The 121,896-nt window shown below is 55.8% G+C and overlaps 1 protein-coding gene across 17 annotated transcripts; it reads left to right on the top strand.

Annotated features, from left to right (window-relative positions):
• Nucleotides 1–41,466: 41,466 nt before the first annotated feature.
• On the top strand, nucleotides 41,467–121,693 carry TCF3 (transcription factor 3). 17 transcript variants are annotated; one of them, XM_055806800.1, is made up of 20 exons: nucleotides 41,470–41,828; nucleotides 44,085–44,186; nucleotides 51,292–51,364; nucleotides 82,827–82,900; nucleotides 83,941–84,037; nucleotides 92,364–92,431; nucleotides 95,708–95,837; nucleotides 97,525–97,574; nucleotides 102,151–102,253; nucleotides 102,536–102,675; nucleotides 102,869–102,995; nucleotides 103,874–103,932; nucleotides 104,653–104,731; nucleotides 105,482–105,555; nucleotides 105,998–106,201; nucleotides 107,555–107,678; nucleotides 108,175–108,340; nucleotides 109,156–109,394; nucleotides 113,215–113,359; nucleotides 114,163–121,693. In XM_055806800.1, the coding sequence occupies exons 2-19, from the start codon at nucleotides 44,112–44,114 to the stop codon at nucleotides 113,355–113,357; spliced, it is 2,025 nt and encodes a 674-aa protein (XP_055662775.1). In that variant the 5' UTR covers nucleotides 41,470–41,828; nucleotides 44,085–44,111; the 3' UTR covers nucleotides 113,358–113,359; nucleotides 114,163–121,693. The 17 variants fall into 17 exon arrangements, with proteins under 17 accessions (XP_055662789.1, XP_055662790.1, XP_055662775.1 ...); XM_055806803.1 differs by having other exon boundaries at nucleotides 108,178–108,340; XM_055806801.1 differs by having other exon boundaries at nucleotides 83,944–84,037.
• The last annotated feature ends 203 nt before the right edge of the window (nucleotides 121,694–121,896 follow it).

Here is a 121,896-nt window from a genome sequence, read left to right on the forward strand (position 1 = left end):
TCACTTCAGACTCCTCGAGGAGATTGCTGGTTGAGAATAAAGTAAATGAGATGGGTGAGACGGTCTGCTCAGCACCCTGCCTTGCACTCAGGCAGCCGTCACCCCTCTGGGTCCCTGGCCAGCCCAGCCCCATCTCCTTCAGACCCTGGGCGAGCCCAGATCTCACTCACAAGCTCCTTCCCAGGGGTGAGGAGATGTTTCTGGTGCTGTTTCGTGGGTTTCGTGCTGTGGGTGCCTCGCTAGGATCAACTTTTACCCAAACTCTTTCCTTTTGAGACCAGCTGAAATGCTCCTGCAAGGTTGCACCAGCACTCGAGGACTCTGTTGGCTTTTTCCAACCTGCCATTCATTGCTGAAAACAAAATTTCTGTAGGTTTTAAGATCCGTCCCAAGTTCTGCAGAGAGGCCAGGGTTTTGGGTCACACTCTGCTTCCACCAGGACCACTTGGAGCAGGCAAGCCAGGCTCAGCACTTCTGCTCAGAACCAGCGCAACAAGGCTGAGTGGGAGAAGCCAGCCTCCAGGGGTCTCAAAGTAACGAGAAATATAATCTTCAGCCTTTAGAATTATTTTTTTTTCCCTAAACTACAACTTATCAACACCCCCTATGCAATAAAAATGGGGATGATAAAATTAGACTAAAATCTAGTAACGTAACTTACTCAGAAACCTTATAAGCACCTTAAACATGGAAATTAAGTATCATTTGAAACATCCTGTGCTGGCTGGTCAAAGTATTTAATTTCAGCTTTTAAATGACATTTGCTTTCGGAGCTTTCCGTCACACACTTCATTCGGCTCAACACCGTTGCTGCTATTTGTCTGATGAAGGACTTGTCATTGCACGAGTCCCCAAACCATTTCTGCTCATCTTGGCTTTGATTTTCACATCAGCTTTCCTCAAACCCAGCTCCTGCCTCTCCGGCTATTTAAAGCACGAGGTCCTGAGTGCCTGGCACACTTCCCCAGCTGGATTTCTCCCCAGCCCATCACCCTGAGCCCCGATACTGCCTAAACACCGGTGTTGTAATTAAGAGCCGAGCAAAACACCACATGTTCCCAATCTGAGGACCGAAGGCTAATTTAGAGGCAACAACCTAACTGAGAAGCAACAGACTAATTCACCCCAAACTCTGCCACCAGAGGAAGGGAGCGGGGCTCTGCTGCAGAGCCAGGACTCAATGTCCATTGATCTCCAGAATTTTCCCAGCGTAGCCCCAGTGTTCAGGCTGGTAGTGGCTCCAGGAGCCCTTGACCTTGGGGAGGCAGACCCTGGGGGCTCTGCACCCCACTGGGCTTTGCTGGTGCCCCACAGCCCTGGGCTGGCTGGGGCAGGCGGTGGGAGCCTCAGGAGGAGAAGCAATAGAAACAGAATTCCTCATTTTTACAGCCCTAAAGAGACACTGGTGCGTCACAGCTCCCAAGGAAGAATTGCATTTACTCACCCCAAAATAGGCTCCACAGAGCCCTGAAAATGTTCATCCTCCTCCTCCCTGCAGAGCAACGGCATCCCTGGAGGAGGGGATGCCACAATGGCCTTAGGTACCCGCTGAGGTGGGACCAGATTGGTCTCAGCTGAGGCAGGTGGTAGGATAGGATCGGTGGGGAAGGCAAGTCTCTGGGCCAGAAGCAGGACTGGGATGGGGCTGGAACCAAGGAGCATCACAGGATCAGTGGGGAAGGCCAGTGCCTGGGTCTGACAGGGGGAGGCTGACCTGGGACAAGGAGTTGTGTCCTGGCATCCCTCCATGGACCTGTCTGGTCTCCTTAGCCACGCTGAGGCTCCTCGGGGTCTCCAGCCATCTTCCCAGGGCTCAGCCATCAGGGATCCTGGCCACCCTCCCCTGCACGGGGCTGTAGTCCTCCCCTGCCACCCCTTCTCTCAGCTTCAGGGAAGCTGCACCCTGTGCATTGGACCAGGACACGGCTTGTGGTACCTGGAGACCCAGTGATGCCTGAGAGCCCCCCGTAGCCGGTTTGACCAGAGGAAAGGGTTATTTAAAGATGGTGCAACCCACCTGGCCCACACAGCTGGAGACAGGAAGATATTTCTAGACATAATAAACTTGGAGCTGCAGCGTGAGGCTCATTGCAGGATTGCCACCCATGTAGGCATTGAATCACTTAGAATTTAGAATCACAGAATCGTTTTGGTTGGAAAAGACCTTTAAGATCATTGAGTCCAGCCTCCATCTCTGCAGGCACATTGGTACCAGCTGCCCTGGGCATTGAAGGATAAAGATCTCCCCAAGGTGAACCCAGGGAGGGCTGGGGGCTTCCTGGGCCACCTCGCTGTGGTGTCCCACACACAACTGTCCCAGTGGCTCAGCACCACCAGGCCTGGGCAAGCACACGTGGCACATCATGCCATGGGACATAGAGCCCCTGGATGCCAGCGGGGAGTAGCACACACATTTTCTTCCATGCAACTGCAACAGCAAAGCGGTGGCAGGGAGGTCAGGGTGGGGAATGGGCTTTTTTGTCCTCTTTTTATCCTCGTGTTGACAGCCTCTGGGTCAAGACGGGCTCCTCCACCGGACCAGCAGTGCTGCAGTCCTCCCGAGCTGTGCCCCGGACCCCAACAAAATCCCCACAGCCACCACCTCCTCCCAGCTGTCACCCTGCAGCAGAAAATCCCCGGCGTCCCCGCTTCGGCCGGGCTCCGCCGCTTTCCCTGGCTCTCGGTACAGTATCTCCCGGCCCCCTCCCTGCTCCTTGGGCTTTGTCAAAGCACATTTCCCAATTAGAGGATAAAAATATTCCATTCCTGACTCCGTGTGCTATCGATTTTGCCTGTAGCTGTGGAGGGGGCGAGGGCGGGCGTGCACGGGGTAGGGAGAGGTGAAGGGCTGTAGGCACGAAGTGCAGCTGCCTCCCCCCCTACCCCTTTATTATTATTGTTATTATTCATCACTGTGAAAAGCACCTAGCAGGACTGGTTAGCTCAGCTGACCACTGATAGAGAACAGGGGATCGATACTTAATTGACACAGGCTGGGCAGCCAGAGCAGGGATTGGAGATGGGGGAAGGCTTCTGGGAGGAGGGAGGGGAAGAGGACAGTAGGAACAAAAGCCAGGGGAAGGGAGGAGAGGCAGGGAGAGGGTGGGAGGAGCGGAGAAATAATGAAGGAAGAGGCAATGAAGGAAGAAGCAGAGGAGAGGACGGAAAAGGAGGCGGGAGGACAAAGCCCTGTGGAGCTCAGCTTGCCCGGTGGGTGCTGTGCCAGTGCGTGGCCCTGGCCACCTCGTCTGCCACAAGGTCTGATGGGACAGGCAAGGTGAGGGCATGGCAGGGACCTCCTGGTGCCTCTATGAGTCTCTAAGTCCTCTTTTGAACAGGAGGTGCAGGCTCCCTCGCTGCTGCAGGTGTGTGTGCACCCTCAGCATCACAGCAACTGCCAAACACCCTAGATGGGCGCTGCTGAGTTGTCTCTCCTTGCCCACTGTGGCCAGGAGTGTGAAGAGTAATGAACGTTGCTCTGCCGTCAGAAATACCCCAGCAAGACCCAAACGGCATGCAGGAAATAATCTGTTGACCTCAGATCTTCTCTTTCACCACCTTATGGTGTAACTCCACCTCCTTCTGCTGGCAGGAGGATCCCTGCCCCAGCAGCGCTAGTGCTGTACCTGCCTAAGCAGCAGGTAGGGTCTGAGCTCCCCAAACCTCAGCTTTCCTACCCCGAGATAATGCCAGGAAGGCGGTGAGTTCACGCACTCCAGAAGGGAGAAGGTAGCAGCAAGCCTAACGAGACAGGGCACTGGCTGGTTTCTTCTCCATCTCTACTAAGAGGAGGACAGGAGAAACCATGCAAGGTTGCAGGTGGGCTCCTGGGTAGGAGACAGTTTCTCTTGGAGGATTTTGGTGGCCAGTGGTGGCACCAAATGTGACTGTTGCGGAGCTCTGGGGGACAACAAGTTGGATGTTCCCGCTGAACTCCAAGAGATGCTGCCTGTGGTCTGGAGGCCTGGCAGAGGGAACTTTGAGCAGAAGGACAGAAATTTGCTGAACTTCTCCAGGACCTGGCTGCTCTAGAGGACTGGGCTTTGACCTGGGGCCTTTTGCTAGACCAGGAAGGCAAAAGCCAAAACACACCTTGATCTTCAAAGTCCTTCAGCTGCCAGGTGCATGGGCTGTTCTTCACTCTGAGCTGAGCCGGGCTCTCGGTCCAAGAGAGACAGACGACAGGACTCCTTTCCTGAGCTGAGGGCTCTTCACCTCCGTTTGTAGAATAAGAGGGATGACCTTTCCCAAGGCAGAAGTTGACTTTTCTTTCTCTTCCATTTTGTTCCAGGCCCTCCCAGCTCTCCTGCCCATCACCTTCAAGAGGACACCCGTGGACAGAAAGTCTTCAGGGCTCTTCCTTCTGCCGACCTTCACTGGCAACTCATGCCAAGCAACCCAGGGAGAGCCAGCTGGCCTCCAGCAGAGCCCAGTAGAGTCTTTGGCTGCTTCCCAGTCAATGGGAAGAAGAAGGACCTTCCCGGCACCTTGCCCTGCCTACGAGGGTTCAACCTACAGAGCACATACCAACCTGGAGACACACATCTGCTGCTCGGTCCTGGGAGCTGCCTGGATGGGAAATGCTCAGACCTTCTTCCCATCCACCCAGCCGAGTGCGCGCAGACGGGAAAGGTGGATATATTTAGCTTCTCTTGGCACCAGCCAAAAAGAGCATTGAAGGGAGAGATGGGGTGGTGGGAAAACAGCACTTTGATTTTATTTGTTCTTTTTATGGACTCTTAAAGGTACAGGCTGGCGCTTGATCCTTGTGAAGGCATGGGGCCCAACAGGCCATGGCGCGGGGAACCTCAGCCCAAGGCCTGTCCCGTCGCTCTTGATCTATAACATGTCAGCCTTAAAAGGATCCTCTCCATCTCCTTAAACAATATATTACTGCTGTCCATCGTTCCCATTAATGCATAAAAAATCATTAGGTATTTCTATGGAGACCCATCGCCATAAACACAGGCTTCCAAATGCACTCCGGCATTAAGCGGCCAAAGTAAACTGAAGGCGATTTCTGCGGTAATACCCTCTCATCACGCATCCCCATCCCAGCCCTCCCCCATTCCCCGCTGTCTCTCTTCCCTCGATCAATTTTATGGTGCTTGCCTGGGGTTCATTAATGTTTCCGGAATCTCTCTCTGCCCTGTTTAAAAATTCTTAATTAAGCAAGGTTTTTTTGTTTACACTTGAACTAATTACACTTTTAAACCCGACAATAAAACATCAGCTCTGGGCCATTAGGGCCCGCCGTGGCCGGGCAATTCAGGAACTGCCATGCTTTGCAAGGAGATAGGAAGGCCGGAGATGCAGCCGTTCTGCCTAGCTTCAGTCAAGAGGACGCCAGGATCTTCACCTGGTACATGGAGATGGGGGCCAAGGGTTCGAGCAGCCAGATGTCCCCTTCAGCTCTTCCTTGTTTCCTCCGGATGTGCCTCCCCCAGATAAGGGCTGGTAGAATGGCCAGATGCGAGCTTGTCCTCTCCCAATGTTCATCGTTGTTTGCCCTGCATGGGTTCTCCACACCACCTCTTCCACTTCTCCAGAGGCACATTGGCATCACGGGACCCAAGTGTAATGAATGATGGAAGCAATGGGGGCCTGGAGAATGGGCCTAGCTGGAGAATGTAGGCCTGGGATGTCAGTGGTTGGGTCATCACCAAAGGGCCAGGCTTGAGTGCTTGTCTGTACCAAAGGAAATGGTCTCCCAGGTAGCCAAGGAGCAGAAGGGTTGGAGCAGAACCTCTGGGACACATCGGTCTCCATCCTTAAGGGAATGTGCCACAGCATCATGGTAGGAGCACCACATCTCAGGAGCTTGGACTCAGCGTCTCACCGTTGCAGGAAACTCTTTCTTCCTGGCCTTTGCCTTGGGCTTTTTGTGTCCATCCTCAGGGACAGGAGCTGCTGCTGTGGTGCTGAATTCTTGGGGTATTGGTACCAGGCTGATGCTGGTGGAAGACCCTTTAAGTAAGAGGTGGTGCAGCTGGTGGTGGTCACGGCGTCACTGGCGACAGGGAGCTGCCCACCACCACCATGTGAATGTTCAAAAGTCCCCATGAGCACAGCGATAAGGGACACCCAGAAGCTCTTCTGCTTCATTCAGGGCCAGGAGATGCTGGTCATTAGTTCATCTCCCACCATAGTGGTGACTCTGCAGATACTGGCTCCAAACTGATATTTCCTGCCTTCTTTCTGTCCCAGCTAGGAATAACCTCCCTTACATCGGGAAAGCATGTGGGGCAGGATGAAGGTGGGATGGGGTCACTAGCCTTTCGTTGTGTCTGCAGTAGCGATGTGGAGGGGAGGATGGCAGGGCGAGGCAGGGTGCTGGTACCTGCACGTTGGCAGTTCTTGGGGGGTTCAGATCTCTGTGTGAAGCTCTTGATGCCCAACAGCGGAGGGGTGGCCATCCCACACGGCCCCCCCAGCAGCCAGGCAGCCTCTCTCAGGTCCTCAGGGACCCACCAAGTGGAGAGGGGGGAAACCAGGTCCTAATGGCCCAGCTTTTGCTCAGATGTTTTCCTGAAATCCTCACTAGAGGGGAAAACCAGAGCTCCAGGGCTCCCTCTGCAAAAGGGAGTGGTGCATTTGAGCCCCACGGGACATTTTTCTCCTGTCCATCCAGGTCTCACCCAGCCAGGACTGGAGAGGGCTTTTGCAAGGCAATAAACACCCTGAGCAAGACCAAATGCTCCTGTCAAGTCCTACGACCTGCTCCCCACATGGCTTCATCCCAAAGGCTGCCTTTTGGAAACTCCTGTCCCTGGCAGTTACCAGCAAGGAGCTTGGGAAAAGCATCTCTCCTTGCCCCGTTGTAGCCTCCCCTGGTCCATAAGAGCAGCATCCAAGCCACCTCCGTAGCCCTTCGTCATCCGTGCCTCTCCAAGGGAGGTGGGCGCCGGAGCGAGCTCCTCCCTGGTGCCTGCAGGTAGAAATGTGGCTGTGCGGAGCTGGGCTGTGCTCAGACTTGCCCACGACTCCTGGGAAGCAACGGTGCTGGGGCAAAGTTTTTGCCAAGACCCCCACCAAGACCCCTGCCAACCAACCTGCTTGATAAGTTCACCCATGTGGTGGGAAATGGGGTGTCAAAGCCAATTTTTCCCATAGACGGTTGTTAAAAAAAATAATTAAAAATGCATATACAAATCTTTTAGCAGGGAATGATGCATTTTTTTAACTTAAAAACACCCAGGTGTGCTCTTTGGGAGCCTAATTCTTAAAGAAACCAGTGGATTTGCTAGGAAGGGAGGGAGGAAGACAGGGCTGAAATCCTCTGTTTCAACATACTGATCTTTCCTTTTTCCTCCCCTATTTGAAGCAGAATTTTTCCCAGTTTGGAGGAAAACCTGAAGCAAAAATGGAGCAAACAGTTGATTCCTTCCCCATGATCACTACTGCCCATCTGAGCCCTCAGCCCTCCTCCCGAGCAGGAGCAGGCTAACAAGGCGGCAGCAGTGAGGCAATGACCATCCCACCTGTGAATCCCTGGGTTGTGTGTTATTTTTATTCATCCTGGACTCCCCTTGCTTGGTGTCAGCCATCGGTACGTGTGAAACCTGCCTGGACCTCACTGTAGCCATCCCAGATGAACCATGCTGCAGCTTGCAGCGATGCCGGTGTCCAGGAATACACCAGGGATACTCCTGGGAGGGTTTTCTCTCTGCACAGCGGAGTCCCACCTTGCCCCCAGTGCAGGCTATAAGGAAGGAAAGTGTTTTGTCCTCCTGGGCTGTAAGGAAAACCGAGGCACAGAGCAGGAGAGCAGCTCCCCAGGTTTCATGAACCCATGGCATCAGCCCGGGGGGGTGCACCCACTCCTCGCCCCACGGCTCTGCCGCACACAGCAGCTGGAGCTGAGACCTGGCACACTCGGTTCACGCAACAGCAGCCTGAGAAGTCAACGCTGTGTCACCCCACCAGAGCTGGGGACGGGGTGACGAAGCCACCCCAGGCTGCCACCAAGCCCTGCGGAAGGGATCAGGAGGGATCCAGAGGGGAGCGTGAGGCCGCTGGGAGGAGGATGAGGAAGGAGAGGAGGGAGGAGCAGTGGAGGACAGGGCATGGGTTTCCAGCAGGGTCCCTCTTGGGGTGATTGACTCAGGTTGCATCGATCCTGGTGTTATCAGGACATTGTTTTTGCTGCACAGGGGAGGGGAAGAAAAGCTCTGGGAGGGGAGAAAATTGCAAGAAGAGGGGGAAATCCAAAGGCGAGTGTTTTTCTGCCCCTTCTACGGCTCTAGAAGGAGGCAAAAAAACAGATACCCCCCTTCCTGGCAGACCCATCCCAGTGCCAGCCTGGAGCATCCTGAAAATGCCAATGAGAAGGCATGCAGAGGAGCTGGTGCAAAGAGCATGGCTGAGAAGCCTCAGTCCCAGCCCCTGGAGGACCTGGGGCTCTAATTCAAGCCATGTTCATGTTCACACCCTCCCTCAGCATCTTCTCCCAAACTCTTCCCCACAGACACCCCCCCGAAGGACTCCAGCAGAGACCAGCCAACTCATCACACCAGTAACACATGGGCATGGTGGGCTCCAAACCCAGCAAAGCCACCGTGCTCGGCTGACAGCCACTTAACGCCACATGAGCAGCAGGGACAGGTCAGGGGTCCAGGAGGATGGAGGGTTGCTCACCTCTCCCTGCTCCACCCTGCCCACCCCTGGGGGTGCTGAGCGGGGCTCAAGCCTCCTGGGAGGGCAATTCGGGAGTGATAAATCTCCCTGGCTAATTGGGAGTGATATCTGCGGGAGGATTTACAGCAGGGGAAAGTGCCAAAAGAGGTGGTGAAGGGAGTCATGACCCGGCACTGTGTGGGGTTTGAAACAGGGGGAAGGAGGATGAGGAAGGGGGAGAGGGATGAAGTAAATCGGGGGGGGGGGGGGGGGGGGAGGGCGGGGCATGGCTCTTCATGCCTCTCCTGGCTGTGTCCCTGCAAGAGGGGCTGCCCTGGGATGTCCTCCTGGCTGGGACAGAGTTTTTGGTGCACAGAGGAGCCAATGTCACTTTGCCCAGCCCGGTGCTGGCGAGCAGGGCAGGGGCTCCCTCTGTTCCTCACCCCAGCACAAGCCCATCTCCCCTCTTTTTTTCCCCCCAATTCTTCTTCGAAACGTCTTTCCACATCAAGGTCTGGAGGAAAACTGCAGCTCCTGGAAATGCCAGGCAGGGATGGGACGGGGAGGAATCCTGGGGGCCAGGGAGCTGGAGGGATGGGACGGGGGAGCTGCTGTGCTGGCAGCAGCTGCAGATCCCGCTTGCCCTGGGGGCAATAAGGAGAGGAAGGGACCTTCTCCACGTGTCCCCCCCTGAAATAGGTCAGGAACACACCGTGGGGCTTGGGCTGGACCCCGAGCTCTCTGCCCCCCAGCACCCGTCTCCCTGGGGTGCGTGTAGCCGGCGGGGACTTGCAAAGGGCTGGGGAGCAGAAGTTTGCTGGGGTTAGCAACCAAAACCCCCACATGCACAGCCACGTCCCCCCCGGGCTCACCCCTGGCCCCCACCCAGGACAACATTTGGTGCTCCCCTGCCCCATGGGCCGGGTCTCCACCCCACAACTACTCTAGCACTGGATTCCAACCCCTGAGCAGCCCATGGTGGGCAGCTTCCCACCCCCCTCCACACCCTGCAGCCCCCCCTTTTCCCCTTCCCATGGTCAGTGGAATGGCCAGGCTGTGGCCGGGCTGCAGCCTCCTCCCCGTGCTCTGCCCTTGTTTCAATTTTATGAGCTTTTTCTTGCTATAAATATGGTTTTGAGAGCCCATTTATCAGGTCCTGCAGCTCTGGAGTCAGCCTGCCGAGCTGCCCATGACAGGTCAAAATTGACTCGTATGATATTAGAATTGCTATTGATCCCTTCGGCACCTCACAATGCTCCCAGCTCCGTGACCTAGTGTCAGGCTGGGCAGCTCCCCCGCCTCTGGCTGCCCTGCGCTTCCTCCTGCCTGCTCGCCGGTTCATCCCTGCATCATCTGCAGCCAGGATGAGGTTCCTCGCCCTCCGCCTGCTTGACACCCTACAGGGACCCAGGCACCGTGTCCTCCCATGGTCATGGCCCCTTTAGCCCCCCATCGCCTCCCCTCCCTGCTTCATTGAGTGATGCTGAGCAGGATACAGCCTCGGAGCTGCTCAGTGCGCAGCACTGGGTGAATCCCAAAAAGTCCTGCTCTGGTCGGGGTGACTTTCAAGGGTCTCAACCTGTTGCTCAAGGACTTTGGGGCTGGGATGGGTGCTGCACCCCAAAAAGCCCATCAAATCCCCCATGCCTCAGTTTCCTTGCCTGCAAAGTGAGTATCTTCCCCCATCCTTTTCCTGCAGGTGACACTGGAGGCACCTGAAGACTAAGGCTCAGGCAGCTCTGGGTGTTTCTTTTATCGAAATGGGCAAACGCCACCACCAGCTCAAGCTGAGTTAACCCAGTTTCTTCCATCCCCATTTCCTGGGGGATCCATGAGTGTTCCTGCTGTGCTGGAAGCCCTTGAGCAGCTTCCCAAAAGATGATGATTTTCACCCCAGGTTCCTTTGACCTCCTACCAAATCCTCACCCTTTTTGCCCCTGGAGAAGGAGATGAGGGAAGAGACCACTTTCTTCTGGCCCTTCTCACACAGAATGAAGGGCAGCCCAGGAGAAGAGCAGGTAGCAGGATCAAACAGTGCAGGAAAAGGTCCTTCCCCACTGATATGTCACCCTGCAATGGCAAGATGCTGTAGGCACTGCAAGGGTTTTTAGGACCAAGAAGAACATTCACAGGAGACAAATCATCCACGACCGTGTGTGGCCAAGACACCAACCCAGCAAGGGAATCCCTGCAGCTGGGGGGCCAAGAGAACAGCTGGGGCAGGGTGGCGGTATGTGTGGTGGTGGTGTGTGGTCATTTCATAGCCATGCATGGTCAGATGCGGTCATGCATGGTCATCCACCGTTGTGCATGGTCACGCATGGTGGTAAGTGGTCATGTGTGGACATCCACAGCTCTGCACCATATTGCATGGCTGTACATGGTCACACATGGTCATATGTGGCCATGTGTGGTCATGGACAGCAGTGAGTGGTCATGCATGGTCATACACCATCCTGCATGGTGGTCAATGCTCATGCATGGTCATACATGGCTGTGGTGACGTCCTGAGCCACATGCCTGTGTCTACACCCTAGAACAGGGCCGACCTCCAAGGACATGAGCTGCCAGCTCCCGGGTACAACGTTACAGATGGCCCTGGCTTTCCGAGGAGCTTCACTGGAGCCAGGGCTGGCCATTGATCAAGGGGAAACTCCGCATCCTCCAGAGCAACCCAGGATTAATTTATGTTTGTCTGAAGGACGCTAATTAAGCCTGTTTAAGAGAAAGTTAAGTTTAATACTGTGATCTAGTTGATATTAAGAAGCTGCCAAGAGGAGAGCTGGAAGCAGCTGATCTAACATCTGGCCAAAGGCCCCGTTTCAGGATCTGCTCTGCATGGTCCCAGGGCAGGACCCGTCTGCCCCAGGCAGCATCCCGAGGTGCAGCCATTCCCTCTCGGGCATCCCATCTCCTTTAACACCCAAAAGGTACAGAAAAAGAACCAAATCTGATCTAACCTGGTCTTATCAGAGACACTTTTTTTCCCCCCACCACTTTATTGGCAATTTCCCGTTCCCCGCCTCAAAAAAAAATTAAATAGAAGTAATTCGATTTGAAATGAAAACCGGTTTGAAATCATTAGCAAATCGAAAGTCCAGCAAAAACCAATTGTTCTGGGTCAGGCAGCACGTTTGGGTTTGGTTTCAGGCTTTGAGGCACAGCTTGAACATTTTAAGGTCAAACCAAAGGAAATTCTTCCAAAGAAAGTTGCTCCGGTGGCAGAGCTGGAGCTGCTCAGCACCAGAGATGCTCTGACAGGAGCCAGCGTAGCAGGCTGTGCCAGAGCCTGGCATCCCCTCTGGGGTGCTCCATCACCCTGAGGCCAAGAGCAGGGCCTGATCCTGCTCCCCTTGGGAAGCCCTGAGCTCGCTCTGGTACCCACGGTCATTGTGGCAGCTCCCCACGCACCCCGGGAGGGCACCAGAGGCCACTGGCCTGGGGCTGAGCAGCAGCAGCAGCCTCATCCCACCGCAGCCCTATCACCCAGGGCAGGGCGACATCCATCGAGTCAACAAAAAAATCTCCTGGCAGCTCCATCTCTTTTTTCCCCCCTTAAAGCAAACATCTTCATTACAGCTCGGAGTTGTTTAAATAAATGAATTAATATTGACAAACCATCAACGAGGCTAATAAATGATTAGTTAAAGGCATACATACATCACATTACGGTTAGCATTAGCCGAGGCTTAATTACTTGTGGAGAGGATCCCATTAGAGTAGGTGCTACGTCGCCGTCACCCTTCACAGCCCCCCACCCCCGCAGGGCTCCCGCTGCGCCCTTGGCCCTGCCGGACCCCCCCGTGCTGCCGTGTCCCCCCGCTGCGGGGTTTGGCCAAGGTGGCCGGTACTGGTGGGGCAGGACACGAGCTGGGACCTCATCCTGACACCCATCCCTGGGCACCCACCAGTGCAGCGAGTGAGCCAGGTCTCAGCTGGTGCTGGGGCAGAGCCGGCAGCTCTTGGCAGGGGAAGTTTGGCTGCGGGGTTGGCACGAGGTAGTCAAACACCCAGATCCATGTGGCCTGTGAAAAGAGACACCGACAAATAAAATAGGCAATAAATAATAATAACAATATCATAAAATTTTCAAATTTATTGAAAACCGGTCCACTCGCAGAATATTGGATTTTTCTATTATTTACACAGCTGCTGATTTTCTGTAAATATTTAATGCCCCATGGATTTTTTTCAAAGTACAAATCTGAACAATTTCTAAATTTAAAATCCATCGCATAGTGCAACACAGTGAGGGCCTGATCCTGCCCACCCTCCCTCGGTGGGAGCCATCCCTGGAGCCAGGACAGGACCAGCACTGCACCCAGAGGTATCTGTGGAGGGTCCTTCTGGCTGGTGACGTTTTGGGTCATCCTCTCACCCCTCAGATATCACAGGGGACAGATGGGCAAAGGAAAACCCATAAAACCTTCGGATACCTTTCCAGCACGTCCAGCACCCTGCACCACCCATCCCCAGGGACCCGAGGCCACCACCCGCGGTGTCACCAGGATGGCTGTGCCCGGCTGCTGTGGGGGCAAAAGCCAAACAGCCCAAAAAGCGAAAATTGAGATGAAAGGCAGCGTGCACGAGGCTTGCATCCATATGCATTTCGGCTTCGAGAGGTTTGTTAGGACTAAAGAGGCCCTTTCATCCTTCCCAAGGTGTTGTAATGTATCCCCAGCTGGCTTTCATCTCCGCCTGATTGATACTCAGGGCTCTAATGAGCGTGACGGGAAAAGTGGCCAAGGCTGGGTGGGGGGGGGGATATGGGTTGGGAGGGTGGAGAGACCCCTCTGCAAAGGTTTCAAAACACTTTCCATGTTGCAGCTAATGAGGGGATCAGGAGAGGAAAGCTGGAGCGCAGTGTCAAGGAGCGCAACGGGAGGACGGGGGTCCCCAAAGGCTGGTGGGTGCAGGTCTCTGCTCCCCCCAGGGACATGCATCCCCCCCAAGATGCTGCTGCCCTGCAGCCAAAGGGGTGCATTTAAAGCCAAAGAAGTCAACCCTCCTTTTTGCTCTGTGTTTGTCCCCAAACCACATGTTCACCGGTGGGTGAACAGCCCCACTGGCCCTTCTCCCCCAGGAGGGAAAGGTTTGTGCCCCCCTCCCGGGGTGGAGAGGTGAGGAAGGCACCTCAGAACAGACCCCTACTCCTGGGGGAGGTCAGATGCTCGGCACAGTTGATAGGCATCACCCTGCTTCCCCTTCCAGCCTCCTCCTCGCCCACTGCTCCCGGGCTGAAAATCTATACGAACACTATCAGGGCACCCCGGCACCCCCCCCTTCACCTCCCTCCTCCCTTCCCACATACACTGCCAAGGTCAGTGCAATGGCAGCCCTGGCACCACCCCACGCAGAGATGGGGGGACCATCACCTCCCTCCTGCCTTGGCACTGGGGGAGCAGCCTGGCTATCGGCCCCCCTGCCTCCCAGCACCGGCACCCCCAGTGCCACCAGCCCTGGGTGCTGGGGCAGACTGGGAGCACTGTCTTCCCACGCTGGGGCTGTGTCCTGTGCACCAGCGCTGCAGGAACAGTTTCACTTCAAACCTCATCAGCCAGAAGGTCCCTGGCCAAGGCCCTTGTTGGTCCTCGGTGTCGTCTCCGTGTCCCCTCGAGATGCGGGATGGATGGAGGCTGCGCCAGCGCGGGGGTACGGCTGTGTTGGTGAGCAAGGGGGTGTCCCTGCAGCCCCCGACACATGGCTCTACCTCCACACGGGACAGATCCTGCCCTGCCTGCAGGTACCAGCCCTGCACCAAGGCCACAGGGGATGCCCCTGAACACCCCTTACCTCTCCTTCCTCCCCCCCTCCCCTCCCCACTGATGTTCACCTGTTTCTGTTCCCAGGTCTAATGGGCTGCTGAGGGATGGGCCACATGCCAATATGGATCTTGACAGACGCAGCCTAAGCAGGGCTTCTCCCTCTTCACTCGGGCTCATCTATTTTCCCTAATGCCCCACTGGGTCCGGAGCTGCCAGCTCCTCTCAAGAAAGGGAAAAAAAAAAAAAAAAAAAAAAAGACACACACACACACACACATCATCTTCTCCAGACATCCCCAAAGCCAGGTGGTTTCAAAGCCTCCTCATCTGCCTGTACCCACTGCCCAGCCAGGGCCAGATCCAGAGCTACCCCGCACTGCTGCCATCTCTGAGACTACCCCATTCCTTGTGCCAACATCGGTTTGGGCTGTGCCTCTGTCCCCATCCCTGTCCCCCCCAGAACCCACTGCCCCAGGCTCCCCTCTCCTCCAGAGGCCCTCAGGCAGGATTAACCCCCACAGGTCTCAGGTCTTGGCCACCTCTCCCATGGAGAGGGTCACCAGAAGGACCCCTCCTGTCCCTGCTGGTGGGTCCCATCAGCCACAGCGGGTCCCCCAGCACTGGGGCTACAGGGCGATGCAGCAGTTATCACTGGCCCAGGTGGGACCGAGCAGGGCTGCACCCTTGGGGACACCAGGGAAAGGCTGGCACATCCTCACGACAGAGGGAAGGGAGGCTGAGCCGGGGGGATCCTGGTACCTCCTGGGATAGGGGGAGTGAGGGGCAGGGATGGGGCGGAGGGGAGGGGGGTTATTAGCAGCTTCTCCCTTTCAGGGCCAGGCAGCCAGACTCTTTAAATAGATCTGAAGGAGTCCGGGCGCATTGGCTTAATTGATTGGCAAGTGCTCCAAGCTGCATATCGGAGATTTGCTGGGGAGCCAAGTGCTATCGCCTTCCTCCATCCATCACCCCGGCGCGGTCCTCTCCTCTCCTCTCCCCCAGCACAAGCAATACCTGCTGCCCACAGAGGGGATGCAATGCTGCCAGGCTGGCTCTGGCACTGGGCACCCTTCCCCACAGCAGCTCAAGCCAGCTGGAAGGAGGGGAAAAAAAAAAACCAAAACCAAACAAATAAAAGCAGAAAACCCCAACCCAACCCACACACCATTTCCCAGGACTCGTGGAAAAGAGGGACAAGCAGGGATCATCACTCTGCACAAGTATTTGGAGCTCAGATGCTCACCCAGAGCCACCAGCCCCATCAGGAGCTGGGAACTGGGGGTTCCACATGCCCTGGCACTGCTGTGGTTGTGGTACCAAGGGCCTATCCCAGCTCTGAGCTCTCAAAACCCACGGAGGAGCTTGACCAGGGTTTCCAGCCTTTCAAGCAACTACTTGAGCAATTCCCTGTGCATGGAAAAGCCAGAAATGCACTTAGAAATCTCCCAAAATTCTGGATCCAAGGCTTTAAATAAACAGACGCCAACCTGGCCATTAGCAACCCCTTTCCAAGCAGCTTCAGCTCCCAGAGCTCCCCACGACCTCAGGACCAGCCTGGAGCTCCTGCCCATGGACCAAAGACAAGCAGCTCCTGGGACAGCACGGGGCTCCCTGGCTCTGACTCAAAGCCCGAGTTGGCAGCCTCATCCCTGCCTGTCCCCCAGAGAGCTGGGAGGTGCCATCGGGATGGAGATGGCGCAGCCGCTTCAGCCGCTGGCATTTTGGGCAGCCCCAGCGACTAAATCTGTCTCCCTCCCATCGCACGCATGCTCGGAGCACCCAGCTGAGTGATCGATAGGTTTTAATGTTACATTGGGAGGAAGAAAGGGGGTGGGGGGAGGGAAGGAAGGCGATGGAGGAGAAGACAGTGTATTTAGCACTGGAGCAAATGCTGATAACTGCTTGGAGTGCAATGGCTCAGTACCTGATGGCCGCAGGACCAGAGAACCCCGTCTCAGCGCCGAGTCGCCGGCTGCGAGCACTGGCACCAGACGCAGAAGGCAGCCCTGCAAGGTGCCAGAAAAAGCCTTGTTTCCCCCCTCCAGCCCCCTTGCCCCATCCCCAGCCAGCGTCCCACTGCCCCAGCACTCCACACCAACACCACCCCCTGCCCCAAGGGTTCTGTCCCCTTCCCTTTGCTCACTGTCCCCAGCACTTCCCTGTCTTTGGGCACAGCAGCTGTGGGTCACAGGACCACAGTGGGGATGGCTGGGGACCCTCACGCTGGCAGGGCCCTCCATGCAACAGCCGCTGCCCTGGGTCCAACTGCACCAGGAGCTGGGGTGGCCCCAGAGAAAAGGGGTGTCTTTAGGGCAGCTGGGAGTGGAAAAAAAGAGGGGAGCAAGGCACAGGTCCCACCCAAACACCAGGGCTGCTGCAGGGGCACCCCGAAGTACATCCCACCCCCCAGCAGCTCCACAATGTTCCCCTGGGCTGACGCCCCCTTCCCTTGGCTCCTCGGGCAGCTGCTTCTCCTCATCACCTTCCCCTCCCTCCCCACTTTTAAATGATTGCAAAGCCTCTCATTTTCCAAGCCCAATTACTCCGGCACAATAACCCCGACTGCGCTCTGAGCAGGGCGGCACGGTCCGCTGCCTTGCCAAGCTGCCCCGCGGCTGAGCCATGGTCAGCACCAAAAGGTGATGGTGAGAGGCCGGGATCAATGTGGCACCTTCATCCCTGCACACCTCTGGGATCTCCCTCGGAAAGTGCCCATCCAGCGGGAGCAGGATGAGCCCTGTCCTCTCCAACCAACCGGCTGGCGATGGAATGGGCACCGAGGGCTTTTACTGGGATTTGGGAGCTTTACCCCCCCCAAACAGGAGCTGCTCCCTCACGGCATTCCCAAGGGAGAGGTGTGGGTTGATCCACAGCTCCTCGCCTTGCTCCCATGGCTCTGCCCAGAGGCGTGGGGTGGGTCTGGAAGGAGCCCCCCCTGCAAACCTGGGGGATGCACCTGAGATGTGGAGCTGCAGAGCCTGGGCTCGCTGAGCAGCCTGGCTTGCGGGCAGCAGCTGGCTGGCAAAGGAGGGTTTTTGGGAAGCCCCCTTCCCTGGCAGCCCACCTCCCCGCTCTGTGCCCCAGCAATAGGAAAAATAATTGAGTTTTGCTAGCTCGTGCAAATAACCCAAAGCATAAAAATAAATAAACCTGGCAGACGGGCTGGAGAGGCTGGGCTGAACCCGAGCATCGCCCCCGGACTGTGTCAACGGGGCTGGGTCCTTCCCTGGGAGTTTCATCTTTCCCAAGGAAAACGGGAGGTGGGAGTCACTGGCAGCTGCTTTGGAAGGAAAGGGCCAGGCTGCGGGAATTTCCCATTTTTGACCAATTCCACAGGTACTCCCATCCATCTGACAATGCCCTTTTCAACACAAACTCTTCAGCATCCATCCCTGCGACCCAAAGCTGCCCCGGCCATGCCCCAGAGCAGCAGATCCCACGCTCCCACACGTGCACCGAGCGCTGCCCGTCCTCAGCTCCAGCTGAGCTGATGCGCTGCAGACCCTTCCCAACCCAAACCCTCTGCAGGGAGCTGGTTTACAAGAAGAAGAGTGCTGGCTTCCCAAACAAGCCTCCCAGTCCACAACACATTTCCAGCCATACATAATCTAATATACGTTACCATAGCGCCAATCAATAACTCAGTAGGCCAGCTCCGAAATTATTCTCTTAAAGGGCCAGCACACCACTTTCTCCCCTTCCCCAGGTCCATCTGCCTTGTGCTATCCAGCGCTGGGGCCAGGGATGCCACTTGCCAGCAGGTCTCACATGCCAGGGCAGGACACACCGCCGGGCTGATGGTGACATCCTTCTTCACCCATCACACCCCCTTTGCAGCCCATCGCTGTTGGGAGCTTGGGATGGACACGGGGCACCCACCTCCAGGGCATGGCTCTGCCTTCGCCGCTTGGCAGCATCTACCCTGCTCTGCAGCTGCACCACCAACACAGCTTCTCCTTCCTCAGCGTGACCACAGCAGCCTCGAGAGCAGCCTCCCCACGTGCACACACGCGCTCGCACTAGCAGCGGTCAAAGCGTGCAAAAAGCGGGTCACGCTCTGCCAGTCCACCTGCTCCCCAGGATTTGATTTTCCCACTGCTCCAGTTCCTGGGAGCTGACAGCGTCCAGGCTGCGACTGCAGCACAGGATCAGGCAGCACCTAGAGCCGCTCCAGCCCCTGCCCAGTGGCTCCCCGTGGCTGTCACCGTGGGCACGCTGCCCTGCAGGTATGGCAGGGGGGACCTCAGCACCCTACTGGCCACTGCCCGCAGGCAACCCCCTGGGTAGCTGCCCCTCTTGTGCCAAAGCACCTGAGACCCCCAGGTAGCACAGAAAGCCCCAGGGCAGGTGCCAGCATCACTAGCAATAGCTTTTTCTCTTGCTCCAACACCAAGGGGGGGAAAAAAAAAAAAAAAAGTTCCAAACACCCCAGAAATGACAAGTGCCCCCCCGCTCAGCCCCTGTTGGCTTTAATCCACCCCTGGGGAAAAGCCTCCCGAGAGCAGCCTTGCACTGGACTGCAACACAGGCATCGCCATAATGGGCCTCATCCTGCACCACAAACTACCAGACCCAACACTGCATCCTCAAGGCACCATCCTCCACCTCCTGCCAAAGCAGGTTTCCAGGCAGGTGCTGCTTTGCTCCCACTATAAAAGCGGAAAAAAAAGAAGCAGCAGCAGCTGGACACAATTTCTCAGGTGGCCACGGTGCCTCCCCCAGGCCCTCACCACGCAGCCTGAGCAAAACAAGCCAGGCAGCTCCTCCCTGAGTCTGTATGGGCGCGTTAACACTGAAACCTAATGATGCCATCCGAGGTTGCCTCCTCTATATCTCAATCCCAGCAAAGACATGTCAGAAAGAGGAAGACTAATTATTCCCTAAGACCCTAATGAGCCTCAGCAGGAGGCATGGCAAGTTGCCTCATCTGGGGTGAGGTCTGGGAGACTCCTGCACCCACCACGTGCTTGGCAGGTGGTTCTGTTTAACTTCCATGAGCAGGAGCAGGAGTTGCCCACCTGCACCCAGAGCAGAGCGGTGAAGGACCATGACCTGTGAGAGAGAGATGCTGCTGGGGGGGGGGGGGCTGTCCCACTGCTCCTGGTGTGCTGGTGCCTCAGTGCTGCGGGGAGCACTTTTTTGGGGGGGGAGGGATTTCTGAGGCTTTACATTTTTTCAAGCTCGCTGCCAAATGTTCTGCAAAGGCAGATGAGCTACTGGGAACTGGCGTGCCTGCTCCAGGCAGGTTGTAGGCAGGGTCCTGGTTACACCGGGCTGCTCTGGCTATGGGGAGCCCTCTTGAAAGAAGAGACAATAGATTTTAATTAGAAGCTGAGGGGGATTTTTCTCTCCTTTTATTATCAACGCACCCCACCAAATGCTTTCATGAAAATCCCGACCAAACAGCCTCCCCAAGAGCTTTTTGTTTGCCACAAGAAAATACTGGTTTTTACACCCAAGGTGCCTGGCTGCAGGGAAAGTGGCTACAGATGCTCTGGCAGAGCTGAGCACCCTGCGGTGCCCTGGGCACCCTGCTGCCCTGGCAGCGGCTGGCAGAGTCAGGGCTTGGGCGCAAGGGGCTCCCTCAGGAATCAGGAGATCGCAAATCTCTTGTTGGGGAGAAGCTCTTAAAGCCACTGTCCCCTGCCCCGCTCGCGTCCCCCGGCCAGGATTGGAGCCAGGCTCCCCGGGGACCCCTCACGGCATTGCCAGCTGCCTTCAAGCAGCCCCCGAAGGGCAGCCCGGCCTCGGCAGCGCTGTCAGCCAGCCTCTACGTCTTCCATTAATTCACTTCACACTGTCCATATTGATCGGCTCTGCTCTCCCCCCCCCTGCTCCCCCTCCCTCGCACGCCCTCCCCCCCGCCGGCTGCTGCACCGCTGGGCAGCCCGGGCTGCATGCTGCATGATCCATACAAACTCACTTACTCAGGGAAATCAATGGGCTCGAAAGAGCACACGCAGCAAGGCGAGGAGTCTGTCTGGGGATCGACCGCACAACAAGGAGACACAGAGAGCAGCAGCCTGCACCCCGCCTGCGCCCGGCGCCCCGCAGGGCACCCAAGGGACCCGGCCACCCTCACCGCAGCCCTGGTCCCCCGTGGGATGGGGAGATGCTGCTTGGGAGCAGCAGTGATGGGATGTGGCCACCCTGGGGGGGCTTTCTTCCTTTTTCGACAAAGGCGAGGGGCTGGGGGGCAGGTGCAGGGGGGGATGATGGGGAGGGTCCACACCAGGACAGCTCTGCCTCCCCCCCAGATCTAAGAGGCAGCACATCCCAGACAGCACAGGCTCTCGTATCCTCCCTTCGGTTCTCTGTGGCTTTAGACAAGCCACGCTGCATCCGTGCCTCAGTTTCCCCATGTTTAACTAGCAGGATGCCTCCTTTCCATCTGGGTTTGGGGTGAGGGAAGGCCCTGCTCTGCCAGGCTGCCCAGGCTTGGGACCGAGCCTGTTCACAGCAGCGGTGAGTGGATCTGGGCTAAGGAGAGAGCTAAAACCGAGGATTTTTTGTCCCCTCTTGGGGCACCGCCGGCCCTATTTGCCCAGGGAAATAGTTGCCACTGCACAAGCAGCACGGCAGGGTGATTAATAAATCCTGCCAGAAGAGCTGCTGCTGTGCTGAGTTCGCCCATCAAGGAAGGAAATCTTTATTTATATATATTCTATAAACTAATTTTTGCATCATTGCAATAAATCCATCTTCCAGCCGTCAGCTACAATCTGCCTTTGCTGCCGTTCACGTGCGGCTCTGCGCGGGGTGCTGGGGGTGAGGGGGAGCAGGTGCAGGAGCATCCAGTGCTGCCGGTCCCAGGAGGTGTCCCCAGGGTCCCTGTTAGGGCTGGAGCCAAACTGGGAACTTGGGGCAATGTTAGGAGGGAAAAAAGCAACTGCTGGCACCCAGCTCCCACCCTGCTGGTGCATCACACCTCGGTTGAGGATGGAGGGGTCCTCAGGAGCATCGAGTGGCTGGGGTGTTGGGGCATGGGACCCCCAAGGGGCTCAGACCCGCTGCCTCCCTGGAGAGGCCCCGGAGGAACTGGGAAGGCCTGGAGACGGTGCTGTCAACCCAGTACCAGTAAATCCCGGCAATGCCCCTGCCTGCGGGCAACCCGGCAGAGGCGGGGGGAGCCTTTTCCCAGCAGCCCCCCTCCCCGAGGTGAGTGTGGTTGTGCGCTGGAGACGCCGTGTCTGTCCTTCGCAGGCTCCAGCCCCAGACCAGAGCAGCGGGGGAGCCGGGGGGGTGGGGGTGGGGGGCATGCTGGGCAGTGGCAGAGCTCCAGGGATGGCCGGCTGCCCCCTCCCCAAAGCCCGCCCCCTCCACCCCCAAGCCCTGGGCTTCCCTTGGGGGTTCAGTTTGGGGGTTAGGAGGTGGCAATGCAGGGCCCGGTCATCCTGAGCATCTTCTGCTGGGACTTGGTGGCTTTTTCAGCTGAGGTTTGTCCGGGGGGGCTGCACCCCGAGGGCATCTCAAGATGGGAGGCTGCACAAGGAGTTGGGGTTCCCACCCGGTTGGCACCCGGACAGCCTTCAGGGATGCTCCCACATGCCCTGCCAGGGTGCTCCCGAGGAGCAGGACCCCATCTGGGGGAAGATTTTGGTGCCCCATCCCATCCCCTGCCTGGGAGGGGGCTCTGCTGCCCAGACCCACCCCTGCACTGCCTGGAGCCAGGGCCAGCCAGCAGCCGCTGATGGCACCTAGCCGAGCGCCGGGGCAGCGCAGGCAGGAGGTGTGGGCAAGGATCCCACCGCAGGCAGGAGGTGTGGGCAGGGATCCCACCGGGGAGATGAGTCTGCTGGGCCTCAGCCAGGCCAGGAGGCCCCACAGCCGCAGCCCCCAGCCCAGAGCTGGCATGGCAGGAGGGCGAGGAAGGCTCATTCGGCAAGCAGGGACCCCTATGCCCTCCCCAGGGTGGTTTCCCCATTACTGGGGGGCACATGGCTGCCTGCCCCCCTCCCCCTCCGGGACTGGGCAGGAGGAGGCTGGTGGGGTGCAGCAAAGCCCCCCCATCTCTGCTGCCCCTTCCCGCAGCCGCCTGCTGACGCTTTCCGGCAGGATGCGGTAACGCCGGTGGGAGTGGGCTCACCCCCACGGGCAGGGGGTTTCAGGAACTGGCAGCCCCCAGACGCCAGTGTACAGGGCAGCATGGCCTCCCTGCCACCTCAGCCTGACCCTGGACACCTAGACCCCCACCCTGCCTGGGGACACCCACCCCAGGCATGTCCCTGCCCGGCTGCAAGACCCCCACAGCCGCTTTGCCCTGGGGTCCCTGCAGGACCCACCTCAGGCTAATGGGGCGAGGGCTGGGAGGGGACAGGGGGGCTGAGGGCACCGTGAGTCACTCATCTATAATTCTTTTGCCCCGTTTTGTCCCTTTTCTCTCCTTTTCCTGTGTTTTGCCAGCCCTGGCACTCACTGCGGCAGGGTAAGGAAGGGCGCTGTGCATAGCAATGAGATTGATTGACCCCAGTGACCTCGGCCAGGGCCAGGGCTCCCTCCAGGGCACCCAGGTCACCGGCTGCTGACCATCACTGGTTGCCACGGTGACACCAGCGGTCCCCACGGATGGCTGGGGTGCTCTGGGATGCAGGGGGGGGTGCCGGGGCAGGTCAGCATGTCAAAGCTGCTGCGTTAGTGGGATGCTGCTGGCTTGGGGTTAAATTCCCGGCCCGAGTGGCACCGAGGGGAGTGGGACAGGGGGTGCAGGGGGTGCCAGGAGCCCCCGCTGAGGGTCGCTGTAGTGTGTTCCTTGGGGAAACTGAGGCACGGAGGGCTGCCTGGGTGGTGCAGCAGGAACCCGGGAGTGCTGGCCCCGGATGGGAGCCCCGGGGTGTGGAGGGGGGAAGGGGTGGAGGAGGGGTGGGGAGGTGGGGGGTGCAGGGCAGGATAGAGGGGTGCCGGGTTGGGGTGCAGAATTGGGGGTGCGGGACACAGTCCCGCCCGGGCCCCCCATTCCTGGGCTCCCGCTGCCCTCTAGCGGGCAGCTCCGCCCCTGCCCCGGCCCCGGCCCCGGCCCCGGCCCCGGCCCCGCGCCCCGGGCGCCCCCGGCAGCCGCCCCCGCCCCGTCCCGGGGGCCCGTGGGGGGGACACAGGGGCGCGCGCGTCGCGGCGCAGCCCCCCGCGCTGGGGGCCCGGCCCCGGCAGCCCAGCCCCCGGCGGCTCCGGCCCAGTAGCCCGGCGGACCGGGCCACCCCTGGGGCCGCCGTCCCCCCACGGGGGGACACGTCGCGGACACGCCCCCGGGGGAAGGGGCCGGAGGGAGGCGGGAGCTGCGGGCGGGGCCGGGGCTTAAACCGCCCGACGCGCCCTCGGGGGGCAGCGCCCCGGCGGCCTCGCACCCGCTACGGCCGCGCCAGGGGGCGCGGGGGCACCCACGGGGGTCCTGCCCCGCGGGCCGCTGCTGGGGGTCCCCGTGCCCCCTCCCCGGGGCCCCTCCCCTCCCCCCAGGCCCCGCTGCCCCCGGCCCGCGCCTCCTGCAGTGCTCTCTCTGGACGCCAGGTGGCGCCACGAGCCCTCCAGGGCCGCGCCGCGGCCAGAACGGGGCGGGCTCAGCCCCGACCCCCGCCCGGCACCGGCACCGACCCCAGCCTGGTCCCTGTCCCTGTGCCCAGCCCCAGCCCTGTCCCAGTCCCCAGCCCTGTCTCAGTCCCCAGCCCTGCCGCTGTCCCTGTCCCCAGCCCTGTCCCTGTCCCAGTCCCCAGCCAGGTCGCTGTCCCTGTCCCCAGCCCCTGTTCCTGTCCCCAGCTCTGTCCCCGACCCAGTCCCCAGCCCCCAGCCCTGTCCCTGTCCCCAGCCCCCAGCTCTGTCCCTGTCCCCAGTCCTGTCGCTGTCCCCGACCCAGTCCCCAGCCCCGACCCAGTCCCCAGGCCTGTCTCCAGCCCCAGCCCACTGCCCCATGCTGGGCTGATGCTCAGCATCCTGTAGGTGTGTGACACCCCCAGGCTCTCCCTGCACCAGCCCTTGGTGGCACCTGGCAGGCTGAGTCACCCTGGGCAGCCCCGGGTTGGTGGCACCTGGCTCAGCACACCAGGGATGTGTGACCGGGGCCGGGAAGTCCTGGGTTCTGCTTCTGCTCCGCTGACGTGGGGTGAGATATGGACGGGAGTGGAGAGAGGCCCAGGCCCAAGGGGTGGGGGCTGGGGCACATTTGGGACTGGGCAGTGGGTCCTGCCCGGTGGGTCCTGCCTGGGGTTCAGCTGGCTCCTGGCAGCCAGGACGTGAAGTGTAACCACCACCCTGTGACAGGGACACACAGGCTGGCGTCCGCTGCCACCAGGGAAGCTGGAACAGGGTCAATCCACGTCCAACCTGGGCAGCAGTGGGGTGCCCGGCACCCCAGGGCTGCCCTGCACCACGGGGCCTGGGGGGAGGCAAGGGGGGGCTCAGCCATCCTCCCCGGCCCCTGGATCCTTCCTCTTCCCATCAGTTATTCGGGGAGGTGGCACCTCCACGCCCAGCCCAGTGCCCTGCGCCATCCCGGGGTGCCAGCAGCAGCAGGGATGTGTGGGGCTGGCGAGGGGGGGACCAGGGGGAGGCCAGCACCCCTGCTCGTCCCTGCTTCTTGTCCCCCAGCCTGTTGCGGTTGGAGCCACGGAGTGGAAGTAACACGCGGTGACACCGCTGCCCAAAAAGCCACCACCAGAACAATAGTCGGGAGCGCGGAGGATGCAAGAGGCCACGCTGCCCCCAACGCTTGCCAAGGAGCCAGGCACAGCCCTGGGGACACCCTGCAAGGGCACCTGGCCTGGGCATCCCACCCAGAGGATGTCCCACCTTGCCGGGTGGCCACTGATGAGGGCACCGTGCTAATGAGGAAGGCCTGATGTTGCCAAGAGTGGCACCAGGGCTGTCGTGCTGGGGTCACAACCAAAGGGCTCTGTCCCCTCTGACCCTAATGGGGAGAGAGCGAGGGGAAGAGAAAATGGCAGGCGAGACAACGGAGGAGAGGGGTTGCTTTGCCTTTAAAATAATGCAGCAAAATTAGCAGCTCTGCAGTCATTAATATGCAAAAATGCAAATCAGGAGGTAATTAAGCTGCAGTCCTCCGGAGGATATTTCCATCATAATGAATTCTATTGTCAGGGAAAGAGCAGCCAGGCGGATTTATGTTGCTTACATGAATATAAAATATGAGTATCAAAGCGTTGTCCTTGCTGCCTGCTGCAGACCCCTGCCCCGGGTGGAGGAGGGCACAGGGCACGCAGGGCACAACGTCCCTGTCCCTTGTGCCACCCCTTGCCCATCGCCAAGGCAAGGCAGCAGCCAGGGGACCTGGATACCTGCAATAAGGGTGGGGGGAGCCTCTCCCTGCCCCCTCCCTCTGCACCACATCCCCCAGCAAACCCTGCAACCACCCAGCAGTGCACCAGTGACATCCCCTGTGGTGCCCACCGGCGCTGAGCCCTGTGCTGGGGCTGTGCCGGCTCTCCATCTCCCCAAGGGCCAAAGAGGGACTGGGGACACCCAAGCCAGGGGTGACTCTTCCCCCCACGGTCCTCCGTGGGTCCCCCAGCAGCACCAGGGCTGTGTCTCCATGGGGACCCAGCATCCAAACCCACCAGGACCCCCTGCCCCGCTCCTGGCTGGACTCCCGGGAGAGTTTCTCTGTCTGTGCCTTCCCTGTGAGCACGCTGGGGGCTCGAGCCCACGTGAGGCTGGTGGTGGGGCGCACAGAGACCCTCGGACACCAGGATGGCGGGGACCTCAAGCTGTCAGGATGACATATGGGTACCCCCAGCGTTCGGGGTGGTGGGGGCAGCCGGACCGCTGTGCCATGCAAGAGATGGACCAGCCAAAAGGCCTCCGGGTTGGTCCCCATCTGCCGGGTCAAATCCCTCCCGCGAGCTGCCCATGGGTGTCACATCCCCCCAGCAGCCCCCGCCAGCACCCCGGGTGCGATCCAGGGCACAGCCTTCCCCTTTCCATTCCCGCCAGCGGTGTCCGCCACGGAAAATAAACCGAAACCCACCCAAACCGAAATAGTTGGCTGGGTGCCACCCTGCAGCTGCCGTCTCCCGGCTCAGCCTGGCATTTTTCAAATGTCAAGGCGAAAGGCTGCGGGGCCGCCAGGCTCGGGGGGCTCGTCGCTGGGGCGGGGGGGGGGGGGGGGGGGGGGGGGGCTGGGGACTAGGAGGGGGGACGGGAAGGGGTGCGCAAGAGGGGGGAAGGGACACCCGCAACCCCTGCAGCTGTCATTGTCATCCCTGAGGTGGAGGTGGTGGGCTGGGGGAGGTGGGGGGAGCTGGTTATGGGTTAGATAGAAGGGAACCGGCTCCATCTTAGCGTTGCTGTGGTCGAGGCGAGAGAAGAAGATTCTCAAACACAAAAAAAAAGCTAAAAAAAAAAAAAAAGAAAAAAAAGAAAAAAGAAAAAAGCAGGAAAGGAGACAGGCAAACAGGAGCAGCTGCTCCCCGGAGATGAAGGGCTTTTTTCTTTCTTTCAAAGCCACAAAAGTTCTCGCTCTCAGGCTCAGGAGCCCCCTGCCATGGCCCCCCCTGCCCCGTGCCACCGAGGCAAGCGTGGCCAGACAGCTGGTGGCCAAAGGCTGAAGTTGTGCTTGCCATCCGAGGGCTCAGGGAGCCAGAGCTGAGCTCGTCCCACCCCAGGGCATCCCCTTGGCTTGCCCACAGGGAAGGGTCCTCCTGCCCGGGGCACCCGGCGTTTGGATGGACCTACCATTCCCAACAGGACCATCCTCATCCTCGGCGTGGCCAAGGGCTGGGTGACCCTGCCCAGGGTGGCATGCAGGTGCCTCACAGCCGAGCTGACAGACCTAACCCAGGGGTCTCCCCCGGTCGTCCCCCCCCCCGCCGTGGCCCTGCCCCCCCCCCCACCATGCTCAGCCCCACCGTGCACCTGTGAAGCCGGAAACCTTCACCTCCCCAGTGGAGCCCGGAGCGGGGGCGCAGGGGGGCTGGGGAGGGGGCGCAGGCAGGGGGCTGCCTCCCTTTCCTCCTCCTCACGCTCACCCTCTCACCGAGAAATCGCTCCTTGTCCCAGGCGGGGCTCCTGGCTCTGACACCCCATCCCTAGGGAGGGGGGACCCCTCCTGGGTGCCTGCACATGCAGGTGCTGTGGGTGCTCTGTGGTTGGGTGCACAGGTGGGCACATTGGGTGCTCTGTGGGTGGGTGCACAGGTGGGTGCCCTCCCTGTGTGACACCTCCACCAAGCGGCATCAGAGCTGTGGAGCCATGATGGGCACCGTCCCCCTCCCTGCCACCCTCCTGAGCTCCACCAGGGCCATCAGGCGTGGGCAGGGTGCTGGGGGGCTCAGGGGAACCATGCACAGCCCCCCCCCCGGCTGTGTCCCAGCCCCACACCCAGGGTCACAGAGCCCGATGCGGTCGGGGGTGCTGGGTTTCCCAACTTTTTGGGGGGCTTGTGCCCCAGGTGGGCTGCAGGGGGGGGTCAGAGGGTTGCACGGATGATGGATGAGCAAAAGGGGTTTGCAGTGGTGGTGGCTGACAAACTGAAATGGAACCAGCCCTTGAGGAGCCCAGAAATGGAGCAGGCTGAGGGTAGAGTCCCAGATTTACCCCCTCTAGCCCTGAGGACAGACACCCCCTCCTCCACCATGAACATAGGGGGTCACAGGGTCCCTGACCATTGTCCCAAAGCCACGAAATCCATCTCACAGCAGATGGCAGGGGCTGAGCTGTTGGGGTGCTATGAGAAGGGTACACCCACATGCCACCGCCCTGAGAGGGACCCCCGAGGGCATCGGGGCATTTTCTTCAGTCACCCCCATGGCAAGGTCCCAGTATGGTCCCAGCAAAGGCTCATGTCCCCATCCCTGTCCCGGGAGGGGGATGTGAGAGCCACACGGCCCCCACAAGGCTGGGAGGCTGCAGAAGAGGGCGGATGGGAGAGGAGCACCCGTGTTTACACACAGGGACTTGCAAATCCCCCCCGTCCCCCCACCCTCCCCCTCAGCAGCAGCTCCTCTTGAGGTTTGAGGTGACATCCTGCTTTCTGCATCTCGTTGTCACCCCAGCCCGGGGGGCCCCTGGAGCAGGTAGAGAAACCGCAGAGGCAGTGGAGGCAGGGCTGGGGGGGCACGTACCCCTGTCCAGCTCCAGCTGCACCCAAAAGATGATGACTACACCGAAGATGAGTCAAGTGCCAATGAGCCCCCCACCCTCCTTGCACGGCTTGTGGGGGGCACACCGTGGGGCAAGGAGCTCACAGGTGCCTTTCCCAAGCTCCCCATCCCTGTCTCCTTCCCCTGTTCTGGGGAAAAAACCTGCCAATGTTCAGGGCTACGAGCTACCAGGGAAGGAGAAGCATGAGCTATAAATCGGGGGTGACATCCTCCTGCCCAGCAGCAGGTTGGAGCAGGTGAAGCCTTTTGCATCAGAGATTTATTTTGGGAGCGCGTGTGCAGGGGCAGGATTGGAGGCAAGCAGCGAGATCTGCCCTGCAGCCCATCACCCAGCACCCCGGCTGCGCACACCTCAGCACCCACATGCCCTGGGCACCCCTGGACCCAGAGCGCAGCCGGTTGTAGCTTTACCGCTCATGAAAATAAATAGAAGGATGATACCTGTCATCTCAAACTGGGGGATGGAGGTGGGATGCGGGGAGGGGAGCACTCCCCGTTCCCCTGAATTAACCCCGGAGGAAAGCTGTAGTGCCAGCTCCAAGCACCCTGTGCGGGGCAGCTATGCCCCCCACCCCAATGACGAGCCCAGGGGTGCTGTGTGGGTGCCCCAGCAGGCAGGAGCAGGGGAAGCCAAGGCACTTGGCACTTGTTTAGCTGTGAGCACAGCTCGATGCAGAGATAAGATAAGGCGTCTGCCGGCTGCCAAGTTAAACTGAGGTCACTGCAAACCCAGGCAGGTGAACGTGCCCCTGCAGCCCCAGCTCACATACACACACATCCAGATGTATATTTTCATTTCAGGCAGATTTGTGTCCTTCCACATGGCTCTCCCGGCCAGTTTGGTAAAAAGGCCCCTTTTCCCACCATACCAAGCATTGAGGGCAGCTGATGGCAGTGCCAAGGGTTTCCCAGCACCTTGTTACCTGATTTTGCTCAAAATCTGAGCAGGTCGCTCTGTGGGAGATGAGCAGCTTCTTGGGCAGCCAGGCTTCTGCTTCACAGCTCGAGTGGGGTGTCGGGGGCTTCCCCTCCTGGTGTGGAGCTGGGGCTGGTGTGGGGCTCAGCTGTCAGGGCACGATCCTGCCAGCTCCCAGCCGCCTCGATGCACCAGCTACTCTGTGCCCCAGCTGGCAGCACCCCTGGCAACCCCTGGGGCTGGCAGCATCCCTGGCATCCCCTGGGGTGGCAGCATCCCTGGGGCTGGCAGCATCCCTGGCATCCCCTGGGGTGGCAGCACCCCCGACATCTCCAGGGGCTGGCAGCACCCCTGGCACCCTTGGGGGTGGCAGAGCTGGCTCCCTGTGCCCCCTCCCTGGAAGCTCCTGGGGGGGCTTTGACGCTGCTAGTCACTGAAAGTTTTGAAAGCATCTTCAAAAGCGGGGGCTGTCCGGGACCGCAGAGCCAGGGCTCGGCTGCATGTGTGGGCACTTCAGAGCCTTCGGCACAGCTAGGGTCACCTTCTGCCCTTTCCTCTCCCCTTTCCTAACGTGCTCTTTTCCTCCCTTAAGCTCCTGATTTGAAACAAAGCTATCACGAACCCCCCGCTCTCCTGACTCGGAGCTTTCTGGAGGCCTCAAAAGAGGAGGAAGCCCCTGGGGATCTGAAAACTGGGTTGGAGGAGATCTGGGAGCCCGGGCCAGGGGCTGCCTGTTGCAGCAAAAGGCACATCCAGAGTTTATTAAGGGTAAAAAGTCCCTTCGCTACACTGAGGCCTCCTCTCCCCACCCGAGGATGCTCCCCGCAGCCCCCCCGGATGCAGGTTCACATTGTGGGGTGGGGAGGGGATGCAGGAGGTGGGGGCAATGCCGGGGGAAGCATCGCAGCTGGATTCAAATGGGAGACGCCTGACAGATGGGTCTGCCCTAGATTTCATGACTGGCTGCCGTTAATCTGGCTTCCTGCACCCTCCCCCCCCAGCCCACCTCCCCATGTCTTGGGGCTGCACCAGGGCTCCCCGCTGCTGGGGTGGGGGCTGGCAGGGCCCTGCGGGGACACAGGGTAGGGGCCACAGTGCAATGGGGGTCATCAGGTGCCCCCAGCTTTGGGCAGGGCTGCTGGGAACCCATCGGCCCATGGGCAGCATCACAGCACCCTGCTCCATCCTAAACATCCCCTGCCACTCGGGCACAGCCCGAAACCCAGCCCTGGGGTCCCCACATCCCCTTTCGCCCCCTCACACTGGCAAACCCCTCTGCTGCCTGCTGGCCACGGCCAGGGGAGATGGGTTTTGCTGCCATGTCCTTTCACATGCCAAGGACAGAGTATCTCTTCCTCCTCCTCTTCCTCCTCTGGTGTCCATTAACTCCCCTTTGGATTTTGTCCCATCTCCCTTCTGCACCTCCCTGTTCCCCAAAGACCCTGCAAAGCTGCACATGGGGGATGGGGGGGAGCACCCTGCAAAATGGCAGGGAGGGACCCAACAGCTTCAGAACAGGCTCCCACAGCTGGGCTGCGGGGTGTTCGGCTGCTCCCCCACGGAGACATCGCCCGGTGATGCCCTCCCGGCAGCAACCTCTGCCCCCACCATACAGGGCACAGCATGGGGAAGGATGCTCTGCTTCCCTCGGGCACCCCCAGACCACTGAAACGCAGCCCCCTCCCAGCCGCCTGCCAGCAGCTCAGCCTCCCCGGGAGTTTCTGTTTCTCCTTCCTCTCTGCCGAAGTGACGTGAAGCTCCCGGGGTTGCCGGTATCTAATTATACCACCGTGCCAGCGCGGTTGGCTCCCCCACCCACGCGCGGGGAAGCGAAAGAGAAGCGGTTCCACGGGCCGGGCCGGGTGGGGGGACGCAGCAGACACACACCTGCAGCCGTGGGGCGAAGGATGGCCAACGCCGTCAGGTCAGAGCGATGCTGTCCCTGTGCCTGGCCCTTCCCGGAGAGACGGGTGCATTTCGGGGGGTGTCCTTTGGCTCCAGCCCCCGGCAGTGACCTGGGCTCCTGTGTTGTGCCCTGAGAAGCACATCCTGATCTCAGCCCCTTGCTGAGGTGCTGAGCTATACATTTAGGTCACTCAGGGCCACTTTCTCCAGGGCAGCAGGTCGGCTTTCGGGTGCCTGCTCACGGTCAGGTTGGTCTCCTGTGCCCAAGCCCAGATTTTGGGGGAGTTTTCAGCATCTTCCACCCATCCCAGAGCCACCTGCAGTGGGACGAGGACACGGTGCAGACAGAGAGGTCAAAGACTGGAGCAGTACAGAAGAGGATGGGGCCAGACTGGATGTCCCCCATGCCCATAGGGCTGGATCCAGCAGCGGGCAGGCAGCTGGGGGGCAGGTGGTGCCCAAACCTGGGCTAAGAGGAGGGAGGATGGAAAATGGGGCTGAGATGGGACCCACGGCAAACCCTTATTTTGCTGGAGCAGAGGCTTGAGCCCACCCCTGCTGCGGTGAGAGCTGTCCCCAGGATCTGGCACCCCCTCCCCTGGCCATGCCCCGTGGTGGGGAAGGAGCCTGGAGCAGGGTCTCACCTCACCGGGTTGGTTTCTATTACTCCTCAAATGATGCTGAAACTTGACATTGTATCACAACACCCAGGAAGGGAAGAAATCTGGGTATGGAAGGGAAATCCCCTGGCCGGTCCCAAAGAGGCACTGCCAATGTCTTCTCCTTCCCCCACGGAAAAGGCACAGAGGCCACCGAGGTCCCCGGTGTCCCGGCGTGCGGAGCAGCTCCGCTTTGGGTCACGTTTGCAAATTGAAACTTTCTGAGGCTCACACACGGCAATGACGACGTGTTTATTTAGCTGTTTAGCTTGAAGAGGCCGGGAAGGCACCCTGCTGATGACACATTTACATCCCAGCAGCCTTCAAACCCCCAGCTCAGCCAAGGCAAAAACCTGCCATCTCCTCCTGGCCCTTCCTCACCGGGGCTTTTGGGGGGGTGGAGGGGGCTTTTCCCACTGGCAGGGGCTATATTGGCAGTCCTTTAGATGGGTGCTGCCACTTTCCCTGTCCATGGGGAATATTTACCTCCAGGTTTGACAACTGCCCTCAGATCCTGCTGTTTTCACCTGTGAAGAGGTGCTGGACACCCTATTCGGCATCCTGGACAGCACCCATGGGCAAAGCTCCCGTCCCCATCCCCTGCTCCGCACCCAACCCCTGCGACAGCTGTTTCCTCCATCTTTCTCTTCTTTTCCCTCTCGCTCCTTCCCTCCTCTCCCTCTCCCTGTTCCCATCCCCCTTCCCTGGAGCCTCTGCCCAGACTGGGGCTGCCTGCTCAGCCGGGGACCAGGCTCCCTTCAACCTCTTCCCAGCAGGATCTTCCCCTGCCATTAACTTTCTCCCACCCACGGGCTGTTGCAGCCGCAGCAGCCTTCGCCCCTGCATCCTGGCAGGGGAAGACGGTCCCCACCGGCCCCCACAGGGCACCGGGGTCAGGGCACCCTCGGAGATCCCCCACACCTTGCAGAAGGCGCAGAAATGGTCTCTGGGTGCGGGGGTGCCTTTTCTTTCCATTCAGAGGAGATTCCCTGGGCCCCCCGCCCCGGCAAACACATACAGAGGGTTTCCTGTTCGTAGGCGGATGCTATCCTGGGCCGCGGGCTGCAGTGGCACGGCAGGGGGGGAACTCCACCTGGGGTTGGGGGGCCGCCGCGTTGCCTCCTCCAGCACACCGTGCCAAGGGCTCTCTCATAACCCCAGCTGGGTTTTGGTTGGTTTTAAGGCAGCTTTTCCAAGCTCCCCCCAGGCAGCATCCCTAGGCTCTGCTGTGCTGGGGGGCTCTATCCTGCTGCCGGGGGGGCAAAAGGCACCCTTGACCTGGGGCACTCAGGGTGGGATTTCTTTACAACCGAGTTATCTAAGCATCACAGTTTGGGGAGCACTTTCCCCTGAGCCACTGGGAGACCCCATGGGGCTGGGGTGTGCTGTGCAGCGGCGCAACCTCGCATTTCCCAGGGGTCCCATCAGCACCCAGTAGTCTCCAGATGACAGGCTGGAAAACGTGATTCTGGGTATAATCAGGGAGAGAAGGGGCAAGGGGTGGTGGGAGGCAGCCGGAGCGTTTGTCGTCGTCGTGGCAGTGTTTTGATGGAGCATGTTTGCATTTCCAACATTTGCATTTTGCGCACAGCAGAATTCCCCACTGAGTTTTCCAACGAGCTGCCCTGAAGCTTTTCAATGTGCAGTTGAGAAGTTTCTATCCCAGCTCTGCCCCAGGCTGGGAGGGGAGCAGACGTGGATGCTGTGTCTGTGCTGCTCTGCAGGGCTGGATCTGGCCAGTCCCACCACAACCTGGCTTCCCAGCAAGTCCCAAGTGAGGGCTGGGCTGTGCCCTGTTCCCCCCAGTGCCTCCCCCAGCCACTGATGTCTCTGCTCTATGCAGTGCCCAAAAGAGAGGATGAAAGAAGAGAGGGCCAAGAAGGTCCCTAATGCCCCCATGTGAAGGCAGGGAGGACGGTCATGCTCTCGGCATCACTTCTGTCCACACTGGAAGAAAAGGAGCAAAATAGGTCAGAGAAGAGGACCCATCACCGCCACTGGTGTCCCCCCACCGCTGTGCCAAGGGCCAGTCCCCCGAGACATGCAGGCAGCCCATACTGATGGGTAGCCCCAGGGGTGAACTGGGATCTGCCATGCGACTCTAGAGTGTCCCACAGGAGATACCGACTGTCATGACTCAGCTGATGGGCTTGTAACAGCGGTGCATGTCATGGGGGGCTGTGGGGGCCGTCGCTGGTACCAAATGGCACCCGAAGGGATGCTCTCAGTGATGCCAGCGATGCTCTCGGGCAGCTGCCGGTGGCACTTGCTCACCCTTTGGCAGAAGAAGCAACCATACCCTGGGGCGAGTGGCACCCCTGCAGTGGCCAGGGGTGAAGGGTGCCCTGCTCTGCTGCATGGGTGGCCAGGAAGGAGGCAGCACCCTTGGAGGAGAGGGGCACAGCATGGCCAAAGGGTCCATAGCCACTGGCCAAGCGAGCGTGAGCCAAGCCCAAAGCCTGTCCTCGCCAAGAGCCCATCCCCGTGGAGTCCTGGCTGCTGCACTACCACACGGGCTGGGAGGGAGCTGGGGACCAAGTTGCTGTAATGTGAGAGATGGGCGGGTTTGAAAAAAGGAAAAAAAAAAAAAAGAGGTTTGAGGAAGTTTTTCTCTCTCCCTGTTGTTGTTGTTGTCCATAAATAATAATTAAACCACCGTTTCCAGCCCAGGCCACTTGTTTTAAATTTCCTGGCTAAAGTGATGTAACAGCTGTGCGTGATGCAACGCCATGTGGAATGCATCATTCAGGAAACCAAAAACAAAACTGCCTTTCTGTCCAAATACTCAGCATATCTCCTTCCCCCAGCCCCTGGCTCAGGGGGTCCAGCACCCCTAGGGCTGGGCTGGGCATCCCCAACGCTCCTGCAGGACCCGGATCCAGGTGCCCAGTGCTTGCAGGGGGGCAGCAAGGGGCAGCTGGGGGGTGGGGGGCAGGGGGGAGGCTGGTTGGATCCCTATTCCCTATTCCGTGCCAACAGAGCTTTTTGAATTAAAAACGTTACGAATCAAGAACTGGCGCTTTGCTGAGGACAAATAAATCTGTGCAAGCCTGGCATGTATCCTGCAATGGTGTAGGGGGTCTGGTGGGCTTTTCCAGGGAGGGTCCCCGTTTCCTTCCCCTCTCCACTCCCCCCCCCCCCCAAGTTTTGCCCTGTCCTGGGCTCTTTCTGTGATGGCCGGGGTAGCCAAAAGCTACCGGTAGCTTCAGCAGGGCTCCTGCCACCCCCACATCCCACCCACAGTTGCTGGAGGGATGTGGGGGGGCTCCCTGGCTCAACCCCCTCCACAGCTGGACTGTCTGGCAGGGTTTAACCCCCTCCTTGGCTCCCCAATGCTACAGGGAAAAATAAATTTTCTGGGATGCCCATGACCACCCCGCTGCCCTGTCCTTTCTCCCCCGGCAGCATCATCGCTGCCCTGTGCCCAGTGCTGGCTCTGCTCCCACGGGAGCCTGACCTGCCTTCGAAAGGGGGCTGGCCAAAAAGGATAGGCTAGAAAGGGAAGAAAAAGAGGAGAAAGGGAAAGAGCAGGGGAAAAAAAAACCAACCAAAAAACCCCCCCGAGGTTGCAGTGGGAAATCAGAAGTCAGAGCTGAGGCATTTCGGCAGCCGGGGCTGGAATGTCTGACTCACACTGTGACTAAATGCAAATATGAACTCAAACTTGCTCCTTAAAGTCACTGGGATCCAGCACGAAGCCCCAAGCTCCCACCGGCCCCCTGGCCCCGGGACTCCCAGCAAGGTGGCCACACGCTGGTCCACGTCTCCGTGGCTCCAGGGATGGGCACCTGTGGGAGCATCCTCCATGGTGCCAGCAACCAGCAATGCTCTGCACCTCCCAGTTTGTTTTACCTCCCTGAAACTGGAATGAAGTGGGGGCTGGGGGGCAGGATGGCACCCCCAACCCTCGGCTCTGGGCGGGAGTTGCTTGCCCAGTCCTGCCCCTCACTGTCCCTCTTGCAGAGGGGACCTCTTCAGTCTGCCTGGATTTTTAGGGGCAGGGGGGCTTTGCACAGGGACTTCATGCAGCCAGTGGCCTCGCTGGGTGGTCCTGGCCCATCCGTCTCATAAGGTCCCTCGCGGTGTGGGTGGCTGTCACACCATGTCCCCAGTCGTTAAAGGGGCAAGAGTCTGGGTCCCAAATGGGGGGCAGGTCCCAGCAAGCAGCGCCGTGCCCAAGGAATCACATCACGTCCTGGGAAAGCAGCCCTGCTCGAGGGAAATTCCAGGGAAATGGGGATTTTGCTCCAGTGTCTGTTTTTTTAAAGCCTGTTTTGTTGCCCAGCACTGACCTGAACTTTCATTAATTTTCAGTTTTGTAAGAGGGGGTGGGAGGCTCCGAGGGAAGCGGCGGTGGCCAGTGTCCCGCAGCCCCTGCTGGCGCTGGAGCCTCCCCCAGATATTGCCGCAATACTTGGACAGGACCAGCCCAGCACTCCCAGGCTCTCCTGGCCAAGGACCGCAGCAAGCCTTTCCCAGACCCTCCCAAGCCACCAGAAGGTGACATGGGGACAGTGACAGGCCAGGATGCAAGCCCAGAGGCAGAACAACCTGCCCCAAAGCCACCTTTGGGCAAGTGTCCATCCAGCCTGTTTCAGGTTCCAGCCTTTTCTGCTGCGCCAGCAGCCCCTTCCCTGCAGGCAGCAACGGGTCCTGTGCCTCCTCGGTGACAAGTTACATGGCTCGGCTGGTTTGGGCTCTGGGAATGTGGCTGGGATGCAGGGCAGGTTTCTGCCATGAGATTTCCAACACGGGGCTTGTTCGGTTCTCCCCTGCCCGGGGATGCTGGCGTGGGCTGACACACCACTGCCATATCCCCAACTGCACCTACAGAGACATCCAAGGGTTTCACACGAGTGGTTTGGTCCTGCTGTCACTGCACTGAGGGGGAACCAAGGCCACAGAAAAACAGAAAGACCCGACCAGAGTAATTTTCATCTTCTTGTGGAGAACGGTGCGTCTGCTGACTCCTGCCTTATTGCATGTCACAACCTGCCCGGGCCTCAGTGGCAAGGAGGCGGTGGCTGCGCCAGGAGCTGCAAAGCCTGCACCCAGCCCTGCCACGGCTGCACTGCGCACGTGGGGAGTGAGACCCGGGGCAGAGAGCGCGTCACGGCTGGAGCTCAGAGCTGGCCAAAGCCCCTGGACCTCAGTCAAGGGCTATAAGGGGATGTTGTTTCTCTGCAAAAATTGTAATGTGGGGAAATCCCCGGAGTGGGAAGCAGAAAACCCAGCACTGCGCAGGCTGGCGAAGGCACCACCACGCCACCGCCACCAGCACTGTTGCTTATTGATATTTTCCTGCTTGTTGTTTCTCCTGACATGCACTGCCAACACGGCATTGTACTGGGGGGAGGTGACGGATGAACCTGGGTTTGGCTCCCCAGTGGGATTTGTTTGATTCTTGCAGAACTATTAACTCACCAGCACTTTCCAGGGCAGCCAGTGCCCTGCCCTGCTGCAGGGATGCAGGGCTGGAGCTGGGGACCAGGAAGGGACCTTGGGAAGGGGACAGTGAGCAGTCCTGAAAGTAAAGCTGAGGGACATCGGCTGCATTATATACAGCAACCAAGGGACTCGTTTCTATGGGATTTGCCGGGATGATGGCCAACCCAGCGCGGGTGGAGCTGGAGGCTCTTTGCTGGGGGTCCAGCACTGGATGCCTGGAGAGTGGCTGGGCTGCTCTGGCCCCACCAGCAAGTGCTGGGCTCACCACTGGCTTCCAGGGCTGCAAAGCCCTTCTCAAAGGTAGCAAATGCTTTTGCAACAACAGCTGCTGTTCCTCCAAAGAGGGAGCATGGCACGAGTGGGCTCTTCCCCGAGTGGGCTCTTCCCCTTCCAGCAGGGCTCAGCCAGGAGCCGAGCCTTGGGCGATAACCCACCAGGGCCGGGGCGGGGGAGGGGGGGAAGGTCTCCATGCCGTGTCCTCCTTTGACCAGTGCCTGCCCTGGAACCTGCAATGGTTTTTTTCCCCTGCCATCACCAGCTCTGAGTACCACAAGAGTCATTGTGAAACCGCATTTTATTTAAGCCACAGCTCCTGTTGTCGCAGGACTACGATACGATCTCAGTTCCATGGATGACTTAGCTGTATGCTATTAGTGCTAACAGTTGCGAAGATGATGAAGGCTGCCATCCCCACCCCAAAGATTCAGGGGGTGGAAGCAATGAGAACTCAAGCTGCCACCCATGCCACACCGCTGTGTTTTATGCGCTACGCAAGGGCAAGGGGCTGGGGTTGGCCTGTATCTCACACCACATCATGAGTATTAATACAATCAGTATTAAAACACCAGGCAGGCAGGCTGGCAGCAAAGTCTTGTGGATTTTTTGTTTTTTTTGAAATTGGTTGGAAACAGAAGTGCTGAGGTACTAATAGACTGACTCCTGTTCTTACCCCTGCCGTCAAGAGTAGTTCCAAAGAATGTTTATCAATATGGTGATAGGCGCTCCAGTGCATCTCCAGGCAGAGAATGTCACTGAAGCCCCTCCAGTGTCCTGGGAGGAGATGTCGGCACGGCATGCTGGTGGTACCCCTCTGTGTATTCCCCCCATCCCTTCTGCTTCCTCCTGTCTTGTGCCAAAATAGCCTGAAATAGGAAATTGAAGGGCCGTGCTGTGAACTGGAAGGGGGAACTTCTCAGCTTCAAGAAAAAACCCATGATGCCGAAGGACTTTTAAGCCTCCCTGGTTCCCCACAGGCAGGCCTGGGGACATGCTTCTTGCCACGATGCCACCAGGAAGATGAACACTTCAAAGTCGATTTTCAACATAGCCAAAGATGCACAGTGACCAAAACAGCTCAGAGCAAGAAAATCTCCCCTCGACTTTCACCTGCTGCTGTCCCGGCCGCGGATGCCCGGGGGATGCCTGCAAGGGTCCTGCCCGCCATGGCTCTGTGTCCTGTGGCTTTGCATGGCCACCAGCAGCAGGATAGCTGGGCTCTGAGGTTTAGTTATAATTGTTGACAGGGAAATGATGGCCACAGACGCAAAATTAGAATATAATTGTGTTAGGGAAATGTTTCATCTTCTCCTTGTCATCCCCAAGAGCGGAAGGCAGAGGGGGAGCGGAGGAAGAAGGGTGATGCTGGCGGGAGGTGCTGGCCCCACACCTCACGGTGGGGGAGAGCAGCTGGGCTTGGGGCGCCACAGGGTGGGCAGCCACCCGAGGGGCATCATGCATGAAGAAAAAGGCAACTAGCCTCTTTCTGCAGAGCGGGGTGACGAGGCAGCGCTCCCTTTCCTTTGGGAGTAGGGGGAACACGTAGCACAGGCTGGGGGGTTGCATCTCTGCCATCTCATTAGGCCAAGGCTCAGCCCCATGCTGATTCCTGCCATCAGCTGCCTGTAGCGCCTTAGCCCCATCCCTGCCCTGCCCATCCTCCTGCCCTGAGCCAGGCAGCGATTCCCCTGGCTGGGGTCCTTGCCGGGGCTGGCTGCGGGCAGGGAAGCGGCAGTGCCAGAGCAATGCTCAGCCCACCGTGCCACACTGGGATCGGTGCGGGATGTGCCCAGGGCAGCTGGATCCCACCTTCCAGGGGAGCACGCTCCTCTTGGAGGGGCACAGTGGCCATGTGAGTGCCAGCCCCATGGCACACCTTGCCACAGGCCAGCCCAGGGACACCCCTGGCCTTGCCAAATCGGGGCGGGGGCTGCTCTCACCCCTGGGAAGGTCCATCCCCAAGGACAGGAGATGACTTTGGTCCATGACCCCATTTAAATGCAGACAATTCTTTCTGCTTAAAAAAATATAATTAAAAATTACAAAGCCAAATGGCCTGATGGTCCAGGTGACAGCTGGCCCAGGACCCTGGCTGTGGAGGGGGGGTCAGGCGAAGCAAAAAACGGGAGCAGCCTTGCTGACCCACAGCTCTGAAGCTGAGCAGGCAGGGCAGAGGCAGCAGGGGAGCGGGTAGCATCCATGCTAACCCTGCAACCCCCCCAGCAGATGCCGGTGGGGCTGGCTGAGGCAGCCCCCCACCCACACCACATGCTGCTGCCTCTGCGCTTGCACCATGGGGAGCCCCTGAGTCCCCAAACCCCACTCCCTTCTCCCCAGGTAGCATTTAAAAAAGCCACTGAAGAATCGAGCAGCCTCATGGGGGAAGCAGCTCCCCGGGCACCGGGGGAACCCCTGAGCAGCGGCTGCCCCTGGCCCAGCGAGCAGGACACTGGCATGGCACAGCACGGCACAGCCCCTATGGGCCCTGCCTGCTAGCAGCCCGCTGCACCGCCAAGCCGGGGGGAAAACGGGCCCAGAGCTGCAGAGGTAATATACAGTATGCATTATATAGATAATGTACAACACTGACTTTACATCACAATGCCTGCTGCGCTGCTGGGGAGCTAAGGCAGTGCTGGCAGGCAGGAGTGCAGGCAGCACAGGCAGGAGCATGGGCAGTGTGGGCAGGAGTGCAAGCAGGAGACAGGCAGTGCAGACGGGAGCATGGGCAGAAGCACAGGCAGCGCAGGCAGGAGTGTGGGTAGCATGGGCAGGAGTGCTGGCAGTGCAGGCAGGAGCATGGGCAGCATGCGCAGGAGCATGGGCAGAAGCATGGGCAACATGGGCAGAAGCACAAGCAGGAGCATGGGCAGCATGGCAGGAGCATGAGCAGGAGTGCAGGCAGCACGGGCAGGCCTTGCCGGCCCAGGCCCCGCAGTACTGCCCGCATTACCCCACGCTGCTGGGCCTGGCCAGGCCCGGCGGGGCTGCCCTGTGGCGAGCTGACCCGACCGCCCCAGCACCACGAGGCTGCCGGGACACCCTGAGGGGATGGCGGGGCCAGGCCGCGGCCGCAGGGCCGGTCTCGCCGGGTCCTCGATCCCACGCGCGGGGCTGCCCCGAGCGATGCCACCCCACGGGGGGCACCGGGGGGGCGTCCAGCCGTAAGGCGGCTGCTGCCAGGCGGGGCGGGGGTAGGCCCGGGAGTGTCGCTGGGCCCGCGGCGGAACCCCTACCCAGGGCCGGCCCCGCCGCAGAAGCTGCGGGCGGCGACGTGAACCAGCGGCCACCCCCGGCCTCCCCCGCGCTCCGCCCCCGCGCTCGGTGGGCGGGGACCGGGACAGGGCGCACTCTGGTTGGCCAGACGGCCTGCCACTCGGAGCGGCGTAGCCCTCCTGTTGGACGGCGCCCTGCGGCCTTATCAGTCCATCTGCCGGAGGTCCCGCGTCGTCACGGCCGCGTCGCTCCGCCCCTCGGTACTATGTCTCTCCGTTCCCCTCCGCCAAGAAACATAGTCCCCCACGGAGCGGGGGACTGCCTCGCCTCCCCTCCCCCCCCCTCCGCGCTGCCGTCGGGGCCCGCCCTGCCGCAACATCTGCCGCCCCGCTTACGCCCGCGGCCGCGAGGTACGCGTGGGGAAGCCTTTTTCCTCTCATCACCTGTGCGGAGGGATACAGCGGGGGGAGGCGGAGCTCCGCGCAGGGGCGGGCTGTGAGGCGGGGGGTGTGTGCGGGGGGTGTGTGCCGGGGGGGGGGGGCCGTCGCGTCCGCCCCGCCGCCGCCGCCGCCGCGGGGGGACCATGCGGAGGCAGCGGTGCCGGCGGGGGCAGCAGCAGCGGCAAGAGCGGGAGGCGGAGCGGCGGCAGCAGCAGCGTTAGGGCCCGGCGGCCCGGGGCGGCCGGGGGGGGGGGGCGGGGGCGCGGGGCGGGCCGGGCCGGGGCGCACGCGCCGCCCGGTGCGGGGCGATCGCGCCGCTTCGCTACATTGTATCCGCCGGCGGCGCGAGAACAATAGGCGCCGCCGCCGCCGCCCGCCGGCCCTGGGCGCCGCGGCCGCCGCCCGCCCCGCTGCCCGCCCGCGGGACCTTCATGCGCTTCCCCTCCCCCGCGCACGCACGGGGGGGCCGCACCTGCCCCGGAACAGGTAAAAAAAAAAAGAATAAAAAATAATGATAATAAAGCGAATAATGCAGTACGGGAGCGTGCCCGCCGGTGTCGCGGGTGGTGGGGGTCCCGGCGCGGTGGCTGTGAGGCTGCCGGGCCGGGGCCGGGCCGGGCTCCATTGTCCCGGGCGCTGCCGGCTCCCGGCAAAGTTTGCCGGGGCGCGGGGGAGGGGGGGCCGGACGTGCTGGGGGGTCCGTACGGCGCGTTGAAGGGGGGTTCCCCCTTCCCTTCCCCGGCGTAGGGGGCCGGGCCGCGGTCGTGCTGCGAACTTCAGCCCGGTTTGGGCACACGGGGGCGGCGGGGGGCTGCAGAAGTTGGGGGAGCCAACGGGGCTGGGGAGGGGGGGGGGCGCTGCTTCGGCCTCCCCCCGTGGCGCGGCGGGCAGCCTGCTCCCACCCGCGGCAGCGAGGGAGCCCGTGGGGGCCCGAGTCGGCCTCCTCCCTCCGCCCTGGGCGGGGGCAGCCCGTTGTGCCCCCCCCCGGCCGGGGAGTCGGCGGGGGGCAGTGACCCACTTCGCCGTCCCCCCTGCAGTGGGGAGGGGGGAAGCAACGCGCGTCCCGTTCCCTCCGTCACCCCCCCCGGCGGGGCTCGGCGAGGGGCGAGCGGGGCTCGGTCCGGCCTAGTTGGGCCCGGTCCGGCCTGGCCGGGCCCACGCGTGTCCCGGGGCGGCCGGGCCTTTGTCCGAGGCCGGGGGGAAGCGCGGACATCTGCCGCCTTACCCCGCTCCGCCGCGGGTCCTGCCCGGCCTTTGTGCCGCCGCGGCGGGGGGAGCCGGGCCGGGCCGGGGGGGGAGCCCTGCCGGGCCGGGGCCGGGCTCAGCCTGCCCGCGCTCTGCGGGGGCAGCTAAAAATAGGAGCGGGGAGAGGGGGGGGTGGATGTAAAAATAACCTCCCGCGCTGAATTCGGGGTGTTGTTCAAGGGGTGGGGGGTTTGGGGGGGGCTGCTGAGGGGCTGCCCCCTCCCCCCGGCAGCACCGGGGGTCCCTCCGGGCTCTAACCGCATCTCCCCCCAGGCTGGGGCAGCGCGTTGGTAAAGTTGCTTTAAAAATACTGACCAGATGCATCGATGACACTTAAACGCTTTTTAAAGAAAAGAAGTTTAAAAAAAAAAAAATCCCCAGGCTGGTTGGTTTTTTTTTTTTTTTTTTTTTTTTATATATATACATAGTGGCCAAGGGTTTGTACATGCTGGGCTGATTTCAGCATTTTTTGGTTGTTTTGTTTTTTTTTTTTTAAAAAAAAAAACTTCATTGAAATGTGGTGACTGAGCAGGCACAGCCTACAAACATTTTGGATTGCACAGAGTTTTCTCCCCCCCTTCTTTTTTTTTTTTTTTTTTTTTTTTACCCTTATGATTAATGAGTTAAATTTATTGGCCAGCTGCCCTTTGTAACCATGAATGAGTTCCTAAAAAAAAAAAAAAAAAGGAAAAAAAAAGGGAATCTTTTATCTCATCCCAGGCCTCCCTTCCTCCCTCCCAAAGAAATATTTTTCTATCATAGTGAGCTGGCCAAAAAGATCAGTCTCCCTTTAAAAAAAATAATCTGTAAAATTAGGAAGAATAATATTTACCTATCTCACAAGGTTGCCTGGAGGGCTTTATTTTTGCAAAACCCTCCGAAAACAAATTTTTTTTTTTTCCCAATCTCTTTTGGGAGCAGAGAGGTTCAGTTCTCACTGGGTACAGCCTGGCTGGGCATCCCCAAACTCAGCCCCTGAAAAAGCAGCTGCAGGTGCTCGGCAACCCAAAGGAAAGAGGCATAAGATCAGACTTTTTTTTTTTTTTTTTTTTTAAACAAAACTAGGCAAGGACAAGAGAGCCTCCTGCGGGGAGTGAGAGTGTGGGGGAAGGAGTGGGGGCAAGCTGAGCCAGACAAGCGCCTGAGTGATAACTTGCCTGAACCCTTTGATAAATGAGTTGACTCTTCTTTTTTTTTTTTTTTTTTCCTTCATTTGCCACACGCCAGGAACAGAATTGGCCCGAACTAGTGGAATTGGCAGCAAAAAACTAACATACAAGTGTGTCTGGTCAATAGAGTGCTTGTTCCTGCCTTTGGGTGCTATGTGAGGACTCCGACTGTGCTCTCAGCGGAGGAGTTGGATGCTGGAGACACGCAAAGGATTTTTCTTTTCTCGCCCCTTTCTCTCTCTTGTCTTTTTAAAATATTCATCAATGGGGTGGGTAGTTTGCCGTAGTCATTAAAATATCTCTTTCCCCTCCCCCTCGCTTTCTCTAGGACTGCCACTGTTGAGTCTGTGGGAGTATGAATCAGCAGCAGCAGAGAATGGCTGCAGTTGGGACAGACAAAGAGCTCAGTGACCTGCTGGACTTCAGTATGGTAAGGGAGCGCGGCCGGGGGGCTTTAAAGGCCCCGGGGCTTTGCTTGTGCGCAGTGTTTTGGCACTGCAGAAGGGGAGGAAATGTGAGCCTGTAAATTGGACATGATGGGTTTCAGATGTGCCCTGTTTGTGTGCGTGCACATGTGCTGCAACTTGTTTATTTTCAAGTTAAAGCAAAGCTTCTGCCCCTCCTCTTCCCCCCCCCCCCCCCCAGCGTATATTGTTTCCTTGCAGGGAGCACTGAGAGGTGGGTTGGATTTGTTGGGATTTTTTTGGTGGGAAATTCTGGGGAAATGTGATGGAGTTGTGTGTTCTCTGTTTAAATGCTCACTGTGAAATGGGCTGGGTGGACTGTTTCTGAAGCCATGCAAAGATGTAACTTCAGTAGCTGATTAATCAAGCTTTTTTTCCTCTCTCCAGATCCAGACTATTAAACTTTTGCTCCCACAGGTTATTCTGTCACAGTTTCAAATGTCCAAGCTTTCCAGTGCATGATTTTTGCAGGAGTTGGACACTTGTGTTCCCCACACTCTGCTCTTCTGTATCCTGGAAACCTTTAGCTGCATTTAGGAGCTGTTTATTTTCAAAGAAACAGGACCTAAGAGTTCCCACAGAAGGGTGTGCACAGCTCAGAGGGAGGAGAAGCCCCTTGTAGTTGTAGCAGAGCGAGGGTTAGTCCCCATCTGTGCTGCCATCCAGGGTTGGCGATGTGTGTGCTGTGCGCTTGCTGCACCAGCGCTGGCTGTCGTTGGCAGCTGACTTGTGGAGGGGAGAGCTTACGTTCAAAAGAAAATAACTTTCTCTTGGGTTCCTCTGTTGTGTGTTGCACCCTCATGGCACTTGAAGTGTGCGTCTTGCTTTTTAGATAAGCAAACGTGCTGCAAAGATAGAAAAAACAGCTCCGCAAGGAGGAATAACCATGAGTGTCACTGCTGTGGCTCTGGGCTGTCCTGGGTCACCCAGCTCATGTCCCTGCTGGGCTGATTTTTCTGGCCCCTTGGAGAAGGAGTAAAGGGGGAAAAGCAGTGGCAGAGCTAGGGGCACCTGCTGTCCTGGTACCTGTGACACTCGTGGGAAGTGCTGAGACTCAGCTGCTGAGGTTTAACAATGGAACCAACCCAGGAAATAAACCTTTTTATACGGCTGGGGCTTGTACCTGTCCCAGCAGGGCTCCATGCTGGAGGTGGGGGTCAGTGGTGAGGTCTCTTTGTTCCCCAAAGAGCACTTCTGCAGGAGAGGCCCAGTTCTCCCAGTTTCCTGCTTCTGTTGGGAGGCTGGTTCCATTAAATTACCAGTGATGTATTGTTACAGTAGTATGTTTTACAGTTGGCAGGGGGACTGCCCCGGTGGTGTGTGTTTGAAAATAGGAGCATGTTCAGGGCTTGCTGGGGAGTGGTGCGTGGTTATTTGTCCCTCTCTCATCTCAGAGGTCTGGTGGGTTGGCAGGAGCCCTGGAGCTTTCCAGGTCAGTAACCCATAATCTTGCTCCCTGGCCGGGACTGCAGTGGCTCCTGCTTTGCTTTTTCTCCCCCTTAGAAAAAAATCAATTCGCACTCACTGTTCAGAGCTTTAAAGAAAACGCCAAGAGCTTATTTTCAAATTTAGCGAACCATCCTTGTCTGCCTGCTGAGAGCTGTGTTCCCTGAAGGGATCCTGACCTGTTCCCTTTGTACACTAATGTTTCTGTTGTTGGAGGTTAATCTGAATGGTTGAATTTGGGTTCAATTCCAATGCTTTTTATGCTGGTCTCAACCTGGGAATGACCAGAACTTGTTCTGCGTTCGTGTAAGGCTCACGCATTCAGCGGCAGCACTGGGGGAGGCTGCTTGCAGGATCAAGGCCTGCAAATGTCATTTGCCAGCAAATAGTTTGAAGATGTTCCCTCCAGGATAAGTTGGCCGATGGGCTCCGACACAGTCTGGATTTGAGCCAGATCTGTTTCACAAACCCTCATCTCTGCACATGCACACTCTTCTCCTGAGTTTGCATAAGGGGAATATTAACATCTCTCCTGAAGGATGAGTGGCTAAACCGGGAAGCTTCCTAGTTAGCAGACTGTCTTCACCCTGGCATCGTCAGAGAGGCTGCTCCATGGGTTGCTCTCCCCGTGTCATTGGGATGCAGGCTTTTTGACCACAAAGCTCACCCTTTCAAGTGTATTTATATTTTTCTTTGAATAAGCAGGAGTAGAGCATCGGTCCACTAGTCCTCTCCAGGAGAGTAGATGGGAGGGAAGACTAGAGAGATTCAGAGCAGCTGGAAGCATTTGCTTCAGATCAGTATTTTAATTCCTTTTTTCTAGAGAAAATACGTTCAACCCCAGTAGTCTCTGCTTCAGGTCTGCGCTGTGTTTTTGCTGTGCAGCAAGTGAATTTTAAGGTCTGGCCCTAATGGGCTTGTGTAGTCAGGATGTGAGTTCGTGGGGTCAGTAAATGGCAGGGTGTGTGAGGTGCTATGAATTGAGCTTACGGTCCTGAAAAGAAAGGCTGGTGCCTTTAATAATAAATAAATACATTGGGTAGTTATTGAGCTGCAAAGCACTCACCCGAAGCTTTGTGCCAATGCAATTTGCCAATAAGGGTGAAAATCAAAGGAACCTGTAACGTGTGTCTAAGTGAGGCAGAGCCAGACACCCAGCTGTGTAGTCTCATTGCTGCTTTGGGGTGTGCACGGCAGCGTGCTTACCTCTACCTCTGAACAAATTGCCTTTTATAATTGCCCCAAAGTACAGGTAATTTGTGAGCTTTCTTTCACCACCACTCCCTGGCAGTTGTCCAGGACGGGCTTGCAAATCTGGAGGAGAGCTTTCGAGAAAGCATCCTGCCTATAGATTTGAGTTGCCAGCTTAACTTATTAGGTGTGGGTTTGGGTGCGTTGTCCTTTGAGCCTGGCTCGGCAGCTTGGCCTGGGCTGCGTACGGTACGGCGGGGGCTACCTTTGGTCTGTGCTGTCGGGAGATGCTCGGCCACGAGGACTCGCCATGGTTATCCTGGGTGGCATCTCGGCTGTGCCATGCTGCCCTTGTTGGTGTGTTGTGCGAAGGTATGGGCAGGTATCCCAGCTGGGCTGGGGTGCTCGGAGGGCAGAGGCACCCCGTGGCATGCGGGGAGCCGGGATGGAGCAGCCCAGGCAGGCGGACGGGGTTGGGGGCCTGTCCGTGCCACAGGGCACGCCTGCCAAGCTCGACAGAGAGGCAGGCGGCTCTGTGCCAGCCTAGGTCTCTGGCAGAAGTGAAATGCTGTTAACAGCCGTGATTATTAGCAGAGTATTAACCATATGCTGCAGGGATGCTAGTTGTCAGGGTGGGTTTCTAGCTTGATGAGATGCTGCAGGGTGGGCAGGGGCTTGAGCAGTCACATAGGACCTGCCGTCTGATTTCTCGGCAAGTGACTGCTCTTGTTGCATGCCAGCCCTTATAGCTCCAGCCATCAAACTGGGGGTGAAAGCCAAACTGTTACCAGCAAGCAGGGCTTGAGCAAGCTCCTTCTGCCCTTGCTGATGCTTCTGCCCTGCTGGAGGATGCTGAAGCTGTGCCCTGCACCCTGCTCCAACTGAGGTGCACCGCCTGTGTTTCCACGATAAAACTCTCACTTTTGTTCAGAGCGAAGCAGTTGTAAAGTTTGACTTTACGCCGTGGTGGATGTTTGGGGCTGTAGTCAGGAAGGTCTGTCTTAAATGAACACGTATAAAATATCCTGCTGGCAATGTTTATTGAGTCCAATTCCCTCTTCTCTCTGAATTAACAGCTGGATACTTTCCACACTGCAAAATAGATTTCAGGTTTTGAGTTCAGGCCTGAGGTTGGTTTAGCCTGGAGTTCATAAGGTGGAAGAGCGGAGAAAGTGAAAACAGCTATTTAATTTGAAAACACCGATGCACTGGTAGAAGTGCGCAATAAATGAAATGCTGCTGATACTGTACTTCTGTCTGGCAAATTCCCTTTCTTGCCTTAGGAGTTTGCTGTTGAAAGCATGGGGTCTCTTAGCTATAACCTCCCTGGTGGCAGGTGCAGGTGTTTGGATCTTCCCATGTGCTGGATTTGCATCTTTTAGCCAGGGAGAATAAATTCTTTGGGAGGGGTGGAAACTGAGCTCCAAGGGTACACAGAAGTTGTTGTGAGCTGTCAGGGAGGCTGGAGACAGGGCTTGAGGAACCAAATACAGAGACTTAAGAGGGGGGATTTTACCTAACTGTTTAAATCTACATTATTCAAATCCAACAAAGGCCAAGTAATGACCCAATTACAGCTGTTCAGATGCTCATGCCTGGGTCCCTCCTTGATGCCTGGGTCCCTCCGGTTCGTGCCAGCTCCCGTTGGCCTCCTCCCTCCACCCTGTATATTTTTAAAGCAGAAAGGAAATTCGCAGTGGCTGGGTGAACTTTGCCTGTGAGTGACATACGCCGGCAAAGGCAGCCGGCACTTCACATACGACTTGTGCCAGGCTTCTCGAGGCAGCGTACCAGGTCTGCTTCAGCCCACACCACAGTGGAAAAACAAGCTGGCAGTAAGAAAAAAACCCAAACAAAACATTTCCTGGAGCTGGCAAACGATAAATGTGTTTGGAGCCTGTATTGAGGCAAGGGGTAACCCAGGGTTCCCCGCTCCCCATCATCACCCTGCTTTAGCATCCCTGCTCGCCTCAGTGTGGAAAGGGGTCTGTGACTTCTTAATCCTTTGGGGAGGGAGAGCAGGAAGGAAGGTGTTGCATCAGTCTCGAAATATCTCTCGAAGCAGGCAAAGGCAGGCGAAGGGGAGCGGTGGGGAGGGCATCCCTGGTGGGGCCGGGTGCGGAGGCATGCTGGGGATTGCCGAGCGCGGTGGCGGGGGGGACACCACCTTTTTTGCAGAAGTAGAAAGCGTGCATTGCACAATGGAACAAGGTGGTTCATTTTCTCCACTCATGTTTGCTGCTCAAACCTTGGGCTTTTCAGCATCAGCGAGTATTAAGCAGAAGTGCTCGTAAAAAAGAACCAGCAGTGCTTTTTTTTCTCTTTTTTTTTTTTTTTTTTTTTTTTTTTTTTTAATCCTCCTCTTGCTTCTTGCTGCTTGGTACCATTATGTTCATGCATTCCATCCCTCCCGCTTGCACATGCAGAATTGCCACTTGGAAAGGGGGTTTTGAACCACCTAATCTTTTTCCCTACCTTAAGAGGAGGGGAGTGAGCACGGGTTGAGTGGGATCAGCCCTGTAAATTCGTTTTTCAGTGATTTTGGTGATCTTTGCTGAAAACGACCCTGCCCTGCAAGGGTAGGGGGCAGGAGAAACCTGTAGCATCCCAGAGGAAGGTAGGCTGCAAGTCTTTGGTGTCCTCAGGGTTTGTTTTTGTTTTCTAGCCCAGCTTCCTTCCTGAGGAAACAAGGCATATTCCATGGTGGGGCTGCCGGCCCACCCCAGGTGACTCTGGAGCACACCCCGGGTGGGCAGCAGCCTCCTGGAGGTGGCAGCAGGAGCCCCCCCCCCCAGCCGTGCCTGTCCCCGTCCGGTCCGGTGGCTCTCGCTGCCCCGCTGTGTCTAGGGAGGGTGTAAGGAGAGGGGGGTTACGGCCGGGGGCGAAGCCATAGGAAGGCAGGTGTCTGCAGGCTGGCTGCTGGCGGGAGGGATTGTCCACACGCGAGCTGCATACTTAAATGCTGTTTACACCTTTATTTAAATGCATACATACAACATATGCATGACGTGCGTCTGTGCATACATATATATGATCCCAAATTTGTGTTGGTTTTTTTGAATGGCAGTTGGTTTCTTAACTGCTCTCTTTGCATCTCTACCACATTTAACTGTTGGTGTGGGGGTTTTTTTTCTTTTTTTTTTTTTTTTTTCCTCCCCGGCATTTGTGAAAACAAAGCTGGGCAGACGGTTTTGTACAAAGGAATGTTTCTGACCACAGCCAGACATCAGCTATGTCAGGGCATGAAATGCTGCATTTCTGTAGGCTCTTGTGCCATTACATTGTTTAATCTTCAAAGCATTAAACTTTTGAGTTACTCAGACATTGCAAAGCTAAAAATAATAAAAATTCAAATGACTTGGTGGTGAAAGTATCTTGAGTTGAGTAGTAAAAGGATATTAAAATGTTAATTCACTAAGCGTTTTCCCACCAGTTGTTTTATTGGCTGGAGCTCCATTTGTGTGGAGAAGAATTAGTTTTCTTTTCTGCTGCACGCAGGTGCATATAAATTTTTAAATAACAGCTTCTGAAACCCTCCCAACTTATATTAAAAATATTTATACAGGTTAGCTGATGAGGTATGCAGTATTTTTGAGGAAGCTCCCTGGCAGGAGAAGATTAGTTGTGATACTGAAGCTGCAGCAGTATAGCAAACAAGTAGCCAGAATGACTGATACTGTAAAATATGTTAATCTTTCTAATTGTGTGTTAAAATACTTTTGCCCTTGGCGTAGCTTCTCCCACCAGACCCCAGGGCTGTGTTAGGTCATGGCACTGCCAGAGCCCCCGAAGCACCAGGGGCTGGAGGGCTCTTCCCTCACCATCGCCTGTGGCTCGGTCATTTCTGTCTGTGCCAGCCTGCGTCCTCCTCACGCACTGCACGTTGCCAGAGATGGGCCTGGGGGTGTGCGAGACATAGGATGGGACCCAGACCACTGCGGGTGCTGGGGTGTTGAGAGATAAAATGAGCTCTGCTGGGTGCTGCAGTCTCGATGGGGTGCTGTTGTTTCCCTGCTAGCTTTTTATGAATGGAGTTGGTCTTTCTCCACGGCCCCAGGGACACCCTCTAGTCTGAGCCTCGGTGAATTAGTTAGGGAAGAAACTATTGGTTTTGACCACAGCAATGATGCTTCTTGGATGCTTTTCAGTTGTACCTAAGGAACCAGACACACTGTGTACACAGGAGAAGTTCGTGCACGTAGGAATGCATGTGTATGTTAGCGCACAGCTGTGCTGCTCTCCTGTCCCTCCTGCAGCTGATCTATGTAGCAGGGACCCAAGGAGAGGAAAGTTTTTTGCATCAATAAAGTGCTTCTCTTCCCCCTTTCCTCCCCCACTGCCTGCCCATCTGACCCCTTTTGCAGCAGCACAGTAAAACTAACATACTGAAATCTCTTTTCTCTTCCCTTCTCTCTCATCTTCTTGTTTTTCTAGATGTTTCCCCTGCCAGTGGCTAATGGAAAAAACAGACCCACGACCCTAGCGAGCACTCAGTTTGGAGGATCAGGTACTGTCATCTTAAATATTTTTTCCTCTTAACACCGTAATGTTTCTTGCAATAAATTTGTGTTTGCTTCCAGAGATCCAAAAGGAGGAATTTCTGTAGTTTTGTGTTAAGTATTTTTCTGGTGGTGGTCTGCTACTATTTTTCTGGATGATGTTCTTGTTGCTCCACGTGCCTCTGGGTAGGCAAAGCTGCTCTTTGCCGATCTGTCTCCAGTTAAGAAGTCACTGCGTGAGCTAAAGGTGGTTGTCTCATCACTCTGATTGAAGCAGTCTGAGAGCAGACAGTCAGTGCTGTTCTCTTAAGCTGCTTAGGTGTGCGCTCTGGAAGACTTTTGCTGTACGTCACCGAGAAGACATACATGGTCTGGGGCTCAGCTGCCCAGAGGGAGACTCTGGTGTGCAGTTTGGGTGTCTGCTCCATTCAACCCTTCCAGCAGCTCCCTGCTGTTGGGTGGGATCTCGGCATTCCCAGAGGAACCTTTGCAGAGCCCTCCTGGCCAGGTGCCTCCAGGCAGCGCAGCCACCCCAGAGAGGCTGACAGCAAGGGTGGCTGGAGCTGTTTCACCAGCCTCTAAGGTGTGGACCCTGCTGTGGCTTTGGGGTGCTGTCAAGCAGAGCCTCCCTTGTTCCACCTTGCTGCAGTGTCCCCAAAGCCAGCAGCTGGCCCTGCTCCCTGGGAGCGCTGCATGGCCGCATCTGCTGGCCGGGGTGCAGAGGAGAGGGCAGGGGTGCCAGCATCAAAGGGCTTTGGGAGCAGGGCGTCTGCAGGGAGCCTGGCGATCCAGCTGCGATAGGAGACTCTCTGAAGGGCGCGTAGCTTTAGATGTCTGATTGGGAAATGTGCCGCTGCTTCGTTTGAGGCTGAAGCAGAGAATTCCCCGGCCAGGCGGACGGCGCGGTGTTGTGCCAGGCTTTTGATGCCTGGGGAAGCCGCTTTGTGCAGGGCTCGCTGCAGCCCCTGGCGTGCAGGAAGTTCAGTTAATTTGCCCTTCTTGCTGAAACATGCTGAATGCTTTGTGGATGGTTAAAATTTGACCTTCTCTACCCTGGGCTGACTCACGCTGTCCAGGGAAACTCCTGGCCATGTGGAACAGCCGTGCCCCAACACCAGGAGGCATCCCAGAGATCAGGGTGGGGTTTCTGGATAGCAGCTTTGGTGCCACAACGTGCTGTGGGGCAGCTCTTGGGGAAACCTGCAGAAGCAGGACAGGAGGAGTATACTCTTTCCTGCCCCACTCCTGCCCTTTTTGGCCAGGGAAATTTGTTGCTTTCAGATGGGGCTGTTAGCTGCATGTCAAGATGGTTTTGAGCAAATATTTTTATAGGGAGGGAAGCTGTTGAGTGGGTGCTGGAGGAAATTGGAGGGGAGAAAACTCTCAGGTTAACCCAGATGGAAGCTGATCTCTCCAGCGAGTGTTCCCGTGTGTGGCTTCTGCTGTTAAAATAATCCACAAAAGACGCGCTACATGCTAGTGAGAGAATAGTAATGGAGCAGCTCACATTAATTTGTTTCCTGCTCAGAGGCTGGCTTGGCTGCCGGGTTTATAGTGCTGGCCAGCAAGGAGAGGTTGCGAGCGGGGCTCTGCGGTGCAGCCGGTGCAGTGACCGGTCCCCCGTCCCCCCCCCCCGCATCTGCTTGGCTGTGCAACAGCCGAAATGACACAAAATCTTTTACTTTCCCCCCGCTCGGCTTCTTTTCTTTCGGGTGAATGAAAGGTAATGTTGACACCACCCTTCCTCTGGGCTGCTGCTTTTTGCGTCTGGCTGTGAGCAGTTCATAAAAGCAGTGCACTGATGTTATACAACTGCACTGAAGGCATTGCACAATCGCTGCTGTCCCGGTCCCGGGCCTCTGCATTCACTCTTTTGTCCTGCCGTGGACGTCCTGGGTTTGAAACACGGCTTGGGGTTTGTTTAGGGGAAGCCTTTTGCTCCAGCAGCAGTCATCCCTTGGCCAGCTGTCCTTGGCCTCACCTTTGGAGCATGGGGGGCATGTTTTATTTGTGTGTTGGCTTGGTGACTCCTCTCTGGTCCTAAATGTTTGGCAATTGATTTTTGCTGGGTGAGGTGAATAATTGCATTAAGATGTTAACGAGATGTGCCATGCACAGGGGTGCACTGTGTCTATTAGAAGGACTTAAGGTGTATAAACTAGGTCCTAGATAGTGGCGAGTGGTTGTTTCCACAGTTGTTTGATGTTGGTTTAGCCTAATTCACTAATTGACGTGCTGTACAATCAGATACTAGTTCATCCCCAAAGGCATAGCCAGCCATCCGGCTAAAAATTTAATTTGAAGTCGAATTGTCACCAACCCTGATGTGGTCAGAGGGTGAGGAGCAGATGGCCCTTGGATTTGGGGACCTGGACTTGCTGAGGAAGCAGAGAGCCTTGCAGCCACGCCGTAATCTGGACCTGGAGATTAGCTCCCTAAATCTTCTTGCCTTGCAGGAAGGCCTAGGCTTCATCTTGAATGCGCCTCGTGTTTTTCAGATACCTGTTCCATCAGTGTCCCGTAGCCCTGGTAAAGGTAGTGCAGTGTTTCCCCTCCACTGCCATCCCGCTGCCTGGAAAGGGGGAGCAAACATAACTTCATTTAGTTTTTAGTTTTGTAATGTGCACCTTGGTGCCAGTGTCTCATTATTTGGGGTTATTGTAGTAACCCCAAGATAATAAACTGTTGTTGTCTTGAGCCAGAAAAATTAGTGTTTCAGGCTTCTGCCCACCCTTGGATGTGTGAATTCGTGGCCTCCCAGTTTTCATCTTTCTCCTCCTTGGGAAAATTCTGGGGCAGTACATAGCTTGTATATTTTTTTTCCCCTCTGGAGGAGCTATTAACTTGAGGCTCTTTCCTGCCCAGGCGAAGTTAGGAGTGGAGGGAGCAAGGCAGTGACTCTTAGGACTCCTGGCCAAAATGCCTCACTTGCCAAGATGAGGTTCTTGCTTCCAAAGTCCAACTGGTAAATAAGGGAGTGCAGTAATTTGAAACAGTCCTACTAGAAAATCACAGTGATAAAATTGCCCCAAATCCAAATCCTTTTCAAATCCTAATTAATATTTGCCCTGGCCAAGCTGCTGGCGCTCGTGTGGGCGGCCCCTTCATGAAGGGGAACCCATTTCTCTTTCCCAGGCCAGGAAAATTCAAAGTGTCAATGCAAGTCCTCCAGCTTTGAGATCCCTTTGCTTTTATATTTGTCTTCTGATTTTATTTTAAGCTCTGCCACTGTTTCCCTTATTTCTGTCCTTAAATGCACCAGGGAGGAACTGGTTTAGTTACCCTGCCGCATGGACAATTCAGCACCTCCGCTTTGCGTTTTCTTGGCAAGGCGAAACCCAACAATTGCCACTAGGATGGAGTTTGCGTCATGCAGACTGTGTCTGCAGCATTTATAGCACATATAGGTCACCACGGGGAAGTTGGTCTTCCTGGGGCTTTGAGCTGCAACTTGTGTTTTCCAGCTTAAGCCATGTCATTTGCTGCTAGTATTTTATTTTAGCCGGAACATTCAGCATATGCCTATTGTCCTGGTCCTAGAAGGCAGCAGTTTCATTGTCCCCTTGCCAAACTGTTTGTTTATTATTTGCAGCAGCAAACCATTTTACACCCTGCCCTCCATCCTCCCTGTGTCACAGCTTGTAAATGACAACTCTGATCAGAAACGCGCTCCCTCCCAGCGCACCATATTGAACTGTGTCTCTAGCAGGAAACCACTTGTGCTAAATTTCACATGGAAGTAACCATTTTTAATTGACATTAAGATGGTATGAGTGGCAGGAGGCAGAGAAGTTTTGTTGTCTCTTCCCAGCCTGGGGCATGGCATTGCTGCAGGGGCATGGGGCTGTCGTCTTGTTGTTGCATTTTCGGTAGGGTCACTGCGTGCCAGTTGTTTGTTTGCTTCAGCAAATAAGCTGGGGCTCTGTGGAGCAGGGAAATGGAGGCAAATGGCTGTGCGAGGTAATGCATCTCCTGGAGTAGCTCATGAGCAGCACTTTGCATCCATGGTTAATACGGAGGGTGTGCAACCATCTCCCCTTTGTGTCGGAAACAGTGCACGATGCCAGGTTTGTGTCCTATTGAAATAGGAGCATGGGCAGTCTCCTGCTGGCAGATGATTCTGCTTGCAACACATAAAAGCTCTGAGAAAAAAATAGCTTCCCCCCCCCACTTTGAGTAAGTGAATTCATCATTAAATGTCTTTTCCTTCTTGCTTTGTGCTGAAGGGAGCTCTCTTGCTTGGGATCTCTTAGGTGGGTTGGGAAGGGAGAGTCCCCTCCTGCTCTGTGCTGTGATTTCCACCACCAAAATTTGATCGGTGCTTTTTTGCTAGTGAGATGGTGAGATGAGGCTCATTGTTGAGGGAATTGCTTTGATCGAGGGAAGTTAATAAAATACATTTGAAGCTGGCGGACTGGGGAGTTTTTCAAAGAGTTACAAGCTGGTGCATGTAACAAATTTTAAGTTATAGTCTACTGAACAAAGTAAATGCATTCTCCCTGGAGGTAGGTGAGTCTGTATCCCCTTTGAAAGCCTGCTTTAAACAACGTTCAAACTTGGATACCTGTGGCAACAGCACTGAAAGTAATAAATTCTATGAAAGATGAGGTTGTCTCTTTAATTGGTGCTATGGGAGAGCTGTTTGAAGATTTAATTATTTTGTGTGTGCATGCAGCCCTGTATTAGGAAGCTCCAAGGTGGGGAAGGGAGGATCTGGCGCACGGGCTGGGAGCGTGGTGCCTGCCCCGGCAGCTCTGCAAACGCAGGAGCGGCGCTGGGCTCCGCTTTGCTCATGGAGCAGCCGGCTGGGTAGTTTGCAATAAAAGCATCTTAAGTTAGAGAGCTGTGAAGAGCTAAGCGCAGCGTTTCAGTTGCCATGCTGTCAGCAATTGAGTTTCAGGCTGCAGAAACGCATTTGCAACTGTTTACCATAGTGAGGAAAGCAGGAGCTTTTATTAGTAAGGATGTATCACGTTTTCCTACTAACTGCCTCTAGTTCCCACGTGTTTTGCTTATGGTGAAGTGGGAGTGATGGGCTTTGCTTGCTATTTTGATAGATGATGAAAGGCAGACATGAGGTGTGCAATATGGGACTTGATATTTAAAACTGGCACTTTCCATTAAAGTACATACTTAAGGCTGCTTGTTTATGTTGCGGTTGCATGCGTGCCCGTACAGCAGGCTTGCAAAACTGTCACTAAACACAAAGCCACCACAACAAAAAAGTCAAAGCAAGAAAAATCTACTTGCCTGTCTATTGGCGTGACTGTTTCTTTCAAAGTAAATATTACTTTTTAGTTGTTATCAAAGGAGAAAAAAGAAAAAAAAAAAAGCCTTGCCACGGGTAAGTCAAGCTTGCAAAGCTGTGAGGTCTTGCTCGCCTGGGAAGAGACAATCCCTGCAGCCCTCCGCAGCCCTGGAGCGTTTCCATTCCTGCTGCTGGCTCCTGGGGTGTAGGAGGATGCTGTGGGTGCGCTGAGGGCACTGCAGGGAAGCAGCCGGGGTGCTGCAGTCCCAACCTTTCCAGTAACGAAGCCTGGAGGACTTCCAGTGAAGTTCATTCGTCTCCCACGTGCTAGTCAAGTGCATTAGACAGCTTTCTGCTTTGTTTTCCCCTCTGCCTTCGGGAAGGTCCTGTTCTCCTTCCTCTCCCCTTTCTGCTCCCTGTTTTTCCCATGGGGTGGGTCCCATTAACCAGGATACAGAAAGCAGGGTTTGGAAAAAAAGGCTTGGGGGGCCTGAAAGCTGGGGCCAGTGAGTGTGGGTCGGCAGGAGATAGCAAGCATGCGGGAGCAAATGGCAGGGGAAGGTCTTCACTCCTGGCTGCCTTAGTCCAGCATCGCATCCCAGTTGCATCTCTGATCCTTGCGCCCTGGGGTGCGTGTTCCTGCTTCCAAGGCTTCCCCACCTGGGCGGCTGTTTCTCCTGCACCTTTGCAGTGAGGTTGAAACGTGAAGGCCTTCCTCTTTATTCTCCCGCTCCTCTCCCTCTTCTATCCCTCCCTCCCTCTCTCGCCTCTTCCTTGAATTTTTGGGCAAGGCTGAGAGCAAGGGTGCCCTGCCGGAGCCACTGCCGGTTTCTAAACGGACATATGAGGACTGAGCCTGGGAAGAGCAGGAAAAGGGTGACTGGGCTGTTGGGGCAGTGGGGATGCTCTGACAGCAGCTCGGTGCTTCTCCAGCAGTTGAGGGAGAGGCAAATATAGCCTGGTCCCTGTCGTGGTGTGTGTTTAACTTCAGGGGGTGAAAGGTGTCCGTTTCCAGGGGATGGATTTTAGGGTTTTTGGGGTGGGGGGTTGTTCTTCTCCCACCTCACGAAGAGTCCTCCTGCCTGGGTTTGAGATTTTGAACTAGGGAAGAGCACTGAGAGTGCTGGGGGTGCCAGAGAGCCGAAGCTGTAGCGAGATGAGTGACAGCTTATGTTTAGAAACTGCAAGTTTGACACAGACCTTGTTTAAGCACACGGTTTTAACTTTGCCAGAAGAGCTCAAGCCGTACAGCTCTCCTGCCGGCAGAGCTTTTTTCTCCCCTAGGTGAGGCAATTCAGTGCTAGTGTAACTGTGCCTGCTCGAGGGGTTATGATGAGACGAGTGTATCTTATGTAAAAATCATGTGCCTTGCCTGGATTAAGGCTGACGTGAAGCTGGGCTAGGAGTGAACCTTCTGTGTTTCAGAAGAACGTGTACAAGCTCAAGCATCTGCTTTTATTTTAATAAGAGGAGCTGGCTGTGTATTAATTGCATGCCTAATGTATGTTGCTTTGCTCCGTACCGCTGTCTTCTCAGTTGAAAGGGCCAGGGTCTCCTTACAAATGATGATCTGGAGGGCAGCACGCTTCGGGTTTGGCGCTGGGATGCAGCAGCTCTGCCTCAGCCCACCTCAAATCCTGCTCATACAGGACTGTCTGAGCCGTATGTGTTGGTGCGGTGCTGAGTCTTCGGCTCAGCATCCAGCTCAAGGCCTTGCACGCTTGTTGTGCCCTTTCCAAAGGGGAGAGATGGCTTTGGAAGGGACCCAGCAGGGTTGGCAAGCATTTCCGCTGGACCTTGCTGCTGCTAATTTCAAATTCTGCATGCTCTGTAGGGTGCCCTACTCCAGCACGTGTCCCGCGTGTGACCAGTTACTCTGCCTATTGCATCTCCATTGTTAATGCTTACATGCAGTGAAACTCAAAGTGGAATTACTTTTTTTTTTTTTTTTTTAATTTGAGACAGCAAATGGGTGTCTTAAGGGCGTGGATATAATGCATAGTGCTATTCTGTTACTCTGCATGGCCTCGTCTCTAACCTGGCACTACATTCTCTGGTGTTAACACAGCTGAAGGATGCTATAAATGCCGTGCTCACAAGCACCCAAAATCACTGGTAAAGGTGATATTTTTGATGCTTTTCTAACACAAGAGCAGACTCTGAACCTGGCTGGATAATGATCTTATTCACAAGCGACATTTTCGCAAGTAGAAAAATGATGGTGATCTACCACTTTAGCTGGAAGAAGGGAATGTTGACACAAGGCTCCTTGTGGTCATCGGAGTGAAGTAGTGGGAGTTTCCCGAGCACTTCGAGCTGCGATCCCGAGAGCACGAGCAGAGACCGTTGAACTTGATGGGCAGGTGCAGCCCTCTGGGGAAATGCCGCATCCCCTCATTGATGAGGCTGATGTGAGATGGTGGTGGTATAAGCTGGGCTGCCTGTTCGCAGCAATGTGGCATGGTCGGCTAACAGTGGGAGCGGAGGTGATCTGGCTGCATCAGCTGGAAAACCTGCCCCAGGAGCAGCGTGAGCCAGACTGTGCCTGAAAAACACGCAGCGCTCCTGGGAGCGGGCTTGGTGCTTGGTACCTCTCTGCCGTGGTGCAGCTGAACTCCCAGTTGCTGATTGTGGGCTGTCATTTCTCTTTTTTGTCTTGGTGCTTTGCTTCCCAGCGAGGCTCCTTGCTGCTTCTGATTGGCTTATTTTACCTGTGGCGGGTACAGGAGCGGAGGGGTTCAGCTGCCCAGAGCCCCACCAGAGCGTGGAGGGCTGCCGAGTGGTGGGCCAGTGGTGAATGTGCAGCTGATGCAACTGTCTGAGTAATGCCAAAAAGTTTGCCCATATCTGCCTCTCGGATTCTCAGCTGCGTGGGTTGGGATTATCCTGCCCTCTCCCAGCACCTCCAAATAGCTGAGAAATCCTAGGAGCATGGCAAGGGGGTGGCAGCCTGCGGGCTCGGAGGAGAAGCAGCAGCTCCACCCGCCTGTTCCTGTGTGGCAAGGACAAGGGACCTGGGCAGTGTCAGGACTGGGTGCTGGGGTTTCCCTGGCACATCCCCAGGCCACCAGCCCAGCTGGATACATGCCATTGCCTGAACCTGATCAACTTGGGAGGCGAGGATGGGCAGTGACCCACTTGGTGTCACGCTTCCTGGCTAGCGAGCAGCTTGGAGGCTGCAGAAAACCCCTAAGATGCTGTGCTGGCCTCAATGCAGGCACCTGTTGGGGAAGGGATTACAGTTTTAGAGAGTGGGGCTTTTCCAGAGGGTGGTTGCGGACAGCCTGTTGTCAGTCCGTTGATGCCTGTGCCCTGCCGGACCTCGGAGCAGAGACCAGCCAGCACGGAGAGCATCTCGCTGCGTGCTTTGGAGGCCCTTCTGCCAAAAGGTTCCCAAATACTTTGCAAGTCTTGATTAGCGCATTAGCTTAAACAAATTGAGTTATATATGCCATGGAGGGAAGAAAGGTACTGCACTCGTTCAGTGTTGACTTAAAGTTTAATTAATTTTGTTGCCAAATGAGGCATGAAATAGAGTGTGAAATATATTGTGGTGCTGAATGTGTAATTGCACGGGGGACTGGGAGCGCAGTGAGCGCTGAGGATAGATCACCTGAGGCAAGCTGGGGCACAGAGCCTTCGTGGCACCAAGACGTGTGCCTGTAGCAGCGGCGGTGCAGCCAGGCTTTCTGCCCGCAGCAGCAAGCCAATGGGGGACACACACCCCAGCACTATTCCCCAGGGGAACTGGGACCGGAGCAACCTCCCCACCCGAAGTGGAAGTGATGTCTGAAGACGCTGTCATGCCCAGGGGTTTGTCGCTGTATTTTTTTTTTGTTTGCTGGAGGATCCAACCCTGAGCAAGATTCAAGCAGCTGGACAAGACTCGTGCCTGTGGCTCACTGGGGGCTGTCCCTCCAGGACGCAGCAGCCGCCACCGTGGCCTCTGCGTCTTTGCCATCTTAAATCTGATTTGACCTGGGTTTGGGGTAGGATGGTAGTTTTGTCATCTGCTTATAGAGATAGAGATTATGGGGTTGTCGGTCCTGGGTGGAAATATATGTGAAGAAACATCAGAAGAGGAAAAAGCTGAACTGTGCATGAAGACGATTTCTGTAGCAGCTGTTATGATGCTCTCCTTGTTGCCAGTTAACATTTCTGGAGGAAAGATGTCTTCACAGCACCTTGCTCCCCCACTAAAAGAGGGAAAGAGTCAATCCAGGACATCTGCCCCCGCCCCATGCCCCCCCCCCCCCCCCTTTATTTTTATTTTTTTTAATAATCTTGAATTTTTCAATTAACTCTCCAGGTAGCCCAGCTCCAAAGCCAGCAGGGAGGAAAATCTAAAAAGTACTGTCCGTCCACCTGTTAACCCTAAGAAGCACATCCCTCCCTCCAAAGTGACTTCATGCAACGTCTTTCTCTAAATTTAGCTGGAGATTCCATCAGGAGCAAGAGAGGTGACATTAAGATGACATAAGCTTTTTCTAGCAGGGGAGTCTTCCTGGTTAGACAGAGACTGAAAATAAATAAACAGTCCTTGTTTCAGAGCATCTGGGGATGAGGCTGGGAGGAAAGGCAGCCTCCAGCACCCCAGTATATGTGTGGAGGTGGCTTGTTTCATACCAAGAGGGGCAAAGACAATAATCTACAAAATCTTGGCTGGTCCTAAAAGGAAAGAACCTTCCAGGAAAGCAGGTGATCCTGTCTATGGGGTGCTGGGGGCTGCCAGTGAGCCGTGGGGTCTCCTTAGGTGGCAGCACTTGCCTCTCCTGGGAAGCGGTGGGCAGCAGGTTTGGCTGGCCACCACTCGAGGTGTAGCTGTTCCTCTCCTCAAAGAGTTTTCAAGCCCATCCTTTGTCCTTGACCCCTCGGGATGAGGAATCAGCAAGGTTTTTCCCCCTCCAAAAGCCCTCCTGGGTCTCCATTGTGGTGCTCTTTGGTCGCAGACATGGTGGCATCCAGGAATGTCCCAGCAGACAACCCATCGTGGCCCTAGCCTGGAAGGGGACCCAGCCACAGTCCTGCAGGACAAGCCTTGGAGGACACTGGTGTTGTCAGTCGCCTTTCTGCCTTGTCCAGCACAACGAGGGGGATAGGTGGCTTGGCTGTGACAAGTGACAAAACCCGTCCTTGTGGTGGTGAGTGTGTGACCACTCTTCAGGCAGAGGGGAGGGGGAGTTACAGGGCCCCTTCTGCATTCTGGGACTTTTTTTTTTTTTTTTTTTTTTTTGAAGTGAGGTGGTCTCTCTTCCAAAGGCTTCTTAATGCCCCGTTAACATTGTTATACAAAACAGCAGTATGCCATTTAATTAGGAAAAATACGTACTAACCTCTACCATATGTTGCTCTTCTCCTTGTATTTGCATTTGAAAGTCCAGCTGAATTTCAATGTGAAACTGGATTTTATCCAAATGATGAATGGCCTGAGAGGCTGTGGGAAGGTGGACGTGCCTCCCTATCGCATATGGTTGGGTTTGGTTTGGGGTTTTTTTTCGCCTTTTTAAAGAAAAAATTTTAAAGCAGGGTTCCTTTATTTCTTGTACTGTGGTTCAAACTGCACCTTTCCTCTAAAACATTATCTGAAACGCAGAGGCTTCAGACCCTGGGGGAGCGGGACTAGATTTACTCTTAAGCAACACATTTTCAGCGGCAGCTCCACTCATGGGCCAGGAGATGAGCCTGCTGCCGAGCCTCCCCATGTTTCTGGGTTTTATCTGGGGCTGCTCTGTACCTCATAGGTTTGTAACCTCCTTTGCTGGCTTAAAAAAGGCTTTGGTATCGACAGGCGCCTTTTCTTTCAAGAGGCAAGTCAATGGCCTGACCGTGCAGGCTCCAAGTTGCTTTTGCCTCCGCAGCAGGAGCATGGTGAGGGTTATTGGCTTTGTTTTCCCAGCCTGATGTTGGATGGGGTTTGTGCACATGTGCCTCGTGTGCAGGGCTTTGCTAAAAGTGCAGTGGCCACAGCTTTCTAACCGGGCCTGAAGCTTTTGGGCTTTTTATTTTTAGTTTGTTGGAGTGGTGGCAGCTCCAAGCCCTTTCCCAGCTGGGGCCATGGTTTCTCTGGGGACATTGCTCCACCAGCAGCGTTCCCCAGCTGCTGTAGAACAGGAGCAGTGGCATCTTGCTGCTGCTTGGACTGCTGGAAGACAACCTGGTTTAGGGGCTGTATGGTGGCTGGGTCTGTGGCAGCACATCCCTGCAGTCCCTTGGAGCTGCCTGGACTCTCCACTTGGCTGCAGGCTGGATTTTTCTCCTTGTCTGAGATACATTTAAACTGAGTTAAGCTCCGTAACAAGCTCAGCATTATGTTGTTGAGCTGGGTGTGCTCACATAGCTCTTAGTGACCTTTTACCTCACCTACCTGGCAAAAAAACCCCTTAAAAATCACTTTATATCCTGATTATTTCACATCCTCTGCCTCTGTGAATCTGTCTTCAGAGGATCACTTGGGTGCCGGGCTGGCCGTGGTGCTCACAGGGGGAGCTGGTTGCCTCAGGTTTCTGACTTTTGTTCTCCTTTCTCCTGGCCCCTTGGAGATCAGTTCAATCTTTAAGAGAGTTTTTGTTGGGTTTTTTTGTTGTGTTAATGCAGCTGAACTAATATGATTACATTTCCAGATTTGGGTAATGGAAAACAAGTCAGGAAGCTCTTCCCCCCCCCGCCCCCCAATTTTTTTTTTGTGGTTTTTTTTGTGTTTGTTTTTTTTTTTTTTAAAAGAAAGGGAATTTTATGTCACTTCCAAATTATCCAGATCTTCAGATCTTCAGTTGGGAAGTTCTTCCCCTTTCTCAGTTACTCTTGACACAAGGGCTCCTTGCTACTGTGGCCATGTATGCGGCACTCTGGTCCTGGTGTAAAGGCTGCTGCACTTCATGCTCCATGTTGTGGTCGGCCACGAACCCAGAGCAACCACAGGGTTGTCCTGGATGCCCAGAAAGGTGAATCTTCCCTTCCCCAAGAGAGCTGCCAGGCCAAAGGGGCCGTGTATGACCCCCAGTGCCACTTTCGGGGCAGAGACCCTTGCACGCGTGCCCTTCCCTGGGGCAGTTTCACCAGCTTTTCAAGGTGTGTTGGCTTTGCGCATCTCTCCGTGCTCTCTCAGATTTCAGAGGAGCGATCTGGAAAACAGCTCAGACAAACTCTCGTGATGGCAGCTTCCTTTCTAAAAAGAGAAGGATGTTGCGGGGTCAGTGGCTTCCCATTATTTTCCCCATTTTAAGCGTTTTCTCGCCATTGGTGCCCCAGTGTTGGGCTGTGTGGTCTGCTTTGGTTTGGAGACAGCCTTGCCACGGCGAGGGCGTGCTGTGGTGCGGGATACCCGTGTCTCGGAGCCATGTGGGCTTTGGCTTCCCAAAGCACCGAGCTGCTCCTCTGCTCCCAGGGCAGAGGTACTGGCCAGCCGAGCCCCGGCACCACTGAATTTGCCCTTCTTTGGGTATGCTGTAAGAAGGTAATGAGTCACTTTCCATCAAGCCGATAGTTACCCTGCTCCTGTCTTGTATTTGTGTTGTGTAGCCAGCAGGATTATTTATAACTTAGCCAGCATCCCGAGTCTATTGTTTCAGCAAAGAGCAGGAATGACTAGATGACTTCCTGAGATATTTTTTTTTTTACCACCCCCTCATTTTTTATTTTTTTTTAAATCTGCTTTTCCTTCCAAGTATTATATTCGCCAGTTGGATGCTTTCCCCCCACATCTTCCCCTCCTGATTGTGCATTTGTGCTGCTGACAATCCCACTACCGGTGTTGCTTTAACTCTTAGAAAGACTCCCAGGAAAAGGCAGGGTCCGTGCCCTGGGAGGGCTGGGGCACCTGCATGCAGGTGGCATGAGCAGCTCTTGCCAGACCTGGAGCCGGACTCACAGGTGCTGAGAACCGAGGCAGAAGGCTCTGGCAGTGCTGTTAACGGGAGGGCGAGTGCCTCTGCACCTGCAGGGGTTACCTTGTGCTGTGGATGCCTCAGGATGTGCGCCCCAGGGATGTGGCAGCGATGGGTGTGGAAGAAACAGGTCCTGAGCTCCTTCCCTGCACGTGCAGCCACTTGCCCAGTCGCGGTGGTGCCATCTGAGCAGGGTTCACCCTAAATCCTGAAGCTCTCCTGGTTCTTGTCCTCCTTCTCTCTGTCCAGCTGCCTCCAGTTAAATTACCGTTGGTATTGCAAGACTCAGCAGTCATCATGGTTTTAAAGCCCTTCCCTGGAAATCAGTGGGTAGTAAAGGTGTGCAGAATGGAGAGAGGGGCAGAGTGGGTGGTTTGGTGAGCTGATCTGAACCTTTGTGGGGGATCTGCAGGTTGAGCTTCCTTGGGGAGCAACACCCAGGGCCCTGACAGCTGCCGTCCGCAGCTCCTCCTTGCACAGACAGCCTAGGTCCGCTTTGGATGTTCTTGCTTGAAATTGGGGCATAAGACTCCCGCTTTGGGTTTGGTTTGGTCAAATTCTCCTTCTGGCTGAGTGGGATGCTCTGAGGTGGAGCCTCGGTGGTGCCCATCTCGGCTGCGTTTCCTTCGTTAGCTTCTTCTCGGTCATGATGTAACGAGCAGCCTCTGAGGTTTGAGCGGCTGCAGCCACAACCTTGCAAAAGCGACCTGAGGGTGAAACAGCTGAAGAGGAAGAAGTCTTTGCTGCCTTGTGGTCAGCAGAGATCCTGCAGAAGTCCTCTCGGTTTCTATTAGTTCAGAACTCAAAACTTAGTGCTCATTTATTTTTAAGCTGCTGTTTCTAGCCAAGGTGCCTGCAAGCCCTCGCTTGTCCTTGCCGTGTTGGTAAAAGCTGCCTCGTAGCCCCTCTGGCTCTGGACCCTTCCAGGCGGGGCTGCAGGGAAGCAGTGGAAGGGGCTGGCAGTTGCCTGGCCTGTCCCCACTTCTCCCCCTCGTCAGGGCTCGTGGCACAATGGTGTTGCTCTCCTGGCGTTGACTTTCCAGGAACTGCCTGGCTCCGCAGGGAAGCATGAAGTTGATCCAAATGGAGCTGCGCTGCACTGGAAAGGCCACTTGGATGTGAGCAGGAAAAGAAGTCTTGACTTCTGTCCTGTAGGGTTTTTACAGTTTTTGTAGCTGGTTTTGGTTTTCCAGGTTTCTTGTGGTGCAGAGCACTAGGTGCGGGTCAGAAACTGGAGGAGGGTTGCATGAGATCTTGGGCTCAGGGGAGGAGGTGATGCTCTGAGAAGGGCCTGGGAATGGAGGCATCTCAGGGAACTGCTGCCTGGAGCCCTGAGCTCACAGCAGACTCCTAGGGTCCTCTCTAGATGCCTTGTTGCAGTCAAATTGGAATTCCTTTGAGCCCCGCACTTAACTCGCTTCTTGTAAGAGCTGGTCCCAAAGCCTTTACAGCCTAAGCGAAGTGGTTCCAGGTCGCACAGGAGCTCGTGCATCCACAAGGATGCTTGTGGCAGCTGCTAGGCTGCTTCCCACTGCTGATCGCTTTCATTTCTAGGAGGTTTTCAAGCTGCGGTTCCCCTAGCTAGGGCACCCGTGTGCTGGCTCCTTCCCATCCCAAGTGCTGGGTTATTTCGGTTTTCTCCCCTAGCTGGAGTCTGCAGGCAGTGATCTCCCAAGTAAGGCACTGGTATGATTCCTGTACCATCCAGCTCACCGCAGCGTTTCCCTGGAGTGGTGGGAAAAGCCAAGCCTGGATGGCATTGACTTCCCACATCCTACTGCGCTTCAGGGTCCTTTCAACTGAAATGCACGGGAAATAAAGCTGAGGAAAAAGATGGGGAGCTGCAACTTACGCTCCCCACTGTGAAACCACTGCAGCTTAGGACTTGTGACAGCAGGACATGCACCACATGGCAGGGAGAGCCAGGCATGAGCATCTCCTACAGCCCGCTGCCTCTTCCAGCCCTTCTGGGTCAGCTCAAAAATAGAGAACAGCACTTCTCCCCCAGCTTGCTTTGTATTTTTAAAGGCATTGTGGGTTTTTGTTCTGTTTTCTTTAAATAATTCTCTAAAAAGTTGAAACTGTAGGACTGGTGCTTTTTTACCCAAAGAAGAAAACTGAAAGATTAGTGAGACATTGTGGTTTTGGATTGCCAGTTGTAAAGATGTTTGTGTGCTCTGGCGTGCAAGGCTTTTCAACCCTGGTGAGTGCGAGTGCTTGTTCCCAGAGGTGGCTCGACAACATGTGGGTTAATAGCCGGAGATGTGTTTGTCCACACAGGTATTTAAGGGATAATCTGTGTGGCTTTATATTGTGCCGAGAGTCTGTCTCCGCTTTGGTCTCTGCTGCTGTGTTTCCAGCTCTGCCCTAATTTTTGGGCAAGTCTCTCCATATGTACAATAGCTAGAAACAGTTTTGTTCCCTAGAGAGGCTTTGAGGTTTAACATTTATAAAATGCTTTGAGATCTGCAGATAAAGGAAAGCAAGACAATAAACAGCGACCAGGGCTGTGCCAAAGAAATACCCGGTATCACCACAACAGAGCCACGCAGGATTGGGTGGAGATGGCTTTTGCTAGAGGGCAAACAACTGCTCCAGAAGGCACTGCTGCAGACTCGGTTGGGAGCCCGGCTAGCAGGAGAGGGGCAGCTAAGCCCTGACCCCGGCCTTGATAACATGTGTGGGTAAAAGCACGAATAAGACACGTAGGTGGGTTTTTCCTCATGCTTCACATTGCCTGGGGTGCTCTCGGGCTGTCCCAGCGCTTCCTGGGAGCAAACCTGCTCTGGGAGAGATGCTGCCGAGTTGCTCTTTGCTCTCCGGACGGTGCATCATAAAATCCCCTGGTATACTTAATCCACTCCATAAACCTTGCTAACTTTCTTTTAACTGCCTTTGCTTGTCCTTAGAGTGAACTCCTTTATAGTCCCCCAAACAAAGGCAGGCAGGAGTGGGCAGGGACGGAGGAACCGGGAGCTGTGCTCCTCCCCGGCGCTACTGGCTGGGTGGGAGGAGCGGGCTGTGGCTGGGGCGCTCAGCACCGGGGTGCTGGGCTCCTCCGCTGCCAGCTACTCAATGGACATGGCATCCCAGAACAAGCTGGTTTGGGGTAGGTCTTCCTGCCAGGCATCTGGTGACACTGGGATTTTTTTGGCAGAGGGTGGGAGGATGGGAGCGCAAAGGAATAATTTTTAATGGATCAGTTGGGAATTCTCCTCTTGAGGGATTTGGAGGCAGATGGGCTGGAGTGTCAGGCTGGAAGTCTTCAGGGATCCTTCTCTCTTCCTCCCCACACTCTTGAGTACCTGCCTTTCAGTACCCTTCTGCTTTTGGGCAGGAGCAGAGAGTATTAATGCTGCTTGAGGACACATGATCCTGTTTTGGGAGCAAGATGCGTGGCTCTGCAAGAATAGCTCGTCTTTTTCTGCTGCTTCCCCCATAATGTATACGTAAGTCCCTGAAAACCTATTAAAGCACACCGTGGCGAGTGGCACGGTGAGAAGAGAAGGGTACATAGCTGGGGGCTGGCTCCAGCACACAACAAAGTTAATTGCTAGCCGAGGGTTTCTTGGGTGAGATGGTGACCTGTGGTCCCTGTGCCCTGAGCTGGTAGCTGGCACGGTTACTGCTCTGGCTGGGTGGGAAACGTGACCTGGGTGCGGGGTTTCCTCACCCTACATGGGGCTGGTGGGATTGTTTTCATTTCAGCTGGTTTTAGAAATGAATCAAACTAGCTCTCTGAAGATGGTCTTGCTTGAATTCAAGTGGCTTGTGCATATCTAGTTTTTAACTTAAGAGAAACCGGTTTACCTGAATCACTACAAATGCTGCCTGCTTTGAAATGAGGTGGGCTACAGGGGCTCTTGCTCTTCTTGGGGGACTTGTACCTCTTAGTTTTAAATAACCGTGGCTTGTGTTTTGAGTGAGGCAGCATGCTGTATGCTACATAGTGGGCAGGGTTCTCCCTGGGATGCTGGGGAGCAACTGAGGCTTTGGGATGCTGCTGAGATGAGGGGGAATGTGCAGGATGGACAAAACTGTGGAAGCCCAGAATTGGCTTCCCTTGAGAGAGTTAAACCTCCGTGCCCGAGGTCACTGGAGGTGAATGTGTGCTTCTGGTCCTCATCAGATCGTTGTGGGCAGGAGTGGACAGCCAAACCCTCGAGTGTGGCGGAACCTGGGCACCAGAGAGGTTTACAAGCAGCTTGTTTTCCCCTCAGTTCTGTCTGGGGTTGAGGGGTCCAGTGGAGCTGCTGAGGCAGCTTGCATGGAGGTGGTGTCACGTCCAGCCGCTGACCCGCTCCCCCTGCCACGGTGGCAGAAGCAAATGGGGCTCTCAGAGGTGTGGAGCTGTAGTTTTGCAAACAGCTGATCTGCTGGTCGCTTGCTGCTGGCTGAGGTCTTCCTCTTCCCTTACATCCTGGCCTGCCCCATCTTGGGGGCTTCTGGGGCATGTTTTGCTCCAAATGGGGAACTGGTTTTTATTGGGTTTCCTGCTGTCTTACACATTCAGCAGCCCCTGCAAAGTCCGGTGAGCCCCAGAACTTGCTCAAGATAAATGCAGAGCAAGAAGGGCCCTTTCCTTCCAGAGCAGCGAGTACTGCAGTGCCTTGCATCATCTCATGAACTTGGTGCAGCGAGGAACAGGAGGGAGCTTGGTCCATGGCTGGTGTGGGAGCTGCCAGCAGAGGTTGTGCGCTGGGGGCAGTCCGGTTGTTTGGTGATGACTTTGGTCCTTCACATTTTCCTTGCAGCACTGAGGCTAGGAGTCACTGCTTTTATTTTATTTTTTTCACTCCTTTTCTCCCCCTGTCCTCATTTTTATACATACATACATACCTATTCCTTCTGAAGTTGCATTTGAAAATGCAGCCGCTTTTCTGTGGTGCAGCAGCTTCTCACCCTGAGCACACAGGGTGTCTCCCACGTGGCTCAGCTCTTACCATCCCAACAAACTGTGGAGCTCCAAGTTTTTAACCCTCTTCAGACAACCCAGAGCTTCTGCACTTTACAACTTGGGCACTGATGCAGCTTTTCTTGTTCATGGAGGAAAAAATTCCTTTGAACTTCCCGTAGTTAAAAGAAAGCAAGCTTTGAGCAAAATATCAGAGAAACTTCTTAATGGTCAATTTTCCTAGACATTTATATTAGTATTCCTGATAAGAAGTGTCACTGCTTGTCTAGACAAAAGCACTAGAAAATGAAACAAGGTGTAGAGGAGATGCAGACAAGGTAATCTAACAGGTTGCTTTTTCTCTGCATCTTGTTCCCCTGAATAGCACACAGCCCTGATGTGAAAAGCATTTAAGGGCCTTGGACATGGAGTGTGAAGCCAGGCTGGAAGCACGCATGGGTTGGCCACACTGGCTGCAGAGCAGGGCGAGAAACCCCACTCCCACCCTTCCCAGCAGCGCCGCATCACCTGTCCACAACCCAAATGATGGGTTGGTGCATGCCCAGGGTAATGTGAAAGATGTAAATTAGGTGAAATGTTAACGCCGTCGTGTTCTGATTGTCAGAAGAATAAAACCCACTTTCATGAGGTCTTCGTGGAGCCTTCCTGAGAACTGTGTGGTGGGTTTTTCGTGGGGCTGTTTTTTGTTGTTCATCGTGAGAGATCAGAGCAAGGAGGACCAGCTCCTGCTGGCCATCGATAAGTGATGCTAAAGCTGCACCCAGGAAATGGTTTGAAATGCACACGCTGGAAAAAAATGTTGGTTAGTCTTAGAAAACTGAGGAGCCGGGCTACACGTTGAGTGCCATCTGCTGGCACCTCATCCATGTTCTTGGCGTGTTTGCCCGGGGAGAGCGATTGTGCAGGTTGGCAGCGTGGGACCTGCTGTGGCACTTACAGAGGGAGGGCTTGGTGTGCCGGCCTGTGGATGAAGGGGCGGTAAGGGTGGGCTTCCCCTCCGCTCCTTGAGCGATGTCCTCATTGTCCAAGCAAGTTGTAGTCCTACCCAGTGTAGGAGGAGCCCAGAAGTAGGTATCTGCTGAGGCTGACACATCCCAGCCTGAGCTGGATGTTTTGTACCGTACAAACTGATCTAACATGGGATGCATCCAGGCTGCTCTTGGCAGAAGCTGTGCCACCCTCCATTCTTATCCTCTCCCTTCAGCTGGCCCCAGATACTTGTCTACATACCGAACCAGACCAGGTGGCAGGTCATGATTTTCAAAGAAAACCAGCCCACCACCTCCAACTCGGTCCCTTAATCTCTTTACCAGCATCTGGGCAAATGCACTGCTTGGTGACAAGTGTCGTGATCTGGTTGTACAGACAAGGGCAACCAGGGCATGAGGGGCTGGAGCAACTTTTTGGTGTCTTCTGCTGACGTGTGATTAGAAACAGGGTCTCGGAGGTTAATTGACAGCCCAAACCCTCAGTGCAACACATGATTGATTTCTAGAGGTCAAGAGGCTGACAGACCTTGCCTGATGGACTCTACACCATAAGCCTCTGCAGACCTTAAAACAAAGCTAATGATTTTATATTTTTTTTTCAGGTAAGCTCTTCCTATGAATTGTCCTTTTGGCTTTAGGGTTACAATGGGAATTTGGGGCACGGAGTATGGGTATGCAAAGACGTGGATTCTTTACAGGGGAAGGGGACAAGTGAACATCTTGAAGTGTTTATATTTAAAGGGGGGGGGGAAGAGTCGTGGTTCTTGGAAATGGTGCTTCTTAGCAGCAAGTAGATGAAATACAGCCCTTTTTAATGCAATTTAAATAATCAATGGTATATTCAATTACAGAAATATTTGGCAGAGCTCTAAATAGGTCACATCTGTCCTTAAACTGTTCTTAAGGTAAATATCTCCCCGTGCTGTGTCATGTTGACCAAATTCTGTAAGAACTAGTGCCTGGGAGGGCAAACTCCTTGGCTGTATGTGCAGTTATCCCCCAAAGTCTGCACCTTGTATATGTATAAACTACTGGCGCTTGGTTTTGCTTTAGGGATGCCTTAGTTAAGCCTGGTTTGTATGTTTTGGTCCCATTCAGCTACTGAAGTTTGCACCGTAACAGGGCCTGGCCGGGGTTTTGGCAACAGCCAGGTGTTGGTGGCTTGCATTGCCCACCGGCTTGCTCTCTGGGGGCAGGATGGCAGCCGTGAGCTTGCGGTGCACGCAGCGATGCTGGCCTTGGGAAAGGAGAAAGCAAAAAGACAAACCTTTGTTGTGGTGACCATAGTCTTGAAGTTATTTGCAAACAAAAGCTGGAGCTGAGGGCTTGCCCCAGCCCCGCGGAGGGAGGCAGGCAGGCAGGTGGTGTTGAGAACACTTTGTTTGGGAAAGTTTTTCTCATTGTGTCGAACAATTCTTCTTAGATGATCCTTCCTGTGGGCTGAATCATCGTCTCGGCGAATGTGTTGGCTATCCTAGCCAGCCCCACGGCCGCATCCTGTGCGGTCTGGGGCATCCTGTGCTGCTGGCAGAGCTGCCAGGTGCTGGGCTGCCCAGCACTCAGCAGGATTGCAGCCCCTGCATTTTGGGTCAGAATAAACGCTCCTAGATGTGCGTTTGCTTCAGCCTTCCTCTCCCCTTTGAGATCTGGGTTTTTTTTCCCTTTGCTCCAAGGAACTTTGCAGGGTAAGGGCTGGCTTGTTAGCAGTAGATCGTATAAGTCATTAACCACCATCCCTCTCCCTGGTAAGAGAAGACTTACAAATAAACTACCAAGGCCACTGTGGTTGTGCGTGCGTGTGTTGGGCCATTTCCCTGCGTAATTTCCACATTATTTGGAAAAGGTCTTTAATTTGTTTAATTTTTAACTGCCTCCAGCCTCCCTACCTGCTGGCTTTGGAGCCTGGCAGTGGCGGTGGGATGGATGGGCTCACGTACGCACGGCTGGCACTGCTGTCTGACACGGCCTGGGGAAACCACCAAGGAAAGCCTTTTTGTTTGATCTAAAATGCCTCCCTTGCAACGTTTTGGGTTTCTTTTGGTCAAGTATAAGTAAACAGGCTTTTGTCCCCTGTTTTCTGGCTTGCTGAGTAACAGAAAACAAGTGGGAAAAGGTTTCTATTCCCCAGCAAAAGGACTCTGGTTGCATCACTGATACCGTAATTTTATTTTACATTGCAAATTAAACAATACTTGGAAAGATGCAAATCAGATCGGAAATAGAGGTATATGCTTCTAAGTAAAGTAGCGGGGGTGTATGCACCTATTCTGTGCATCTGCGTCTCTGCGCAAAATACACAATTGCCTGCGAAATACGAAAGGTCAAGAAGTGGTGTCTCGGGGGACCCGCAGCCGTCATATTTCATTCCTCACTGGCATCGAGCTGCTGTGCGCGCTCAGCAAAATGAATTCTTTCTTTGGACAACAATACATGCGTTAGTGTCGAGTGTCTGCATCTTTCATGAGTGTGCAACTTTGTGGTAAAATAAATGAGCTGGAAAAAACAGGATGTGGATTTACCGTTGCTCTTCGCCCCAAAGCTTTCTGTTTAATGGAATATAACCCCTTGCTTTGCGAATAAGCCTGTATCTACTGATTTTAAATTGTTTTGTGCTAGCAAACATGTTGATCTTGTTGAATGCGTGTGATGCAGAACATGAGGAGAAGTTCTCTACAGGGCTGTCGTTGCGTTTCGGTTTGCTGGCAAGATTGCAGCTCCCAGGAGCCCTCGGAGCTCCTGTAGACACACGTTACGATTTTCAAGCTGGGAGCTCCTGTGTGGCATGAGTCTGATGTTCAGGTCGAGGAGATAACTCCTTGTAGCTCTGTGGGTTTTAATCTTTAGTTAATTCAACATTTTCCAATTGCGTGCCTGGATGTGCCAAGGATGGTAAAGGCAGAGGATGGCAAGTCACTGCAGTTGCTGGAACTTGTAATCTTATTCTGGTTGTTCTGGATGTGCTGAAACCCCTTGATCACAAAAAAATCCTAGAGAATGAATGGGAGGGATTTGGAATTTGTCTGAATAGCAAGCCCCCCAATATTGGCTTTAATATCTCCTTTATCCTTTTTTTTTTAATCTTATCCCATGAGTACCTGGATGAGTGGTGTGTGTGGGTCTGGGAATGGTGGGGAGCAGCGTGTGGGCCGTGCTGGGGAGTGGGGGTGGGGGGGCTGCTGGAGAGGTGCTGGGGTCCAGCGCTGTGTTTCTCCCCGCTGACGTTTAGCAGCCCTGTGCTAGAGCTGGCTTTCAAGGCATGGGGGTGTTCCCCAGCCTCCTGTCAAAAACCACTTTGGGGAGGGCTGAGGTGCTTGGTGGCAGCCTCCTGGGAAGGGGGTCCCGCCGTGGTCGGGTCTGAGCCGCTTCCTTGCTCTTCTGTCAGGTTGGGTTTATCCCCAGCTGCTCCCGGCAGCTGTGGGTGGCTCATCGCAGGTGTAGGCTCATCCCCAGGGCTCAGGGCAGCCCCTCCATGCTTCTTCCCTCCCCTGCAGTCCCTGCAGCCCTGCTTTGACAATGTCACGATGCGGTGGGACCACAGGGCTGGCCGGCCAGTGGCAATGGGGTTCCCACTGTTGCCTCTTGCTGGGCCTCTTGTTTCCATCTGCAAGGCGGGTGGCAGGGCTGCTCCTTCGAAACATGCGTTGACCTGAGGTGCTAGCAGATAAAAGGGAATTCTCTGACACCTGTTACCAGTTTTGACTCAGAGCAATGTTATTCTTGGTCCATTTCCCTGCACTTCTGTGCCTTAGACCTTCCTTGACATCCTGCTTCTTGCAGAGCGTGGATGGGCTGTTGGATTTCGATGGAGGCTGGAGACAAGGGACATGGGTAGGCTCATCCCAGAGAGGCTGGGGACAAGGGACGCGGGGGGTTCACCCCGCAGGCTGCTGACCTTTCGAAAGCACTGACTGGTTGAGCCTTGTGTTACCCTCCGTCCCCTTTTCATGCTGCTCCTTTGTGCTCTTGTTTGGTCATTGCTGTGCCTTTGTTTTCACAGCTGGGGGAAGTGTTTTGAGCTTTAAAGTTTATTTTCTTCCCTCTGGTTGTCGTCACAGGTTTGTTTTCTTTCTCCCTGTGGCATCTTGCTGGCTTTCCGAGGGGCTGGGAGGCAGGACCATCTCTGCTCTCTGTGCCTTTCTGCTGGAGGGAGCCGGCTTCTTCCCTGCACTGGGCAGAGCTGATGGCTTCGCTGTCTTTGCTGCCTTTGCTTGGTCTCACTGGCTTTTCGTTCATTTAATAAACGCTGTCCAGTTCAGCCAACCCTCCAGGAAGAGGGTAGCCCAGGAGTTTGCCAGCGACATGAAGCACGGGGCTCTGGGTCCGGTCCTTGGCCGAGCTGTGGGCACTGGTGGTGGTGGCCGTGCCGAGGTGCAATGCTCTCCTGCCACTGGCGCTGCGTGCAGTTGTTTTGCAAGTCCTTGATGAGGTTTGGGCTGGTCCACATGATTTATTTCCTTAATTGTTACTTTAAGCAGGCAGGCTTTCATTTTGATTACCAAAAAGCCACCCCACAGAATGCAGTGGGGACCTGCCTGTAGGGCCTGCAAGTAACACTTGTTTCTAAAGTGAAAGGTGGTTGAATTTGCTTGTTGGGGTTTCTTGTTTTCCTCTTTTGTTTCTTTTCCCCAAACCTTCCTCGCGCCTGTGCTGGGCCCTGTTTCATACACTTAATTTTTCTTCTGGGGCATTTCTGGGATGTCACCCCAGCACCCCTGAAACCAGCCTGGGGGAGCTGCCTTGGAGCCTGCTCCATCCTTTGAGAGTGGTTGCAGCCACCCACCCAGGGGCTGTGACATGCAAGTGAAGCAGCATCCTGACCCACAGCAGAAGCTGAGAATGCAGCTTTGTTTTGAAACGCCTTGTGCATCATCTCCCAGACCATCTTCCAAAAGACCAGGAGTAACTAAATACTTCTTTGGCTCCCTTTTCCCCCTCTTTCTGGCTTTTTTTTGTTGTTGGCTGTAGATGTAATTTCCCTCCATACTCATCCAAAGCCAGTAGGGAATGCATCATCTCCCTGTCTGGTACCGCTCCCATCTTTCACCAGCCCCAGACTTTTCCTAAACCCCAGCTCTGAGTGTGGATTGTGCAGAAACTGCTGAACCAGAATACGGTGCAGGAGATGCCAGAGCAGATGCTAAGTAGAGGAATTAATGATCACTGAAGTGGTGGCATCAGCTTTTTTTTAAGTCTAAAATTATCCCTGAGTGTGCATTTGGGGAGGCAGCAGTAGCGGCGCTTCCCTGGGGACAGGGGCACGGGGACCTGTGCGGGGTGGATGGGATGTGCGTGTCTTGGCTTTGAATTCTCAGTACATTCGTCACCACAAAGATAAATGGGCCAAGTCTGCCCTGTAAATCTTGCAGGGCTCTGTGTTAATGGGCTCTGAGATGATGTGTTTGTTTAATGTGTTGGCACAGTTGCATGTGTTCCCTCTTTGGGCACGTCACCTGGAGGATGGCATTGCTTCCCTCCGCTTCACCAGGCTGTCATGGTCTAGAGCATCCACTTGTGCCGCCTGGCCCGCTTGCCTCTCCTGGATGGGCTGGGAAGTGGCAGCATGGAGGGGCAGGGGACAAGACCAAGCTGGGGCCTGAGAAGCTGTGAGCTTCTTCGGCAGTTTGGCTCCATCCCCTTCTTGGGGCACAATGCAGTGGCTTTGGGTCCCTCTGCTCAGGGCTGGCACCTTGCCCCGTCTTGGGGGGAGTGACACAGCAGTGCTCATCCTTGGGGATCACCCCCATGCCCCTCACTCAAATTGTGGGCCTTGGGGAGCGCATCCCAGCAAGCAGTGATCTTTAAGCCGTCCCATCCTGCATCCATCCTGCATCCCGCCATGCTGCATCCCTCCCCGAGGACCAGCTGGGCTGCAGCTACCAGCACGGCAGCACAGGCTCTGCGGTCGAGGCACAAAACCACCCACTCTCAAGCCAGATCCACCGAAATCCGTGCTTGCTTCCCAGGCAGCAGAGTGCTGGCTGTCTTGGCCAGCCAGCTGTGGTCCAACCTCATGTTTGAAAGCTGTGGAGGGGATGAAACGGGGCTCCCCTACCTAGGTGAGGAGTCCCCGTCTGCCCCGTGGGGAGGGACCTCCAGGGGGGTATTGCCAAGGCCCCCGTGCTGCCCTCCAGGTGTTCGGCACCACTTGCTTTTGGGGGATTTTTTTTGCCTTTTTTTTTTTTTTTTTAAAATTGTTTTGTCGTGCGCCAGGAAAAGGAAGTGAACAAATTGTATAGTCCCATCCACAATCGACGTCCTGTAAACAGCTACCGGCTGCCTTCCATTCACAGCTGTTTTTTCCTATTCGGGGGTGGACAGGGCTGGTAAATAAACAGGCAGAGCTGGTGGCCGCTCCCAGCGCCCACTTTGCCCTTCACTGGGGCTCTGCTTCTGCCCAGGAGCTTTTCCCCAGGGATACCAAGGTGACGAGGTGTGTCGGTGGGATTTGCCTTGCTGAGCGATGTGCGGGTCTGGGGAGCCAACTCTCCCAGGAAAAACAACTTTGCTGGTTTGACTGGGACTAAAGCTAATTACTAGTTGACTAATTTTATTGATTTCAAATCCCTTTTAGCAGAGATTTTGCTGTGAGGCTGATCGCCAGAGCGATTAGGACACAAAGCCGCTTAATTTGGAAGTGTTTATCAAGCAGCCTTCTGTCACCTGGGTTTCAAATCAAATTATGGTGGCACTAGTGTGTCTATCTGTGGTGGCTCGTGCTGTCCCACCTCCGATGGAGGCAGGCAGAGAGCAGGGTTCCCCGTGCTTCTCCTGGGGTAGCTTTGGGGCTAGCAGAAGTTAAGTGTGTTTGTAACATAAGTGTGGTGTGCCGCTGCCTGCGGGGTTTTTATTCCCAGCTGTCACCACGTCCCTGTCCTGCTGTGGCCCGTGGGTGCTGCTGCGGCTGCAGAGCTGGATTTGCTGCCCGGCTTTCAGAGCCTCGCTGTGGGCACCTTGTGGTCAGTAGACCCTTGAAGATGGAAGGTGCCATCTTCATGGCAGCTACGGCTGCTCCCCAGCCTTGCCCAGCCACACAAAGGGTTTGGCCTAAATATTTTTAATAGACTTAAAAAAAAAATAAATAAAAAAATGCCTAGTCTAGTCATTTTGATGGGAATCAGATTAGGGAGGGTGCTTTGATGCTGGCAGATTGCAGGGGCAGGGGCGGCCTGGGGGAGGGAGATGCTCAGCCCAGCTCAGCCACAGCTCAAGCAGCAGCAGCATCCCCAGCAGTGACCCCCACTGTCACCCGTGGGGCTGCCGTGATCGACCCCTCGCTGCATCCTCCTGACACCAAAATCTAGGTACCTTCAAGCCACCTGAGCCTGCTGGGTCGCAGCTTCGCAGTGGTTCATGTTCTCCTGCGGGTATCCCTTTGTGCAGGATTTCAGAGCAAAAACTCTGGATCTTGCTGTACAAACAGGGTCTGAGAGGTCTCAGGAGCTCTGTGTGCTGCTCTGCATCCTTGCATGTCCTCCAGGTCTGAAGGCATGGCTGCCCACCCCTTGAGCTTTGCTCGCAAAGGAATCAGTAGGGATTGAGCTTGTTTGGAAAGACCTTGGCCTGAATGCAAAGCCCCTGCATCGGGGAGTCTCCAGGTGGGCAGAGCAGGGGCTGGCACTGATACCATGCTCCCTCCCAAGCCACATCCCAGTGCTGTGCTCACATTGAGGGGCTCAGAGCTACAAAACACCTCGGGGCTTAGGGCTGGCTTGAGGACCAGCACGTGTGCCCAGGGAGCTTTTGGGGCTCGGGTTATTGAAACCAGAGCAGCATCTCTGGGTGCAGCATCTCTGGGTGCAGCATCTCTTGGACCATTTTTGGCTTCAGGGACCCGGGGGGGGGGAGCTGGAAGCCACAGATGAAACTGAGCAGGAGGGACCGCAAGTGGCTGCTGGGGTGTGGGGACGGGGCAGAAAACTGTGCACCCTCCTTAATGCCTTTTATTGGTTCAGAGTTGTGTGTTTGAACTGGTTTTGTTCCTCCTGGGTGAGGAATGGCTCCCAGTGCCTTGTGTCGCTGGTCACCTGTGTGTCACCTTTTACTATGCCTCGCTGTTGGATGAAGGGCTTTTTTTGCGGAGACTAAATCTGGGCAAATTATTTTTACCCATGCTGAGAGCTTAGGACGGTTCTTGTCTATCAGCTCTTCCTAGCTACGGCACAAAAATCGTAAGGGGAAAAAAAATTACTGTCTGACAGCTACATCTTATTCTATTAGTATGTTTTAATTAGAACATGAGCAAGAAATGTGTTATGAATATTCATGATCAAGGTTATTAAAATGCACAATTAGTCTGTACGCTTTTTAATAACTGTATTAATGGAGAGAGGAGGTAGTTCCTATTTTCATAATTTCTGAATTGGAAAGTGTGCCTTAACTTGGTTAGTTGGAAAACGGGTTTATTTTAAAATAAAGTTGGCTCCCAACAGCTGCGTGCACACGTGGGCGTCTCTAAAACTGCACACACGCCCTGCGCTGGAAGAGAGTTGTAAATGTTGCAAAGCCAAGCACTCCAGAGCTGGGCTATGCCAGAATTAAGCTCACTTGTGCAAACGTAATTCACCTCCGTGCCACGTGAGTTTTGACCCGATCTCGGTTAGTGACTTGGATTTATGATATTTTTTTTGCCTGGGACTGTGGATGCTTTAACACAGGAAACCTGTGCCCAGGGATGAGGCAGAGTTGGGGGGCGAGGGGGATGCCTGCAGGATCTCCATCTCACCCGGGGGAGCCCAGCAGCACGTGAGCCATGCCCGTAGGCAGGAGACACATCGCCAGGTGCCCCAAGGTGCTCCTGACCGTGCCCTGCGTGCCTGGCCTCGCTTCCCGAGCTGCTGGGACAGAAGGGTCTGGGTGGGACGCTTGGGTGTCCTTGGGCGAGCGCTCGGGGAGAGCCCTGGGGCTGCCGGCATGGGGGCTGACCCTTCTCACCCCAGGCTCCCCTGTCTTCTGCTCCTTCCTCTTCCTCCCTTTGGGTTGAGCTTGGCTGCTGGGTGCCAGGCAGTGCCCGCGGGAAGACGGGGCTCAAGGGCATGGCCGGTGAGTGCTGCAGGCTGGGGAATGCATGACAACCTTGGTTGGTGGCACCGTCTTGGTGGATTTTATGGCGTGAGTGGAGCAAAACCCTGCTGGTGGGGGCTTTTCCAGAAGCACCTCCCTTTGGCCAGGCTTTGGGGTTTTGCAGGGTTGGCAGAGGGCATTTGCTGCCAAATTTTTAGACCCTGACTTGGCTACGAAGGGAGGGAAGAGCAGGTTGGCGCTGGATGTGGGACAGGTGCCAGGAGTTGAAAGCGGGCAGTCTGTTTTTTTCCTGGCTTCATCCCAGAAATCCCTGAATTCTTAAAACACCTGCAGGCTGAGAATGGGACATTTTCGCCAGCACCTTTCATGCTGGTGACTGCAACTCAGGGAAGGCGTGAGACCTTGTTTGCCAGCAGGTATTGGCCAGCAGGCTGGCCGTGCAGTGCTGTGCTGGCACGGGCATGTTCGGGGGGTGGCCGAGCCTTGAGGGGGCTGCTTCCAGAGCCGTGGGCTGCTTTCCGTGCTGCTCGGGTGGGAGAGCGATAACCTTGCTTCACCTTGGCAGCTGTGCGACCACATGAACACAGGCGCCTGGGGGGACAAAAAAAAACCTTTTGGGTTTGCTGTTGCAGGATTTGGCCGCTGTGGAGCTGATGGGAGAAGATCAGGGTTTCCCTGGTTGTTGTGGGGAGGGTGGCAGGGGGCTGCTTGTCCCCAGCTCTGCACCTCCCCAAGAGCAGGGGGAGGGAAGGAGTGGTGCCCGGGACTCGCACACATTCGGGGGAGAGCGGTTCGTCCTCCCAGCCTGCCATGGTGCCTGGGTGCTGTTGGAGCACCTGGGACGGTTCTGACCCCTCTTTGGGGTGTGCTGGTGACACCGCAGCAGGGCTTGTACAGAGGGTTTGTACAGAGGGTTTCCCCGTTTCTAGGGGACTATTGGCCCCAGCTGTTGTCACCCGTAACACCTGCCATCTCCTCTCCCCTCCTTCCTTGGGGAGACCTGGCAGTGATATGTTTTTTTTCTTTAAGGAATTTTGGCTAAAAATTAATTCTGGGCTTCTGGGCACCTGAACTCCTTCCAGAGCCCCCCTGCAGCTTGTCCCACTGAGCATCCTCACCCAGTGCATCCTGGCCTGGGGATGCTCCTCTGCTGTGGGTGGCTTAGAGACAGGACCGGGTGGCTCTGCAGGAGGGCAGGGTGACACAGGGCCTGCGAATGCCTGTCCTACATGGTACAGGGGTGGGCACGGAGATCAGGACCCCCCTGTGCCTCAGCTGTCCCCTCTGGCTCCAGGGCTCCTGAAGCACCTCGTGGGGACGCTGGCCGAAGTCCTTGCCCCTCTGCGCTGGAAGGACAGGTTTGCCAAGGATGTCTGAGGCTGCAGTTCCTGCTCATGTCTTCACCCTGAACCGTTGGGGAGCTTTAAAAATACCTGTGAAAGCAAAATGAATAGAAGGAGCATTTCTGCCTCCTGATCTCCGTTGGTGTTTGCAGGGTATGCAGATGAATTGCTTTAGAAAAACACATTAGCAAAGCAAAAGTTTATTCTAGGAAGTAGGAGGTGGGAGAATTGGCAGTAATTCTCCCTAGTATCCAAGGTATTATTAGAGGCTTATCCCTGCTCTGCACAGTAATCACATTGGAAATTTTTGATTAGAAAACAAAATCTAAATGAGAATTATGAATATTCATTAGGTGTATAGATTAATATGCATAATTATGCAAATTAGACAGCAATTAAACACCAATTCTCTGGGGAAATGATTAACACAAAGGCACAGAAATAGAAGGATGTAATTTGAAAGAAGTTTCTGGTTAAATGAACAGTAAGGGGAGCGGAGGAGACAAATACACGGCGTGTTTGCCATAATAATCAGCTTTGCTAAAATGAAATTGGAGTGTGCTCTGCAGCCTCGGCCCCTCCGTGTCCTTGCTCCTGCATGCACCCCTGTCCCTGCCGCTGTCCCACGCCACCGCTGGCACCACTGCTGCGAGCAGGTCTCTGCTCCTCAAAGAAAATCTCCTGAAAGGCCCTGCTGGCACCGTGGCTGCCATTGGAAGAGCCACTGCAGAGGGGTCCGCAGAGAGCCCCTGGGGCTGGGGGTGACACAGGGTGCTGCTGGGTGCTGCCAGCAGTTGCTGCAAGAGGTTTCTCGTGCTGCCCTGTGGCAAGTGTGGCCATAGACCCCCTGAGCGGGGCTGGGGGTTCCATGGGACGAGGCAGAGAGGTGGCTCTGGCCAATGCCACCCGCGCTGCTCAGCCCCCTGCTGATCTGGGATTTCTCCATGTCCGCCCTGGCTGAGCTCGCAGTGTCTTCGTAGCATCTCCAGGGGCTGGCCGTGGGGCAGAGCGATGGACCTGCCCTGTCTGGCCTCCTCTCAGATTGCCAGCTTTACTTACCCCGTGAGCCTCTGAACGGGGAAATGCTGACTGCTGCCCCCCTGAACCCCGGTCACTTGCTGGAGTGGAGAAGATGGACCAGCACAGCTGGAAATCCTGATGCTGAGTCGAGTCAAGGCTCGTCTTCCAGGAAAGGTTTCATCTGTGCAGTCATGGTACCAGCTTGAACGGCAAGAGCCTTGCGGATGCGACTCCCCAGGCTTTTAGTGTCCAGGTGGATGTTCACCATCTTCGTGGGTGCTTCTTGTGCTGGTAGCCCATGGGGCACAGCCTGTGTGGAGCTGGCAGACCATGAAAGGAGATGATTTCCTACCGCAGTCTGTGTGCAGGCACATTGCAAAACACTCCTGTTTGGTCCCTTGCCATTTGGGGTCGGATACACTTTGCCAGGGATAGGCTTGGGAGGACTAAAAATGAGATGGACAGGAGTGTGCTCTGATCAGCCCCCTGTGGGACCCCAGCTTCCTCCGTGGGACTGTGGGGGGCTTAAATAAGAAATGCCCTTGAACCAGTACAGGTAACATTGTAACCCCAGCAATTCTCATCTCAGGCTTTCAGTTCTTTTAATCTGCTTGGTTGCAATGAAGGCCAGAGTTTGGTCCATGACCTAGCAGCACCGTGGGCAAAAATCAGGTCCTGCTGGAGCACTGGGATGGGTGCGATGAGTTTGGAATTCATAGTCCTCTTCAATGTCGGTCTCCGGGGAGAAGAGGTGCATGGGTGCTGTTTGGAATAAAGCGAGTTAAAATACTTGTTTCTCCTCTTCCCACTGTCCCGTGTTTTGAAGCATTTCCAGGCTGTGGTGGGATTTGCTTTGAAGTTTGTGGAATAAACTCCCAGCTGGAGTGGGAAGGTGAGGAGGGAGAGGGGAGGATCAGTCACGCCAAGTGGAAGTGGTTTATTAATGAAAATACTGTTTTGTTTGTAGAAGGAAGAGTTAATATTGCGAGAACACCTTTGAGGCTTTGCTGATAAAGCAAGAGTAACCTTTGTTCTTCCTGTTTTTCGGTAGGTTTGGATGAAAGACCGGGATCAGGTTCCTGGGGAACGGGAGATCAAAACAGCTCCACATTTGACCAAGGAAGGGTAAGGATAAAGCACAAACACTGAACTCCAACCAAAATAAACGGGGGCTTTAACCGTGGCTTCTCGGCGTGTGCGTTTGTGCCCAGGTTGGGTCTAAACCTGAAACAGCTTTTCTTGCCCTGTTTCAGATGTCGGTTCTGTAACCCTGTGGGGATGACAGCAGGGAGAGGGATCGACACACACCCCCAGTCCCTATCTCCTCAGGCTTTGCTGCCTTGAGGTCCCCCTGGAGAAGGCTTTTCCTCCAAAAAGCTCCCCTAGGCCCACCCCCCCATGTGGGCTCCCCTCCCGGCCCTCGGCTGTTGTGTGGGGAGTGGGGGGGCTCCTGGCCACGGGCTGGGAGAGGTCCCCACGTGGGGCTGTGGCCGAGCAGGTTGAGGGGTCTCACCTGATGAGCTGTGCCTTCAGCAACGCTTGCTGGGCGCCCACTGTGCACTGGTGCGCTGCCGGGAGGGGATCTACCACCCCAGCCAGCTGAGGAGCCCGAGGTGGGGATGGAGATCCTGGGAAGGGTTTCTCAGGGAAGGAGTCGAGGCTGCAACAGTGCGTAACTGGGGCCTGAGGAGGGAAGAGACATTAACTTAATTGAAACGGTGTTATTTTGACAGATGCTCATGTTTTATTGGGTTTGTGTGATTCGTTTTTGCAATGGTACCTTTCCCTTCCCTTAGGTCAGTGGCAGAGCAGGTGCTGCGGTGTCATTTCTCATTTTTATAGACCTTCACCTCACACCCTTGCCCCCCCTCCCCGGCTTGGGGAGGGGCTGCCTGGCTCTCACCTGCCGGGCAAAGGCAGAAGCTGCCCCAGCACAGGGCAAACGTCCCTGCTTTGGTGCTATACCCCCTCCCAATGCCATGGCCTCATGGCTGCACTGCCTTGCTCACCCTCGCTGTGAGAATAAAATCATTTCTATGCCCTTTTTATGAGGAACCTTTGACTTTGACACTTCCTGCTATCAGAGAGACTGAGCTCCGCTTGCGTTCTGGCATTGGGTTCAGCATCCCCAGATGCCCCGTGGTAACTCTCCCTTGTTGCTTCAGCAGAGCTATGGGGAAGGCCCCCACTACAGCGAGCACAGGGACCTGCCGTCTCACAACAGCATATCTTCATCACCATTCCTGGGAGCTGGACTAGTGGGTAAGAGCCTTTCAGCTGCCTGGTGGGTGCCTGGGCAGAGCAGGGGAAACCTCCCACAGAATGGCACGCTGTGGTGGGAGCATTTGCACCGGCTGGTGTTGCTGTTCCCCATGTTGGACCTGCTCCAGGTGTTACCAAAGCTGTGGTTGAAGGAGCTGCTGTCCAGAGGGTCTCCTCAGTGCTTGATGTGTGTGACAGCTGCTGTATTTTATGTGTGTGATTATTTTTCCCTGCTTTACAGTAGCACCCAAAGGCAATAGCAGAGATTGACGCCTGCCGTGCTGGCACGGGGTGGGCTGAGTTTGCTCCTGGGAGCTGGTAATCAAGGGTGGAAAAAGCGCCAGGAGAGAGGGGGAGAAAAGACACGTTCATCGTAAGGTCTTCCAAGAGGCTGGTGGCTGCTTTGCTTTCCAGCCTGGCAGCCCCAGGGCAGTGCAGTCTCCAAAGAGAGCTGGTGTTGCTCCCCCTGAGAGCTGGAGTTGCTCCCCCTCGTTGCAGTGGGATTTGGAGGGCCTCTGCTCGTGTCCTGCAAAGGCTCCATCTGGCTCCTCCATCCCTTGCTGCAACGGAGCAGCACAAGGAGCTGGTGGGGACTGGCGAGTGCCAGAGGTGGTGATCGTGCGTGACCAGATACCTGCCACAATTTACCCAGTTACCTCTCCCAGCTTGGGGGTGGGAGGAGAGATTAAGAGCAAAAAATAGCCATCCTGAAGGGCTTAGAGAGCTCTAATGATGTTAGGAGCTGGGGTTAGTCCTCCCCACCTTTGCCCACGCAGTGGTGGTTAAAATCCTGCAGCAAGCGTGGCAGGAGCAGTGCTGGGGCAGGGGTCCTGTAGCTTCGCGGCGTGTGGTGGTGGTTTGAAGGGTGGGGATGGAAGAGGGAGCTGTGTTCAAAACAGAAAATCCCCACCAGGAGGTTCTTCCTGCGGAGCTGGTCGGAAAGGGGAAGAGAGGAGCGGGGTCATGCTGGGAAGCGAGTGGCCACACGTTTGCCCCACCTGGCTGGGTGTCTGGGGTGAAGGGCTCACTCTTAGCTCTGCTCGCCACTGTCGTTCCTCTTGCTGTTGAGAGACAACAACGTTTAATTGCCCCTTGGGGGTCCTGCACAGGCGTGGAAGAGCGTTTCCAAGTGGCTCGTCCCGTCCCTCTGCAAGGACGGTTATTCCTTCTCATTTTCTGCCCCAGGACGATGTAACCAAAGCAGAGGAGACGTATCTTAATAAGACAGGCTACCCTTGATGCAGTTCAGCAGGGTTTCTTGGGGGTGTGCGTGGGGGGGACCCATCCCAACCCATCCCACACCTGGGGCCAAGGCAGCCTTGAGAGTTTCCAGCTGAGAAGGAGCTGCCTAGGGAGGAACACGGAGGTTTCCCCTTTGATGTGTGCAGGGAAGACGTGTTTGGCTTCCTCTCAAAGACAGGGCTCCCAGTCTTTGGCAAGCGCGGCGGCACTCCCCGGCAAGGCTGTGAGCCCAACCAGTCCCCAGCACGTGGAGTTGCAGCTCTGCCGCCCCGGCGGGTCATTTCCACCAGCTGTCTGGGCCTAAAGGACAAGCTGCAGCTCAGTGGCCGGCAGGACGGAGTCGTGCACTGTGTCCGAGGCTCCAGTCCCTGCTGGGACTGCATCCCCCTGTGCTGGTGCAAGGTTTTGGCCACCAGCCTGGCTGGTTGGGTGCAGCACTATAGCTCTGCTGCTTGAAACAGGGGCTGGGGAGGCCAGGAGGGAGCAGCCAGGAGGGGCAGGGGGCTCTTCACGTTTCAGAGATGCTTTTGTTCCTAAAATTGAATGTGGTTAAAGTAGAAAACATCAATTCCTGGAGCAGGTTCCAAAATACATAAATAAGCTTTACTTTGCCTCTGTGCTTATGTGCTGAGAAGGATGGACTGGAGGAAGACCATGGGTGGGATTTTCTCTTCCTCTTTCCCAAGCTGCTTCTGGAAACTTTTCTAGTGGCAAAATGAGTGGAAAAGGAGAGAAAGGAGAGCAGAAAGAAGATAAATAATGGCTTTTGCATACAATAGCCTAAAAGCAGTGGCAAAGTGGGAGGGAAGGGTGAGTTTTAGAGATATGTCACTTCAGCTGCCAGTCCCTGGTGTCCAGCAAGGTCCCCCCTGGGGGCAGTGGGCTGGGCAGGCTCGTGTTAATGAAGCAATTGAGTGGAACCTGTGGGGTTTAAAATGTGAGGTGATGGAAGGAGCAGATTAGTATGGACATGTCCAGTGGTACCAGGTGGACAAAAGGTGTGTGTGAGACGATCGTCTAAGTCCTTCTCCAAAATCAGAATTTGTCTCCTTCCTACTCAACCTTTTATTTCTTCAAGGAGGATCAGAAACTGCTGTAAGAAACATTTCAGGAGGAACGTGATCTGTGCTGGAAATGCTGCATTTGGCCAGCTAGAGTGGGAGGCTGAGCTGAAAGGGCCCCACCAGGAAAAGGTGCACCTTGGCTTCCCCCTTGGCGTGGGCTCTGAGCACTGGTCTGTGCCAGCTACCACTCCGTTGGGGTGGGGCTGGCCTCCTCCAGGAACCTGTGTCCTCCAGCTTTTGTGTTTCTTGAGTCAGGGCAGTGTCCCCTCTTAACGGTGTGCACTGGGGCACTGAGCAGCCTTCCCGCAGCGAAGGGACACTGCTCCCCAGGCAGCGCTTGTTGAAGAAATGGAGGTAAACTGATTTTTTGGGCTCTTATTTTCTACATGCATACAAATGGAAAGGAGGCTCCACTGGCACCAGCCTTCGGTGGGCTGGGGAGCTCCTGACAGCCTGGGCTTTGAAACTGGTGGCATCCTTTTGAGGACGGAGACTTCACCTGCCCCTGAAGACTGGCAGTGTTTCGGGGCTGTGGTGTATGGGGAGAGGAGCAGGGGTGCAGCTGAGCGCTCCCTTCCCACATGAGGCATCTCGGCACTCACAAACTGATCTGACACAAGCAGGGGGGGTGAGGAGAGAGATTCAGGAACTGCAGAGTGTAGTGGCTGTTTGGATAAAGGAGCAGCAGAATGTGCGAGCTTGTTCATCCCAATCTCTTCCCGGCGCGTCCCTGGGAGCTGGCTTTGCAGTGCCGGCCAGGGGAGCTCTGGCTGCAGGTGGGTCTGGCTTGCGAGCGGTGATGATGATGGTGCGTGGAAGCTGTGCAGAGCCTTGGTGTCAGGTGTATTTTAGCTAGAGGGGTGGAAAATTGGGAGTAGTGCCAGGGCAGCAAACAAACTGCATGAGAAGGGCTGGGCTAGAGGGAGTTGTGTAGCCCAGAAGAGAAGGAAAGCAGGTCTGTGTTTGATGGGAGGAGGGCACTGCCAGCACATCCCTGAAAGCCCTGCAAGGCTCTGTGCCATCGCTCCAGCCCGTGCCCTTGTCCCCTGCCCAGGGTCCCCCTCCCAAGTGCAGTGTGGAGGGGGCTGCTCCGCTCCCAGGGTGGAACTGGGTGAGCACAAAGCTCTGTGCAAAGTGCCGGGCAGATTTAATCCCAGAGGGACAGCGTGCCTGTTGTTTCCTGCGAGCAGCAGCAGTCCTGGCAGCAGGAGACACCATCGCTGGAGGGATGGCTGCTGCCTGCTCACCTGGAGGCAGCCCCAGTCCAGCCCACAGTCCAACCCATCCCCACTGGGATGATGGCCCTGCGGATTGCTTGGTGCACACCTAGTCCAAAACCGGTTTGAATTCAGACACCGTGCTTTGAAAAGTCCTGGCTTCTAGTCAGGTGGGACAGAGGGATGTGGTATTTGGGGCTTATGGATGTTCTTTTAGATGAACATACGGCATCCGGCACGATGGGAGCTTGGCTTTGGGAGACACTTTGGATGCAGAGCAGGAGAGGGGCTGCTGGGACCTGTGGGTGCTGCTGCCAGAGCTGGCCTTCCCTTGTCCTCTGGGCTCCCCAGGAGCTGCAGGTGAGGCTGCTCATGCCCTTGATGAAGGGGATGGTGCAAGGGCAATGTTTTGTCAGCTTTCCAAAGCTCAGGTTCCTTCCCTGCCACAACTTCAGCTCCACGAGGTGATGGGGAAAACCAGAGCTGTCTGCAAGGCTAACTGGGCGAAGAGGTCTGGCCTGTGTTGCACTGGACAGGATAACCTAAATTTAAAAAAAAAAAAGAAAAAGCAAGTAAGTCCCTGAATGGAAATACCTTCAGTGCTTTGAATAAAAATCACCCCAGGCTGCTGGGCAGGGGTCACTGAACCTGATGAGCAGGGTGCAGTAGCAATGCCTGCGAGCTCCATCGCTCCGCGCTGATCCCTTGGTGCTGTTCCCCAGAGGACACGTGGAGAAAGGTGATGGGGACCATCCCTGGCCACCTGGGGTGCTGCCAGGACACTGCACGGTGACAAACTGGCTTGTCCCAGAGGGTGAGGAGGGCTTTTCTGTTTTAAATCACTAGTCTTCAAAATCTGCCACTATTTTACCATTCATCTCCAGTGGAAGGAGGGGGAGGGGGATTGCTCAAACAGCAGGGGAAACTGATAAGCCATAACAGATTTCTTTCTAGTAATTATTTCTAGTAATTAGCTTCTTTTCAGAGGAGTGTTTCTAATCTTGTGTGTATTGTGAGCTGTTAGGGATTGGGTTCCTCCTGGACAATGGTTTTAATCTGCCCACCAACAGGGTTTGCTGCTCCTGTTTTTTTAACATTTTTTTTTTTTCTTCTCCTCCCTTTTAGTCCCCGGCTGTGTTTTTACTCCCCTTTTTCCCCAGGCCGTAACTCTAATGGAATTACCGGCAGAGCTGGGGGGAGGAGGTGCGTGGTGGGTGGCTGGGGCGGTGGGTGCCGGGGGGGCTGCACTGGGGCTCCGTTTTGGAGCAGGGACGGGGTGATGCAGGGGCACCGGTGTGAACTCCCCGCAGGCTGGCAGCAGCGTGGGGCACTGCACCTCGGCCAGGCACCTGCCTTCCTCCCGGCAGGCACCGGCAAAACCTGTAGGCAGCATTGAATCACCTCTTCTTGGCTGATTTGTATGCACCTTGGGGAGAGAAATGGTAAAACCACAAGTTTATTTCAAAGCACGGTTTGCTCCCGTGGAGGTGAGATGCTGCCACGGTCCTGGGCGCCAAGGCCAAACCCGGCCACTGCCAGAGCTGGCAGCGAGCTCGGGAAAGCGGAGTTTTTATTCTGCTATCTTGTCTCTGAGCCCGGGAGCAAATCTGCTCTTGGGAGGAGAGAGCACAGCCGGCGTGTGTGGGTTTCTCTGCAGAAGCCCAGGGTGAAGGCAGACATGGGAGAGGCTTCGTCTGAGCCCAGCACAGCCAGATCCTGCAAGAGAGAACATGCTGGGAGAGGAGGGAGGTTGGGAAATGGCTTGTTAAGCAGGGTTGAAGGCAGGGGTAGGAGCCTGCAGGGGTGGGAAAGGCAGGGGGTGCCAGAACTCGCAGCGAAGCAACGCTGTAAAGAGCTGGATATGCCAAATGCTCCCAGCCAGTCTCTGGGTGCACCTTGCTCAAGGTGCCATCCGCTGCGCTTCACCTTTGCACGCTAAAATCGGCAGAGGTAAATCCAAAGATAGGATTTCCAAGGGAAACCCCTGTCCTGTTCAAGGGATTTTATTCCCAGTATCTCCTGACTTTTTATTTCCCCCCCCTCCTCCAAGATCCCTTAGCACCTCTCTGCAGGATTTCAGTAACTGGCTCAGGAGCAAGATGGCATTCGGGGAGATTCCTGGCATTTTCTGCTGAGCCCTGCCTGTGCCCTGGTCCTTGCTGTGGCTCTGGGGTCTCGCCACCTTTCCTGGTCGGTGCCCCTGGGTTGTGCTTGTGAAGGGGTGACTCGGGTGAGTCCCAGTGCAGCTGGGTTTGCTGCCTGTGCCCAGGGGGCATCTCCTGGCAGCTGAAAGCAGCACCTTCTGCTGGCACGTTCCGATTTTCTTGCCCAACTCGTGAACTTTTTTTTTTATATTTCAGTAGGCTAGATACATTGTGATCCAGAAAACTCTGTTCTTCCTTCTGCCTTGTTTTCTTAGACAACAAAATGTAAAATTTTCTACTGCTGAGGGTTTTGCTGCTTTTTCCCCTGCCTGCGTGATGACAAAGGAGGGCGCAGGGGCTGGGGGTTGCCCCCCCTTTCCCAACCTCCCCCATCCCGTGAGATGCCCGAGTGTGCAGCAGCCTGCAGGTGCCAGGCCATGCTCGCTGTCCCACAAAAGACCATCAGTCGAGGGCAGCGGGATGAGGAGCAGTGTGGCACAGAGCTGGCACTGGGTTGCCGGTCCTTCTTGCCGCGCACAAGCCAGGAGCCCTGTTGGTTCAGCGTCTGATTGATCTGGTGAGGGCAGAGGCACTTGGCTCGGCGCTTCACCGCTCAAGCCACGCGTGGGAGCGGCGGTTTATGATCAGATGGGAGGCCTGGCAGTTGCTGACCAGATAAACTAGCGTGACATTACCCTGGCTTTCCTCTGGTTTAGGAGTAATTGTGATCTGCCTGATGCCACAACCTGTTGAGTTATTTGTGTAACGTTGCCGGCACTGCGGCAAATAGAGCTGCTAAGCTCTTTTAAAAATTAGGTCATTTAGGAGATCCATCCTCTGACATTTTGACCTTTGTTTACTTAACGTTTAAGCCTCTGAAGCGAAACGGCAGCGGATGGTTACCGGTGCATACGGCTGTTGCTGGAGGTGAGGGGTGCCAGGGTGCTGGCGTGCCGTGTTGGGACCCCCGGCATCATTGGGAAGGGGAGTGTCTCAGGTTTGGGGGTTGTAGTGGGGGAACCCACTGCGATACCTGGGTTGTGTTCAAAGCCCCTGTGCTAAGGCTGCAAAACCAAGCAGCCTTCCCTCTCTTCCCGTCTCTGCCCAGCCCTTCAGGGGAGCTGGTTTGGGGAATTGCGTTCCCCCCCTGCCTTCATCTGCACCCCAAAACCTCCTAGCCGTGTGTGGAGCTGCCTGCCAGCCCAAATGTCGCCCCAGTGCATTAACCTGCATCTCAGCAGGCTTCAGTGATGGCTTTGGGTTAAGCAGATTGGCAAAATCCTCCCCCTCCCATTTTGCTTACTAAGCCGGAGTGGAGGCAGGATGCGATCACCCCTTTCCAGGGAAGGGCCTTTGCCTGCGCAGGGGGGTGCTGGCAGAGCCCAGCACCGGAGCGGTGCCATCCTGCCATGGGTTCAAAGCCTTTTGGATCATCATCTCCTGTTTCCCTCTTTATTCCTGGTTTCCCTGGTGGTGCCATTAATAGGCCGTACCTAACACCAGGGGAAGATGCCTCATACATTTTCTGTCCAGTTTTTCTTCTTTTTTTCTTTTTTCTTCAATGAAAACATGTCTGTTCCCCACTAGAAAAATGCCTAGTTTTCCTTTGGATGGGAGGGAAACACCAAAGCAGACTGTTGTGCTTCTGGCTGCCCTGAACAGACAGTGTAGAACCATTCCCTTTCTCCCTGGCCTGGGGTTCTTCCCCAGGGCTGCAGCACTGCCCAGGCACCCATGGGTGCTGCTTGCTGGGGGACTACCGTGTATTCCGGGGCGGTGACCGCAAAGGAAGAGACTGCAAGGGCATTTCAGAATGGAAACATTTCACCATGTGTGTTGGGTGGTTTTTTTCCTCCCTCCCCCCGTGAAAACACTATTTTCAGCAGCGTGTGGGCAGGGTGAGGTTGAGCATGTTTGATAAAAGCCGTCGCTGGGTGCTAAAGTTCATGTGGTAGCGCTGGGGCACGTGGGCTTGGCTGCATGGGGCAGCATCCCGGGCAACGGGGATGCTCGGCTGCAAGGAGCCCTACGGTCCAGGAGGAACCTGCCGGGTGGGATCTAAAGGAGGGGGCTTGGAAAGGAAGGAAAGGGTTTTCTATCCAATGCCTGCTCTTTAGATCTGGATGGGGGTTTGGAAAGTTGAATCTCCACCAGGAAAGGGGAAGAAGGTAATCCCTGCGCCGTATGGAGCAGGAGCTCAGCTCCACACGCTGCTGCTCAGCACGTGCTGGAATTGTATTTCCTATTGTATGGAAAGCGCCCACAGAGTCTGGTCACTCATGCCTGGCTTTGCTCTGTCATTGCCTCTGCCAAATTTGCCTGGCTTTTTTTAATATGTCTGGAGGGAGATTTTTTATTTTTTTTCCTCTGGTCTGACACGGCCAGTTTCCACGGCCACAAGCACTTCCCTGCATTGCTGCAGTTTTGGGGTTTTGCTGTTTACGGACCAGCCGATCCCTGCTGTCTGTGAACTCAAAAAGAGCCTCCTGTTTTAGCCATGAGCTATTACGGGAGGCAGTCACCTCTGCAGACGGGTGGAGGAAGCTGCATTATGAGAGCAGGCTTCGCACCTCGGCGGGACAGCCCGCACCCCGAGGGACACACACAACCTCCCCTTCCCTCTTACACAAAACCTTGTCTTTTCTTTTTTGCACTGTAGGGAAGAGCAGTGAAAGAGCCTCGTACTCCACGTTTGGAAGAGACGCAGGAATGCCAGGACTAAACCAGGTAACGATAAAAGGCATTGAGATTTTTTGCTTCGTTTACTGGCTAAGCTGCTAGGAGTCTGGGAATGAAAAGCAACCTGGCGATATGCATCTTGCCCCTCTGCACGAGGTCCTGGAAAGCCTCTGCTCTGCTCAGAAACGTCTGTTGAGTGTCAGTGGTTTATGCAGGCATGTGTTGCTGGCTCAGAGGAGTTGTCAGAATTTAGAAAATGGGGTTGTAGCAGCTTCTCAGTTCTTTTAAAAACCTCTTCAGGCTCACTTCTTCTGTTATTGCTAATCCTGATTCTAGCTGATTTGTATTTAATCAGATATGACCTAGCCACGCTGCCCTCGGAGGGGGTGTCAATGAGTCGGATCCAAGCAACACCTTTCCTTGTGACAGGGTGGCTGCAGGCAGAGGAGCGCTCCAGGAGGCACTTTCTCCCTCTGGCTACTTGCCTTGAGGCTCTCGCTTTGCCTCCAAGCCCCACGCCTGGTGCTGCATGCTCCCCCTCCCTGACCAGCGTCCCCATGTCCCCCCACTCGCCGGATGAGGGAAGGAAGAATCTGCGAGATGGTTTCTGTGCCGTTGTAGCATCGGTTTGGTCGATATTGGGTGGCGTTTTGGTTTTATAGTGGTTCTGTTGCTGCAGGACCCGCATATCCACAATATGGGGGGAGACACGGCATGGGAGAGATCTGCCTCTTGCAGCAACATCCCTGCCCTGTTGGGTCACCCCATGTGAACCCTGGCAGGAGGACCAGGGCTGTGCCGTGGGGAAAAACTTGCTTCCTGTGGGGAATACCACAGGCATCAATCAGAGCCGGGGAACGCAGTTGACCAGCCCTGAGATAATCTAGCCTGCTGCCACCAGCATCCAGAAATAGTTTTTCGGGAAGGAGCGAGCACCTCCGCTTTGATGTGTTGCTGCAACTGCCCCGTCAGTGCCCGAGCGTGGCCCTGGGGAAACAGTCCCACCATTTTATTCAAGGGAGCAGCTTTTGGCTGGACAGCTTTTTATTTTATACATGTACACACACACATATTACAAGTTTTAATTTTACACAAATTTGTCATAATTTCCTCTTCTCTGAACTGAGGATGTTTCCTTTGCTGAAACAGCTGTGCTGGCTGTCTGTGCCAGAGTGGATTTAATTTACCACTGAAGCTGCTAAAACAAAAATGGGACAGATGCCAAGCCTTGCTTTTTAATGTTATGGTTTTGCTGGGGTTTCATGGAGGAGGGGGAGATATAAAGTAACAGAAATGGGGTGGGCAAGTGGTGCTGGGGGCTGGGAGAGGCCCTGGCGTGGGCACGGGGGTCCGGATCAGGTGGCAGAGCGGGAGACTGAGACCGTTTGATGTGGAGGGGGAGACAAAACCCCTCTTGTGTGGGGTGGTGGGAGGCGAGTGGGGCTGTCTGCACACTTCACTGTGGCCCCCAGAACAGTTGTTGCTTCTGGCTCCAGGTTTTTTTTTTTCCCGGGGGGTGGGGCATTGACCTGTTGGGTTTTTTTTTTTTTTTCCTTTCTGAAAAACTGGAAAATTGTCCAGTGGCAGATGCCCTGGATGGGGAGCAGTTCCTCCCCAAAATGCCTTCCTCGGGGGCAGAGCTGCAGCTCCCCCCTTGTTTAACCCTTCACCATCTCCGGAGGCATCCCCAGGGAGAGGGAACAGGAAGAAAATCCCTTTCGTTGGGAAATTGCTTTATAATCTCAGTGCTGCTCCAGAGATACCTGCTGGAGGAACTGGGCAGCAGCAACCCAGCCCTCCGGGATCTCCTCCAGGGTGCTGTGCCGCTTGCTTTTCTTGGCCACGCAGCTCCGTGGCGCGTAGCGGTTTCAGTGCAAAGGTAATATGACCGGTGGAACAGATTGCAGGAATTTCACCAGCTGTGAATACATGAGCTCCTCTTTCCCTCCCCAACCCCTTTCTGGAGGAGACAGTTTTAAAGCAGTGGGTTTTAATTTCCAGTTTCTCAAAAGCCTGAAATCCTCCTTTATTTCAATGTGTTGCCCTCGGAAGATGGGTCAAAGCGAAGCTTTTGTTACTTAAAGGCCGTTTGCCAGCCCTCTTAAATTCCATGCAAATATATTTAACTTGCTTCTGAGGTGAAAGGGGCGATGCTGACGGGTGTGCTCCTGGAGGTCAAGGCATACTTGCTCCATCCCAGGAGCCAGCGAGCACCCTGGGCTCCGGCTCCTGCTGCTTCCCAGCGTGCCCAAGGTCAGCTGGGATAAACACGAGGGAGGAATTTCCTCTTTTTAGAAAGAGGGATTCGACTTTTCCCTGATAAAATGCAAGAGAAAACCACCCCCCCAGAGGCATTGCAGCTCTGGACCCGCAGTGGGTCTGGCTGCACAGCACTGGGATGGGAGAGGAACCATCCGTGCCGGCTCTCTGGGCTGGGCTTTGCAGCTGGGAGGGCACTGGGAGAAGCACGGGGGGGCACTGGGAGAAGCATGGTCAGGTGGGCTGCTGGCTGCGTGACCTCCTGTCTCTTGTGTTTAGGTGGTGGAGGGATGTGACAGCCTCGGGGGCTCCTGCGTTTGCTGGTGGGCGAGCGCTGTGTTTGTCCTCTGCCCCGGCGGGGTCCCCAGCAGTGTCGCGAGGGGCAGGATTGGGGCTGTCTGGGGGTCCCCAGCAGCGTCGCGGAAGCGAGGGGCGAGATTGGGGCTGTCTGGGGGTCCCCAGCAGTGTCGCGGAGGCGAGGGGCGGGATTGGGGCTGTTTGGTCAGATGAACCTTTTGAAGATGGGTGGACGTGCTGTGCCCGCAGGCACCAAAGCACTGGTTGCATCAGAAACTGTAATCCCTTGTAAACTCTTTGTAGGAGTTTTGTCCTGAGTAAGTCCACGAGGCAGAGCAGGGAGCGCTGTGTAACGAGCCCCTCAGCCCGACAGTTGCCTCCTCTTTGGTTTTAGCAGACTGGGCCGATAGAACGGTCGGCAGGGTCTCATCCTGCCCCCGTGTCAGCGAGGTGAGTGTGGGACCACGATGCTCCCCGCAATGACACCTGCCAGTTTGCATCCTTGGTTTGTAGGGAGGTTCCTTGCTGGGGTCCAGCAAGAAAACACAGCTTGAAAGACCCTTTTTTTTGCTGCATATATATTCCCCCACTGCTACCCCCATATTTATATATTTGTTTTTCCTTCTGGCCCCTTGGCTTGTCTTTTCTATTTTCCCCTCAGCTGAATTTGTATGAAGGTGGCTCAAGGCAGCTCTGTTCTCTCCCAGTCACCATGGTGGTTTTCCAGCGTAATTACATGGAAGGGCTTTTCTGTCTCCTTGTTTGCAGACTGGTTTCCTGCCCAGTGAAATGGGAATCGCAAGTCCGAGCACGCTTTCCCCCACCGGGGTGAAAGGGGGGTCTCAGTACTTTTCTTACCCCAACAATCCTCGCAGGAGAGGTGCTGACAGCAGCATAGGTAAGTCGCTTCATGTCACCTTCGGGTGCCACTGCTCTGGTTTGTGCCACCGCTTGGTCAAGCAACCGCAGGGGCTGTTGGTTGGGCAGGAGCCCGTGTGGGATCTGCCTTCGGGAATGAAAGCGCTGATGTTGCCATATGTGCACGTAGGTGTGAATTTGGCATTTGCTTTTTCGGGGGGGGGGGGAGGGGGGGGGCAATAAAATATAAATATATAGAATATATATTAAAAAAAAAATTAAAATGGGTGTTTGGGCTCGGAGTCGTGTAGAATTTCCTTCTTTCTGGAAAATGTCAGATTAGGTGGAAGCAGCACAGGGCTTGAGGTTCTTCTAAAAACGCCTTCAGCCACGCTGCACATCAGTAGTCATTCCTGGAAAACCTTGGGCCACCTTTGGGGCTGGTTTTATGGCCGGTGGCCCTCCTGGGAGCCCCTGACCTGCTGCAAGCGAACGGGGCTGCCAGGAACAAGTCGCTCAGAAGCGGCGTGAGGTGGGGGTGCTCTGCCGGGGCTGGGGGAGCTGTGCCCTGGGACACTGCGTTTGCTCCAGCACCTCTCCTTGCCTACCTGCCGGCTTTGGTGTTCCACAGCAGGAGTTGCCCGTATCTGGATCTACATGGGAATAAGCCATTTTGCTTTTAATGAAAGCTAAGGTTGGATGTGAATTTAACTTCCGAGTGAAGACAAAAGCCCCAGTTCTCCAGAACTTGTGTTTCTTGTCATAGTTCCTCTCCGCACCCTCCAAAGTCACTTTCTTGCTGTTATTTTGGGCTTTCCCCAACAAATGAAACCAGAAGTGACGTATGTTACATGTATTTTTTCCAGTGCTTTTCAGAAAAAGGCATCCACTTTGATACTGGCACTTTAAAACATTGCGGCTTTATATTATCAGCCAGGAAAACGATTCTTTTGCATCAGGTCATTCTGTGTGATGAATTTCTCCTCCTGAGCTGCAACCTGGCAGAGTCCCTGGCTTGGCAGACTTGCTGTGTTAGCAGCCTGCACCCCCCGCACCTGGGGCTTTCCTTAATTACGAACTGAAAAAAAGCCCTCAAATTTTTAACCGGTGCTTCTTCCCCCCTGAGCCACTCAGCTGGGTGTTTACTCCCCCCACCTCCCTCTGAGCTGTCTTCCCCCCCAGGACCATGTGTCCTCCTGCGTGGGAGCTGGACCTGGAGAGAAGGGCAGGGGAGGGACTGGCCCAGGACAAGCGCCATCCGCCTTCCTGCAGCAGTGACGCTTTGCAAATGAAAATGCAACCCCATCCCTGCATTTGTTCTCTCACTGCAAACCCACTTCAAGTTAAATTGTTTCAAAAAAAAACCAAAAAAAAAAACAAAACCCCAAACAACTGAGGGGTTACTTATGGGCTCAGTCTCTTCCAAAGAGCAAGCTCAGCCCTCCTTTACACGGTGAGTGCCTCTTACCGTGGTGTTTTGGGAAGGGCTGCCCTGTGAACTCCGGTTTTGGGTGAAACCCACCCTTGAAGGGTGCAGATGAGATGAGGAGGAGAATTTCATCCTCAGACATTCTCACTGTTGATGATTCCTTGGCTATGGGGCATTTGGGATCTGAGCCCTGTTTGTACCTGTGTCTTCCATCCTTGGAGACTCGAAGCTGTAGCTTGTTTTCCCTCCTGCTAACCCCCTTCAAAAATTAGATCCTCTCTTCTTTTCTTTAAACCAGATGGACAGCCCAAAAAGGTTCGGAAGGTGCCTCCTGGACTCCCCTCCTCGGTAAGTGGCAGGAGCGTTTCCCCCACAAGTATCTCCTCCCCATTCCTCCATCCCCTGGGTGTCCTGGCTCCCTCTGCCACCAGAGCTGCTGGCCCTACGGGTCCAGCCACCCCAAACATTGAGGGCTTGGATTTTAGCAGGACGGGGGAAGGGTTTTCCCAACTCCAGCTTCCTATGTAGGAGAAATGGGGAAGCCCTGTGGGACTGCAGTGCCGGGGGACTGACTGGAGAGGTGGAGCGGCTGGTGGTGGCACCTCCCTGGCCAGAGCCCGCACCCACCACCTCCTGCCCTTGCTGGCTCTCGTCTGTTTGATGTTATGTCGTGAGTGCCCGAGTGAAATGTAATATTTTATGTGATCAGATTTCACTCCAGAAGGGAAACCAAACCAGTTGTAATGCGGGCAGGCAGCTGGGGCTGCTCCAGGTGTGTGCACTGCCTGGGCTGTTTTATAAGAAAGCCGAGCAGCCTGTAGGAATATCTTAGCCATGCTCTTGCGGCTGTTACAGGGGAATAAACTGAACAATGTCTTTGTGGCTAGAAGTAATGGGATCTCCAGAAAAGCTAATTGGAGTGGGCTGGAGGGTTCCTGCAGGAATATGGGAGCTGTCTGGCTGCGCGGCAGCCGAGGCTGCATTCCTCGCTGGAGCGTTTGCGTGCTTGCAGGGGGACGGGCAGGCTCTATCCTGCGGGCGAGCTGGAGCCCAGGCTGGGGCGGTGCTGGAGACGTGCCCTTGCCCGAGCACGTCATGCTGCTGGCTGCCAAAGTTGCCGCTGATGCGATGTGAAGCGGGTGCCCGCTCCCCCAGTCCTGGGGGAAAACCCGTGTGCGTCCACCCGTGGGGGAGGTCTCGTGCCATGCTGTTCCCTGCTGTTCCCTCGCTGCTCGCACAAAGCTTGGTCTGTGACCTCCGCTGTGGTTCTGCCTTTGGAAATGCCCCCCGAGATGCTGCTCTTGGGAGGATGGAGGGAGAGGAGGGTGCAGAGGGCTGCCCAGATGGGGTTTGCAGGCTGGAGGGTCCGTGTGGACCCTCGTTGTGCAGAAACCAGCCCCAGCCAGCAGCGCTCAGTTGCTCCAGCAATCTGTGTTTTAACAGGGAAAACCTGCGCCAAGCAGAATCTGTCGCGTTGCGTCGAGTTGGTGTGTGAAACGCAGGGCTTTTACATCCTGGTCGACATGTGGGGAAAACATCGCTCCCAACAAATGGCCCTTTATTGGCCTCCGATTTCAAAAGGTGAAGGGGCTCGCTGCCCCCTGTGCTGGCAGCGCCCTAAAGGGCCACGATTCCCAGAGGAAGAGCCAGAGCTCAGCGCCTTCCCTGTGCCTGAGCCAACGCTGCACAGCGGCTTTTCCAGCCCAGAAAGCGCTGGCTGTCGCCTCGGCTGCCCCTTGACCGCAGAGCTCCAGTTGTTGGTGGATGGGCTGGTGCTTGCTGCCCTCTCTTTGCTGTGACCTCCGGCTTCTCGGTTTGGTTTTTGACTTCCACACCTGGGGAGCAAAATCCGTACCGAGGCAGTGCCAGAAGTGCAGAGCAAAAGGAGTTGCCGGCCTCAAAGGCAGCGGATCAAAGGCTCTTTCTTGTCTGACTCGCCTGCGCAGGAGCCCGCCCCATGTTATCGCTGGACCCTGTGCAAAATAAATAGGTTAATCAGCATCTTATTAAAATAAAATGCTTTAATCTGTAATTCCCTCGCTGCTTTGAAACTCGGAGAGGTCAGTGGATGGAATAGTTGGGGGTGGCTGAAAGAGGAGTGATTCTGCCAAAGGCACCAAGAGGCACTGGCGGCGTTGGAGGCGGTTGAAGAGGGATGTGAAAGCGATGCCGGGGCTACGGGCAGGGGCACTGGGCTTGTAACCCACGGCCCTTTGGGGTTAGTTAGTGTGAAACACACAATGCGGAGCTGGAGAGCAGGGTTAGTGCTCGTGGCCATGCTCCCCTGCAGGCTGGCATGTCCAGGCACAGGACCTGGGGCTGGATGAGGCCCCCGAGCCCCCGCTGCACGTCGTCTGGCTTTGCCGGAGGAAGCTGGGGAGGGATTTTGTGCAAGTTGATTCCTGTAGGATTTTGTTGCCACAGTGAGTGTGGTGGCCGGGAGCCGTTTCAGCCTGTGAATTCACAGTCTGGTCACTGCTCTGTTTAGCTTTAGTCTGCCTGAAGTCCCACCCCAGTTCATGCATTTAAGCAAGAAAAGCAGGGAGGGGAAAAATAACCCAACACCACAAAGCCCTGCGAATCCCAGCACTGGGGCTTTTCATGCAGCTCTCTCGCCGCGCTGGCAATTTTAACCGGAGGAAATGACCTCACCTGGAGGTCCCCAAGGCCACCGCCGGCTCGGCCGGAGCTGCCGGCGCAAGGGCTGGGGCCACGGGGTGGGGAGGGGGGGACCTGGCACTGATTTACTGTTTCCTGCAGCGCTTGGCCGGCGGCCCCCGGCTCGGCCGGCTCCCCCACACGCGGCGGGGCTGGGATGCTCTTGGCCGGTGTGGGGAAGAGCACAGTTGGCTTTTCACAGCCTCCCCCCGCACCGAGTGGGGAAATGAAAGATTTGGAGGGGCCAGAGCCACTCCTGGGGTGAAACCTGGCCCCTGGGGGCCCAACAGGAGATGGGGGTGGGGGTGTATCTGCGGATGGGGGAGCAGGGTGGCGATGCAGCAAGGCAAACTCCCCCCTGCTTTGCAGTCCTGGTCCGCTCATCCCTGCTGTTTTATTCTTCTTATTTTTGCTCTGGATTTATTAAATGGATGTTGCAGCTCGCCGTGGCCCCCCCGCGCCAGCTCCGCTGCCGCACAGCTGCCTCGCGTGCTGGCCAGGTGCCAGCCCCTGGCAGATGGCGCGGGGCTATTAGACGTGCTTCATTCGATTCCCTGTCCCAGCTCCCGCTATTTAATCAAATTATAGGAAAAGTCAATTTACTGGATTCTTGTTCTTTGCAGCCTCCTCCATTCCCCTGCTCTCCCCGGCCGCACGCGCTGCCCACGCGCTGCTCCGTGTGCCCGCAGCACCCCAGCACCATCCTGCGATGCCACGCAAAGGCCGAGTGCCCTGATTTTTCTTTCTTAAGCGAGGGGTGAAGGGCAGCTGCCATCGTCTGTCAGGTTTTTCCCTTCCCCCTCTTTTCTTTTTATTTCTTCTTTATTTTCCAAGTTGCCCAGTCTCGGTCTGTAGCACCAGTGGCTTCCAGCTCCCCCTCGCCCCGCGGGGTCCAGTCGCCTGCTGCCCCAGAGCTGATGGGTGGCGAGGGGCTGGGGCTGCCCCTGGGGCTCTGAACCCGCCCAGCTTAGAGAGAAGCTGCTCTGAGAAGCAGGAACCTCGGCTGCCAGGGGGAAAATGAAGTTATAAAATGAAGTTACATATTTAAGTGTGATTGCTGGTGCTTTGCAGAGCTTTTTGTTTTGCTTTGGTTTTAACCAGATAGGCTAAAGACCCCTATTTTCTATTATCACCACCGCCCCCCCCCAAAAAAGAAAAAATCCTGATGTTTGGGGCAGTTACAGAAATAAAGAGCGATTTTGCCCCTTCTTGCTAGGTGAGGACAAGTGGTCAGAAGAAGCTGGCTGGGTGTGGGGAAAGAGAAACTGGGGGCAGGTTTCCTTTCCAAAGAGAGCTGTGTCTTCCAGGCAGAGCTGGCAGAGCATGCCCGGCTGGCCCCTGCACCCTCCTCTGCTTTCGTGTCTACTTAAAAAAACACGATTAGTGGTTTCAGAATGAATCAATGGGTATGAAAATAAGCTGTAACAAAAGTTCTCACGTAATTTTGAGTGGCATTTCAGTTTCTTTGTGTATTGAATTTCTGAGTTTAAAAAAAAAAAAAGTGTTTTTGCACTGGCAGAAGATGGTTTTCGGTAAGGGCTTTCTAGGATGGGTTTGGTTAATTTAGAAGAAAAAAAAAAGCTTTTATTTTGCTCGATATGCTGTTAAATAACATAGCTGAATTAATTAAATAACATAGCTGGAGAAATCCGGTCAGAAGCTGTCTGAGAGCCATCCCTTCCCATGTGACATCCCCTCTGAGGAACCTGCTCAGCCCTCAGCTTCCCCCGTGCCTCAGTTTCCCCTCAAGCAGGACGGGCTGATTTCGGTGAAGGGTTTGAGCAGAGGCAGCTGCTGCCGTCACGGTGCATGCAGCAGGGCCGGTGTGGGGGTGAGCAGGTCCCGAAGCCTCGCTGGTCCCCGTCGGCACCTTCCTTGGGTGCGGGGTTATAGCACAGAGAAACGATGGCTTTTGTGGTTACCCATAAAAAGTTACAACCGCAGAAAAAGGAACTAGAGCAGAGAGTTGAAACTTCTGCTGGCACTGCGGTGTGTCTTCTGCCGGAGGGGGCTGCGGGGATCCGCGTGGTTCCGGGAAGGCAGACGGGCTGTGTCTGCACCATGGCCCCGTCCCCTGTGCCGCTGCCGTGACTTTGGCTGAGCTGCTTTGGTGTCCTTGCCCCCCCCGCCTCGGCTTTGCTGTGGGACTCTGTCATCTGCTATAATGAATGAAAGCGAAGCAGCGTGGAGCGGGGTGGCCCATGGGGAGGATGTGGGGCCGTGGAGCGGCCGAGCACTTCTCTTCAACCTCTTCCGTGCCCCACAGGTGTATCCATCCAACTCAGGTGATGACTACAGCAGGGATCCAGCTGGATATACTCCCTCGAAACCTCCCAGCACTGTGTATCCCGGAGCCTTTTATATGGCAGGTGAGTTGTTACCAGCCCCGGTGTCCTGCGGGCTGCTCAGAGCAGGGGCTGCCTGGCCCATTGCAAACAGCAGGAAGAATTGCACAGCACTTGAGATGCAGGGAGCTTGGGGCAGGAGTGTTTGAGACACAAAGCAGCCCCAAAATGGCTCCGATCTGCTCGGTGGGTGATGCTTGGCATAGGCGGGATGTGGTGGGGACAGACGTGGCTTCTCAGCCTGGGTGGACTTGTCCCTGTGCGGGCTGCTGCCTCTGCCCTGCTCAGCTCTGCTTTTCCTTCCAGACGGGCTCCATAACTCGCCAGACCTGTGGAGTTCACCGGGTGCCATGAGCCAGTCGAGTTACGGTGCCATGCTGGGCAGCTCCTCCTCCCCGCTCCCACAGTCCAGCGGCTTCAACAGTTTACATCAGCATGAACGCATGGTAACGCGTCCCCGCGCTGCCCCGCGGGCGGGCTGGGGGGCTCCGCTTGGCTGGCCAGTGGCAGTGTTGTCACCTCGTCCCGGAGCTGTCGGCTCAGGGCGGCTGCCGACAGGGAGGACCTGGGTCCTGGCCAGATGCCGAAGCCTGGCAGCCTTTCGAGGGCACTTCTCACCCCTCTCCCCCTCTCTGCCAGAACTACCAGCTTCATTCAGGAGAGGTTAACGGCGGACTCCCCTCTGTGTCTGGCTTTTCCTCTGCCTCCACGCCGTACGGTGTCTCCAGTCATACGCCCCCGATCAGTGGCACGGACAGCATGATGGGTACGTACGGCCCCCGGGCGCGTGGTGGTCCCCAGCGTGACCCCCCTCGCTCTGCTGCCTTGCAGAGCCTTAACTGGAAAATGCAAACCTCAGCTGCCCGAGCCTGTGATGCCTGTGTCTGATGTACCAGGCACTATTTATCCCTTGCGTGTCGCCCGTGCATGGGGTGACTGCGTGGGGAAGAGGCACGGCGAGGTTATTGCTGCCGGACAGCTGGGCAGGCTGTAGGAGACAGGGTGCTGGCTTGAGGGTTTACACCTTGCTGGGTGGATCTGGGAGGAGACCAGGAGCTGTGACATTATCTCCGGGAGGTGCTGTGGCTTGAATGAGTTGCGGGAACAATTTGCACCTGCGTTGCGGGAAGGCGGGGGTATGTGTGAAGCTGTTTGGCTAAAACCGGAACAGGAATGCTTGTGCTGCATTTGGATACCATGTTAAACCCCCGAGTGCTTTAATCTCTAACCCTGCTGAACCTGTTACAAAACCTGTTATTGAAATGGATTCGTGTTCCCCAGGAAATGAGGATCTTGACCTTGATTCATAGAAAACCCCTTGTTTAGAGGAGGGGAAGCAAGTTGGGCATTGTAGGGGCTTAAGATGCCCTGTGAAAATGGGCTGTGCTGCAGCAGAGATACCTGATCGCTGTTGATGGTATGGCAGTTTTGACCCAGTGTCTTATAAAGACGTTCCTGCAGCCCCGTGGGTGCCCTCATCTAGGCTGCTCTGAGCTGGGCATCCGTTTAATTTTCAAGCAAAGCAGTAAGAGCAAGAAATTTCAGTCTCAGAGCAGATGACCCCAGAGAAGGGCTTGTTACGAGTGCCTTGTCCTGCTGGGTTTCTGGCACCCTGGCAGTGATGTCTTTGTCCTCTCTCGGCAGGTAACAGAGGAACCACAGCTGGGAGCTCAGGAGATGCGCTCGGGAAGGCACTAGCTTCAGTAAGTGTTTCTGCCGATCCTTGACGCTGATCCCTGTCCTGTTGCAGTGTTGGACCTCCCCTCTGTAACAGGGACCCCCTAGGCAGCAGGGAAGATGGACATATTGAGAAGTTTGGGTGAATTCACCCCAAAACCACAGCAGCCTCTGAGGAGGGAGGGTTTTCCCTGCTGTGTGCGCTGCCACCCTGTGTCCTGGTGCTGTGCAAAAGCACCTTTGGGCAGCTGGGGAAATTATGGTGGCCCCACAGACCCATGCCATGGACCCTGCTACTCATCTCGCAAGATGCAGCCCTCGTAGCAGGACTTGCAGGTCCCAGTAGTCCCGGCCCTGCATGTGCTAGTTCAGACTGGAAGGCACTGGTCCCACGGGGCTATCAGAACTTGAAGTTGCCTCTGTCCCATTCAGTGCAGGGACCTTTGCTTCGCCAGCACTATACCCTGCAGCAATTTTTTGGAGCTCTTGCTTCCTTCCAAGGTGGGACCTTAAGAACGAAGGCTGTAGCTGCAGGGGTGGCAGCAGTGGGGACAGAGAGAGACCCCAGCATTAATGGGGGAGCTGTGGGGGGACTGGTGGGCTGGGAGCTGCTGTGGATCTAGGAAGGGTCCTGTGGTCCCATCGTGTGGTCCTCACTGCACCTGGGCTCGGCGATGCTGCTGGGGAGGGGGAGAGCCATCGCAGGGGTGGGCGCTGCTGACCATGCCTTGCTTCTCTCGCTCCAGATTTATTCCCCCGATCACTCTAGCAATAACTTCTCGTCAAACCCCTCTACACCGGTCGGCTCCCCTCAGGGCCTTGCAGGTAGGTAAAAAACGTTGCTCTTTATGTAAAGGGGGATGTCAGGTTTGCCTTTGGGGGGGTCCAAGGCAGCGTACATCCCAGGTCAGCCCCAGACCCTCATTAAAGACACTTTTGGCAATCTTGCCAAATCCGGTTTATTTTTAAAAGCAGGAGAGTGAAGGGTAAGGACAAGCAAACTTGTAGAACTTGACTTAAACGTCTCCTGTGAAACTGTGCGTCCCTTTGCTGTAGTCGGTTGTAGCTTTGCCCCCATTCAGAGCTGTTCAGATGGACCCTGTCCACGAGTGTCCCGTCCCAGGGAGGCTGGGGGGGCTTGTCCGTGGTTTTGTCTCCCATGGAAGGAGCACGGTGGGAATGTGAAGCAGCCAACTAGTTAAAAACCATTTTCAGCACTCCTAGAAAGCTCTGCTGCCATCCAGCAGGAGAGGTCTCCTTTCTGCCCAGCACAGCTGGCACCAAAGGTCCTCGGTGCCCGGGGTGCGGAGCACTTTGCACCCCCCAGCCCGCTGCTCCCCTGGGGTGGGAGCAAGCACAGCGTGTGTGCTGGCTGCCCGCTCCCGGGGGTGACAGAAATTTAGAAACCTCTTGAGGTCTGAGGACCTGAGCTCAGTTTCCTGCTGAGGCAGAGCAGAGGCCAGCCGGTTGCGCCGTGCGGTGCCGTGGTGGCCTGTGCCCAGCTTGGTGGCCCAGCTTCCAGCCCCATCTAGCGGCAGCCAAGCCTGGTCCCAAGCTTTCCCCGTTTGTTTGCAGGCACATCCCAGTGGTCGCGAGCGAGCGGACAGGGTGCCTTATCTCCCAGCTATGAAGGGAGCCTCCACACTTTAGTAAGTGATGCTGCAAGACTTCTTTGCTCTTCCGTCCCTTGTGCACCTGGCAGTAAAGGACTTTGGGGTACATTCCTCTCCCCTAAACATCTGGGGCCTGAAGGAGGGTGGCCGGTCAATAGATGGACATGGTTAGAAGCAGCTGAGCGAGCTGGGCTCTGCTTCCCTGAGCCTTGATGGAGCTTCGCTGCCCTGCACCCACCCCCTGTGTATGGCCCGTGTACGTCACGTCTGGCCCAGCCAAACAGATTTGTGGCTGGGTTCTGCCTCCCTGTGCTGGGCAGTTCCACTTGTGTGACCCCTTGTGCCTTTGGGGGACAGCACTGCCTCGCAATAGCTGAGCACACGATTGCCCCCGGCCGTTCCGTGGCGCAGAGAGCTGCAGCAGGCGCCGGCTTTACAGGCGTTAACGTAGACCTGTTTCTCTGTCCTGTCCTTCAAGCAAAACAAAATGGAAGACAGGTTGGACGAAGCCATCCACGTGCTGAGGAATCACGCCGTGGGCCAGACAGCCGCCATGCCGAGCAACCATGGGGACATGCATGGGCTCCTGGGCTCGGCACCAGCCCACAGTGCCACCGTGGGCAGCCTGGGCCAGGCCTTCCCCGCCTCGGTCATGTCCCTGGGGAACAGGCACCCGAGTCTGGTAAGTGCGGAGGCCTCGTGGCAGCTGGCAGGGACATGCCAGGGACAGATGTCATGGGGTGCCCTGGCATCTGACAATGTTGCCCTTGGTGTGAGAATAGCTCGGTGTGGACCAGCTTGGGTCAGCTGTGACAGCTTTGAGCAGGTGACGTGCCCAGAGGTGCAGTGGCTTGCCACGTTCGTGCAGGGAGGGTTGAATCCGCACTCAGCGCAGTGGTGGCTCTAAGGCACAAGCCCACGTGCAGTTCATTCATGCCCCTTCTCAGGACAGGCAAAGGTGATGAAAGCTCTTCTCTCCCTGCAACGTGTATGGAAATCCCTCAGGACAGCTTCAAGCCATCCCTGGGGGATACAGGGAGAAGGAGGAGAGGGATCTGGCGCAGGGCAGGACTGCGGGTATAGAGCACCAGGTATCGCCAGGACTTCTCTGCTCTGAACTGTTCGGGCAGGCACCGCATCCTTCCGTGCATTTGGGGGGTGCTGATATGTGGGGGCTCATTCAGGCTCCAGGGAGCGTGGCAGGTCAGGTCCTGGGTGCCCTGAGCACGTGGATGCTGGGTTCCCGTGCTGGGCCACCACAGTACCCCTCTTGTCCAGAGGCTGATGACCACAGAAGCGCATTTTTGGCAGAGCTGGTTGCCTGCTGCAACAAACAGTAACTGGTCTCTAGTCTCCCTAGAGAACCAGATGTGCTTCCTTTCCAAACTCCCCAGACTCTGCTACTAAGCGATGAATTACCCGTGTCCTCTGTTGCAAACTGCTGCCGTCTGCATGCAGAAACAGGAGTGTTTGCGGCAGGGCTGGCTCCATCCTGCTGGTCCCTGGCCAGCGTAGTGCAGCCGGGGGGGGTGGGCTCAGAGGGACTGCCTGATGCTCCCCCTTTTCATCCAGGCCCTTCGGAGCGAAGGTCACGCTACTGGGATGTCCCTTGCTCTGGTGGCACTGGGGAAGTGGCAGAAACCTTGGTGCTTGATGGAGATGGGATATGTGCAGCCCAGGCAGGGTGTCCTCTCCAGTGTGCCAGCCTCATGTCCAGGCAGAGAGAGGCTTTTCCATGGTGGGGGGAGACAGCACTGATGGGGGCTTTCTGTTTGGTCCAGCTGATGTGCGGGGCACGGAGCTGCTTTCTGCAGTGCCCCCGCCGTGGCCCCGGGGGAGAGCTGGTGCTGGAGCAGGTTGGCTCTTCCCTCCGGCATGTCCACGCTCCGGGTGGTGGGAGTGTGCGAGGGGACACGCGGTGCCACCTCAGCCTGGTCTGCTGAGTCCTGCCCCTGTGCTCGGGGTGACCATGTCTGTGCCCACCGGCCGTGACACTCCCACCCCCTCAAGGCTTGCTTTGCTTGTTCTGCTGTAGGTGGGAGGAGGTCACCCCGAAGATGGGTTGTCCAGCAACCCCAGCATGCTCCACAACCACGTCGCGCTTCCGTCACAGCCCAGCTCGCTCCCTGACCTCAACAGGCAGCAAGACACGTACAGCGGTAAGGCAGCTCTGCACGCATGCGCGGTTGGGGCTCGCCTGCTGCAGGGGTGATGCAGGGCACCGTTAGGTCCAGCCCTGGGGGGAGATGGGTGCTCTTGCAAGGTCAGGGCTTCCTTGCAGCACCTGCAGGGCACTTTCTGCCTTGAGCTTTTTCCAGAGGTTTGAGCTACATGTTCCTGTCCCTCCTGCCAGCTGTGGGTGCACAGAGCCCCTGGGCCCTGCTCTGCTGGGGGAGGTTGAGTTGTCATTCTGGAGGGCCTGGGAGGCGTGGGGGAGAACAGGGAGTGGTGGCAGGGCAGAGGCAGCATCCCTCCAGCTCCTCTGGCTGCAGACAAGCGATGCAGGATGAGTCAGGGTGGCCACACGGGCAATGCAGGATGAGTCGGGGTGGCCACACACTGGCAGTGCAGCACAGCAGGAGCAGGGCCTGGGGACCCCCGAGCCCTCCGTGTGGGTTTGGCCCCTCCAACCATCGTCTGGCTCTGCTTCCTCAGCAGGCTTGTCAGGGGGTCTGGGACGAAGCAGCGTCTCCACAGGAACCAGCGAAATAAAGAGGGAAGAGAAGGAGGACGAAGAGAACACATCAGTAGCAGATAACTCGGAAGAGGAGAAGAAGGAGCTGAAACCCTCCCGGAACAGAACAAGGTGCTCTTTGAACAGGTCTCTCCCTTCACTTACTCTGTTACCAGGCTGGGGGCGTTTGGGCTGGGGTACAGCCACGGTGACCCACCAGGCGCTGGTAAAGCAGAGGGCTTGCGCCTGACCTGCACAAGCTGCACCCCCCTGCGTGGTCACTCAGGGCGTTGCTTGTGGCTGTGCATGGGAGGGACGGACCGAACGCTCAGCTTCCCTCAGCCAGGGGTGGGGAAGGCTTTGACCTCCTCCCTGCTCCAGGTCGTCTCCGCGGTCTGCTTCAGGCTGCTGTATCCTCTGTCACATCCAACCAGATCTGTGGCAGTGGATCAGGTAGAGTCCTTCCAGCGTGTGGGCTTGTCTGCAACCTCGCCATCGGCTCGGAGACCTCACCAGGGTGATGCTGCCCAGAGGGGCAGCGCCAGCTCCACTCCTGCCAGACCGCAGCCACCTCCTACCCTGGTGGTCTTCCCAAAACGCCAGCTTGGGACACCGGTGTTGGCCCCCTCACCTTCTCCGGGCCACCCTGCAACCTCCTGGCAACAAGCTCAGGCCTTAATCACATTGTTGTGGTTTCTATCCTTGCTGTTTAAAACCAAAACAAGCAAAGAGGCAGAAGAAGGGCCTTAACTGCTTCTCTCCAAAGTCACTGCGTGTCCCCGTGTCTGTGTGTGGGGCACTGGGCCAGCATGTCCTGGTGGGAGCACGCAGGGTGCAGCGCCCCGGCTTGCACGGGGCTTGGCATCTCGGTGCCTCAACATGTGTTTCTTTTCTGTGAGTTGACCAGTGCTGAGAGTGCACGCGAGGAATGTCCCTGTCTCGTTCTTATTTTAAACCATTAGTCAAGATGAGGATGAGGAGGACGATCTTCTTCCCCCAGAGCAAAAAGCCGAGAGAGAGAGAGAAAGGAGGGTCGCCAATAATGCCCGTGAGCGCCTGCGGGTCCGTGACATCAACGAGGCCTTTAAAGAGCTCGGACGCATGTGCCAACTCCACCTAAACAGCGAAAAACCGCAGACCAAACTGCTAATCCTACACCAGGCCGTATCAGTCATACTGAACCTGGAGCAACAAGTTAGAGGTCAGTGAGGGTCCCGGAGTGGTGATATTTTACGTATCTGATCGGCACGGGGCTGTCTGTCTGTCTGTCTCCTGTGACGTGCTGTGGTGCCTCGCACTGTCTGTCTCCCCTGTGGCCTTGAGTTCCCAAGGCTGTTGATGTCTTTTTTTTTTTTTTTCTCTCCTTTTTTTTTTCTTTCTCCCCCGTTCCCCCGTCCCCCCCATCCTCCCCCGTCCCCCCCTTTTTTGCATCCCTGCTGTTCTTTGTTCCCCACTGCCACTCTGCGTGCTGCATGCTGGTCCCAGAGGGGGCACCTGCGCCGTCCTTGCTTTCCTGCAGCCAGGCATTTTGCTCAGCTGCTTGGCCAACAGAATGAGGGGGGCGGCGGGGAGGGGGGGGCGGCAGTTCAAACCCCAAACCCAGCAAATCTGCCAGAGGGGCCCAGATCTGACGTCTCTCCGAGGGCTGCTCCAAGCACAGAGCCCATCTCTGCCTGCAGCTGCAGCAGCAGTGAGTGACGCCCTGTCCTCCCTGCCCGCTCTGCGCTCCTGTCCCCACCGCTGCACCCTAGGTTGGTGGGCACCCGGCAGACCCCTGGGGATCGCTGGAGCCGTGCGAGGGGCAGGGGACGGAGACGCTGAGCCCAGGGTTGAGCAGCCCTTGCTGCCTGTACAGCCAGGGCTCCGGTGCAAGCTGGGAGCGCTGCCCATCGCTAGCAGAGCCCGGAGCTGCAGGCGTGTGCATGCAGGGTCTCCCCCTGGCCGGGGCATGCTCGCTCCCTTCCCCGGCGCGTGTGCCCATCTCTGCCGCTGGTGCTTGTCCTGGGTGCTGCGTCCCAGCGGGAGGGGAAGCGGAGGCCTTGGCTTCCTGCTCTGGAGGACTTTGCTGCTTTGTTCCTGCATCCCGCAGTGCATGCTCCCGCTCCCGGCCCGCTGCTGCTGGGGTGCCGTGGCAGGTTAACCCCCTTTCTCTCTGCAGAGGCTGTTGTAACACGCATCGGTGGTTTGTGCCTGGCTGTGCTTCTCTCTGCTGGCCTCTGCTGTTGCATTGATGTTGGAGTCCTTTGTGCCTCTCTTCAGTTTGTAATTTTTTGCCTTTCATAACATGTATATTTTTTCCTGTCTCTTTTTTAATTTCCCTTTCCTTTTTTTTTTTTTTGAGTTTTTATTTTTTGGTTCTGTTCTTTCCGATCTCCTACAGACAGTCCCCAGCCGTGACCTCTCGGTGGTCCCACTCTCTACCTTGTACTTGCTGCTTGCGGATCGAGGCAGGAGCCGAGGGGCGGCGGGGGGGCAGGGGCTAGACAGAGTTGGCACCGTGTTCACTTTGGTCTCCCACGCTTGTCCCTTTTTAAACCCTTCTTGGACGCAGTCGGGGAAGCGAGCCGAGCCCCACGTGCTGCCGGCAGCAGGCAGATAGGGTGCCCCTTCTCTGGTGGTTTTGGCCTTTGGGCTGCTTTGCAGGAGAGAAGCCGACCCCCACGTCCCCTCCTGCAGGGCTGCTGTGGGAGGGGGTCATCGGTCCCCGTGTGCCATGGGCTGCCAGGATCCTCCTGCTGCCATCAGCGGCTAATGGGGTGTGAAGGGACAGGTGAAGATTGAGGGGTGTTGTGGGGGTCAGTGCCCCCTTTGAGCAGGGCACAAGCCAGCCAAGGCACCGCACGTCCCTGTAACCCAGAGGACCCCGCACGGCAGCGCAGACCACCAGCAGCAGTTGTTGGTGGCAGGGAGACGGCTCCATCCTGCCCCGCTGTGGCGTGCAAAGCGCTGCTGGAGCTGTGTCTGCACTGCGGGGAGCCGCCAGCCTGTGTTCGGAGGAACGAGCAGGGCAGGCTCAGGTGCTGGGGTGGCTGGTGGCTCCGCTCCCCCTGGCCACCCTGGGCGCGCTGGAGAGAAAGTAGCGGTGCCGGTCGGGGCACCAAGGCAGTGAGGAGGGGACACGGGCAGGGACAAGGTAGCAAGGAGAGGAGGCAGGCAGGGGCAGTGAGCACAGGCACATGCTTGCCTGGGGAGCCCTTGCTTTGCTCCACGCAATCGGGCACCGCCTGGAGGCTCTCCAGCCCCCCCGGCACACCCAGGAAGGCTCTGATGCTGCGGCCCCTCTTCGCTGAAGGCTTATCCCCGTAGGGCTCCCCTGGAGCCAAAGGCCAGTCTGTCCCAGTTCCAGGTCTCACCCAAGGACCCTCCTCAGATAGGTGTCTTTCCTGCAAGAATTTTTGCTCTGGGGGAGAAGGTCGTCTGTACAGTAAATTGGGGTTTGGAGGAGATGGGCTGCAGGTGAGGCCATGGTTTAAGATGCTGCCAGCACGACTCTGCCTTCTGCCCTTGTCACTGCGTGTTTTGGACACCCCTGGGGTGCTGCCAGTGGTGGGGGCTCTCCCAAAGCTCCTGGCCGTGCCTGGAAAAGATAATCGCCCCCTTCCAGGGTGATTTTAGCTGTGGTGAAAGACCTGGATTCAGTGTCTGTGCATCTGAGACTGACCCTCAGCAGCAGCCAGGGCACTTGGCTCCTGCCCCTGGTGCTGCCCCCCAACCCGTAAGAGGGTGCCAGGCCAGGCCGCCTCGCACGGCTGCCCCAGGTGCCTTCCTTGGGAGGATTTTGCTGCAGATGGGATTTTTGAAGGAAATCTTACAAAGAGGGATTTGCTTTCTGTCAAAAAGTCTTCCCTTGGGGGATGAACCCGATGTTTTTGGCTGAGACCACCCCCGGAACTTATAGTTTCAAAGCAAAAATGAACAGGAAGGCAAAGTTTTGCAGAGGGGAGAAGGTGTCGGTGTCGATCCTGCATCCACTGCCCACCCTCACCCCCGGCAGCACCCTCTGGCCCCGTGGCCGCCTGGCCCCGTACTGGCAGCACCTTCACGTGGCTCGCAGAGGCAACACGCAGCCCAGAGAGCCTGGGCTGCTCCAGAAAGCACCTGAGACCAATTGGCTTTGCAAAGTGAGGCTGTTTGAGCCGTTTCCAGTGGACACCAGAAGCACTACCAGCACGGCAACGTATAGCCCCCCTCCTTGGTACCACCCCCCTGACTAATCCCTGTGGTGCTATGAACCCAGCAGTACAGACGAGGCCTTGTCACTGGAGGACAAAGATCTGAGGGACCGGGAGAGGAGAATGGCCAATAACGCCAGGGAAAGGGTGCGTGTGCGGGACATTAACGAGGCCTTTAAAGAACTGGGACGCATGTGTCAGATGCACTTAAAAACGGACAAAGCACAGACCAAACTGATCATCCTACAGCAAGCGGTGCAGGTCATTCTGGGCCTGGAGCAGCAAGTACGAGGTATGGTACCAGCTGGCAGGTGCATTTCGGGGCCTTTCTCTTCCCCCCACATCTCTGTGTGCGTGTGCATCTCTGTTGTGACTCCTGCTTTCGGCGCGAGGTCGTGTGTTTGCATTGTCAGCAGCACCCTCGGCTGCACCACGTGGCAAGCTGAGCTTTCCAAAGCCCCGGCCTGGGGTAGATTTGAGGCTGCTCTGTCCGTCTCCCCTCATGCTTAATGGGGAATTTGGCACCTGGATCCCATTAAGCAGCTTTGGAAAACTCAGTCCTGGGCCCCGAGAGCTGGCTGAGGCACTTGGGGGTTTTCTGTAAGCAAGCACATGTTTAAATTGGCACGGTGTTTCAGCTGGGCAGGGGGTTTTGCTCTAGCAGGGGTCCAGCCAAGTTACTGCAGCCGCTGCAAGGAGCAGCTTGCACTGAGGTTGTTTCCTCGCATGGTCCCGTGTGTCTGTCCTGGGACTCTGTCCTCGCTCTCTCTTTGGGATGCTGTTACCATGCGCGACGCTGTTGCCCAAACTGAGGTTGCTTCCTTCCCTCCCTTGCTGTTTTTGGCATAGAGCGCAATCTGAACCCTAAAGCAGCCTGCCTGAAGCGTCGGGAAGAGGAGAAAGTGTCCGGAGTAGTAGGAGATCCCCAGATGACACTTTCAGCTTCACATCCTGGTCTAGGAGATGGTCACAACCCTGTTGGACACATGTAAAGGTACCGTCCCCCATCGCATGATCCCAGCACCCTGTTGCAGCTCCAGCCTGCTGCCAACGCACGCTGCTCTGCTTTGGCTGCTCAGCCCCATGTGCTCAGCACCAGCCAAGTCCTTCTTAATTTGCTATAAGTAAATGACTTGCACACGCATGTCACTTGCTCATCCGTGGACATCCAGAGCCTCTGCCCCACAGGAGAGGTGCAGCCATGTAGCCAGGACGGAGGGTTTCGGTGCTCCCACCATCCTGAGTGAGCTCAGCTCAGCTCTGCTCTGCACCTCCCAGCCCTGCCACAGCTGGCTACTGGAAACCAGCAACTCCTTTGTCCGATGGCTCTATGGGAGGGAATGGGCAGGTCCTAGAAATGCCAAGAGAGACACAGAAGGTGACATTCCCCACCCCCCAGCAAAACCGTGGCAGGTGCTGCTGGGCTGTCTGCATTTGAAAGGGAACATGGTGCGTGGCCAGGAACAGCTGAGCCTGTTGGGCTGTGACAGGGGTGTCAGCGAGGGACTGAGCAGACCCACAGCGGTGGGGCAGAGGCTGACCCCCTCAGGCACGTGGAGGGGCTGTGGTCCCCTGACATCCCCTGTGCTGGTGGCTGCCTGGGGCTGCCCTGGAAAAAAAAAAAGGCAAAGCTGTTGTCTCAGCAGAATAGCGAGCTCATGTCTGGGCTCTGCTGCAGCCACATCGAGCCTTGGGGCTTTCTTGGGGCTTGCGACACCCCCCACCCTTGCAGGGAGCAAAGTTTTATTCTCATTTGGGTTTCTCTCACTTCAGGCTTTTGGGTTTTTTTATTTGTAGATCTTCTTGTTCCTCTGGATATGGAGATCTGTAGGAAGAAAACCCTCGGTGTGACCTGCAACCTTCTCGAACCATAAACTTTAGTACTGCTAATACTGACACACATGGACGGATCCTGGCATGACGTAAGGGGTGGAAAAAACACTTTGTCAAAAACAAAATGAAAACAAAAAAAATTGCCTTAAGTATAAAGTGCAGAACAGTCAATACATATCACTCAGTTAGGAGGGGGTGGCGTGTTCTCTTGGCTTGTTCACAAGCAGCCAGCAGCAAAATTGTGCCTAAGCTTGATATTTCTTTTTTAAAAAAAAAGAACATTAGTTATGAGATTTTTTATGTAGAACAAATAGCAATGCCTTTTGGTTTTTTTTAGCTTCTTTTGCATATGTTTTGTAAGCAACAAAAAGAATTTTTTTTTGTATAAAAAAAATGTCTTGTACCCCATGCTTTTCTGCTGCTGTTTCTATAGTTAACGTTGCATCTTTAGGATCAACCAGAATATTAAAATTGTATTAAGAGAGACTGGATATAAAGAGAGGAATTCTCAGATTCGGCTCTGAAAGCCACTAAAAGCGAATGTAGCCACAGCGAGGGGATGTTCTTCCTTGCCTGGCTTGTACCTTCCATTATAAAAAAAACAAACTCGTGCTGAATTCACCATCTCTTTGCTTTGGCCGCTTCTGATTTGAGAAAAGGAAGTTAAACAGCAAAGCAAGTAGCAGCAGTATCCCTCAGCGGTGCTCCCGCTCCCCCTGGGAGGTGACCGAGGTCCATCGAGGGTCTCTGCAAGATTTGCTTTACTGTCGGAGGATCCTGGAGGCCATGGTCCCACCTGGGAGAGGAGGTGCCCCACGGCTGTCCCAGAGCATCGTGATGGGGAGGACGAACTGCCGGGAGAGAGTGGGCCTTGGGGGGTGGAAGAGAACCGAGGGACTAGGGCGCTTCCAAGGTAAGCAACGAAGCCACACGGATGCAAGAGGAAAGCTGGGGCCGGAGGAAGGCACCTCTTGCCCACGCAAGAGCAAACGCCGCTGTCAGGGCAGCACTGAACAAAGAGGAACTGAACAAAGCTGGAGGAGTGGGAAGAGGCAGAGGCGGACAAAGCAAAGGCAGCAGCGGGACACCAAGCCCCCTGCCCCTGCAGCAGACGGACCCGCAGATGCTGGCAGCGGGAAGGGGAGGCATTGCTGCGCTCGCTCCAGCCCTCTCAGCAAGCCGCCACCGGCAGCAGGATCCCAGTCTTGACGCGGCTGCTCCCCGCACTGGAGCCACCACCATCGGCAGTGCAAGATGCTGCAGGCTTGGGGAGAGGGGTGGTGTCGCACGCCACCTTCGCCCGCTGTCCTATCTCCAAAGCGTCCTTGGAGGCAAACTGGGCTCGGCATGCTGCCTGGCATGCCGTGGGGACGCAGAGTGGCCGCTCTCACCTGAACGTGGGCTCCCCTCTCTGTGCTGGAAAGGAGGGGAGCAGCGAGCGCCCATCCTGTGGAAGATGCTCCAGCAGCCAAGCTGGGCCAACGATCCCTTTGCTCCAAGGGCTTCCCAGAGTCACTCCAGACCGCTCCAGTGTGCTCAGCGGGAGGAAGACCCCTGGCAGCCCCACCGCAAGGCAGGGTGCCCCAGAGATGTGGGATCAAACAAAGAGGTGCTTGGTGGTGCTGAGCTGCGGCAGCCATTCTGGAGTTGGCAATAGAAAAGCGTCCATTGGGAATTTGTTCTTGTTTCTTCCTTCTCCTTCCCCTTCCGAAACATTTTGTCTGTGGTTCTTCCGAGCTGTGCCGGCGGACAGGGGATGTTACATCCCATGTCAGCGGTGTCAGTGGTGCTGTCGATGTGGGGCCGGCTGCTGCCCAGAGCTGCCTGGCAGAGCCCAGGCAGGCAGGATAGCTTGTGGGGCACAGGTACGGGCCTGGGGGTACGTGGGGATGGTGAGCATGGCAGGACCACCAGCCGCAGGGTCCATTTCCCCCCTCTGCTTCTCTGGCCTGTGCTCCTGGGGAAGCTGTGTTGTTTAGGCACAGGGAAAGGGAAGGACTGGCAAACAGGATTAGGTCCTGTGGCACTTCCTAGCAACCTCAGGCTTCGGCAGAACCTCCTGGTGCTCCTCTGTGCTTGTAGCTATACTTTGTACTCCAGCAAAGCCTGCGGGAAATGCTCAGGACATCGCTCATCTCCCACCTACACTGGGTACCGTGGGCTCGGCCCCTGTAGCATCTCAGAGAGGAGCCACTTCCAAGTGCCAGAGCTGTACGGGACCATCTCTCCCTGCTGCCCCTGGCATTGCCCTGGGGCTCTGCAACATCCAGCTGTAGCTCTGAGGCTTTTGGGTGCTTCTGGCTTTCCCTGCCCACAGCCCGCCGCTCCCACCATTGCTTCTGTGTGGTGAGACCTGAGACCGCAGCAGGCTCCAGCTCTGTCCCCAGAAAGGCTTGGAAAGGTCAGTGGCTGTGGTCCCTGCAGCCCAGGAACACGTGTTCTTCTTGCCTGTGTCAACAGACATATTTCAGCCTAATTAGCTCGTCAGGTTATGACACTCTTCCCCTCCCTTGGGTTATTCTGCCTGCTTAAGCACTGAGCAGTGTGAGACGGATGAGGTTTTCCACCGTGTGTGACAGCCTTGCCCCTGTGGAGCTCCCCTGCAGCAAAAGCCATGTCTTCCTGAAGCATCCTGCTGGGTTGGGTCGTGCTTCAGATGCTGGAGCGAGTTTGGTTTTCGGGGATGGTAAAACACGCAGGGAGGGGGGCAGTGCCCCTCCATAGCCTGCCAGCTGGGCCCAGATGCTCAGACAGCCCCGACTGATGCTCTGGGGTAGGAACTGGGGACGCATCGGCTGCTCTCTGCAGCCTTAAGAGGCTGCTTCATCCCGCAAACATTTCTGCTTCATCAGCAGGATGGTGCTGGACCCAGCAGGACGCTCGCTGCTTGGGGTTTTCTGCTGCCTCAGTGCTGCTGCCCCAGGACCAGGGAGGGATGGAGCAATGTCCCAGCCCTGGCAAGCTTGAAATGGTATAAAAAAATTTGAAAGTGCTTCCCCAACACTTCCATTTTGCAACAAGAATTTGAGTAGCAGTCATGTACAACTGGATTTAAAGACAAGAGATTGTAGTCAACAAAAGTCCAGAAAGTCAGCAAAATTGGAAAATTGAGAAGATTTATGATTTGTTCAAAATTTTGCTGAACTCCTTCATCCCTTCCGAGTCCTGGCTGATGCTCTGCAGGCCAGGGGGGACTCCTGATGAGATGCAGCCTTTCCCGTCATCCCCAAGCCACCAGGCTTTGCAACAGAGATGGGGCTTTTCATCTGCATTGAGGTGATTTAGGTGCTGTTTACTCGACAACAAAACCAGCTGACTTCTGTGGCGAGGCTTGGATGAAGGTCCTTGAGCTTAAAGCCCCAGTGCCAGGGTTTGGAGGAGATCTTAGATCCTCCAGCAGGGAAGTGTGATGTCAGGGGCTGGTGGTGCTGTGCCCGGGAGCTGCCTCCATGCCACAGGGTGCTTTGGGTGCTGTCGTGCTTGCTGTGGGTGCCTCGGTGGCATCTCTGCTCTCCAGGTGCACAGGGAGCAATTTTGGAGTGCAGCAAGGAAAAAAATAACTTTGGCTTGCCCAGTGTGTTTGGCGCAGTGTGAATGTGGTGCCTGTAACCTGCTAGGGAAAGTGGCTTTTCTGAAAATGATCAGTCAGGTGCTGTCCCAAAATACCACCCTGAAATACCAGCCTGTTGCAATGAAACTCTCCTCTTCAGGTGTCACGGTCAGGGGGGGCCAGGGTCTGCGCCCTCCCCAGCCCCCGGCTCTGCTGACATTCAGCCCTGCAATCTTAAGGATCACTTTTCTCTCCAAACCGCTTCTCTTGTGTCCCTTGCACCAGTGCTTCTGCAAAGAGAGGTGTCGCGGCTGGGTGACGTGCTGCGGGGTGGCATTCAGCTTTCTGCTTCCTCTCTCAGCCTTGCATGCGTGGGGCCTCCTGGGCTGTGCGCCCCTCGTCGCTGGGGGCCACAGAGCCTCCACAAAGGGTCCTTCATCAGAGAGAGAATTGGCAGAGGGGCCGCCTTCCCCTGAGTGCATTGTCCTGTTTCTCCTTTCCCAGGCTGCAGTAGCTGAGCTGCATCGTGGTCAAACAGCAGAACTGGGGTCTGTGGTGCAAGGGACCTCCTCTTTCCCCCCTCCCGAGCTGCTCCCTGTCTCCCTGCACATCCTACCTGAGAGCTCTGCATGCCACCAGGTGCTGGGGAGTGTCTGGAATCCGGTTTATTAACAGTAAAAATTGCAGATTTTTGTTCGGGTTCCCCCCCCCCCCCCCCTTCTTCACCTGCTTTTGCCCCAGAGCAAAACAGCTGCAGCCTCCCAGAGACTGCACCTTTATGGTCTCGTACCGGCCGCGCTCGGCATTGTCGGGAGGCGGTGGCAGTCTGCCTGCTCCCGCTGCCAGCGCCCTTGGGGAGCAAAATTCCAGCTAACCCCCTGCTTTGGCAGTTGCTCCCCTGCCTGCGACCCACTAGTCAGACCTACTGGCTTGAGTTCAGCTCCAGCTCTTTGCCAACATTTCCTCGGGCTCTCTGCTTGTACGGCTCGCGCTGGTGTCCTCTGGAGGTGTGCTGGCAGGAGGGACAGGACCTGGGACATCAGGGTCCCAGTCTGTGCCCCTCCTGCCTGTGCTGAGCGGCAGCCTGGGAGCAAGGGGTGCAGCAGTGGCTGGGCAGACGGTTTGCAGGCGTCGAGGCAGTTGATCTGGCTGTTGGGGGGCAGGTCCCTGCCAGCCCCCCATGGTGGGGTTGACTTGCTGCCCCATCCCTGTGCGCCGTCGCGCCAGGGCCAGGGATCTGGATGCTTTGCAGTTGGGGTTTTTGCCGTCTCCAGCAGCGAAGTGCAGAAGCACGATGTGAAACCTCCCCGGCTGTGGCTTCAGCGAGCCGGTTTCCCCCCTAGCCCCTCTGTCGGTGATGAGCCCGTTTCCTAGAGGTTTTGCACTCTCTGCCTGGTAGCAGTTGAGCAGGAAGGGCAGAAGCAGGCTGGGATTTCCCCAGGAGTCTACAATTTCAGGTTCAGTGCAGAAGCCGCTCTCAAAGGTCCTTTGTGTCTCATGCGTGTACCCAGTGAAGCCAGCAGAGCCTTTGGGCCCTGGACGCTTGCAGCGTGCTTCAGCGCATCCTCCCCGTGGGCAGGCAGGAGGCCCTTGAGAGACAGGAGGCTTCTGAAGCCCCCAGTCCCCTGCACCCCTGAGCTTTGGTGCCATGGGGAGGCTGCCAGCTCCAGTGCCTGTGGCCCTGTTGTGTGCTGTGCTGGTGACTGGGCCAGCTCCAGTTAAAGCGAGCCCCTGGTGTGGGGTTTGAGCAAAGAGCTGAGAATGGGGAGGTGAGGCAAAGCTGGCACTGGAGTTGGGCCAGGGCAAGCCATCAGCCCCCGAGGTGCAGCGCTGGCTAACCTGGAGCCAGCTGTGGCCGCTGGATTCCCCTGTTCCTGCTCGACACCAGCAATAGCAAGACCTGCTTTCCATATCACAAGCTTGCACAAGTTCTTTACCCTGTTAAATCCTATGCAACCCCCTCTCCTCTCCCCTGGGACTCTCCAGATCCCATCCCATCCCATTCTCTGTGCTCTTGCCCATGACAAGTTCCCACTGCCTGCTGCTCTCAGGGTCCAGCTTGATTTCTAGCAGCTCTGAAAGCATTTCAAGACTTGTGCCCTGGAGCTGGGTGGGTGGTGGGGTGGACGAGGGCTGAGATGGTGGGAACACTCCTTCCAGCTCATGCTGCAGGAGCTGAGCACTGAATTGGAGAAGGCAAGGCCTGGTCCTAGGGCTCCTCCATGCACCCTTCACCCTCCTGTGCCTTCTGCTCAACGCTTGGTGGCTCGCTGCCAGCACCCTTCATCTCACCCAGCACCCCTGAACGGAGATGCTGTGTCCCACCTTGTTGCTCCCGGGTTCTGTGGACTGTTTTGCTTATGCCTAAGCCTCAGGCTTGGCTTGGCTGCCCTTCCTTCAGCTGCCTCAAGCCTGACGGTGTGTTTCCCTTCCTCCTGTGCTCCCCAGTCTCTCCAGCACCTCTGAGCCATTTTCCTTCTCATGCAACCACCGTGGGTTTCTTCGTGGCTGGGGCAGAGCCTTGCCACCAGCTGCCCGGAGGTGGGAGGGTTTGGGAGGTGGACACTGCGGGTCAGTCCTGCGGCACAGCTGTCCTTGGGGCAGGCGGGGGGGGAACAGGGTGCTCGGTGCAGAGGTTCAATGATCTTCAGGGTGATGCCCCCCCTCTGGGGAGCCAGCAGCTGCAGTGCCTTTACCTGCGGGACTCCCGCGTGAGCCGAGCGTGGAGGTGGGCTCTGGGCAGGAGGGGGGTGCAGGCTGCAGGTGTCCTTTCTGCTGGACCTTCTGCATCCATCCTGCATCCCACCCTCAGGGGCAAGAGGCAGCCCTGCCATGGGCCTCTGTGCTGGTATTTCTATTCCTCTTGCTTTTGTACGCCTCTTGCTCCTCAGGTCTTGCAATACCCACCCCGGTCCAGCCAAGCACCCACCACGGAATAAAATTTGTGCCCCGTTTCTTGGCACAGCGCAGCTGCCGGCACTAGTACGGGAGTGCAGAGGAGTTTGTGCTTCAAAATGGGGTGTCCTTTGCTGAAGAGCATCCCAGAGCCCCACATCCCTGGGCTGTGCCCGGGGGGACCGTGGAGCTCCCTGCAGCAGCGAGCTGGGAACGCCGCGATTCCCCCTTCCTGGTGCCACGTCTTCCCAAATCACTTGAAACCCACCAGCTTTTTTGAGGAAACCTGGTAACACGGGGCCTCTTGGGGAGGGAGGTAGCTGTGGGAAGCCGTGCACCCTCCAACCGGCGGTGCTTAATGTGTCGGGAGAGGAGAAAGAGGCACCTGGTGAAGCGGAGCAGGGATGACCCCAACCACATGCTTGGACCTCGTGGTCTGCAGAAATGACCCATTTTTATGGAGGGCTCCAGCTTGTTGGGGAAACAAAGTGTTACTGGGTTGCTCTTTCTATATATTTTTGTAGGACGGGGCGGGGGGTGGGAGAGCAGATGGGAGATGCCTGCGGAAGTTTATTTTTAACCCCGTAGAAAGTTTTGGGTTGTTTTTGGGTTTGGGTTTTTGGCCTTTAAAAAAATGGTCCTTGCTTTTGATGTTTATGCTGCCTACCTGTAAATCCAGATGTACTTAAGTGGCTGAAATCCTTGTTCTTAAATCAGATACACATTATAGTTTTGAACTATATATATAGTAAATATATATATATATATGCCTAACCCAGCAAAAAAAAACCATAAAAAAAATAAAGTATTTGGGGGTGGGGAAATGTGTTGTTCTTTGAAATGAATCACAATTGGGGGATAAAATTGTGTTTCTGAGTGCCTCAAGATATGAATTGTTTTCATTTTTTTAAATAATTTTATACAAGTGTCAAAACAGCTGGCTGGATTATTTGGAATTTTTAAATAATCCTAACTTTTTTAAAGTAGATTTTGAGAACTGTCCTGTATATAACAGTAATGTAGCAATAAACGTGACATTTTATAACAATATTACTTTTTTTCCCCATATCTGTTTTTCAGATGTTGTATACCTATGAATGAAAAGTTGTAATAAAGGTTTTACCTTGTACTAAAAAAAAAAAAAAAAAAAAGATGAGACAGGTTTTCCAACACTGTCCACTCTCGCTGCTCCTGTGCTCTGGGCACAGGTCTTGCCCACCCAAAACCATGAACTCGTGCACTGCGAGTGCTTC

The sequence above is a fragment of the Falco peregrinus genome, chromosome 5 (genome assembly GCF_023634155.1).
Source record: "Falco peregrinus isolate bFalPer1 chromosome 5, bFalPer1.pri, whole genome shotgun sequence".
NCBI classification, from domain to species: Eukaryota; Metazoa; Chordata; class Aves; order Falconiformes; family Falconidae; genus Falco; species Falco peregrinus.

Excerpts from the sequence above, each read along its gene's own strand:
- TCF3 (XM_055806800.1), top strand. The coding sequence starts at position 44,112 with ATGAATCAGCAGCAGCAGAGAATGGCTGCAGTTGGGACAGACAAAGAG. Across the intron at positions 97,575-102,150 it reads CTCCTGGACTCCCCTCCTCG|GTGTATCCATCCAACTCAGG; the intron begins GTAAGTGGCAGG and ends CGTGCCCCACAG. Across the intron at positions 108,341-109,155 it reads ACAAGGTGCTCTTTGAACAG|TCAAGATGAGGATGAGGAGG; the intron begins GTCTCTCCCTTC and ends TTAAACCATTAG.